Source organism: Rousettus aegyptiacus, unplaced genomic scaffold (genome assembly GCF_014176215.1).
Source record: "Rousettus aegyptiacus isolate mRouAeg1 unplaced genomic scaffold, mRouAeg1.p scaffold_m13_p_2, whole genome shotgun sequence".
NCBI lineage: Eukaryota > Metazoa > Chordata > Mammalia > Chiroptera > Pteropodidae > Rousettus > Rousettus aegyptiacus.
In genome coordinates this window covers 85,885,543-86,029,721 of record NW_023416295.1, presented here as the reverse complement: position 1 = coordinate 86,029,721, position 144,179 = coordinate 85,885,543, and the positions used below count along the sequence as shown (strand labels likewise).

The 144,179-nt window shown below is 33.7% G+C and overlaps 1 long non-coding RNA gene and 1 pseudogene across 3 annotated transcripts; both read left to right on the top strand.

Annotated features, from left to right (window-relative positions):
- Positions 1–7,447: 7,447 nt before the first annotated feature.
- LOC118613886 lies at positions 7,448–7,566 on the top strand (annotated as a pseudogene).
- Positions 7,567–30,355: 22,789 nt separating this feature from the next.
- LOC107515625 lies at positions 30,356–138,356 on the top strand. Of its 3 annotated transcripts, none has more exons than XR_004955708.1 (5): positions 30,356–30,388; positions 56,931–59,786; positions 96,113–96,194; positions 124,385–124,443; positions 138,135–138,356. It is a non-coding gene; the product is annotated as an uncharacterized LOC107515625 (long non-coding RNA). The 3 variants fall into 3 exon arrangements; XR_004955709.1 differs by lacking the exon at positions 30,356–30,388 and adding an exon at positions 49,815–50,211; XR_004955710.1 differs by lacking the exon at positions 96,113–96,194.
- The last annotated feature ends 5,823 nt before the right edge of the window (positions 138,357–144,179 follow it).

The window sequence follows — 144,179 nt, the reverse complement described above, 5'->3', positions numbered from 1 at the left end:
ACTATTTGCAGTAATGATGAAGTTCCTTACTTTCCTGTATATCTTATAATAAATTTAATAAAACTCCAATGTTAATTGTGGTGCATTTCTTTACCTTGCAGTATTAATAAGTATAATGTCTACTCTTTTCCTTTCACTTTCAGATGCAGAAGGTTGACTTCATTGTGTTTCCAAGCTCACAGTACACAATCATCATATGTCCATGTCACCCCACTTCCTCGAATTTTCTCCACTTTGCCCTGATCTCCATACTTCTTTCTCATAGGCACTTCATATATTTTACATATGTCTGGAGATATATACTTTGTAGACTAATTAGTGTTGTTTTGTTAATTTATTTTTAAATTATCTAAATGATATTGATATAGAACACCTTCAATTTCTCACATTTTCATCCATCATGTATTTAAGTAGCCCACATGTTGCACTTTGTACATTTAGATTATTGTTTCTAGATGGCACATGATATTCTATAATATTTCTTATATATACTATATATTAACTATACAGACTAGATTTTCTTCAGCCCTCCTCAAAAACAAACAATGCTTTAATGCTTATCTTCATGCAAGTCCCTTTATAGACTCCCTGTGCATTTTCAAAAAATGGAATTATTAGCTCTTAGGTTATGAGGACAATTAACAAAATGCACTATACTGGCCGTACCATATTTTCCTCCAACCAGCATTGCACAAAAAATGCCAATTCCCCTCCCCCCTTCACAGACCCTGAGATCATTGGTTTTTCTAATTTTCATCAATCTGATTGCAGTAATATAAGGCTTGCTACTTTTAAGATTCTCTGTCTTTAACCTTTGCCATTTTAATTATGATGTGTCAATGTGTTTTGTTGTGGGCCTCTTTGGGCCTCTTTGGGTTCATTGTGTTTAGGACTCTCTCCACTTCTTGTACATTTTCTTCACCAGGTTAGGGAAATTTTCTGTCATTCCTTCTAATAGTTCTTCAACTTGCTCTCTCTCTTCTCCTCCTTATACCCCCATAATACAAATGCTAATATGCTTGTTGTTCTACCAGAGGTCCCTGAAACAATCTTCATTATTTTGACTTTTTTTTTCTGTTCTGATTGGTCGTTTTCTGCTACATTGTCTTTAAAATTGCTGATTTGATCCTCCGCTTCATCTAATCTACCATTGATTCCCTCTAATGTATTCATCACTTCAGTTATAATATTGTTCATTTCTGACTTATCCTTTTTTGTTGTTTTTTACCCCTGTTTTTTGAGTTTCCTACTTTTTTGTTAAAGTTCTTACTAAGTTCATCTATTCTTTCCCCAAGTTCATTGAGCATCTTTACTACTAGTGTTTTGAACTCCACATCTGGTAGATTGTTTATCTCCATTTTGTTTAGTGGAGTTTTGTTCTATTCTTTCATTTGAGATATATTTCTTTATCTCCTCATTTTGGTTGATTTTCTGTGTTTGTTTCTATGTATTAGGTAGCTCTGCTAGGTTTTCCAGTCTTAGAAGAATGATCTTATGTTGTAGGTGTCCTGTGAGCCCAGTGGCATAGTTTCCTTGATTACCTGAATGAGGTGCTCTAAGTGTATTTTTTGTGTGTGCCCCCTTGTTGTAGTTGAGTCTTGAATGCTGTTTGAACATCAACGAGAGGGATTGATCTTTAAGCTGAGGACTGGGCATGACTACAACAGAGGAGCTGTTTCACAGAGGCTGGCCCTATAGAGAAGGATTCACCTTAACAAGGCTCTGGTATCTACCATTTGTGCCCTTGAGCATGTAATTCGTGGAGGTGTTTGGGGAGAGAGTAGTCTGCTGTAGTCTGAAGCCAACACAAGATATGTTTGGTCTGTTGTTACTTGGGAGGAACTGTGGTGCAGGCAGAGGTCAGCCACTCCCTGTGCCTTTCCAGGGCTACCTGGTATAAGCTACAAGGTAATCTGCTGATGGTTACAACTTGTGCTGGACTTGAAGGCAACTGGGAAATGCTAAGCTTTGAACCAAGGCTTACTGCCCACTAGGGACCAGCTTAAGGATGCTCAGCAAGAGGAATGGGGCACACTGAGGCCAGACATTGCTTGATGGGTTTTGTGAACTTGAGAGAGAGTTTAGGAAATTCTTCAGTATAAATCATGACAGGCCACTTGTTTCGAAGATCCACTAAACACATCTTGGGTGAGCCAGAAAGTTGGTTGGTGTTGGGTCTCAGGGAAACACCGGGGTGGGAAAAGAGTATCAGCCAGGCTGGGTAGGCAAAAGATTCGACAAAGGAGCAATGATGCCTGCCCAGACAGAGCTTCTCCAGCACTCATTCTGAACTCAGATAATTCAGTGCATCCACATGTCCCTGGCACTTTTTGAGTTCCTGCCCCAGACCTGGAGCTCAGAGTAAGTGAGTCTGTCAACAAATAAATCTGTTTGTGGGCCCTTTAGGAGAAATAACTGGTACTCCAGCAGCCTCCCGCCTTACCCAGAGATGATCTCTACTGGTTTTTACAGCCAGGAGTTATGGGGACATCTTTTTCTGAAACTGAAGCCCTAAGCTGGGGAGCTGGAACCCTGGCTCTTCAGCAGGACACCTTTGCATCCAAGGTATTTCTCCCAATTATTAATCGTTTCTCCGTGAGTGTGACGCCAGCCTGTTCACTGTCTCTACCCCTCCTATAAATCTCAATGTGACTTCTGATGCATAGCTTTAGTTATGGGACTTCTGTTAAGCTAGACTTTAGGCAGTTATCAGTGATGGTATTTTTGTAATTTAGTTGTAATTTTGATGTGGTCATGAGAAGAGGCAAGGACAGTGTTTTCCTTCTCTGCCATCTTGACCAGAAATTTTCACCTTCATTTTTTATTTCTTTTTTGGTCTTTTACTATTTTGCTGCCTTTTCTTGTCTTAGTTGAGCATTGTACATGATTTCATTTTCTTTTCTTTCTTTACATATTGATCACACACACACACACACACACACACACATTTACCTTTTGTACTGGTTACCCTTGAGTTTGCAAGATATATTCATAACTAATCCAAGTCAACTTTCAAATAATAGTACATTGCTTCATGGGTAACATGAGTAACTTATGATAACAAAATATTACTTATTTATTTCTCCTGTAACTTCTATCATTGCTCACATTTATTTCATTTATGTAAGCACAAATGATACATCTATAAGCATATATAATTACTTTATTTTGAAAATAATTCTGATAAATCAACTAAAAATAATAAAACTATGAATTTTTATTTTTACCTTCCATTACTTATTCTTTGATATGCTTTATTTCTTTATGTAAATCCAGGTTTCTGAGCTATATTATTTTCCTTCTCTCTAAAAAAACTTTTTTAAACATTTTTTTCAAGGCAGATCTACTGGCAACAAATTTCCTCAATTTTCATTTGTCTGGAAAAGTCTATTTCTTCTTTACTTTTCATATACAAGTTTGAGTATACAGAACTCTATCTTTGTGTTTTATTTTCAATATTTATTTATTTATTTAGCATTTTAAATGTTTCAATTCATTCTCTTCTTGTTTGCATGGTTTCTGAGAGGTCAGTTATTCTTATGTACAATGCACTTTTTCCTATATTTTTTTCCCAGGATTTTATCTTTATCTTCGATTTTTGTAGCTTAAAAATGATATACCTATGTATGATTTCTTGTCATTTTTTTTTTCTGCTAGGTGTTCTCCGACCTCACTGTATCAACAGTTTGATGTATGACATAAATTTTGGTAAATTCTTCAGATATTTCTTATGTTTCTGTCTTCTTCTCTTTCTATTATTCTTATTTTGCATATGTTACATTTTTGATACTTGCACCACAGTTTTTGAAGAACTTGCTTTTTTCCAGATTTGTTTTTTTTTCCTTTTTTTTTTTTTTTTTGGCTTTTCAGTTTGGGGGTTTTCTGTTGAACTATTCTTAATCTTAGAATTCTTTCTTTAACTGCTTCCATTCTACTAATTAGACCATGAAAGGCATTCTTGATTTCTGTTACAGTATTTTTTATCTCTAGTAGTTCTTTTTAGTTCTCTTTTAAGTTTTGTATCTCTCAGCTTACGTTGCCCATCTGTTTTTGCATGCTGCTTCCTTTATCTATTAAATCCCTTAGCATATTAATCATAGTTATCTTGAAATTCCAGTCTGATAATTCCAACATTACAACCATGTCTTTTCATGCTTATTCTGTGTCTTCAAGTTTTGGAGGGTTTCTTTTCCTTTTTCTTTCTTTCTTTTTTTTTTTTTGCCTTTTGGTGTGTGTGTGTGTGTGTGTTGTGTGTGTGTGTGTGTGTGTGTGTGATCTCCAAATAAAATGCTTCCAAGAATAAAAACAGCTATAATTAGGCCTTCAGCAATGTGGTGGTGAGCTATATGGGGTGGGAAAATGTTCTATAGTCTTACAATTATTTCTCTGCCTTTCAATGAGCTTGTGTCTCTGGACTTTGAATTTCATAAATATTTCTCAACTTTTTTCTCCCCTCTTAGGTGGGAGAAGATGGTTAGAGTAGGCTGTAATTGTGTAGTCCCTTTCTTCCATGTGGAAACCTAGAGCTGTCTAGAGTTGAGTATTTTCCTTTCCCCATGTCAGTTAGGCTCTGATAATAGTCCATTAACTTTGGCTCTAGTTAACTAGTTTCTCTTAAAGGTAGGCCTTTTTATGAAAGACACATTGTTCTGACATATTTTGAAATGGTTCCTTTCCTCCTTTCTCTATCGGAAGCCTGAGGAGACCTTCCTCTGATATTTACTGTGAGAATTTGGTTGAGCTCCTGTGAGATTTGGAAAATCTCACAAAATTGTGGGAACCCCTCATGGCTGAGGCTTCCTAGAGTTTTTACATCTCAAGAGTTTCCTGCCCTGAGCCTATTAGTCACAGTCTCGGTTTCCTGTTCTAGTACTATTATTAAAGAGTCTTCTGCTGGTGAGTCTCTGCTCTGCTGAGGCCCCACTTCGTCTATCTGCCTGCCTTACTCTCCAATCTTCAAAGCAGTGATTTGCTCTCTATTCTCATTTTCATATGGATACTAAAATGAGTTCTTGATTTTTTCAGTTTATTTAGCTTTTTACTTGTTAAGACTAAATGGAGACTTCCCAGCTCCTTACACATCGACCTAGAAACTGGTAGTCCCTTATACAAACTTTTAATGAGAAGACAGTAAATAAGTTATTGAAAATAAAGACACATCTACTATAAAGACAGTGAATAAAATACATGACTTGACTCATACTTTTAGTGTTTTAAATGTAAAAATAGGGAGAGAATCTGTAGTCATTCATTCATTCAAGAATTGTTGATAGAATGCAGTGTCTGTGCCAGACACGATCTCAGCATGGGGAGATGTTTCTAGCCCAGTGTTGGAAGGCTGGAATGAGTCGTGTATCTTGCAGATTAGAAAAAGTATGTGCTGATTTACAAATATTACTAGCCAGATGTGGCTGGGTTTTACCACAATAGCTCTCTCTACAAATTACAATAGATATTCCCACAAAGTCAAGTTTTCTTATGTGGATTGTATATGATTTAACTTGATTTTTCTTGAACTCAAATGGATAGATATACTAGATGGCAAGAATCTGTCTAGTATTGATACTTATTTGAAAATTTCTAATAATACACAAGTAGAAAGTGAAAAGATACACAGGATAAGCTTTCTTCACATAAATGAGAAAAAATCGCAATCCTCAGTTGAATGCTAAACATTTCAATGGGAATAAAGTAAGTAAGAGGAGACAAAGGAAACAATATGGGTCTGTTGGGGGAAAACATAGCAGGCAAAAGTACCTTAAAAATTAATCTGTGCGTGTGTTTCAGAAAGAAACAGAATAAACAGCTGGCTCAGAAGGTATATTTGATGTTGAATGATGATTAATTATACTTTTGAAATAAGATTAATGACTAAAATTTGTAATAACTTTCTCTATTAAAAAAAAGCTAGAAAACTTTATTGTTTTTAAAAGACACTTAAATAGGCAATTCTATAAAAGAGAAAATTCAAATGAATAATAAACATGTGAGCAATTTTTCTTTTTTTAATTCACTAAGATTGAGAGAAAAGTTCTAGATCAATGAAAATTAGAAAAACCAATGATCCCAGGTCTGTGAAGGTGGTTAGCAATTGGCATTTTTGTGCAATGTTGGTGGGAGGAAAATATGGTACAGCTAGTAGAGAGCATTTTGTTAATTGTCCTCATAACCTAAGAGCTAACAATTCCAATTCAAAAGCAAGTGAAAAGCAGTAAGTGAGCTACAAAGGAGTGCCCATAAGATAGGCAACTGACTTCAACAGAAACTTCAAGCCAGAAGGGATTGGCGCAAAGTTTTCAAAGTGGTGAAAAGCAACTACCCACAACCAAGATTACTCAACACAGCAAAGCTATTATTTAGAATCAAAGGACGGATAAAGAGCTTCTCAGGCAAGAAAAAGCTAAAGGAGTTTATCAGCACCAACCAGCATTATAAGAAATATCAAAGGGACTTTATACCTATCAATTACTTAAATGTAATGGATTGCGATCACCCATCAAAAGACATAGAGTGGTTGAATGGGTAAGAAAACAAGACCCATACATATGCTGACTATAAGATATCCACTTCAGATTGAAAGACACACAGAATGAAAACAGAGGAATGGAAAACAATATTTTATGCAAATGGAATAAACAAAAAAACTGGAGTAGCAATACTTATGTCAGACAAAATAGTCTTTAAAATAAAGCTATAATAAGACACAGAGAGGGATCCAGCAATTCCACTTGAGATATATATCCAAAAAAACCCAAAACACCAATTCAAAAAGACATAGCCAGCCCTATTCTTCGCAGCATTATTTACAATAGCCAAGATATGGAAGCAACCTTGGTGTTCATCGATAGGCAAACTGATAAAAAAAAAAAAAAAAAGATATATATACAATTGAATATTACTTTGACATAAAAAAGAGTGAAATCTTGCCAATTGCAACAACATGGATGGGTATTATGCTAAGTGATATGACAGAGAAAAATAAAGACTATATGATGTTACTTATACATAGAATCTAAATACCAATATAAACAATACATACAAAAACTATCTCATAGATACAGAGAACGTTTGAAGGTTGCCATAGGGGAGGGAATTGGGAGGATGAGCAAAAAGAGGGGAAGGGATTAAGAAGTGCAAATTGTCAGTTATAAAAACAGTCACAGAGATGTAAAGTATCACATAGATAATATAGTCAATAATATTGTAATCACTACGTTTGGTGTTAGATGGTACTAGAATTATCGGGATGATCACTTCGTAAGTTATAAATCTCTGATTACTATGTTGTAAACCTGAAACTAACATAATATTGTATGTCAAATATACTTTACAAATAAAATTTATTTTTTAAAATGTTTTTTTTAAAAAAAAACATAAGGAAACAAGTAGAAACAAATAACGAGAATTTGTGGTGGATATTGATTCAACAATATTAATACTCGCTTTAGTCTACAGCCATGCAACCCTGAACAAGCCTGATCCTCTCTGATCTCAGAAGCTAAGCAGGGTCGGGCCTGTTTTGTACTTGGATGGGAGACTATCTAGGAAGGCCAGGTGTTGTAGGCATTAAATAATAAGGAATTGTAAGCTGACAAGGTCCTCGCAATCTGTGAGGTCAACCAAGGGTTGCCTCACCTAAATATATATACACACACACACACACATATATATCAATAATATATATTTAATTATATATTAATAATATATATTTAATTATATATGCATATTATTATATTAATAATCACTTTGGATAGCAATCATTTAAATGTAGCAATTAAAAGATAGGAATTGTTAGAACCAATTTAAAAAAGACACAGCAATGAGCTTTCTATAAGAAATTCACTTTAAATATAAAGATACACATAGATTAAAAGTAAATGGATGGAAATAAATATACTATGTTAATAATAATAAAAAGAAAGCTGAAATAGCTATATTGATTTCAGACAGAGAAAACTTCAAAGCAAGGAAAGTTACCGGGGATAAAGAAGGGTACTACATAATGATAAGGGTGTCAATACTCCAAGAAGACAGAATCCTTAACACGTATGCATAAAAATACAGTATCAAACTATATGAGGCAAAACTCATAAAGGGGAAATGAAAAGAAATAAATCCATTATCATATTTGAAGACTTCAACATCTCTCTATCAGAAATAAACAGATTTAGCAAGAAAAAATAACTAAAGACTTAACAGAATTCAACAACACCATTAATCAATGGGATGTAATTAGCATCAATAAGCTACTTAATCCAAAAGAAGCAGAAGACACAGTCTAATCTCACATGGAATGTTCAGCAAGATAGACTACATTCTGGATTATAAAGAATAGAAATCAAACATTTTTTGCTCTCAGAACACAATGAATTAAACTAAAAATCAATCTAAAGAAAAAATAATTGAAAGATACAAAAATATGTGATCAAGCATCACATTTCTAAGAAAAACACCTGAGCCAAAGATAAAATCTCAAGAGTAATTTTAAAATATTTTTAACTAAATAAAAATAAAAGCAAAATTTATCAAAGTTTGTAGGAAGCAGTAATATAGTGCTTACAGGGAAATTTATATCATTAGATGCACATGTTAGAAAAGCAGAAATATCCAAAATCAATTATCTAAGCTTCCAATTTAGGATACTTAGAAGAGAAAGGCATATTAAATGCAAAGTCAATAGAAAAAAATAGAAAGATTTAGAGCACTGATGAATAAAATAGAAAATAGGAAATAGAGAAAAATTTAGAAAGCCAAGAATAATTTCTTTTAAAAAAATCAATAAAATGATATCTCTAGATAGGAAACAAGAAAGAAAAAGAGAGAACACAAATTACTATTATACATAACAGAGAAGGCATCTCTACAGATCCTATGTACATTAAAAAGATAATAAAGGAATATTATGAAAAACTTTACACCCACAAATTTGATAACCTAGATTAAATAGACCAATTACTTAAAGACACAATTTGCCAAAACTCACAGGAAAGATAGATAATCTGCATAGGTTCCTATCTATTGAATAAATTTAATTAATAATTAATAACCTTAACTGAAAGCACTAGACCCAAATAGGTTCATTGGTGGATTCTACCAAACATTTTAGAAAAAAATTATACTAATTCTAAACAACCTCTTTCAGAGAATATAAGCAGAAAGAACACTTTCTAACTCATTTTATAAAGCCAGCATTTTTCTAATAATGAAAAAAATACATTAAAAAAGACTATACACCAATATATCTTACAGATATAGGTAAAAATCTTCAACAAAATATTAACGCATTGAACTGAAATTTTTTTTAAAAATGTACACCACAAACAAGTGGAATTTATTCCAGGTATGAATGGCCGATTTCAAAATTCAGAAATCAAGTAATGCAATCTATCACATCAATAGACCAAAAAAGAAGTCACATAATTATATCAATAGATATAGAAAAATGCATTTGAAAAAATCCAATTATGGTAATCAGGATAAATCCTCTCAGTAAACTTGGGATAGAATGAAACTTCCTCAACTTAAGAAAGATTATCTACAAAAAACCTATATGTAACATCATACTTAAGTTTGAGAAACTTAAATCTTCCCAACTAATTTCAGATACAAGAAATGTCTGTCCCTTTTCACTGCTCTTTTCAATTGGATATTTTAGCTAATGCAATAAAAAAAATGCACACAAAAAAAGGAAGTAAAAAGTATACATATTGGTAAAGAAGATATAAAAGTCTCTTTGTGTACAGGTGACATGATCATCTATGTAAAAAATCCAAAAGAATTAACAACATCAGCAATACAACAAATAAAACAAAACTCCTGGAACTAAGGAGTGATTATAGTAAGGTTGCAGGATACAAGGTTAATATGCAAAAGTCAATTTCTTTCCTACTTAGCATCAATAAACAAGTGAAATTTGAAATTGAACGCACAATAGCATTTTATATACCGTTAGCACCCTCAAATAATGAATTCTTTAGGAATAAATCTAAGAAATTTAGAAAATATATTGAAAATCTATATGAGAAAACTATGAAACCAATGAATGAAATCAAAGAACTAAATAACTGTAGAGATAATTTGTGTTCATTGATAGGAAGATTTAACATTATCAGATATCAATTCTTCCTGACTTGATCTATAGATTCAATGCAATCCTTATCAAAATCCTAGCAAATTATTTTTAGATATCAATGAACTAATTCTAAAGTTTAAATGAAGAGACAAAAAAACAATAGTCAATGAAAATTTGAATGAGAAGAATAAATTCAGAGGGCTGACAACTTAAAGAATTACTATGAAGTTACAGTAATAAAGACAGTGTGGTACTGGTGAAGGAATAGGCAAATAGATCAGTAAACCAGAACAAAAATCATAGAAATAGACCCATATAAATGTAGCCAACTGATCTTTAATAAAGGAGCAAAAGCAGTACATGGAGAAAAACAGTCTTTTAAACAATGGCTCTGGAACAACATGACATCCACATACAAAATTAAAAGTAAATCTTGACACAAACCTTACACTTCTTACAAAAATTTACTCAAAATCAATCACAGACCTAAATATAAAATATAAAATTATAAAACTCCTAGAAAATAACAGAGAAGAAAAACTAGATGAAATAGGGCATTGAGATGATTTTTTGATACAACACCAAAGGCATGATCCATGAAAGAAATAACTCATAAACTTGACTTCATTACAATTAATAACCTTTGCTCTGTGAAAAACAATGTCAAGAAAATGAAAAAACAAACCAGAGACTGGGATAAAATATTTGCAAAAGACACATTAGATAAAGGACTATTATCCAAAATAAACAAAGAACTCTTAAAAATGTATAATGAAAATTTTTTAAAAATGAGCCAAAATCTGAACAGACACTTTCTCAAATAGATATAGATAATAGCTAGATAAATAGATGAGAGATAAATGATAGATAGAGAGATAGGTAGGTAGGTAGGTAGGTAGATATGACAAATAAGAATATGAAAAGATGTTCTATATCATATGTCATCAGGGAAAGGAAAGTTAAAACTATAACGAGATACCACTACAATTTTGGCTAAAATCTGGAATACTGAGAGCACCCAATGCTGATGAGAATGCGGAGCAACATAAACCCTCATTTATTGCTTTTGGAAATGAAAAATAGTGCAGTCACTTCAGGGTTTTTTTTTTTTACATAACTGAACATACTATTGCCATATTATTTAGCAAATGCCCTTATTATTTACCTAAATGTGTTGATAATTGTCCATACAAAAATCTACACATGGATGTTTATAGCAGAATCATTTCTAATTGTCAAAACTTAAAAGGAACCAAGACATCTTTCAGTGAGTAAAAGAAAAAGTAAACTGGTACATCCAGGCAATGGAATGTTATTTAGTGCTAAACAGAAAAAAACTATCAAGCCATTAAAAGACATGGAAGAACCTTAAATATATCACTAAGTGAAAGAAACAAATCTGAAAAGGCTACACACTATGTGATTCCAACTACATGATATTCTGGAAAAGGCAAAACTATAGAGACAGTTAAAGATCGGTGATTGAGAAGCAGGAAAAAATGGTGTGCTTGATAGAGACTCTGTTCATCCCTCTGGCAACCAAATCAAAGTTTTGACAGAAACAAAGAGCAAACAGCAAGAGAAAATCACATGGGATCGAGATGAACAAGCCATACAACTAGGGAGAAATCTAAGAAATCACCCTGCAACAGCGGAAGGTAGGATAGGATAAGAACACGGAGCCACCTGGTCTCCAGTGGCTGAGTGAGACACAGGCTGTGGCAGCGTCAGCAGCAACAACAGAAGCCTCTTAAAAGAGCCGCAACCACAAACGGACTTTTGCAGTGACAAACCTCCTTCTCATGAGCACCGGTGCCAATTTGGCTGCACACAGGGGACACCAGGGACTTACAGAGAATACTGAGATGTCTGAGTGAGGGCCCAGGTGAGACTCGCTCTGTACCGAACTGCCAGTGGTATCTATTGTTCCTCTGTTGAGCCCTCCCCACTCCCAGTGTGTGCATGCAGCATCACCATAGCCGAGACTTCATCAAACTGGATAACACAGGTCACTCTTCCCAGAGGATTCCCTGAAACTCTGCCTCCCCTAACTCACAACCCCATCCAAGTCACATCCAGGTATATCCCCAGTGAGTCAGGTGCTCCTCGCTGACCAGCACCTAAACTCACACTGGTGGCAGCTGGCCTCAGTTTCTGGTGTGGCCTTTTGAGGCAACTATAAGCACAGCATCTGTGGATTGCTTACTGAATATTAACAGTTCACTCAAAAGGGGCAGAGGCTTGGGCTAAATTGGCCTACAGCTGAACCTTTCTCAGGGCTGTGCCACTGGACACCTTCACAAAACCACACTAATAAGACCAGGAGACTTAGGAGTTTTGCTCAATACATAGAAACAGACACAGAAAGGCAGCCAAAATGGGAAGACAAAGAAGCAGAAACCATATGAGAGAACAGAACAGAGATACAGAAATAATGGAGTTAAGCAATCTAACAGATACAGAGTTCAAAATACTGAAACACTGATTGTAAAGATGCTCAGTGAACAATGGGAAGCATAGATGAATTCAGTGAGAACTTCAACAAAGATATAAAACACATAAAAATGGAAATGGAAATTATAAAAGGGAACCAGTCAGAAATGAAGAACAGATTATCTGAGATGAGAAGTATATTAAATGAGATAAACAAAGTGAATAAAGAAGAGGATCAAATGGCCTATACAGAGGATGGGAAAGCCAAGGACACTCAACAGAATGGTAAGAAAAAAGAAGCCAAGACTATAATAATAATTGAAGGAGCCTATGGGACACTATTGAAGATAAAAAATATCTGTGTCATTGCGATACCTGAAGGAAAACAAAAAGTTGAAAATCTATTGAAGAAATAATGATGGAAAATGTCTCTAACTTGGTGAAGAAAACTTCTCTAACCTGGCACAAAACCCTAGGAAGCTCAGAGATTCCCAAAACCCAAGAACTCAAAAAGGCCCACACCAAGACACACCATAATTAAAATGCCAAAGGTTGAATACGAAGAGAGAACCTTAAAACTGGCAAGAGAAAAGCAGTCAGTTACCTACAAGGGAGCATCTATAAACTGGCAGCTGATTTCCCAGAATAAACTATACAGAACAGAAGGGCTTGGCACAAAATATTCGACATGAGGAAGACCCAGGATCTACAACCAAGAACACTTTATCCAGCAAAGCTATCATTTAGAGTTGAAGGACAGATAAAGAGCTTGCCAGATAAAAATAAGCTAAAGGAATTTATCATTACCAAGCCAGTATTACAGGAAATGTTAGAGGGACTTCTTTAAAAAGAAAAAAACATGTATCAAAAACAGGAATAAAGAATGGTAATGACTACCTTCCTATCAACAAGTACCTCAGATGGAAAAGAATTAAGTGCTCCAACCAAAAGATAGAGTGGCTGAATGGGTAAGAAAACAAGAGACCCCTACATATGCTGCCTACAGACTCACTTCAGGTTAAATGACACACACAGACTAAAAGGAAGGGTATGGAAAAAAATATTGCCTTGTTGGTCCTAGAGGGTATGGTGCTGAATGAAATGGGTCAGATAGTGAAAGACAAATATCACATGATTTCACATACATGTAGAATCTATATAACAAAATCAACAACAACAACAAAAGTAGAAATAAACTCATAGATACAGGGAATATTTAGAGGGATACTAGATTAAAGGATAATTTGGGGGAACAAAAAAAAGGCAAAGGGAGTAAGAGGTACAAATGGATAGTTGCAAAATAGACCCGGAGATGCAGAGTATAGCATGGGGAAGATAGTTAATAATATTCTACTAAATATGTAAGGGGGAAGAGGAGTACTAAATTTAGTGGGGTGACCACTTTACACGTTATATGGATCTCTGATTACTATGCTGTACAACTGAAACTGGTATATTATTGTATGCCAACTATTAAGTGGAAAAAAACCACTTATCGAATTGTACAATGTAAATACGAGCAATTAATTGTCCTTATATTTTAATAAAGATGAAAAAAGAGACAAAAAAAGATCAGTGATTACCTGAGTTTGCAGAAGGGGAAGAATGAATATGTGTAGCACAGATAATTTTAGGACAAGCAAAATACTCTATTTGATACTATAATTATGGATATATGTCATTATACATTTGTTCAAACCTGTAGAATGTACACCACCAAGAGGAAACTGTAATGTTAATTTTGTACTTTGGGTGCTTAAAATGTGCCAATGTAGGTTCTTCAGTTATAACTACTGTGCCATTCTTATGAGGGATGCTGATAATGCAGGAGGCTAAGCATTTGTGTGGTCAGGGGGTATATGGGAAATCTCTAAAATATCTCAATTTTGCTGTAAACTAAAATTTCTCAAAAAAAAGTATGAATAAAGATAAGAGAAAAATTTCATAAATAAGTTTTATTTAAATCAACTAGAGAAAGCTTAGATATAGGTAATTATACTGAAAATAAAATATATGTGTGTATATACATATATGTATATAATAAGCCTTTAGGAGAGTACAACACAGGTACTCACAAATATATCATGCTAGTCTATTCTTTCTGCCAAAATTTGATTATTTATCATGAACTAACAAAAGGATATTTAGAATATTAAAGGTACCTCTTTGAATCCTTGGCCTTGGAGTTAATATTTCATGATCATCTTCTGTGTATATATTTATCTATTTTTTTTTAATTTCTAGTGTTCTAGAGCAGAAACCAGTTTCTTCATTTACTTTGCTGAATTTAGTAACTGACGTGTTCATATTTGGCTTTTTTATTAATTTTGAGGGGTAATATTGGTTAATAAAATTATATAGGTTTCAAGTGTACAATCCAATAATACATCACCTGCATATTATATTGTGTGTTTACTACCCAAAGTCAAAAAGCTTGATGTGACAGGTATTTTGTTGTGGAAGCCTCCCTTGACTTTGAAGTCTTTGAGACTGTAGCTCTATATCCTGACCTGGAGATCAGATTCTGATGAAGCACTCATTTCTGAAGTCAGAGTGACTAGATTTTGACCCTCAAATACTCTTCAAACTAGATTTTACCTTAGAAAATTTAATTATTTTCTCTAAGCTTATATTACAGTGGCTGTCTTTATTCTTGTTACTATTAAACTGTCACTATTGTCATCATCTTTATCTCTGAAGGAAGAACAAAAGACAGTGACATTTGTTGAGGGCTGATGTGCAAACCTAACAAGTTCTGTGTTTATGTTGTGCCCACTGTACCATCCCAACCCTTTACTCACATGACATCTAGTTAGTCTCTCTTCTGATACAAACCAAAAATTTCCTCTGTCATGTCCTTTTCTTGTTCATCCCATTAAGTATTTCTTTTGCCTATGATGAGTGAGTTGATGTTTGGCTCTGGAATTCTGTTTTTGTGGATAAAAGCCAGAGTGCCCATTCTGAATTCATTTCTACCTATTTAGAGGCATTGTATGCATAGAGACAACAAAGATTTGTTGTCCAAAAGGACAAATCATGAAAGTACCTCAGAATTTGTACCTCAGAATTACACTCAATATGCTCCTGGATAATTCATTCAAACATATTCCTTGGCATTCACCTGTTTGATAGTGTTATCATTGGGGCTGATTTGAACTTCGTCATCATCCCAACAGCAAGGAGGTAAGGGTTAATGGTTTAATGGTGCAGAAGTGTAGTTATCATTTTCCCTCAGTTCTTCATTGACACAGTGAAGAATCTCATAGGTCAGTGAGATTTAGAAAATATTTATTAAAAGGATATTTTAGAAAAAGCACACTTTAAGGAGGTACATGATTTTAGCAAAGAGCTGTAACAACAACTAACAATAACAATTAAAGATCCCCAGAAGTGGGTATGTCTACATTATATTTGGGTTGTGATTAATGGTTCCAAAGGCATTTCTAGGTGATTGGCAAGTGAAGTCATTTTGGTTGAGCCTTAGCTGCTATATAACACTTTGCCGTGTGTGCGTGCGCATACCCAAAATTCTACTACTATTGGAGTGTTCTTTTGGCAGTCTCTAGGCTTGGCTTCTATTCCTTTGTTCCCCGTGTTGATCATATCTGACTAGCTACCTAACAATAGAAAGTTAAATGCTTGATTGCTAAGCCCAAAAACAATCTTTGCAGTAAGTATAATATACCTCTATTCTACTACAGGGAGGCAGCAGCAAGCTAGAGATAATTGTTTCTTTTAAATTTCAGGAATTTTGTATTAAACAGCCAAACTGTATAAACATGAGTACAGTGGTAACTTAACTAATTAAAAATTCACTTATGAGAAAAAGAATCAAATGGATTGCAATAATAATGGTAAGTTTAACTGCTTAGTATTCCCCATGGTTTGTCTGCAGATATGAAAACAAGAACAAATGCGATTGTACACTATTAAAGATTATTAACCATGGCAAGTGCAAAATTACTCCTGTAATGCATGTTTTTTTCTTGAAATCATAGTGATCTTAAAAGCCCAAAGCTTAAACCCCTTGTAAACACACATCCATCCTGAGAAAATACACCGTCAAATGTGGCTGCCGAACAGGGAGGCCTAACAAAGAGGAAACTACTGCCACCTCTGCATACTGATAGATATGTGACACTCCCTGGGTTATAGCTCACATTGACCCAGCTGTCTTCAAGGTTTGGAGAAAGCCTTAGAGAGCTTCCCAAAAGGTTGCTGAAGACAAAGTTGATCGTTCTAATACTTCAAAGAGGAGATGAAATTGTTCATATAGCCCGTTTGTTATTATGCAGGACAATCAAAATGACACTGTCTGAAAACAAGATATAGTAATATAGCTACACTCTTATTGCTATCTTTATTTTCAAAGAATGGAAAAAATTCCTACCTATCTAGGATGAATTCTCAGAAGGGAAAAGGTCTCTAGAAATACAGAAATACATGAGAGATTCAGTAGAACATCTCATCTCGACCACACAATTGTGTCCTAGTTCAAGGATCTGACTTTTGATGACTATCCCCTTTTTGTTGCTCCAAAAACTACTATAGTACTAGTGTGTGAAAGCTGCAGGCAAACAGATTTTTGTCTTGATATAAAGAAGGAGTCCCTGGTGAAAATAACTGCTGATCATTGAAATTTGCTCCTCAGGAAATAGAGATATTATTATTAATCATTAGAAAGACACACGTTGGGCAAAATAGGTAAAACAAAATAACATGATCAGGTAAAATGCTATGAGGGATTTTAAATTTATATCAAGTAAATGCCACAGCCATCCTGGGTGGTAGATATTATTATGCCTATTTTATAGATGAGCAACCTGGGGCACAGAGTGGTAAAATGATTTGCTCAAATTCTCACAACTTATAATGGCAAGTGCATCTGAGGTCAGCTCTCCCAGACTTCAACATCTATTTTTCCCCCACTGCACAGAAATCCTATAGATAGGAGTTCTGAATTAGACAGAGATCAGACAAGGTAATACATAAGTGAATGGGTCACTTTGCTCTTTACTAATGTAAGATATAAAGAGTCCTAACCCTCGGTTCCAGTTCCTCTATAATCTCAGAGCCTCCCTGCCCATTTTACATTTACATCTTATATCCTTGCGACTTGTTAGTTTCTGCTCTTGAATCTGTGTAGCCTTTTTTCTTTTGAATCACATCAGATGAGACACTAAGATCTTCCCATTCTTTGTTTTCCACAGTACATCAAATCTAATCCATTTGGAATTTTCTGTTTACTAGCTTTATGAAAGACCATGAGGAGAAGCAGGTGACACATTATTCTCTACACTATTCTCCCATATTACCTGTTAGTTCATGCGCCTCCTACACTTCTTTGGAATTTCAGTCCAGCCCACTTCCCACCCTTCGCATGTTCTTACAAGGCAACTTACTAAACTGGTCTATTTTCTTTAGATCTCTTGAAATCTTGGGGGGGGGGATTTTTTTCCTTCATCTCTTCATGCAAAATTATCTCTTAATCAGAGGATGCAGTTTTTAATGAGTTTGTGATATGAAAGCAGGCAAAACACAATTGGTTTGCTATTTTACAATAATTCTGTCATCGGTATGGCTTAAAGATTAACACAGATATGACTGAAGCCAGGAAGACAAGTTAAGTTCATTTTAACAGCCAGAAAAAAAAAAAGGTAAAAATGCCTAAGTCAATTTACTGGTTGTGCTCTCAATTCTCAAATAATTGTGTGGGGTTCCTTGAAAGTCAGCCTTTCTTCTTCCCTCCATCTTGCCTTTCATCCTCCCCAGGAATAGATGATGCTCAGAATAGGTTAATGCACTAATAGCCAACACCAGTATGTGTCCTTGTAGTAATAGAAATTGAAAAAGAGATTGAAATCTTTCATAGAAGTTGTTGCTGGGAGAAAGCCAAGAAAAGGGAGACAAGCTTAGATCTATGACGACACATGAAGATTGAAAACAAGACAATAGGTAAAATGGAGAAATGATACAAGGTTGTGCAACAAAAGGCAAAATAAAGTGACAGGCCGAGGGTGGTGAATGTGTCATATCACAATTCTCACAGGGAAACATAAAATTCATTAGGGATATGGATTTAAAACATAGGTTTAAGGCCTTTGATGTTCCAGCTGACTTTTCAGAAAGAAATGGGAAGGTGTCAACAACAATTAAAAGAAATTTGTTCTATATTAGAATTCACATCTATTGGTAATAAAAATATAGACTGAGATTTGAGGAAAGTATCCAAAACACAAGTTTTCATTAGGGAGATAAGCTATGTCATGTTGTTCAAAGAATGTGCACCACTAGTACAGAACTAAGTCCCAGCCATAGAAGGTGAGACCAAGGTCACAGATGCAAGAATAAGCCTAAAACAGGTGATAGAACCCATAAGATTGAAGACAAGAGAAATATATATAGTGAGAGAATTCAAAGACAAGTAAGACAGGCCTAGGACAAATGTCATAACATCAGAGAAATGATTTCATTGAATAGGCATAAAAATAGGTGAAGGAGAATGTTGCAAGGTCCTTTGGTATCACTCCTCATAAATATCTCTCCATTTCCCTCCTTTCCATCCCCACTGCTGTAGTTACTATATTTTACCTCTAAATGGTCTCATCAGCTTCATCGCTGATCTTCGTGTCTCTCTGTTGCCCTCCTTTTGCAATTCACACTACAGCCAGAGTGATTTCTCAAATATGAATGAAGCCAAGATAAACAAGATGAAAAACTGAGTTCACATATTTGCCTTGATATTTTTGCAATTATCTTAATATAATAATAATAAACAGGCACAAAATGCTTGATCCATAAAGGCAAAGAATCGGACATGAACCATCTACAGACAAGAACATTCTATCAATTTCTGAAAAACAGAGGTGAATGAAAGAATACTGACTAATGAAAGAGCAGAGACAGCTGCATTCCAGAATATTCCTGGAGGGGAAAAAAAAAAAAAGCAAAAATGAGTAAAACTTTAAACAGAACCCTGCAGAGAGATTTTAGTCTTGGCAAGTATAGGCTTCACAGAAAGCAATAAAGAGAAATTAGGATTCATTAAAACAGAAATACTACTGAAACTCTATATCAAAGAATAAATTATATTGTTTTTCTGGTAAACAAAAAGAAAAAGAAACATTCACTCTCAGCAAAAAAAGAAAAAAGTAAATTACTATCATTTTCAAGAATTTACATAAACTGTTTAGACGCACTGAAGCATATAGTATAGGAAGTAGTATAGGCTGAAGTCAACCTTTTAATGTATCATGAATACATATATCAGAAAAAAATAAAGAATCATCACATATTTGAGGAAAATCTGTATTATAAAACGAAAGTAGCAAGAAAAACTTATAATAAAAAAGTTATACCTCAATTATAACTTTTTGCCTTTAGTTAGATAATACATAAAATAATTACACGATATCATACAAAAAGAACTCTTAGAAAATAAGACTGCCTTCCAATTAAAAAAAAATTGACAACAAAAATTTAAGTAGAAGAGATAAAATATGTGGAAATCTTCCATAAAGAAAATCTTAAGTAAAGAAATAAGAAAAACATGAGATAAATAACAAGTGAAATGGAGGATCAACTTCAGGAGAGCCTACTATAACTAAGAGAAATTTCAGAAAAAGAAAAAAGTTAAAAATAAATAAGTTCACAGGGAAGTAAAAGTATCGATGAAATAAAAAAAGAAATTGTTCAAGATCTAGAAACAGATATGAAGCTTCAATTTGAATTGATTAAGCAAATATTTATGATAAATTTTAAAAAGACCAACAAAGAGTTATTATCTTCTTGAAATTTCAGAATCCCAAGAATAAAGAAAGGATTCTGAAAACTTACAGAGAAAAGGAAATATAATCACATTGCTTCCAGAAAGCAACACAAATGAGACTGGCATAAACCTCTCTTTAGCCAGATTGATACTAGAGGACAAAGATATTAAGTATGTGATTGTGGGGAGAAAAATAATTTTACCTCCTATCCTATTAAGTTTTTGTCTGATTTAGTAATCAAACTGACCAAGACAGATAACCAGGAGAAATAATCAAATTTAATTATGTATGTACATACAAGGGTTCCCTAAGAATATGGGGCCTGAGGCCATATCCAGCAGTAGAGGTGTATATGCCATCTTGAGCTAAGGAGAAGTAGGGAGGGTGTGTGGTTTGGGATTTCAAAGAGCAGGAAAGCAACTCACAGGGTAATAGAAAAGCAAATGTTTGGTAAATAAGTGTTTTCTGGGCCATTTTTAACAATGGGACACAAAGAGGACTTTGGTCAAATGGGCCTTGATAGGCTTGTGTATCACACTTAGTTCATATAAAATTATAGTTATCTATGATAATAGCTCCCTCCCTGCAGCAGCTCCTCTATCTAAATTCTTTTTAGGAAGTTAGGGAGAATGTCAGATGTTCTTTTTGAGTCTCTACTTAAAAATCACCATCTGAAAACAATCAGTATCCCAAAAGGCATATTTTAGGGTGACAAACTCAGTTCCTCCTTATCATGAAATTAACATGTTTCTTCTCCCATCAATAAAAATGCAAGAAAATAAAACTTACCATAGTTATTAGGATAAATCATTAGATGAAATCACAGGTGCTTTAATTATTACAGAATGAAAGAGAAAAAAGGAAAGAAAGGAAGGAAGGAAGGAAGCAAGGAAGGAAGGAAGGGAGGAAGGAAGGAAGGAAGGAAGGAAGGAAGGAAGGAAGGAAGGAAGGAAGGAAGGAGGGAGGGAGGGAGGGAAGGAGGGAGGGAAGGAAGGAAGGAAGGAAAGAAGGAAGGGAGAAAGAAAGAGATAGAAGGAAAAAGAAAGAGAAGAAAAAAGAAAAAGAGAGAAAGAAACTAAATGGAGTACTAAATAAAGATTGTTGTTTTTGGCTGGGGGAGAAGTGAATGCTTGTCAGTTTGATATCCTGAGGGTAATGGATCAAAAAAGTTTGGAATAAGGGACTCTTGATTTTCATTTTAAACACTTTTTCCCAAAATTTATTTTTTTATTTTTTGGCAGGGGTGGAGTGGGAAGAAGCAATGAACTGGGAACCAGTTGGGATTTAAGCTACATTTTCTAAGCTAGCACAATGAGTTAGTACCAAAAGTGATACAAGAAGCCCGATATTCCAATTCCTATTTCTGTGTTTTGTATACCATAAGAATTGCTTTCCATTGAGTTAAAACTATATTATTTTGGGAAGTGGTTCAAGTGCTTTTGATGTACATGATTAACACTTAAAATTATGCCAACTCATTTTGTAGTTCATAACCAAATGGGTCTCTCTTATACAGTGTGACCTGGTGGCTGAGTGAATCTGAGGTCTGCTGAGCTTGTGAATGAGTTTCAAGTGAGCCATGGCCTCTTGTTCTGAATACAGAATGAGTGTCCATTAGGCTCATTAATTCCTAAGCATTCTTTAATACTTATAGGGTACTGTGGCATTTAGGTCACCTTTAGTTTCAAGCTGGCATTTATTTCACACGAAATTAATGAACATTCAGGGGCAAATGCAGTTCGACAAATGCAAGAATCCCTTGAAAATGAAAAACACTTCAGGATCCAAAGAAAAGTTACATTATTTTTGGCACAAAGTTTTTGGTTCATGCAGTTCACAGTCAATCACATGAATAGCAATCTGTCAAAGGATCATATGACATTTAGCCAGATTGTCTGCTGGGGTAGGACCCCTCTCCCTTCCTATGATCAGGTCTTTCTTTAAGATTATAGGGCTCAGGGCATGTAGAATAACTTCCTTATCCCAACTAAGGAATAATCTTTATCTCTTATTTTCAAAATTCACTGAATATGAAGCACATAAAAATTTTATAGAAATTTTATGGCAATCAAAATGATTTCTTTTTTAATAATTCAATTTGGGCCAAAATTCAGTACTAGCAGAAGTTATATTTTTAAAGAATCTTATATTTTGCAGAGATTTCAATGTCTAACATCTTACCTGATTTTTGAGCCTTGTACCAATGCAGCAAGTTCATTCTATTTTAAAAGTGAAGAATAGTTACTGCTGTAGGATTACGGTGAAGATTTTCATAAAAGATTCCAATTTCTTCTTTCATTCTTTGAAATGAAATGTAGAACTGAGGAGTCCATTCGAGCAGTGCCTTCCGTATTTAGTGTTTGCCCTCTGGAAAGTAGATTATTGAAGTACTCCTTGGTTCTTTTTAACAAGTTAAGGGGCTGATTTATGTACCTTGTAATACATTTAAAATCACACTGAAGACATTTAAATGCAGTCATTTACTTGGGCCAGGAATCCCAAAGGGAGGGAACAGGATGGGGAGTGGGGAATGCTCCTCATATCCTCTTACTACAAAACAGAATTGCTCAGCAAAGTCCCAGGCACAGAGCAGGCCCTGCTGTGTGACAGCTTAACTTCAAAATACAGCCCCATAGCTTAGGACTCTGGGCAAGACCTTGCTTCTTTCTTCATTAAAGTGACCTCAATGCCTAACTCTCAAGTGTGAATTAGATGAGATGAAATGTGAGTGTGACTAGCTCAGGACATAAGTCTTAAAAAAATGTTAATTTCTCTCTCCACCGATGGTAGTTCAGTTGCACATTTATTTAAAAATCAAAAGTCTTTGATCTCCTGGCTATTGATTTCTCTGATGACTTTTTAAAAAGAAACAATCATACAACAACAACAACAACAAAACAGTTCATCGAGATTTCTGTTCTGAATGGCTTCACTTAAACTGATGTGCATGGACTGTTTCTGAGTTTTGGGATTTCGGAATCTAGTTGGCTTTTTCTACTCAAAGAGAAAAAAATTATCATTGTTAACAAAAGGAACATCCAAAACGGTAGAGAATTTTTATGAGTTTATTTGAGCCAAACTGACAATTGCCAGGAAGCAAAATCTAACAAACTGAGAAAATACTTCACAGAATGGCAGTTTTGCAGCTTATTTTATTTATTAGAATTAAAGGAGGAAACATAAAGAGGGTTTAGATGAAATCACTGGTGATAGATTAAGGGGGTGGGCGAAAGCAAAATTGGGAAATCTCTGGAATTGGACAAAAAGTAAAATGAAAAGATATATTCTTTACCTTGGCACATTCAAGATAGTTAATACTTTTAACATTTACAGCACATAGAGATGGTATTTGGTCCACAAGATAACAAGAACTTCTGTGGTCTTGGGCTCTGATGTGGTGGAGTGGGTCTGCCCTGAGGTGTCCAGAAAAAAGTATTACTCTGACATTTTAAGGGTACTTTACCTTAGATGCAAAAAGACAATGAACAGGCTTACTGAAGGTAAAGATTGACTTGCCATATAATTACCTGCCATGACCGGCTTTTAGTTTGGAATTTTTATGTTCAGACCATCTTATGTAGTTACTTTCAGTCTCTGAGTTTGCAGACCCCACCATGCTAACCTCCTCTGAGTTTGTCAGATTTAGTATGTAGCCCTTTTTCTGTCCACGTTGTCTTTATCTCTAAAAAATGGCAACACCTTAATTTATAATTCAAAAGGGGAAATAACACACATGTGACAGTCAGGAAAGGGAAAGAGCTTTAGAAATGACTTTCATGGAAGAACATGTTGTCTATCTACTTACTATACGTTATCACTGCAGAGGGAAAAATGATGTTTCTTTTGATTCAAACACAAGGAGCACATCCAAATCAATTTATAGTGAATTTAATCCCACAAACTGTCAGAATCACAAATAGAGACAGAAAATATTAATGACAGGAAGTCAAACATGCCTCTAGTGGAAAGGTTATGGCGAGAGACCTACCCTCTAAGAAAAGGCAAGGGATGATATTACCCATAATCTTAAACTTTGTCACCGATTTTTTACACAAAAACTTAAAATGTGATACTTAGTTCATCAAGTTTTGAAATATGAAAGAGTATATTTTCTGTTTTTAGTCAATAAATATGATAGAGTTTACACATATCTAAAATATATTTTTAAAGTCCTCTCAAATATATGTGCATTTTTCAAAGTTTTTAAAAATATGTGTAAAAATTGACAAACAAAGACAGAAGTAGAGAAAATCATACAATTAATCCTGACAAGCTCGCAATTAGCTATAAAACAAATATCATGATTTGGGTACTTTTGGTTTATCTGTTGTTTTGCTTTTCTTCTTTTATTATTTTATTTTTGAGGAAGCATTTTAAAGCATAGACAAAAAAAAAAACCATCGCTACTAAATATTTAAATCAGAATACTTTAAAAACAGACTTATAAAACCACATGCCATTATTTTGCCTAACATAATTAAATTACTTTTCTGCTGTCACATTAAGTATATTATAAAATATCTGTTTCAAAATATATTTTTATAGTTTATTTATCAGTATCCGAAATAATCATATAAAATTTTTAAATGATATATTAGCAAATAGTTTAAATAAGGAACTCAAATAAGACAGTTTATTAAAGTAAAAAAAAGTGGTCAAATAATCAATCTCCACAAATATCCAATTAAAAAAAATTAAGGTCATATTTATTACTAAAATATTTATGTTATTGAGGTAACATATTTTAATTCTTGTTTAAAAAAACAAAATATTTGTGATATTTAATTTTGGTAAAGCTTGAGGTAGCTGAACATAGTTTTGCATTGACAAGAGTGTGGTGAATCGTATCTATTGTCTTTAACACTAGAGTATTATGATAGGTAATAAAAGTCTGAAGACAATGTTCTTCCCACTGAACATCTCTTGAAAGATTTATTCTAAGAACAGAGTTTAGACAAAGTGAAATAAATTGTGTGTACATAAATTTTCACAGCAATTTTTAAGAGCAAAAATATAATGGGAAAAAATAAACCTATAATATCACACACTTTAAATGTCCTATATTAAGTCAAGGTGGTATCACATAGCCATTACAATGAGAAATATAAAATTAAAAAGCAACATGGAAACATTTAAATGCATAAAATTAAATTTTAAAAAGCTCACAAAACTATACATTTTAACCGTAACAAAAATATGTAGGAACCTAGATTATTGAAATAAAACACATAAAAATGAAAACACTAATGTTAAGCTTGAAAGAATATGAATGAATATTAAAAAATAACAAGGCTTATTCTTTTTCTAAAATTTATTTCATATTATTCATTGTAAACCATAAAGGCAAGTATAAGGAAACATAATAATCACTAAAACACCACCCCAAAATAATTGTTATTTAATATTTTGGAAACATATATAGAGAGAGAAAATATAACATATATGAGAAAACCAAAGACCCAAATGTTAAGCACAACATAACTAACAAAACACTAAACCAATGTTTAAATTTGGGTCAACTGAATGGAAACTTCCATCCACAATCTATGACCAATCCTTCTATGAGCCTTAGCTCACATAATCTGTTAAAAGAAATAGATACAGATAACTAAAATTACTGTCACAGATAACTAAAATTACTGTCACAGAGATATCGCATTTTTTTCAGAGTTCTGTGAAAACGTTGCTAAAACAATGTCTCAAAAAATTTTGTCCATATATATATGTATATATTCATACACACACACACATATACACACGCACATATATATACTCATAATATACATACTGTAGTCTAGAACAATTTATAATATAACATATCATGTGTATGTATATGTGTTTATATATGCATATATGTTAAGAGAAGAATGAAGATAAGAAATATATAAAATTGTTACTGGTTCTGGGACACCAGGAACACTGAGATAGTTTGGTCCTTTCCACCGATGTAGTGAAGAATTACAGATCAGCAAGATTTAAGAAAAGTAAGGTTTATTAAAGAATGTTTCAAGAGAAAAACAGACTATGCTGGAGATAGCTATAACTTTGTGAATTATAGATAATATAACATACCATGGCCATGATGGGTGGTTACAAGGGCGGTGCTAGGTAATTGGCATGTGAGGTCCTTTTGATGGACATTTTGCTGTTACATAAGTCTTTGTTTACTGTGCATGTGATTACCAAGATTTCAGTCCGTTATAATTAGATTTATGAACTTCTGGGCATATATATGATATTATAATGCTGGTATAATGAAACTTAAGTCAAGAAATGTCAATATATGTACTAACTGTATGTGCGCCTATGGCCAGACTAAGCTGGCAGTTGTTTTCATAGTTCTTACTTCTTTGTCATTCAAGATGTAAAGGTAATTTTTAACCATAAAAATGGGTGTTTCAGGGAGGTCCTATGGAAGGTCTCTGGATTGGGTCTTCATTCCCCTGCCGCTCATGTCTACCTAATCGCCTAACAAAATAGAGAGTCATTATTACCGAGCTGATACAATTATTAACATCATGAAGGTTGAGGCATAAGGAAAGCCTCTGTACTTGTTCTAACTAGCCTGGGAACTTAAACATTTTTGAACTTTCTAGTTTTGTGTTGTTGACATAAGAAATGTCCAAATCTGTAGAAAAATTTTATGAGTTTATTTGAGCTAAACTGATGACGATTGCTAGAAAGCAAAATCTCAACAGATTAAGAAAAATATATATGTATATATATGTACATATGTACATATACACATACATATACATATATATACACATACATATACATATATATGTATATGTATATGTACATATATACATATGTATATATATGCATGTATATACATATGTACATATGTGTGTATACATATATGCATATGTACACATATATACACATGTACATATATACATATATACATATGTACATATGTATATATGTACATATACACATATATATACATATACACATATATACATATATGTATATATACATATATATGTATATGTACATATATATGTATATGTACATATATATGTATATATACATATATATGTATATATATACATGTATATATACATATATATATATATACACAGAGAGAGAGAGAGAGAGAGAGAGATTGAGAGTGAGTTCATTTTGTTTGGGACTCTCTGAACTTCCTGGAACTGTATATCTATTTCCTTCACCAGGTTAGGGAAGTTTTCCATCTTTCTTTCTTCAAATAGGTTTCAACTTCTTACTCTCTCTCTACTTCTGGTATCTCTGTGATGTGAATATTATTATCTTTGAGGTTATACCATAAGCTCCTTAAATTATCTTCATTTTTTTGGATTATTTTTTCTTGTTACTTTTCTGATTGGGTGTTCTCCGCTTCCTCATCCTTATATCCACTTCATCCACTATGTTGACTTCCTCTAATATACTTTCATCTCAGATATTGTATCCTTCATTTCTGACTCATTCCCTTTTATAATTTTCACCCTCATTTTTATGTTTTTATCTCTTTCTTAAAGTCATCACTGAGTTCATCTACTCTTCCCCTAAGTTCATTGAGCATTATTATAACCAGTGTTTTGAACTTTGCATCTGGTAGAATTCATTTTTCCTGGATCTCTATTCTGTTCTTTCATATGGGACATATTTCTTTGTCTCCCCATTTTGGCTGCCTTTGTGTGTCTTTTTCTATGGAAATCTCCTAAGCTTCTTGGTTTTATTAGTATGGCTTTGTGCATCAGATATTTAGTGAAACAATCTGAGAGGGGTCCAGCTACAGGTCAAGTTTAGCCTCAGCCTGTACCCCTCTGGGGCCACCTGATAAGATTCAACAAGCAATCCCCAGATAATTGACACCTGTGCTGTGCTTACAGTTGCCTCAAGAGGCCTTTCCAGAAACCAAAAATGGGAAGACAAAGAAGCATGTCTCCATGATTCTTTGCATGAACAGAATAGAGATCCAGGAAAAATGGAGTCAAGCAATCTACCAGGTGCAGAAGCTGGGTGCCACCAGTGTGGGGCTTGGAGTTGCTCAGTAAGGAGCACAGGGCATGCTGAGGACACCACTAGATGTGGCTTGGGTGGGGCTGCAAGTTGGCAGAAGCATAGTTTCAGGGAACCCTCTAGGTGGAGGGACCTCTGTTATCCAGTTAGATGACATCTCAGCTATGGCAGCGCTGTGTCTGTGCACTGGGAACGGGGAGGCCTCAACAGAGGAACAATGAGTATTGCCAGACTTCTGCCCAAGAGAAAGCCTCACCTCTAGTCCTCGCTCTGAAGTCCAACTCATTTACTCTGGTATGTTCTTGGTGCCCCTTGAGCAGCTGACCTGGCGCTGAAGCTCAGAGAGAGTGGATCTGTCACTACAAAAGTCTAGTCGTTGTTGTGACCCATCTAAGAGGAACATCTTCACTCGTCGGCTGCAGCTGCCATAGCCTCTATCTCACTGAGCCACTAGGGACCAGGTAGCCTCGTTTCTCCTCCCCTCCTACTTCCTACAGTTGCAGGGTGATTTCTTATTTCTCTTCCTAGTTGTAGTGTCTCTGTTTATCTAGACCCCAGGCAACTCTGTTTGCTGTTTGCTATGTTCCATCACAACTTTGGTGTAATTTCAAAAAGCGATATACAAAGCTTCTGCTCTCTATGCCATCTTGCCCTGACTCATCAAAATTTTAATACACTTATATAATAAATCCTTTTTTTAATTACATTTTTGTGCTTTATGTGATTGTCTGGGAATTCTAGGCCAATGTTTAAAACTTGTTATAAGCAGAAGCAAATGTTGTTTTGTTCCTTATTTGAATTCCAGCAATTTTAGTATTTACCTATTCATTTTGCAGTTGGCAGATGAATTATTTTTTTTGTCTTGTCCAATATATACTCCTACACTATAAAGAGTTTTAAAGTTTGAGTTATGTTGTTGAAAGTTACAAGAGATATTACATGTGATTTTAATAGGAAAGGCATTAATAGTGCAGATTGATACTGTCTGGATTCTTCCCACCTCCAACACTTTCTGCCTGATCTGCATTAGCTATGAATTAGTTAACTTCTGTGTGGGAAAAGGTTACAGTAAAAATAAACAAAGATAACTATGTAATGTAATGAAAGAAGAACTGCCCCATGGAAAGTTCAGGTAGCAATTGCTATTATTAGTGACCATTCTAAGAACTAATGTGATATTGTCTGGTAGTTAGGCAGACATGAGCGAAGGGAAACAAAGGCAGGCCCAGACCAGAGACTTCCCAAAGACCTTCCTGAAATACCCATTTTATAGTTATAAATCACCCCTGCATCATGCAGAACAAAGAAGACAAAAAGGCCATAAAATAGCTGGTTTAATCCATCCACAAACACTTGCAGAGTGAGGACTACTGACCTTCTATTCATCTCAGCCTCATTATACCATCATTATAATATCATTCCTATGCCAAGAAAGTTCATGAAACTAATTAAAATGGACTGGATTCTGGATAACCACATGCACAGTAGGCAGAGAGTTCTGTAACAGCCAAATGTCAATCAAAACAACCTCATGTACCAATCGAATAGCACCACTCTAGTGACCACCCATCACAGCTCTGGTATAATAAGACCTCCCTACTTTTATACAGTTATAGCTCTTTTAGCTATAACCTGCCCCTCTCTTGGAACATACTCTATCTTTTGTCTTTTTACCTTCTGAATTACACAGGACTGCGGCCTTCCATGGGGTAGCCTGTCTCCTTCTAAAAATATACCTTCAGTAAATCTCAGTGACCCGCAATTCTTTACTGAGTCAGCAGGGAAGAACTAAACACCCCCTCCATCTGTGGGGTTAACTCAGAACATAGCCCCTCCCCTCCACATACTCAGAAGATTGATAGCTGCCCAGACAGCAGCCAAGGAAGGTGGTAAACAAAGAGCTTTCTGCAATGTCTACTCCCAAGGACATTTTCTGCTGCTCCCATGAAGGTTATCTGCTCCTGTAACCAAGCATCACATCTTGCTCCCATCTGTCTGAGAAAGCTACTCCTCCAATGAGATAACCCCTCCCTCTGCTTGTATGCATAAAAAAACTCTGCTGGCTCTCGGTCAGCAGCTTTATTCTTGTCCCTTCGACCAGCCACTCCTGAAGGTTCCCTGCCTTGTGAGTAATAAATGGCATTTCTCACCCCTCTGCTCCTCCTGGTGGGTATTACAGAATATCCAAACCCAAGAACAAGTTCCAGGCCTGGGACTCCTGCGTTATACTGTGTGGTAGCAATATAATGTCCCTTTTCCTAGTATTAAGCCCTGTTTGTGTTGCTGGCTTAAGTAGTACCTGGGCATTGTATATCACTATTGAATTTAACTTGTATTTTATTTAAAATATTTTATCTTATCCAAAAGTGAGATTACTTTATAAGATTTCTTTTGGGGGGGGGCGGTTATAATAACAGTAGAAAGTAAATTTAGAAGCCCTGCATGTTTATACCCTAAAAAGCTTATTTAATATCATCTATTATTATAAAGTTTGAAAGGTTTTACTGATATTTAATAATAATATTTAAATTATTTTAACAAAAATATAAACAAGATTAACTGCGTATGTACAACAGACGTTGACTTTTTAAAAAAGATTTTGACAACTAGTAAAGTTTTAACATTTCTCAATTTACATAAGACAGTATTCACATGTATGTATCTTAGCATGTTCATGACCTTTGATATAGATCCAGAAAGAGGAGGGTTTTGCCGTGTTTAGGATCTCTCTCTTTCTCTCTCTCTCTCTCTCATTCTCTCTCTCTCTCTCTAGAGATTAGAAAGCCATCTTTTCCCTCAGGTCAGAAGTCTGCCAGGGAGTTCAAAAGCAGATGCCAGAGTGTACTGTAAAATTAGGAACAGACTAAAAATCTTTTAGTCTTTTATATTAAAAGACTAAAGATTTATACATTTATTATCTTTTGTAATACAGATCACAATTGAATGGTTTCAACAAAACCATTCCATCATACCCCCTTGATCTTTTTAGCTTGACTAAGGAATTTGAAAAAATGTAAGAATAAAGAGATTTAGGGGTGGAGGCGGGTGGTGCATGTGGGGGATTACAAAGGCCAGGTAGCAGCATATGTATAAGAATGTTAACATAAGAAACTCCAAACCTGTAGAGAATTTTTATAAGTTTATCTGAGCAAAACTGATGACATATGCAGAGAACAAGTTCTCTAACACTCCAGAGAATAACAGTTTTGCAGCTCTTTTATGCATTTAAAATTAAGTAAGACACATAAGAAAGATTATGTAGAGGTGGGGAAAAGCAAGGCAGGGATCGTATTACAGAGACTGTATTACAATGTTATATGCTTTCATGAGAGTGCTTACAGTTTATTTCAAAGGTATGTTAACGTAGATGCACAGAAACAATGAACAATAAGCTTGCTGAAGGCAAAGAAAAATCTTTTACTTAAAAGTTATATGCCTTGGGTGTGACTACCCACCATGACCTGTCCAATTAGAAATTTATGATCAGCTCACCCTGTGAGGTTACTTTTCACAGAACCTCTTTTTTGTTCCACAAATAGGACATGTAAATAGAAATGTGGAATCATAATTCCTTGGATAGTCTCATTTGTACAACTTTTATAAATCTGCTTTCCTACCTGACAAGTTTTGGATTATTTTTTCCAACTAATCACTGACCAAACCTCATATCATTTGAGAACCCTTACTGTGCTTAATTAGTGTTACAAATTATATTATCTTTTCCTACAATTTAACCATCTGGAAAAAAAAAGGAATAGCAATCTCTTGCAGAAAATACATTTTCTTTTGTCATTTGAGGCTTTTGCCATCTTGATTCTAATTTAATTCTTATTTATTATTTAGCTTTAAAAATTATATTCTAACTGGTGGATCTTTTTGGTGGTTTAATTAAAGAGTTCAGCATTGTTATCTAGTTATTGACCATTTATTTACCTTTGTTTATAAATTATGTTTTGCTCTTTGTTATTAAATTGGTTGTCTATTTTTTTTTACTGGAATTTGGAAGTTTTTTCTATATTTTGTATATGTCCTTTTGTTGGATAAATATCTTACAAATATGTTTCTCTTGTTTAGTTTCTTAACAGTCTTGTGATGACCAAAATAATTATGACTGACATTTTATGTATGTATATATTTATACATATTTATTTATACTTATATTTGCATTCATAGTTGTTATATATTAATATTCTGTACTGTAATCTCTTTTTTTGTATCAACATTCTTATTTTCAGAGCAAAACAAAAGCGAAACAAAGAAAAATACTCAAAATGTTAGTCTGTGTGCTTAGTGTAATAATTTCTATTGAATATTTGAATGAATTTTTATTACTCACATGGACCATCATTTAGATGAGCCAACATTTTCCATTTGAAATTGTTGACAAGATTCAATTTGGAACACTCTTTTTCTTGATGTTAATGACATTACTGTCTCCGGGTTATTTTGAACCACTTGCTTCCTCTTACCTAGATACTTTGCGGATCCTCGTTTCACCTGTAAATATTGATATGCTAAGGTGTTTGCCTAGTGGTCCCATTCTCTTCTCCACCTTTATTATTCGGTTAGTGATGTCCCAAGGTTTTAAATATCAGTTGGTATTCTTATAAAGCCCACATATTTATCTCCAGCCTGGACCACCCACCTCCCCCAAAAAAGCTGTGGATTTCCAATTGCCTTAATTATTTAATGTATAATAGGTATTTAAACTTACTAGATTAAAAAGAGAACACAACTTATTTGCACCACTGCCTCAGTTTTACCCATCTTGCTAAAAAGTTACACCAATAATCTAACTACTAGAGACAGAAAACCAGGAGTGTTCTCTAATGCTTTTGTTCCCTTCTCCTCTCATAAAACTTTTATCAGCAAATTCTACAAATTTAATGCCGCGGAAATTGTTAAATAGTTTAGCAATCACCCTGCTTTGGATTAAATTCTTACCCCATCAAATACACACACACACACACACACACACACACACACACACACACATTGGAGTCAGATGGGCCCCTAATCTAGTACAATCAGTGCCCTTATAAGAAAAGAGCCATAGGAAGAGACACATTGGGTAAAAGCCATGTGAAAATGGATGATTGGAATGATACATCATAAGCCAAGGAACAGCAGACATTGCTGGTAAACCGTCAGAATCAAGAAAGAGGCCAGAAAACATTTTCCTTTGTTTCAGAATGAACATGGCCCTGATGATATCTTGATTTTGGACTTCTAGGCTTCAGAACTGTTAGACGGTAAAATTCTACTGTTCTATGCCACTTGATGTGTATTACAATGCTATGGCAGCCTTAGGAAACTAATATACATCCACCACAAAGTTATATAGGATCTGGTTCCTGGTTTTCTCTATGATTTTTTTCCCTTGTCATTTTCTTTGTACTTCATTATGCTTCAACCACATTCACTTGTTTTCTGTTTTCTGAGCATTCTAAGATTGTTCCAGTCCAGAATCATTGTGCTGGCTGTTCCCTCTGTTTGGAATTCTTTCCTCAGATCTTTCCACAGCTATCTTTGCTTTTAATTTAAGTCTCAGCCAGGTCTCACTATCTCATGGTAGTTTTATCTATTCTTCTCTCTTAACTAAAAAAAAATATATATCTTCTCATATCACCCTCCTTTATTTTCATTACAGAATTCTCCTTGGAAAAAAAAATTTGGTTTACTGTCTATGTAATCTATAAGACTCCATGATAACAAGGACCTCCTTTTGTCACTGCTGTTTTCCTTGTGCCTAGAATGTTGCCTTACACGTAAAATATATTCATCAAATTGTTATGAAATAAATAAGTGCATACATCAAAGATATGCAAATTAAAACTGCAGCAAGAGGCCATATCACTTTATATTAACTATACATACATTTTTTTCTATATGCTCCATGCTCTGTCATCTGGGGCTTTGCTATCTGGGAGAGACTTCTCCTCCCCGGGCCAGCGTATTCCTAGAGATACAAATGACTCTTCTGCGATTGTGCCTTTCATATGTAAACCACCCAATTCAGAGCTCATACTACCAACCAACTGCTTTATCTGCCTCTTATATTACAGGATGCAATATTCCCTTGCTCTATCTATTCCAGAGCTAGATATCAGACAACTAGAGATAGCCCTACACCTTAGAGCCCTCTGAAATCATTTAAACTGGCCAATCCTAATACTGTTTGCCTGCCTTTCCTTACCTTTCCTGTGTAAACCACAATAAACCCCCTGCCCATGCTTTTCCATCACCACTTCTGCCTCCTGACCAACCCTGATGCTTTCCCAGGTGGTCCTATATAACATGACAAGCCCCCTCATTTTGAGAACTATGAGTAACAAACTATCTTTTTAATGGCAGTCATCTCTCGATCTGTTGTCTTCACCATACCTAAATATGAATAAACCTACATTTTAAAACATACACTACTAAGATGGTTAAAATAAAAAAGCCAGATAGTAATAAGAGTTGATGAGAACATAGAGAAATTAGAACATTCATACAAGGCTGGTAAAAATATAAAACAACCTGCTACTATATAAAACAGTTGTTAGTTCCTTCAAAAGTTAAACGTAAGTGTCCATTTGACCTAGCAATTTTACATCTAGGTCTATACCCAAGAGAAATGAAAGTATACATTTACATAAAAAGCTTATGCATGAATGAATGTTCATAGTAGCATTATTCATAATATCAAAAAAGTGAAAATGACCCAATGTCCATTGACTGATAAATGGATACACACAATCTGGTATATCTAGGCAATAAACAGAAGTGATGCTCAAATGGGAATGAAACTTGAAAATATTATGCTATGTAAAAGATGTCAGTCACAAAAGACTACATAGTATGTGGTTCTATTTATATTAAATGACCAGAATAAGCCAATCAAAGAGACATAGAGTGTAATAGTGGTTGCTCAGGGGTGGGGAGTTTGGGTGGATATGTACAGGGTTCCTCGATAGTGGGAATGGTTGCACAACTCTGTGAATATACTAAAAATCATTGAATTATACACTTTAAATAGATCAGTTGTATGTAAATTATATCTCAATAAATATGTTACAAAAGAACAGTATGTGATAATAAGCTAATAGCTCTGTAGGTCTTGTCATGCACTAGTCTGGACACTTTATGTGTAGTAACTCAGACAGTCTAGCCCTGAAGTCTAAGCTCTTAACTATCTTGTTACACTGCTTTTGTGTACATTATTCCCTTCTAGCTTACTGATTATATCAGACAAGAAAACAACACTGAGTACTGACGGGGGATCCAAGTTCAAGGAGAGAGACTTAGCTAAGCAACTACAAAAGAGTCACTACTAAACAGACTTGACAAAGAGAATTTAGGAAAAAAGCAAACAAATGAGCAAACAAACATCTTAATGTATACATTCAGAATACTTAATGAGAATACTGCATTATCTAAACAAGAGCAGGCTTTTATGTAAAATGATTGTTATAATAAGCATAAATAAAGATAACCAAAATTAAAACACAACAAGAAATATCCTCCAGAATACATTCAGTATATGAAGGGGGTAGGTGGTATAGAGCAGAGGATATAAATTAAAAGCATACCAAAGATACCTTTTATAAGGGCAGAAGTTATTTAATTTATCAATTTTATCATCAATGTAATAAAATATAAAAATTATAAGTAACTAGAAGAGAAAAAAGGCTGAATAGTACATATTAAAACCAATAATTATCAAAGTAAGAAAATAAATAAAAGCTGTCAAGACATAGTAATCAACTGAAATCAAAACAAAAAAAAAATAACAGAATTTGGATGAAAATTGAACACATACAACAGTTAAAAAAAATAAGGCTGAAATTTAATAAATACCTGCATGCTTATTGTAACAGCTGCATGAGAAGCAAAACAACACATAAAGTTCAAACTTAGGTGAAGACTTTCAGGCTAATCAAAACTTAATGTGAGAAAGAAAAGAAAGCTGATGTAAGAATATTTATTTACATAAAAAGTAACTTTCAAGATGAAAACCATTAAAAAGGACAAAGAAAAATTTTGTAATTATCTAAGTTAAAATATCTGAAAATGATATAATAGTCATGAACCTTTTTGCACTCAAGAACATAACAGTGAAGTATATAAAATAAAATCTGCTAGAACTATAAGGTGAAATTGAAAAAAATTATGCTCATTTGTAATAAGAAATTTTAAGGTAATTTCCCCCCAATTTTAATACCTTTAATAAATACTACATGAAATTACAAAGAAGTGAAAATCCTCAAAATCTAATATGCATGACATAACACATGATCTATGACAAACATAAACATTATTTTCAAATATAAAGACTGTAGCTTAAAATGTCAAATATTTCAAATACAATAAAACCCTGGCCTGTTGAAAATGTAGAAATGTCTCCGATTCTGGTATTAATCAATGTGACAAGAATTTAAATATTTAAAACAACAAAAGTACCAAGAAATATACAGCTGAAAATAAAACAAGTGTCTGTTAATTCAATCGCAAAAACAAAATTCAAATTAAAAATATGATATAAAAATTAACAAAGTAAAACAAACAAACAAAAAACACAAAACGTAGGAAATGAGATCAAAAGAACATATAAAACTACAGTTTCTAAACTCTACTACATATGCAATAATCTCAGTAGTTCTGATTTGATGACTTAGGGTATAAGAGATCATCCAACCAACCATGATGACTAATGAGATCCATGAGTGCATTTTAATAATCACTAGAAATAGAGGAGTCGATAATGAAAAGAAAGATTTACTACTTCGCCCTTCCTAAATCCTGGCACAGAGTAAACCTCATTCAACTGTTTCTGCTTTCAACTTTTTCTCGTAGCTCCTTTGTACAACCCCAGAAGATATTTTTACTTCTTGATTTAGCATCCTGGAAAATATCTACAGTTTCTCACATATTCCATGAATGAATGAGTAAATGAATTAATGATTGAGTAAACAAGTATGTATCCAGAATATAAACTCTGCATCAATCAGCCATTTCATGAGATCTCCCAGAAAAAAAGGTACAAATAGACATGTGGAGCTAACCTAGCCCTAAATTCCAATAGGAAGCCCGAGGAGATGGGGGCAGAACCCAGAAATCATGATAAAGAAGGAGGGCCATTAAGTTAAGATGTGGGCATTTCCCAAAACAAAATTTCAGTAATATTATAATAAAGATGAACTAATTTGAAAACAAAATTTTGGCCTTTGGATATGAGAATACAGAGGTCTCTGATAAGCTTCGTAAAAGCAAAAAATAAAATAAAATAATAAAAACTAAAGAAGGAATTGTAGTAAACTTATTATTTTATTGATAAATTGGAATATTAGGGACAATATGTCCAGCAGTTTAGGGAGGAAAGAGTGCAGTGAAGGAGGGACTGTTCTGAGGCTTCTAAGTTTCTGCAGTTAGTGTTTAATGCCATTTGCTGAACTGAACTGAATTCCAGTTTTTCACATTATTTTCTTTGAAGTATTAATTCACAAGTAATTTAATTCAAATAACGTTTATTGACAATTAATTATGTGAAAAACACTATTTCCAGCCATTATTAAAAGATGCTGTTTATATCTCATGCGACCTTGGAAATTTGGGTTAAAGAGGAAGTTTCATTCTCTTGCCGAAGGTGTTGAAATAACAGGAGTGCAATGACCAATTAAGCGTGTTATGAACCAAAGGCTCGTAGTATATAGCTGGCCTTTGGCAGACTCCTCATTCTTCATAAAGAGAAAAGGGAAGCTCTTGCTGAACAACTAGGAGAAAACTAAGTACCTGAAAATTCAGCAGTAATATTTAGCGTAGAAACTGGCTCTGGTACTTAGCTTTTCCCGTTGTCACGGAATCTCTCAGGAGAACAAGGAGGACTTTGTTTTCCTGCGAATGTTTTTAGCAGAACTCCATTCCCCATGGGGGTCCTTTCAAAGTGGAAACACTGTTCCTGGAAGGAATTATACAGCTTCTTTAAAAATGTATCTAAAATTGCTAATACAGATACATTTACAAAGAGTTGAGAATAAAAAGGTCACTCATAGCAGCATTAAATGCCTGACCTTTACTTTCTGTTCTAAATTATCCTGCGATTGTACGGCACTACAAAAAAGCATTCATTGTGAGCTTATTAGAATGCCTACAGATGGAGTCTTGCCCAGTGCTAAAGCAGCAGGTAGCTACACTTAATGTTTTTATCTACATTTTATTTAGCGTTACCACTAGGAAATGAAATACTAGAAAATGAAATTTGCTGAGAGATTATTTTATTCAGGCATGTGGTAACAGCACATATATAAATATCTTTCTCTGAAGAGAAAAATTATGGGCAGTGAGAAGACTTTTCAGCAAGCAATAGACTTGTCTGCCCTAGATGCTAATGTTAAATAGCCTATCATTGACTGAATGAACTCAGATTTTTAAATTATCTGCTCCTTAACGTTTTATTCTAAATATTTCTTTGCCTGTTCATTTAACCTGAAAATCTCCTTATCTTCCTGATTCTTGACATCTGATTTTTATGTCTCTTGAAATCCACAAAAACTTAAATTGGTTCACATTAGGTCAGAATGAAGCCCACTCTTCCAGAAATTTGTAATTAAAAATCAAACTCAAAAGATTAGGGATGTAAAACATCATCCTTCTCTACCTCAAACTTCTAATTCCTAGCTTCTCATATTAAATAATGATGACTGTATCCTCAAATATTTTAAAGAGTTTTTCTTTGATTCATATATACTTTTAACCTGTGTTACTTCTTAAAACTAACGATTTCCTCAAATTTACTCCCTGCTGTATATAAGTACAAGTAAAGAAAATCAAAGCTGACTTTAAAGATATGTCTGTTAGTTTTTGTTGTATATCTAAGAATCCCAAAACTCAATAGCTGAAAGCAATGAATGTAATGTGACTCATGATTCTGGGTTGCTCAGCTGGGTTAGATGAACTAAGGCAGCTTCACTAACATGTCTGAGTTCTCAGTTGACAGTGTAGGACACCTGGACACTGGGACTCAAAGAATGCCTACTATAGAACTTACTTGCTCATCATCTTCCAGGAGGCAAGCCCAGGCTTTTTCAGGTGGTGCTAGCGTGCCAATTTGCAATCACTTTTCAAGTTTCTGGTAGCATATTTGCTAATGCCCCACAGGGCAAAGAAAGTCACATGAATAAGCTCAGAGTCAGTGTGGAAGGCATGGATACAAGGAGATAATTAAAGGTAGCATTTTAAAAATATTCTATTGAAATAGGTGAGAAAATTGAGGTTTCAAAACCAGCTCCTTCTATGTGCATGCCCAAGAATATGAAAAAAGAAAAATGCCTATTGACAAAAGATTGGCAAACATTTTCTACAAAAGGCCAGACTCTCTCTTTTGAAATTACTAAACTCCACTATTATAACATTAAAGAAGTCAGGCAATATGTAAACAATTAGGTATGACTATGTTCCTATGAAACATTATTTACAAAAACAGGTGGCAGGCCAGATTTGGTCCGACATGTACTAGAGTTCACCACCTTGCCATTAGTACCTATTCCAGTAATAATTGCTGCTAAATAAATCAACATAAAACTTTCTGGTTTTAAACAATGTTTCACAGTTTGGGTGGGGGCAGAAATTGGGGCGGACTCTCGTGGGCATTCTAGCCCAGGATTTCGCTGTAATTGCAGTCGGGTGGTGGCTGGAACTTTTGTGGCTAGAGGCCGCTCTTTGGCACTAGTCAGGTAAGCTTCCTCACACCATGGTAGCATTGGTATTATTGAATAGTTTAACATGCCAGCTCAGGGATCCACCTAGCAAATGGTAATCCAAAGTGCATTTCATTACCTAGTCTCAAGTCACATAGTAACACTTTCATTTGATCCCATTGGAAACAAAGGCCACACACAATGAAGGGAATGAAAAATAGACCACTCATCCTGATGGGGAAGCAGAGAGTCTCTAGAAAAGTAGATAGGATGGGAGAAATTGATCAAAAGCGAGCATATGACAAATAGAGCTAATATGGAAACGTGCAGGGCTGGCAGGAGACAGAGAGTACATATTTTGCATTCGGAAACAACCAAGCTTAAAGTCTGCCCTGACGCTCATCATTCATTTATTCTTCATCCAAAACAAATGAAGTACCAGGTTTAAAAATGTACTTTTCTATATTACTTAATCATTTTGATTTTGATTTCTCCCAGTAAAGTGATTCTATGTCTATATCTCACTGAGTTTTCCTAAGTGTTAAAAGTTAGAGAAGGTAATATGATTCACACACTACCTAACACATATAAAGCCTTGAGTAAATGGCAGCAGTAATTCAGTTAACTATTCTTATTGAAATCATCATATGCCAAAACATTATGTCTATTAGATCTAAGCTATTTGAGTTTGGTTTACTAGCAAAATACAGGGATGATGATATGCTACCGTGGAATTGTAGGAGAGTCAGACTGATGTGGGTTCAAACCCTGGTCTGCCTTAAAGGGCATTAACAGATGCTAAGGCCTGGCACAATGGAGTCACTTAAAAAATGTATTTCTCCTTTCTACAGTGGAAATATCCCTTTCCAAAATGAGCCACTAATAGCTAAGAAACATCAAATCATTCTTTTTCACATCTCTGAATCACTGCCTTTTACAAAGGGTAAAAGTTTCTCAGTTTCTAATATTATTCCATTTAAAGCTTGTAAAATATGTTTAAATATAAATAGCACTCTAAATGCTAAATAATTAGAACACTAGCAATATTTTATAGTTCTGAACAACATTTACATTAAACAGAAGGAGGGCTAATGTTTACAAGAGTTGAGAATATGTGAAGTATATCACTGCCAGAAAAGGTGGTGTGTTTGATGTTAGTAGGGTTTTTAATTCTATAAAATCTGCCTTGTTATATAGTTTAGGTTTTCCATAACTCTTATTTTGTTGCCATTGAGAGAGATGTTGTAAAGTCTGTTCTACTTAACTTTGATTTCTAATTATTTTCTAGAAATTTTTGCTTTATAAAACCTGTTGCTACGTTAATTGGATTCATAAATATGAATAACTGATATTTCTTTATAGTACATGTTAGCCATAAGCATTATGAAATGCCCTTCTCTCAGATCTTAATTCTACCATGACAGATATCAATACTATTTCTCCTGTATTTTGTTTGTGTGTGTGCTTACCTGTTACATCTTTCTGTTTTTTTTTAACCCTATGAATTTTTATTTTTTTCTCCCCACTTTGTATTGTTGAATTTTGTTTCGTTACTTAAACTAACATCTATTTATTTTGTTATAAGTGAGTTGAAACCATTTGCAATATTCTAGCTTTCTTTTTTCAAATTGTTTTATGGGATGTGGGGTGTGTGTGTATGTGTGGTTTGTGTGTGTGTTTTTTTATTTTTATAGTTTATATAGTTTTTACTATACTATCTGTGTATGTTTATTTTTGTTCAATTCTTGATATTCAAAAACCTTTTGATTTAGTTTATGCTCTTGACCATGGTTCTCTCTTTTATGGAGAAAGGTTCTGTATTTTATGGATCCCCTGCTATGAAGAAGTTTGAAATCAGCTAATAACATTTATTTTTCATTTCTCTCTACCAATATCTAATTTAAAGTAATATCCTATTCCCAGTTAATTCTTATAAAAGGCATCTGGTATGTATTTATCTTTTCATTCATTTTTCTCATGACATTTCCTCCTATCTTTACATCAACTTATAACCATTAAGAGTCTTGAATTCGTTGTAATTGCAGTTTAATCTCATTTCTATAGAATAATATACATTTAAGGCATGGTGAAAGTCCTATTGCCGATATCATATTTGTTAGCTCTAATTTGCACTTTGGTAAATTCTTCAGGAGTTTCAACAAACAAATTTTCTAAGGTTTGCAAGTTCAAGTGATTTTTCTGTGCCCTTCACACATAAAGATCAGTTTACCACATATACACATTGGCTCACATTTTTAGTTCTTGAATATTTTACATTACATTACTGCATTGTCTTAAGGCACAAAGCATCGCTGTTGAAAAATCTAATAATCGCTTTTTTTTTCTTCATGCTCTATATTGTACAAAAATATATCTTGGGTTTGAATCATCTGGGTTGAATTTGTAAGATTTGAAATGTACCCTTTAATGTGTATTTATAAAATTACATGTAATCACCAGAAAATTTTCTTATATTATTGAAACATATTTACTTATTTTCTCGATTTATTACATCATCTCTTTTTTAACTTTTTTTTTTATTTTATAAAGCATCTTTCTTTGCTTTTTCTATTTGTTTTCATTTATTTATTATTTTTTTAGCCAAGGCGACCTTTGGTTGACCTCACAGATTGCAAGCACCTTGTTGGCTTACAAACTCTTATTTTTTATTTTTTACACCTGCAGCACCTGGTCTTCCTAGGTGGTCTCCCATCCAAGTACTAACAGGCTTGATCTTGCTTAGCTTCTGAGATCATACAGGATCGGGCTTGTTCAGGGTGGCATGGCCATTGACAACTTTTTCTATTTCTTTTAAGAAATTTTCTAAGTTCATGTGATACCTGAATTTAGTCCTTTCTGAACTGAAATTAATAATTATTTTTTGACATTTCTAATTTCTTTTCAAATATTCATTTTTTTCAGTTTTTAAAAAATTTCTTTGAATTCTAATTTATTTTGTTCTTTAGCTTCTATAATTTTCTTCATTTTATTTATCTTGTTTTAAAATATTAAAGTTTTCAATTGTCTTTTGGAGTTATTTTTATTATCTGTAATAGAATTATTCTGCTTTTTTTTTTCTTATAACTTTGAATGGAATTTGAAAGAATATTGTTCAGTATTCATTTTTAAGTAAAAGAAAAATTTTCTGCACAATTAAGAACAAGTAGAGCAAGAGAAAATTTCCAGTTTAACATCTCTAAGTCTCACTGTTCTGTTGTTTTCACGAAGTAATAAAAATATGTTCTGGCTTCTCCTTCCTGTCCTCTACTTTCACCTCCCTCTCCTTTGTATCTGTTGTCTTCCTTGAGCTCAGTTTGTATTGGGCAGGATTTTAAGCTCTCTGAACTGACACAAATCTCATGGACTTTCCTCCATTCCTTACCACACAATTTCTAATTTCAAGAGTGTCATGTGGCTGTTTGTATGTAATCTGTTCTCATCTACTCATGTTTTGGTTTATGAGGATACATTTTCACATTTTTTTCTTTCCTTTTCTTTTTTAAATAATGTTTTCTGTAGATTTTAGTTCTGATTTTCTGGTTTCCATATTAATGTAGGAAAGATAAAAGTCAGGAAGATTCCAAAACTACTCTGCTATCTTTATCTTAGAATTCTTTTATTTCTCTCTTTAGCGTAAAATGCTTTTCAAGAAACCTCTGACTCTCTTCTTGAAGTTAAGGTTGAAAATAAAATTACAGGTCTGATTCTACATGAAAACTAGCAAGTAGATGATGTTGTAATTTTTTCCCCCTTTTCTATTTAAAGTTTACCCTTAAAGCTAAAGCTGCAGTCAGGCCTTTCAAACTTCCTTAAACCAAATTGTTCGTGAGAATGGCTGGTGGAAACAAAGAAATCCAAATTCTGTTAGAAAGACTGAAAGGGACATGAATATTAAGTGAAGTAAACTATATCGTTTTGTCAGGGAATCCTTGGATGATTCTGTGTATGGCTCTTTGCTATGTGACAGTATTTCTTCATGTCACTAGGAGAGCAAGATTTAAGTTGTTCCTTTTCCTTAAAGCAATTTAAACAACTTACAATAAGAGGTATGAGTATTTCTTCAATTTCTACTTTTTGCTTTTTGTAGTGAGAATTTTCCCATGATTGATACTTTGTAGCATCTCACTATCTGTCTCTCGGTGCTAGAAATAAGAAAGAAAAAAAATTGTAATTACCAGTGACCACTGTCAAGCATCTCTAGAGAAGCATCAATCAGACCATGTTCATGGAGTTGCATATATCACTTTTGGTCATCATTTCTGTGAGCCCTGACCAGAAGTCTGAAAAACATGTGTGCGTAATAGATGATTATATTTTAATGTTATCTTGAGATGATAATAAAGAAATGCTATCAGAAAATGATCACTTACATTACAGAAAATTGATTAATTGATCTGTGTACTGGAAAGGGGAAGGAATTTCTTTAACTTTTGGCCAAAATTTCCCCTAAAATAAATATCTATATAAAAGACAAGTAATCAGAAAAATACTTATGAACTCCAATATATATACAATAGTTGTAAATTTAAAAAAGACTCAGTCTATAAAGTCACCAATACAGTATTACTTAAATGATAATATACATAGTATTTATAGTTGGGTACATTTACATATATATATATATATATATATATATATATATACACACACACACACTCACATAATAGCTAACTAGCTTGCTAGCTGGTTAGAGAGTAAATGAAATGAATAATAAATAAATGGGAAGTATCTATTTTCTGATTTAGAATATAATTTATGCTATCTATATGAGTTATAAAATCAAGTTTAAATGGAAATTTATTTCTTTTCTCTTCTACCATTTCTTCTCTCTCATTTTTTTTATACTTCAGAAATTTTGGAAGGATTTATATGAATGTATGTAACTGGGTTGTGAGATTATGTTTTTCTTTAATTAATTTAATTTTAAATTAATGAATATATTATGTGTATAATATTGTTTTACTCAACAATCTATGGAGATATACATTTTTTAATTTTTAACCAAATCTTTCTGATCTGTCCTTTGCTTATACATAAATTTCCTTATACACAGTCCCTTAAAGTGGCCTTCGATTAGTTTGGAAGCACCAAGGTGTGTATTACAAATATCCCTTAAACAAAGCTTACTTTCTGCCATCATTCCTCTTTGGCTGGATTCTGGTGAATATTGCTATATTTTCTAGTTACATTCTTCTGGACATAAATGGGTAAATCATATTTGCAAAGCAACACATCTCCAATAGGGTACACATAGGCATACAAATATCTTTTTGAATTAGTGTTTTGGGTTTCTCTGAATAAATACCCAGAAGTAAAATTGCTGGGTCATACAGTAGTTCATTTTTAAGTTTTTAGGAACATCCAGACTGTTTTCCATAGTGGCTGACCTAATTTATAATCCCATTAACAGTGCACAAAGGTTCCCTTTTCTCCACCTCCTTGTCAACACTGGTTTTTTTGATTTATTGATGATAACCATTCTGACAAGTGTGAGGTGATATCTCATCGTGGTTTTAATTTGTATTTCCAATGATTAGTGACCTTGAGCATCTTTTCTTATGTCAATTGGTCACCTACATGTTCTCTTTGGAGAAATGTCTATTCAGGTCCTTTGCCTATTCAAGTCCTGTGTAATTGGATTGTTTAGTTTGTTTGTGTCGAGTTATAAATTTTGGGTAGTAACCTCTCATCAGATGTATCATTGGCAAATGTTTTCTCCCATTCAGTAAGTTGTCTTTTTATTTTATTGATGATTTCCTGTGCAAAAACTTTTTTAAAGTAGTCCCATTTGTTTATTTTTTCTTTAGTTTCCCTTGCCCAAGGAGTTATATCATAAAAAAAGAAAAAAGAAAAAAGAAAAAGAAAAAGAAAATGTTACTAAGAGCAATATCAAAGAGTTTACTATGTTTTCTTTTAGGAGTTATATGGTTTCAGGTCTTACAAATAAGTCTTTAATCCAGTTTGAGCTTATTCTCGTATATGATGTAAGAAGGTGGGCCAGTTTCATTTTTTTTTTGCATGTATTTATCCAGTTTTCCCAATGCCATTTATTGAATGCCTGTCTTTACCCCATTGTATATTCTTGCCTCCATTTTCATAGATAAATATAGGTATGGATTTATTTCTGGGCTCTGTATTCTGTTTCATTGATCTATGTGTCTGCTTTTATGCCAGTATCATGCTGTTTTGCTTACTATAGGCTTGTAGTATAGTTTGATGTTAGGTAGCATGATACCTCCAACTTTGTTCTTAAGATGGCCGTGGCTATTTGGAGTCTTTTATAGCTCCATATACATTTTAGGATTATTTATTCTAGTTCTGTGAAAAATTCCATTGGTATTTTGATAGGAATGTCACTGAATCTATAGATTGCTTTAAATAATATGGATATTTTAACAATGTCAATTGTTCCTACCAGTAAGCGTGCTATATGCTTCCATTTATTTGTATCTTCAATTTCTTTTCTTCAATAACATAATTTTCTGAGTACAGGTCTATTGGTGTTCACTATTGGAGTATAAAAATGAAACCAATTTCTGGATATTAATTTTGTATACTGCCACACTATTGAATTCATTTATTGTTCTAACAGTTTCTTGGTGGAATCTTTAGGTTCTCTATACAGAGTATCATGTCATCTGAAAATAGTGAGTTTTATTTCTTCCTTTTCAATTTGGATGCCTTTTATTATTATTATTATTTTGTCTGTTTACTGTGACTAGAACTTCCAATACTGTGATGAATAAGAGTGGTAAAATTTGACATCCTTGTCTTGTTCTTGATCTTAAGGAAAATGCTTTTAGCTCTTCCCCATTGAGTATGATGTTAGTTGTGAGCTTGTCATACATGGCCTTCAATATGTTGAGGTATGTTCTCTCTATTCTCACTTTGCTTAGAGATTTTATTATAAAGGGTAGATTTTGTCAAATATTTTTTCTGCATCTATAGTATGATCATATGATTTTTATTCTTCATTTAGTTTATAATGGTGTATCAGATTGATCGATTTACAAATATTAAACCAATCTTGCATCCCAGGAATAAATCAAACTTCATTCTGGTGTATGACCTTTTTATTGTATTGCCGAATTCAGTTTACTAAATGTTGAGAATTTTTGCGTCTATGTTCATTGGGGATATCAGCTCATAATTTTTTTTTTTTTTTGTAATGTCTTTGCTTTTTGAAACAGGCTAATGATGGCCTCATAAAATGAGCTTGGTTAGCTTTCTCCCCTCTTGAATTTTTTTGCGATAGTTTGAGAAGAATAGGTGTTAATTTTTCTTTGAGTGTTTGGTAAAATTCACCTGTGAAGCCATCTAATCCAGGACTTTTATTTGTTGTGAGCTTTTTGATTACCAATTTGATTTTGTTAGTAGCAATTGGTTGGTTCAGACTTTCTGTTTCTTTTTAATTCAGTCTTGGAAGATTATGTTTCCAAGAATGCATTCATTACTTTCAAATTGACCAATTTGTTGGCATATAATTCCTCATAGTAGTTTATCACAATCCTTTGTATTTCTGGGGTGTCAGATGTTACTTCTCTCTTATTTCTAATATTATTTATTTTAGTCCTTTTTCTTGAGGAGTCTAGTTAAAGTTTATCAATTTTGTTTACTTCTTCAAGAACCAGCTCTTGGTTTTATCAATTTTTTAATTAATTTTTAAAACTCTATTTCATTTATTTCCTCTCTGATTTTTATTATTCCTTTCCTTCTTATTACTTCAGGCTTTGTTTGTTGTTTTTTTATAGTTCCTTTAGGTGTAACGTTAGATTGCTAATTTGAGTTTTTTTTTTTCCTTAAGATAGGATTATATTGCTATAAATTATCCCTTCAGTACTGCTTTTGCTATGTCCACAGATTTTGGTTCACTGTGATTTCATTTTCACTTGTCTCAAGGTATCTTTAGATTTATTACTTGATCTTGTTGTCAATCCACTCATTGTTTAGTAGCATACTATTTAGCCTCCATGTATTTGTTTATTTTTCAATTTTATTCTTGTAGCTGATTTCTAGTTTCTTACCATTGTGGCTGGATAAGATACTTGATATAATTTCAATCTTTTAAATTTTTTAAGACTTGTCTTAACTTAAGTCTATCTTGGAATATATTTCATGTGCACTTAAGAAGAATGTATATTCTGCTGCATTAAGGAGAAAAATGCTCTAAAAATGTTAATTAAGTTCATCTGAACTAGTTTATCAATTAAGGCTGCTGTTTTCTTTTGATTTTCCATCTAGAAGATCTGTCCATTGGTGTCAATGGGGTGTAAAAGTCTCCTACTATAATTGTATTACTTTCAATCTCTCCTTTTTTGTAAGTCAATGTTTGCTTTATATATTTATGTGTTCCTATGTTGGGTGCATAAATGTTTACTAGAATTATATTCTCTTGTTAAATTCATCATGTAATATCCTTCTTTGTCTCTTATTATAGACTTTGTTTTAAAGTTTACTTTGTTTAAGTATTGTTACTCTTTTTTTTTTCATTTGCATAAAATACCTTTTCCTATCCTTTACTTCTAGTGTATGTGTTTTTCGATATAAAATAGGTCTCTTTACACAGCATGTGTATGGTTCTAGTTTTCTTATCCATTCGACTACCCTATCTATGTCTTTTGACTGAAGCCTTTTATCAATTTACATTTAAAATGATTATTGATAGGTACATAATTATTGCCATTTTATTAATCATATTTATGTTCTTTTTTCTTCCTGTTCTTAAAGAAGTCCCTTCAACATTTCTTGTAATAAAGGCTTGGTGGCGGTGAATTCCTTCATTTTTCTTTTCTGGAAAGTTCTTCATCTCATCTTCAATTTTAATTGATAGCTTTGCTTGGTTGTAGGATCTTGTTTTTCATTACTTTGAATATGTCACACCAATCCTTTCTGGCCTGGAAAGTTTCTGTTGAGAAATCAGCTTACATTCTTATAGAAGCTCCCTTGTAAGTAACTAGCTCCCTTTCTCTTGCTGCTTTTAGAATTCTGACTTTGTCTTTAAGCTTTGTCATTTTAATTAGAGTGTGTCTTGGTGTAGGCCTCTTTGAGTTCACCTTGTTTGGGACTCTGTAATTCCTGGACTGTATGTCTATTTCTTTTTCTATGTTAAGAATTTTTTTAGTTATTATTTTCTCAAATACATTCTCAATCCTTTGCTTTCTTTCTTCTCCTCCTGGTACTCCTATATGTGAATATTATTATCTTAATGTTGTCCCATACATCTCTCAGGCCAGAGGTCTCCAACCACCAGGCTGCAGAATGGTACTAGTCTGTGGCCTAATGGGAACCAGGCCGCAAAGCAGGAAGTGAGTGGCAGGCAAGCAAGCAAAGCTTCATTTGTATTTGCAGCCACTCCCCAGCACTAGCATCACTGCCTTAGGTCCACCTCAGATCATCAGGCATTAGATTCTCATACGAGAACTGGTCTCTGGTACCAAAAAGGTACCGCTGCCTTAGAATAGTCTCATTTTTTTTTTATTATTTTGTTTTTGTTTTTGTTTTTCTGATTGGGTATTTATTGTTACCATGTCTTCCAAATCACTGATTCTGTCCTCTGCTTTAGCCAGTCTACTACTGTTTCCTTCTAGTGTATTCCCCATTTCAGTTACTGTATTCCTCATTTCTGACTGCTTCATCTTTATGGTTTCTATGCTGCCCTTTTATATACTTACTAACTCTTTGTTGACATTCTCACTGAGCTCATCCATTCTTCTCCCAAGTTCATTGAGAGTTCTTATAACCAGTGTTTTGAATTCTGTATCAAGTAAATTACTTGCCTCCATTTCATTTAGTTCTTTTTCTGGAGTTTTCTTTCTTTCTTTCTTTCTTTCTTTCTTTCTTTCTTTCTTTCTTTCTTTCTTTCTTTCTTTCTTTCTTAATTCGAAACATGTTTCTTTGTTTTCTCATTTTTGCTGCCTCATTGTGTTTTTTTCTATGTACTAAGTATTTCTACTATGTCTTTCAGTCTTAACCAGGCAGCCTTCTGTAATAGGTGTACTGTGTGTCCCCGTGGTGTAGTCTCCTTGATCAGTTATGCCAGGTGCTCCAAGAGTGACCCTGTTATGTTCTTCTGTTGTAGTCAACCCTTCATTGTTGTTGTCACTTCGGTGAGTGGGATTGACTCTCTGGCTGACTGGCTGTGAAGATTGGACACACCTACAATGTATGAACTTCTGTGTGGTGGCTGACCTCATGAAGTGGGGTTCACCCCAATGGGTTTGTGCACCTGTTGAAACCACTCCATGAGTGTGCCACTTAAGGGGCTGATCAGGTAATACTTTGTTGAAGTCTAACCTTGATTGCGTCCGTTCTAAAGCCCCTTTGGTGGAATTCCTATGCAAGCCAATACCTGTGACTAGCCCAAGACTACCTGTTAGGAGCTACAAAGCTATTCGTGCTTGGTTGTTGCCTGAGTTGGACCTTGAGGTATGTGGGAGAGACCACCTGGCAAATTGAGGCCAACTGCTGCTGGTCCTGGGGCAACTCAGAAAAAGGCCTGAGGCTGCCTGTCTGCTACTCCTTAAAACTCAGCAGTTAAATGAGCCTCGAGGCCTAGTCACCAGCCACTAAAAAGTGTCTCCTGAGGTGTGCAAGTGGAGGCCTGTTGATTGGTGCCAAAGGAAGCTCCTGCTGAGAATGAGGGGTAGAGCTGGTTACCTAGTAATCACCCAAAATTACCACCAGACAATTTGTGAGTTAGGTTGGTGAGTGTCAGGGAGTCACTGGGGTGGAGCAAGTAGATCTTACCAAATCAATGCAGATTCAGTTTGGGCTGTGTGGGGGGAGGGTTCAACATAGGAGAGATAGCGTTTACCTGCAGGTTGTATTGGAAGAAGTCTCAGCAAAGGGACAATGGCAGCTGTCTCTTTAGCCCTCATCTTGAATCCACACAATTCAGTCTTTCCCCGTATGTCTCTGGCACCTCCCAAGCTGCTATTCCTCTGCCAGATCCCAGGGTAAGTGCCTAGGAGTGAGTGAGTCTGTGCATGGCCCTTTTAAGGGTATGTCTGAATTTCCACCTGCCTTGCAGTTCACTCTGAGAGCCAGCATCTCCAATTATTTTCCTATCCAGATTTTATGGGGATCCCTCTTCCTAGCACTGGAACCCTAGGCTGGGTTGCCCCAGTGTGGGGCTGGGGTCCCATGCTCCTTAGTAGGAGCCTCTGCAGCTTAGATATTCCTCTTGATGCTCAACCACCACATATGAGTGTCAGTCCAGCCCATTTCACATGTCTGCCCCTCCTACCAGTCTCAATGTGACCTCCTCTTTATTTCTCCAGTTATATGAGTTCTGTTCAGCTAGTTTTTAGATTGTTCTCCAGGTTGATTGTTTCATAATTTAGTTGCAATTTTAATGTTGTCATGGGAAGAGGTATGAACAGTATTTACCTACCCCACCATCTTGATCTAAACTGGCAAAGTGGCTTTTTAAATTTTTACTTTGTGTCCCATCACCCTGCATAAGACTCAGGCACGAGTATAGTCAGGATGGGTTGAGAAACACATCAAGTAATAGAAGACATACTCTCCTCAAAATCTTTACTCCCCTTTGACCACTAAGTCTTTTTATATGTTACACTCCATCTTTCTTAAAGTGGAACCACCTTGCAGGATACTTCTCAGTAAATGGACTTTTGGTAGGCCAACACTCTACTTTCTTTCCATGACTTCTCAATTCCTTCAGAATCACTCTAAAAGCATCTGTAAATAGTTATATGGAACTACATTCATTTTAGGGCTATCATAATAAATAGGGCTGGTTTTAGTTACTTGGCCTAAAATCCAAAGCAACTTTTGAAGTTTATTTTGATTAACTAATATCATTTGTTCTTTTAAAAATTTCAACTGCTCACCATTCTTCAACTTTATTTTGAAATACTGCATTTTGATACAATTCGATTGTAATATGACAACTTCAATACCTTACTCAATGATTCCTAATTACTTCTTTATAACATTTCTGTAAAAAATAATTTCAGAATGGGTAAACAGATAACCACTTCAAAAATCTAAATAAATGTTAACTAAAATAATAGGAATTTTATATTGATAATATGAGTGGCTATAACATTATTATACAGTCTTTTAATCACACACAAACTCAATAATTTAATTTATGTATACAAAAATTTGCATTGCGCAACCTTCTATTTGCCAGGCATTAGTTGTCGAACATGAGACACATCAGTAAATAAAAATAAATTAATAAATAAATCATACATTATTTTCTTGTGGGTCTATGAAAGAAAAAACCATGTAGAGCAGAGTAAGGGAGATTGTAAATGTTCAATGATAGTAAGGAGGTAGGTTGTAATATTGAATAAGGTAGTTGAGGTTGGGCTATATTAAAAAATCATATCTAAACAGACACTTGCAGGTGGGGATGTCAGCTTTGTAGTTCTGAAAAAAAGGCATTGCAGGCAGAGAAACAGTTAAGACAAACACTCTAAGATAGGAGAATCCCTAGCATGTACGATGAACAACAAGGAGAACAGTTTGGCAAGAAAAGAATGAACCAAGGCACGGGTGATAGAAGTGAAGTTACAGAAAAGGTGAAAAACACAACTGGGAGCAGGTGAAAAGTTGAGTCTTGAGAAGATTTAAACAGAAATGACATTATTCAATTTCCATTTTAAAAGGCAGTTTGCTTGAGATTGACTCTAAAGGGAAGGATAACAGTAGAGGCACAAACTAGCTGGCTGTTGCAATGATTCAGATAGGAGATAGTTGTATGGAGGCTGAGAAATGCAGAAAAGACTGTCATTCTTAACTGCTACTCTCACCTTACCTCTAATATTTAATACTTGATTTGACCATGTTCATATACGTCAGGTCCATAATCTTTTTTTATTTTCATTTTGCCTGCTACTTTCTTGGTTAACCTTCTCATTATTCTTTTTATAGATTTACCATAATTTACTTAATGAATCCTTATTTCAGTTATTTCTAATATTTTACCTATATGAAAATGTCAAAGTGAGCATTTTCACATATGTATTTACAAACAAGTGGTAGCATTTCCGTAGAACACATCTGTAAAAAGATGTCGTGTCAAAATATAAGTAAATTGATGTCCTGGTTGTATGTTTGTTTTATTTGCTTTTTAGTTTTGCTTTTCTTAAAGCAACAAATATTTATTATCTTACAGTTTCTGTAGGACAGGAATTTTGGAATGTGTCTAGTTCAGAAACTGACACAAAGTTGCAGTAATGATGTTGGCCAGAGATGTAGTCATGAGATAGCTTGACTAAGACTGGAAATTCTACCTTCAATATCATTTGCTCATACGGCTGTTGGTAAAAGAATACAGTTCATCCCACATGGGCTATATGAACTGCATCTGGGTTATCAACTGGATTTTTCAGTGTAAGTGACCCAAGAAAGCAAGAAAAAAGCCACAATGTCATATATGACATATGTAGTCACCATTTTGGTTCTTTCTATTTTTTTCTATAGATCCAGGTTTCAGTCTGGTTTCATTTTCCATCTGCTTAAAAGATGTTCTGTAACTTTTTTTTTTTTCTTGTAGTTAGGGACTGATAATAATGAATTCTTTCGGCTTTTGTGTCAGTGAAAATCATTATTCTCTCTTTCCTTTTCAAAGATATTATCACTGAGTATAGAATTCTGGGTTTAAAGTATTTAATTTTAGTACTTAAAAGATGGTAATCCACTAACTTTTGCTTGCAGGTTTTTTAACAAGAAATCTGCTGTTATTACCTTTGTTCCTCTTTACATAGCATTTTTTTCTGCTACAGATTTTAAGATTTTTATTTTTATTGCTGGTTTAAAACAATTTGATTTTGGTTCAATTTTTTCATGTTTCTGAGCGTATGGTTTTTTTTTTTTTGAGCTGCTCAGCTTTATAAACATATGGAATACAATTATAGTAACCTTTTAAACTGTTGCTGTTGGCTAAACTTGATAATCTGTGTCAGTTCTGTGTTTATTTCAGTTATTTTTTTTTTCACTGTGTGTTATATTTTCTTGCTTAGTTGTATGCCTGACAATCTTTGATTGAATGCCAGACAGTGTGAATTTTAACTTTTTGAGTGCCTGAAATTTTTTTATGTTTCTAAAATTCTTGAGCTTTGTCATGGGGTGCATTTGATTTACTTGGAAACAGTTGAATCCTTTGGCTCTTGCTTTTATGATATTTTTAGGTGAGACTAGAGCAGTTTTCAGTGTATGGGCAAGTATTCATAACTGAGGCAAGACAGTTCTATGTGCTCTGCCCAGTGCCAAGGGAATCATGAGAGTTTCCAGTCTAGCTTGTGGAAACTGGTACCTTCCTGGCCTTGGGCCACATACTTTTTTTATTTCCTATTTATTCAGGTGGAACTTGTTCTGACCTCAGATAGTCTCACATGTACCTGACAAATGTAACTCAGCTAAATATGTAGTGAGGGGATTCTCTGTAGATGTGTGGAGATCTCTTTCTATAAAAGTCCTCTTCTCAGAACTCTGTTCTGAAAAAACTAACTTTCTTGGACTCCCTACACTTTCAGATCCAACTCAGAGAGTCTGCTGGACTCTGCCTGGGCTTCCCCTATCTGTGCTATGGCCTGGAACCTCAAGGCAGTTAGCTGGGACACAGAGTTTACCTCATTCATTTCTCTTCTCTTACTGATCACTATCCTTCACTGACTGATACCCATTGTCCTTAAAAAATGTAGTTTCATATATTTTGTTTATTTGTTTTGTTTGTTTCAATGAGGAAAGTAAATCTGGTTCTGGTAACTCCATCTTGAACTGAAGCAAAGTCTTTGTCATTTCTTACTTAAATTTTCAATATCTTTCTAATTTATTTTCTTTCCTCCTCAACAATCTATTATAAAATACTGTAAGTGACAATCACCTTTCTAAAACGCAAATCTTAACATCTCACATGTAAACTTAAAACTGTTAAAAGGTTTTCATTTCTTTCAAAATAGAATTCAAACACTGATATATAATGAACATTAGTGTTCGGTATTCACACGCCTTCCCAAAATCTTCACAATGATTCCTGTATGTGAGTCCCACTGAAATAACTGAAATATCAGCATAGCACATTCTGAGAAACCTCTCCTTTTTTTAGCTTCACTTTGTCTGGAAAGTTCTTCCCTTTCTCCCTGCTAATACCTAGTCTTCTTTCCAATAACTTAAGGATTGATTTATCGATTAACTTACAATCTTCTTTTGGTCTTCTTAAATAATTAATAAATGTATAAATATTTGATGAATAAATACATTAATACATAAATGAATGAATGAGTAAAATGAGATTGGAGAAGAATAATCATAAAATGTGTTGTGTAAATTGATCAGAGAAAAGAATGTAAGTTTCCAATGTCTTAAGAGCCATATTGAATTCGAAGCATGTAGCATCTGTCATTTCTATTTTAGAAAGAAAATAATTAGCAGTGCATCCACTTCTTTTAATCAATGTTTCAATTTTGACGATTATGTCTGAGAGCAACACTGACTAACTTTTCCTAAAATAAACAGAGCATGGGATTTAATTGGGAGTAGCTCATTTGAAGGACAGAAAATTGTGTTGGTTTCATTTTTATAGTTTCGGTCAAAGGATAGAAAATAGCAAAGACAAATGCTGTGCTGTGAAATCAGATGTCCTACATTCAAATCTCCATTGTACACCTTATTCTTTTGTGACTTTGAACATAGCCTACCTATCTGGGTTTATTCCCAGACATAATCCATTTTGTACTTTACTTTCTAGTTAGTTAGAATGAGATGTTACATATATATATGTATATACATATATATATGTTTATATATATATATATACGTATTTGTGTGTGTGTGTCATCTCATAAAAAAATATTATTAAACTAAACTAAAATAATACTTGCAATATACCAAGACTAGTTGTGGCACATTATAAACAATCAGTACATTAGTTGGCATCATTTTGTTTCAATCTTACATCTCAATTGTTTCAATTAGCATCTTAAATCAGCAATGTATGGGAAAGTTTAATTTTTTAAGTTTAAGTTTTAAAAAAATTGTGTTATTCAGAACCATAAAGACAAAAAATATGCTTTGCCGTTATATGTTTTGTTTTTTTTCTGAATGACTCCACTTAGCAAAATTTGCAGAAAAACACTTTTGTTTTCTCAGCTCTTAACTACTGACATTTTCTATTACCATATTTCATATATATATAAACTTAAAATTTCTTGACGAAGTCATGAAAATGTGATTTGAATGCATATTCTTTACCATTTGGATTATAGCTCATTTCTCTCAGCATTCCACTCACCTCAAATTTCGGGCTTTATTTTTTCCTGTATCCTTGTCCATTCCACTTTACTCTGAGCAGTTTTTCATTGAATCTCACATTTCTCAAGTCTTCTTTTGATTACATTCCCCTAAGAAGATTTTAGAACTACATTCTCCATCTTACAAAATCAAATTTTCTGACTATGAAGACACAAGCCACTTTTTACTTTTTAATCTAGTCAAGAAATAAGAAATTAGAATTAATGTAAGGAGATTATCCAGTATAGACATTGAATCCATATAAAGGAAAAGAAATCTCGTAAATACAATCTATTTAAAGAGAGTATGGGCCACCGCATAAAATGAGATCCTCCCTTTAATAAGGTGAAGTTTTCACTCAGAGATAGATAACCACTGCTCAGGCACCTTCTATCAGAAATAATTCCTACACTGGAATAAGGAAGGATTACATATCAGTCTCTATATCTGCTTGTGCTTTAGAATTAGGAAGGAAGGGGTTTTTATTGTATTCATAGATACCAAGACTCTGGAAGGATTTTTATTTCACAGATTCTGAGACTCTGAAGTAGTTTTTAAGTAATCCAGGAATTCTTTTAAGATTCTTACCTTCAAGAGTTTAACTTTAATTCCCCTCTCCTTGACTGTGGCCTATGTTCAGTAACCCACTTTTACAGAGTAGAACCTAGTGGGATGTTATGTAACTGGGAGATGAAGCATGTGGTGTCCTCCTTGTCCTCTCTCTAGGATCACTTGTTCAGGGGATAGCCGGCTGTAAAGTCATGAGGACACTCAAACACGGTATGGAACTGGTCACGTGCCAGGAGCTGTGGCTTTCTTTTAAAGGTGAGTCCTGTAGTCAATAGTCACATGGCTGAGCCTCCTCGGAAGTAGGTCCTCCAGCCTGCGTCATACCTGCATATGACTATAGCCCAAACTAACACGTTGACTCAGTCCCAAGAGAATCCTTTGCCAGAAGCACCCAGATAATCTGCCTCCTAATTCCCAACCCTCAGAAACTGTGGGAGATAATAAAATTTATTGTAATAAGCGATGAAGCTGGCACAATTTGTTACACAGCAAACAAATTAGCAGTAGCAGTAACTGATGCAAAATTCTGTCTGGAGTCTCTGACTCAATGGGCTTAAGGGAAAAATTAGACCATATTTAATATAATCATCTTCTTGATTTCGATGCAGTTTTTTCTATCACTAGGTATTCAGGAACTGTTACAAGTTTTTCTCCAAGTGTGTACTAGATTGATATTACCTATACCTGAGGCCCACTTTATGTTAATAATATCATTCTACCTATTGTTATCTCTCTTACTCTACCTGGTCATCAAGCACATGGAGGGAAAGGTGTTACCTGTTAAGCACTGTACTTTTAAAACAAGTAGGTTTCTTTTTTAAAAAATAATACATGCTTATTATAAAACTTGGAAAATATAAAAAAGCACAAAGCACACTCATATCTTCCAAATACTTTTATTGTTCTGTTTTGATAATTTATATTTAATTACAAATAATCATGACACCACTATCATATAATTTCTTATCAATTTTTTGCTTACCACTGTAAGGTGCCTGACATATAATGAAGCTCAATAAATATTTGTTGAAGAACTATTGCCTAAGCACTTCCCAAAATATTTAAAATTCTCTAGGAGAAACAAATAAATGGCTGAAGAATATTACATTATATATATTTACAATCATTAGTTTTCAAATTACTAAATGAAAAGCTATAAATATTTTAAGGCTTTTGACACATTTTAACATATTGCTTCCTGGAAAGGCAATGGCATTCTGATTTTGAAAGTGATTTTAAATTGCGAAAGTTTCCTAGGAGAAACTTTAGATTTTATAACAAAATAGAACAAAGATGAGAAAGGAAAACCAGTTGGTATCATAGGATTTATATGCACAAGATCAAAAATACACACCAAGACCTGATACTCTACTACCTGACAATTTAGGGAAACAAAAGCTTTTTTCCAAGGGGATAGAAAAAGGAATAAATTTCAGAAGAGAAAGGATGATGTAATGAATTGAGTGTGGGGTATAGCTCCCCAGACATCTTCAGATATCTAGCCAAAATTCCTCTAAGTCAGTGGGCTGGCAGTGGGCTGATCTTTCACAATATTTCTTATTAGAATACTTCTCATTAGAATGTGACTTCAAGCAAAGGGATGCTGAGGTGAAACCTACTGGCTGATTCACCTAGGGTGGAAGAGTGACAATTATAAAAACTTTAGGGCATACAGTCTAAACCTTAGGAGAATATTTGTTTAAAGAAAAATAATGTATAACAATCAATACAAATGCAAGAAAGACCTTTATGTGGTAAACTAACAAAAAAATAAAATAAAATAAGCCTTGTGGATATACAATACCATTTTATTTATAAAGCTATTTCCAATTACAAGACAATGACCTCAAGATAAAATGTAGATTACACATGCATGAAAATCTGGCAAGTCTGAGCTCATGTTAATTGAGACACAGGACACATCAGGTGATGTGAATATTAGGTATTAGGGGACATGAGAAATCCTAGAGAATAATGAAGACAAGTCATACTGTAGACATAATTCATATATGCTAGAGAGGTTGCTGTGAAAAAAAATGTTATGTTTTGTGCCTTACAGTTATGGATTCTACATGATGATGATAATGATGATGATGATGATGATGATGATGATGATGATGACGACAACGACGACAATAAAATAATAATTTCTTTTTATTATTAAGAAAAATGGAATTCTGTATTGGTTAATGGTATATTTATTGTTCTTGGTTATTTTTCCCTCAATGCTTTAAATATTTTGAAGAATAGAACTGTAATAAATATGAAAATTCAAGAGAAAATCAGATTAGCTTATGTTCAAAAGCCTAAGCCTTAGCTATCATTTATCTGAATATGTCTAAATGAAATGAAATTTTGATAATACATGCATAATTATTATTTACAGCAGAGGGCTTCAACCCCTGAGCCACAGACCAATACTAATTCATGGCCTGTTAGGAACCAAGCTGCACAACAGGAGGTGAGCAGAGGGCAAATAAGTGAGCGAAGCTTCATCTGTATTTGCAGCCGCCCTCCACCACTAGTATCACCACCTCAGCTCCACCTCAGATCATCAAGTATCAGATTCTTATAGAAGCAAAAAGGTTAAAGACCACTGATTTAGAGAATGTGGTAATTTGTAAAAAAAATAAACTTAAAAAATGACAAAATTTTCCTTAGATAAGATTCTAATAAGCCAATTTAAAATCATTATAGAACCAAGAGACAAAAATTGGAGCCCCAACCAAATACCAGCTGCTTTTGTGGAAAAGAAAAAGACGTAATATAGATTTCCTAAAATTCTTATGCTAGCAGTGTTCTCTTCAGGCACACATCTCTGACTCTGACTTAGGAAGGATACTAGGTCAATGGTTTAAAATAAATGAATTTCTAGTCATTTCAAAGTTTGATTGACAGTTCAAGAACAAAGCAATTCTCCTTTTCTCTTTTTTTCCAAGGAGAACTAAAACACTGCCAGGACATAAACAAAATATGCATAGCCCTATCTTCCTCCAAGTCTCCCAGACATTGGTAAGTAAATCAAGGAAAGAGTTCTCTTTTCCACAACCCATGTCTCTATGGAGCTGATGCAATCGTTGGTAACACCCTACGTAATTTTATGACTGTGCTTGTTCAGCAGCAATAGCATTCGATTAGGGGGAAAAAATGATCCATCTGGTTTCTATGGCTGTGTTGATGACCAAATCGAATCAACCACCCAGCTAAACTGATCAATTGTGCAGAGAGTGGCCATTAATACAGCTGGAAATACCATTTCAAAAGAAAAATAGTCACTTCAGAGGCTGCCTATGACTGCCGAGTCAGTCTATGACAACATAACTTTGAGAAACTAGATTCTTAGTAGCATGGAATTGTAATTTGGGGAAATCGTAAAGCTTTCATGTACATGGAAGTTACAGAGACTAATCATCTTTCACAGGTTTTACTTTCTTATTTATAAAATGTAATTGACTGGGTTCTGTACTTGGTTTGAACAGCAGAATGGACAAATGCTGCACCAAAAGTAGTTTGGAGGAGAGAGAGGAATCCAGATTTGAGATTCTATATACTGAACTTTGAGCAAACTTCTACAGGTTTCTTGACTTCTTCAGTTTTCTTCAGCATTATGATGAATGCCATAATGCCTATGTGGCCTATTATTCTGAGAATTATATAAGCAAATATATGTTTATAAGAATCCAGCAGTCTAGAATAGAGGAAGTATTCAATAGAGATTTAGTGAATAAATTATTTTAGGAAGAAATAAATAATGAACAAAGAAAGTATTAAGGTTACATATGTTTCTTAAAACTAGGAAGAGTAAAAGAAAGACATTATTTAAATCATCCTTCTTGTCCCTGTCATGTTGACTAAGATGATACAAAAAAATAAAAATGGTGAAAATGAAGTCAAATGAGAGCACTATTAGGAGCTGTCGCTGATGGAACAGTTGCTACATGTCAAACATTTACGTATATTCTTAAGTAATAATTAGGATAATAATAATAGACTTATCATGTGCCAAGCACTGTACTAAGCACTTTATATATGTTCACTCATTTATAATTATGTCAAAACCATATAAAGTAGGTTCTATGCTTATCTACATGTCTTACATGAAGTTATTATCCCCATCCACACATGAAAAACTAAAGCTAGTAGATTTCCTAAGACTAAGACAGATACCCATGAGTATCTGACTTCAGAGTCTGCAGATTTTATTGTGATTGCTTCCCAAGGGAAGTTTCTCTCAGAAAAGATGAGGATGATTGAGAAAGGACCACACGGATTTGCTAACGGTAATGAAAAAAGCATAAAATCTGGAGGCTGGAAAGAAAAGGGATGTTCGGGAGGTGGCGAGTCTTGGCAAGAGACTGAGGAGTGATTGCTTAACACTGGGACACCGCCTCCCAATCTATTGGGAGGATGGAGCTGAATTGTGCCCAGTTTAGGTGCTCCATTAGGTTACAACACACTTCACTATGGAATTGCCCTACAGGAATAAGTGTATTAAGCATTTGTACTGAGAAAAAAAAAGTTGAAATGATACCTGGGGCTAAACTGAGCAGTCTGCATCAACGATAGATTCCAAAAACATTTACATCAGCATTCTAATTATTAGGCATATGTTTTAGAGAAACTGAAAATTATTTGTTTGCAAAAGGTTTTAAATCTAAGATTAATTAAAATGTAAAAACTGAGGCCTGTCTCATTTTCAGGGTCTGTGAAAATATATATTGAGTTAACCAATCAATGTTTCCTGTCATGGGATTTTATTTTAAATATGTCTTATCTAACTGAAAAATCCCTTCATAAGAAAGGAGCTCTTATTGTCTGTATTATGAAATATACTTATAAATACCCAACTGTATATTTAACCTGCTTCCAATTTTCACTTTACTGGTATTAAAGAGTCCATTAAATGCATGGCTTTCAACATCTAGTTTCTTAGTCATCCTTGAATCATTTAGTTCACTTATCTGACTTATTGTGAAGTCATGCTTATTTATATTACTTATCTCCATGCATATTTATATTCATATTACTCACGTATCTCAAATTCATTCAGCTTCCTTTTCTTTCAGTCAAAGAGGTAGAAGCCCTCTCAGGGAAGAATACAGTGCTGATTCCAGCAGGTAGATGCTCTGGTCTGCTGGTATCCCATATCCAGCTGTTTGAGAAGTTTGTCATGGCTTCCTAGAGCCTAGAAATTAAGTCTAAAAGAAACTTTATTTTTTACTTCTCTTTTTCCATTTACTGACCCCCATCTTACCACCTCACATTCTCTAAAATATCTCTAGTTCTCCTGTGAAAAAAAATGGAGATCAACACTTTGAAACATCACCCCTAATATTCACCTGGCTATGTCAGAGTACAAATGGAGATGCATTTCTATATATTCAAATATGTAAATGTTATAAATCAAGCTAATAAACAGTTAAAATATGTCTTATAATATTAACTTGAAAAATAAACTTTTAATTTTTAAAGTTATATTAAAATGTATTAACCTGTTTTTTTTTAAAAAAAATTTAGTGTGGTTTTGAATGTGACTAAAATTTAGCAAAATAGTCTAATAAAACATGATTATTTTAGAAAAAATTTTTAAATGTAGTGATGTCATCTAAAGCATATAATGCACATCACTTATATGGAGACTTTATCTATTTTTTTTATTTTTCTATTACAGTTGACATATAATATTATATTAGTTTCAGGTCTATAACATGGTGATAAACATTTATATAACTTATGAAGTGATCACCTTGATTAATCTAGCACCCATCCGACATTATACATATTTATTACAATATCAATGACTATATTTCCTATGCTATACTTTACATACTCATGACTGTTTTGTAACTACGAATTTGTACTTCTTAATCCTTTCACTTTTCCACCCATCTTCCTAATACTCCTTCTATCTGGCAACTATCAAAATGCTCTCTGTATCTATGAGTTTCTTTCTGTTTTGTTTGTCTATCTTGTTTTTTAAATTCCCCATATAAGTAAATTATATGTCATTTATCCTTCTCTGTCTGACTTTCTCTTCTATCTTCTAGGTTCATCTATGTTGTTGTAAATGGCAAAATTTCATTCTTTTTATGGCTGAGTGATATTCTATTGTATAATGTACCATTTATTTATTTATTCATCTATCGATAGACATTTATGTTGCTTCCATATCCTGGTTTTTGTAAAATATGCTGCAATGAACGTGAGGATGCATATGTTGTTGTTGTTGTTATTGTTGTTGTTTAATTAGTGTTTGAGGTTCCTTTGGATAAATACCCAAAGTGGAATTATTGAGTTCTTCTTTGTCACTTGTTATAGCCTTTGTTTCAAAGTCTATTTTGTCTGGTATTAGTATTGCTACTCCAGCTTTTCTTCATTTCTATTTGCATGAAATATCTTTTTACAACCCTATACTTTCAGTTTGTGTGTGTCCTTTGATCTGAAGTGAGTCTCTTGTAGGCAACACGTATAAAGGTCTCGTTTTCTTATCCATTTACCCCAACCTATGTCTTTTGATAGGAGCTTTTAATCCATTTATATTTAAAGTAATTATCGACAGGTATATAGTTATTGGATTTTATTATTCATGGTTTTTTTATCTTTCCTTTTCTTTTTCTTCTTAAAAAATTCCCTTTAACATTTCTTGTAAAACTAGTTTTGTGGTGATGAATTCCTTTACTTTTTTCTTGTCTGGGAAGTTCTTTATCTGCCCTTTGATTCTAAATGATAGCTTTACTGAATAGAGTAGTCATTGTTGTAAGTCCTTGCTTTTCATCACTTTCAATATTTTGTGTCATCCTTTCTGACCTGCAAAGTTTCACAGTTTTATGAGAGCTCCCTTTAAGTAACTAGCTGCCTTTCTCTTTCTGCTTTTAAGATTCTCTCTGCCTTTAATCTTTGCCATTTTAATTATGGTGTATTTTGGTATGGGCCTATTTGGATTTACCTTGTTTGGAAATCTCTGCTCTTCCCAGACTCCTAGGTCTATTTCCTTCACCAGGTTAGGGAAGTTTTCTGTCATTTATAAAAATAGGTTCTCAATCTTTTGTGCTCTCTCTTCTCTTTCTGATATCCCTCTGATGGGAATGTAGGTATGCTTGATGTTGTCTCAGAGGCCCCTTAAACTATTCTCATTAGTTAGAGGCTTTTTTTCTTTTTCTGTTCTGATTAGGTATTTTCCGTTACCTTATCTTCTAAATTGCTATTCAATCCTCTGCTTCATTTAAGCTACTATTGATTCCTCATAAGGTATTCTTCATTTTAATTATTGCAGTCTTGATTTCTGTCTGGTTCTTTTTTATGTTTTCTATCTCCATTTTTAGGTTTCCTATCTCTTTGTTGAAGTTCTCACTGAAATCATTGAGCATCCTTATAGCCAGTGTTTTGAACTCTGAATCTGGTAGATTGTTCATCTCCATTTTGTTTAGTTCTTTTTCCGGAGTTTTGTTCTGTTCTTTCATTTGGGACATGTTTCTTTGTCTCCCCATTTTGACTGCCTCCCTAAGTTTGTGTGTTGCTGCAGATTCACTGTCTCAGGGTAAGGGGAAAGCTGAGGCAGTTGGAAGAAAATGCAGGGAGCCGTGAGCAACTGCGACATAGCTCTTTATTCCAGCAAGGGCACGACCAGCGTTGCATGGTGGCAGCGCCTTTTATACACAGGTTACACAATAGTGGCACACTGCCAGAAGATGGAAGCCCACACCTGCATACTGGGCACCTGGTTACACAAGGGGTAAAGTGCTGGGCTTCTTCCTCTCAAAAATTACCACAGGTGAGGGGAGGGAGCCTAACTATGGTTATTTTTACTTTCTCTGCATAGTTTGTTTTTATGTATTAGATAGAGCTGCTATGTCTCTCAGTCTTGGTAGAGTGGCTTTATGTAGTAGGTGTCCTATGGGAACCAGTGGCACAGTTTCTTTGGTCACCTTGAGTCAGGTGCTAAGGGTGTGTCCTTTGTGTGGGTTGTGTGTGCCCTCCTATTGTTGCTGAATCTTGATTGCTCTTGGTACATGAACGGGAGTACTTGACTCTCAGGGTGATTAGTTCTGAGAACTGGTCATGACTACACTAGAGGAGCTGTTTTACAGCAGTTGACCCTACATAGCAGAATTTGCATGGCTCTGGTGCCTGTCAAGTCTACTCACTGGGTGTGTCACTTATGGAAATTATTGGGTAATGTTCAGGTGTGATCTGGAGCTGATCACCGGGTATATTGGTTCTGGGCCTATTGGGAGGGGCTTTGGTGCAGACTAAAATCAGATACTGCCTGCGCCTTGCCTGGGCCACTTAGTGTATATTACAAAGTTATTTGCAAATGATTACCACTTGAGCTGTGCTTAGAGGTGGTTTGGAAAGGCTAAGCTACAAACTGAGTCTGGCTGCTGCTAGTGCTGGGCCTGGAGCTGTTTAGCAAGAGGTATGGGACACACCAGGGGCTGATGCTGCTTCTGAAGGTTCATGAATGTTTGAGATTTGTTAGGAAATTCCACAGCATAAGCCAAGACAGGTTGTTTGTCCAGAACAGCCACTGGAAGTGGCTTGGGTGAACAAGCAGGTTGGGTGCGGGGAATCCTTGGGGGTGGGGGTGGGAGTGGGAATGATGCTAGACAGGTGGATGAAAACTCAGCTATGACTCCTGCAGTGGCAGGAGAGCTCAACAAAGGAACAAAGTCTTCTGACAGTCTTTCTGTCCAGGAGAAAGCTGCCCAGCTCTCGCCCTGAAGCCAGACAATTCAGTTTCTCCCCATATATTTCTGGTGCCTTTTGAGATACTGCCCAGTACTGGAGCTCAGAGTGAGTAAATGCATAGATGCATAAGTCCATGAGCAGACCATTTAATTAAAAGGAACACCTGGCACTCCAAGACCCCTTCATCTCACTCAACCACAATCTCTGCTGGTTTTCACAGCCGAAAGTTATGGGGACTTCTTTTCCTGGCAATGAAACCCTGGGCGAAGGAGCAGAGTAGGGAGCTGGGACCTCCTGCTCCTCAGAGGAGACCTTCATGGTCAAAATACCCCTCTTGAGTTTTAACAGACATACATGGGTGTGGGACCAGCCTGTTCTGTGTCTCTGCCCCTCCGACTGGTCACCACATGACTTTTTCCAGTTATAGGTCTTCTGTTTAAGTAGACATCAGGTGATTCTCAATGATCTTTGTTGTGCAGTTTATTTGTAAGTTTAATGTCACCAAGGGAGGAAGCAACCACAGCATTTACCTACTCTGCCATCTGGACCAAAAGCATCAGTAAATCTGATTTTCATTATCTCTCAAAGCAATATCAAGGTCCACACTATCATTATTTGTTATTATTTTTTTTAATTTTATAATGTCAGGTTATAAAGAAAACTGAGACTAGTAATATTGCTCAGTATGTTAAAGTCTGTCTTTTAGCAAGACTGTACCTTCATAAATGAAGGGCATGGGCATGGTTAAATAAAAATTAAATTTTAAAGCTTGGCGCAGAAGAGTTATGAGATCTCTATGATCTTCTGCAGAGTACCAAGCTGATTGTTTTCTTTCTCATATGCCTCAATTCCAAGCCTTGTAGGTAGTAAATTATAAGTTGTTCACTATTAATTAAATAGTCTTTATTTGTATATAATTTATTATAGAATACTTGATTATGTATTCTAGGAACTCAGTGTGGTGAGATTAGATGTATGTTGCAACATAGATAACTATGGTCTTACAAAGAAATGTGTGTCCTTATTTTTCTGCAGTGTTCTTTAAATCCCTATATCTTCTTCAGGCTTTAAAACTGATGTCAGACTTGGGCCTCCACACCAGTCTGGCACCAGAATGACAGGGTGTAGCTTGCATACAGTCTCAATAACTTTGCTTTGTAACATATACTCAATTATTTACCAATATCTGACATTATTAACAGTAATAATTTTAAAAGCATTGGTTAAAAATCTTATATACATCGACATATTCCCAGGGCCCAACAGAAAGCCCAAAGCTCAGAAGTCAAAATAAGTGTGTGTTGAATACTTAATTATAGTAAGAGGCTCTTTTACAGTTGAAATATGTGTTTTGATAACCAAATATAATAAATCTTTCCTCTTTTGTCATCCCTGTGAAAGAAAGTCATTTACATGCAGAATGGTTTCCAAATCTTGGTTCTAAAGACTTTGCATTTAGTTTATGCAGACAAGAATGAGACATAGATTGTTAATAAAATAAACAATATGTAAAAAGTCCTATGTTGCTTGGTATGGAGAGTATGTGCTATGTAAGTTCATAGAAGGATGACTAGTCAAGCTAGAACTGTCATGGAGGTGAGTATGAATTGGTTCTCAAATAATAAATAAAGATTTCAGTGGTTGAAAAGAGAGAAAAGTCAGTGTCAGATGAGCAAAGAGCTAAAGGAAGAGATTATCATCATGTTTCTCAAGATAGTAAAGTTATAGAAACAGAATGAGAATATCGGTAGAGCAGTCACATAAAGTAAGTTTGCATGATTAAGATGAAATCAAATCGATTGTTCAAAACCCTAAACCTAGAAAATAATTTAGATTTTATATGAATTAGGCTATTATTGAATGTTTTGAAGACAAAAAAGATTATTTTTAATTATACCATCAGACACTCCTAATAGCCATGATAGCTGTGAAAGTCACCTTCCAAACAAAAAAAATCGATGTGTGTGTGTGTGTGTGTGTGTGTGTGTTTCTTGAGATTTAATGAGGATAAAAAGAGTGGAAGGAATCAGATTAAGATAAATCCTTTGCCCCATGGACCCTTGGCTTCTCAAACTTAACATTTTATTCTGAACTCTATGACAAAATGTCACATTCCTATGTAAGTCATGCACATCAACCACATGGAATTTGGAGTTGGAAGCATTTCAAGGACACTGATATAATAGCTTCTTTTTCCCTAGTACAGTGACATTTTGGTAACATATAAAAATGTCAGAGTGTGACAAATCCAAACTTAAACCAAAATAGATGAGGAACTTGAAGTTGTATGTCATTAGAAGCAACTTTAAACTGACTCAATTCAATGTCTTGGTGTTTTATGTCACTCAACATATGATAAAGTGATGGTTTATTTAAATTTCCTGATAAGTGCTGAGAGTTCTCAAGTTTGTAAAAAAGAGTAAATAATATTTTAGCTTTTATTTTATGTAAATATGGGAATCAATTTAAAATTAATGTTAAAAATACTACATTTTTATGCTTCTTTTAAATACTCAATTCACATTTTTCATACCATTGTTTTGTGATTTCATTTGTAAAACAAAATGTGTGTATGTGTGCATGTGCATGCGTGTGTTTATAAAGAAACTCATGAGAACAAGAGGCTTTCTGCACAACAGAGAACTAACATGGCTCGTGTCTTGAAAGCTCACTATCTGCCTCACCTTGGTCAAAAGGCTCCCAAAGATCTCATTTTTCTCACCATTATTATAGGTGGTAATTTTTTTTTAATTTTTTTTTAAATTTTGTTTTATTGTCCCCATCAGACGCTCCTATTGAACGCATGGTGAGACTGTAGTATAGGAAGGTTAAGTAATCTGACAAAGTTGAGCAAATGCAAGTGGTGAGCCCAAAAATCAGACAATATGACCTCAAAGCTCACATGCTTAGCCTCGAGCCATACAGCCTCCATATTTGCTGGTATGCTTCAGAGGTGCTTTAGAATCAGTAAAGTTCTGGCATTGTAAATAACAGGAACAAAGCATGCTGCAAATTGTAATCCATACTATGCTTTACGGAACTCTATAAATTTTATTTATAATAAAAATCAGTAGTAATTTTTAATTACACAGGAGCACATTAATGCATTTCTTTTACTAAAAATTAAAACATTGCAGATAGGCAAAATTTTCCTTTCACTACAGCCCTCAAATGCATCCCCTCTACCTCCCTAAGACATCAGTGTTATTAGCTTATAGTTGATCCTCTCTATACTTTAAAAATGTAGACATTTATATTATATACACACATATACAAAATATATAGTATTGAATTACATAAACTGTATTATCTAGTATATCACTTTTTACATACTTCTATTGTTCAATAATAGATTTTTATTTCATCCATAGAAAAAGTTAGTATATAAGTAACTACCTTCTTAATAATTTGTTTTTGTTTTGCTTCAATAAAAACCCTTTTGTTTTTCAGAACTTGTTATATGTATGTGTGAATATTTTTCTAAGAAATATGACTCAAAACTTATTGGATCATACAGTATTCGTACTTTGTATTTTGATAACGATTCCAAATTGCAATTCAATTTCCATGTGCCAATTTATTTTCCCACAGCGATGTACAGGAGTTTCAATTTCCCAACAAATTCACCAATGCACTTTATATTATCAAACATTTTAATGTCTGCATTCTGATATGTTAAAATGGTATTGTTTAATCTGATTTCTTTGATTGCTAGTAACTTAGAAATCTTATTTAACATAGTATTACAGGTTTTCGTTTCTCTGTAATTTGCCTGTCTATTCATTGCCCATTTTTCTAAATGTTTGTTTGTCTTTTCTTTAGTTTTATAGTTCTTAAGGCACTGAATATTAAACTTTTGCCTGATGTAATTTTATTTTCTAGCTAGAAGTTAAATTATTTTATTTTGCATTTTTGTTTATCCAGACATCACATTTTGGAGACTAAAATTACAACTAGTTCTTTAAGAAAGCTAGTATGGACCACAGACAAATATGTTTTGGAATAAAATTTCTTTAATAGAGTCTTACTTTAAAAAATGTATCAAATAAATTATGAAATTTACATATTTAAAAACTTGGTGACTATCCTTGATTTCAAATCAGAGATTACAATAGAGAGAAGTGTAGGTCAGCATTAGAGCAATTCCATCATGATATTTGGCTATTTCTAATTTGTCAAATGGAAACACTATTAATTTCTAGTAAGGGAGTGTTGGTATTGTTTTCACTGGGTTTGGGGCAACCAAAGTCCAACCTGAAACCAAAAGACAGATAGGACATAAGAGAGGCACAAATGAAGGCAGGGACACAGCAATGGAGAGAAACAGATGCAGTCAAAGGCACCCAAAGGAGAAAACCAAACAACAACAACAACAACAACAACAAAGGAGATCTGTACCTTAACAAGGGGTAACAATGTGTATTAACAATGATCTTTGCTTATCCAGTTCAGTAAAAGTGGATTCAGATCCTCTACTTACATACATTGCCTAAGGTGCAAACTCTTTGAAGAAGTGAATAGTTTCCTTATGAGATTATTAAAAATAATGCAATTTACATAAACACTAATAGCGTTTTGATAAAGAATCCACAAGGAATAGTAAGTGAGAGGACAAAAGCCTGATGAATGTAGATTGAATACCTCTGATGTAATACACTTACATAGTTTTTTTTTCAAAACTGAGTCTTTTCCTCTAAGTTTTCAATATGGTTACAACTGTGACAAAAGGAAAAAACAAGATAGCAATAAAATCTAGAGCCTTTTTCCCCAAGCATCCATGTGAATTTGTTAAATTGATGGTTCTAGTCCAGCCAGATATGTTTGAAGGCACTCAAGGCACATCTACAAGAATTGCCCACTTGACTCTCATATTCATTGAAGCCACCCGCTATTTATCATCCCTTTTAATCCTCCCTGATCCTCTGACCCCTCTTCATCCCAGATCCTACTAACTTCAGGCTATTTAAAGGCTTTTAGGCAGATCACCTTTGCAAATCACTAAAATGTTTTGTTTTGTTTTGTTTTTGAGTGTAGAGAGAGAAATAGAGTAGAATAAGACAATGGAAGGAAGTCTAGGGAAAGAGCACTGCAATATCCCAGACAAGAGGGAAGACTTCTGTTTCAGCAATGGAAGTAGGATCAAACAAATGTATATGTAAAATATACAAAATGCTAATTCCTAACAAGTCAAAAAAGAAGAAATGTGATGATAATAATAAAAAAAAACTTAATGCCCTGAATTCTGTTAGTTGTGTCAGTATAACTTCATTAAATGAGAACTCAGCATACATAAATGATATTGTTTAAGCAAACAAGGTAATAGCATCAATAGAATCAACATGCTATTTTTATGTCAGTATTATGTTTAAATTTAGGAGTATAAATAATTACTACACAGAATAGTCTTTGAGAATATTTCAGTTTATACCATATAGGAAACTTCAAAGTAACTTTAAAGTAATTGTTTCAGATTTGGTGCTTCCTAAAATGTTCTGGAGACTCTAAAAACGTTCCATTTGTAAGATACAAAATATCTGGATAATCATAGTATTTTCCCTAGAGTTTGCAAATATATGAATGGAGGAGCCAGGAAAGACTGTTCTAGCCAGCCAGAGTGAAACAGAATTGGAACAGCAGGTCAAGTGTATGTTATCAGAAATTGGCCACATGAAATGGGAAAGACAGAGAATATCAAACTAATAGGATCGTCAAAGCTAAGGGTCAAGCTGAAGCAACCATTACAAATGTGCTATCGGAGTCTGGGAACAAATTTCATTGTAGATCATAGCAGTGAACTGGAAAAGGTAGCAAACAGTTTACAAGGTGCCTTCTTATACAATCGTTCAGTTCCTTAAAATTATTCTGTGTGGAAATTCTAAATAGAAACACTAACTTCTTTCTTGTGCAGGTTTTAGATTAAAAGGAAATGTAATTAAGTAAGATGCCTAAAATAATGCTTAACACTTTTTAGGTGTTCAATTATGTCTTTTGATTTCTGTTTCCCACATATTTTTGTTTGTTTGTTTTGCTACTACAAAACAAAATAAGAGTGTAGACTAGGAGTTTTTGTTTGTTTGTTTGTTTTGTTTTTGCAAAGCCACATCTCCCATCCTGTTTCCTGATAGATTATACTACCGCAATGTTTCATGATCTTAAGCTTAATTACTGTATATGGCTCCCTGGCTTTCAAATGTTTCCTACTGAAATCACATGAACACCCAAAGCAGTGCTGTTATAACTCATCTCAAAGATACCAGAAATGACATTAGTTATCTAAAGATGTAGGTAGTTGGGGATGTCTAGAATCAGAAGAGCAGAATGTGACTTATTCTCTTTAAATAGGGTTTTGTGAATTTTACTTTCCATAAAAATTTGCAAAAAACATGGGTTTGGTTCATTAAACAGTTGCCTACATTTCACTCAGCTGCCATGATAGAAGACCTTACAGAAATCAGATGCTTGCAAACTGTCAATTCGAAGGAATTAACATCTGTCTTTAAGATATGACTTCAGGCATATTTCATAAGACACTTAAAGTAGCCAAAATTATTTAGTTTATTGAACCAAGCTACTGATGCAGAAATATAGAATTCTATTCTTCTCAGAGTAATACTTCCTCTATTCCATATTGCCTTTAAATAGATAGTCTTCATGGATAGTTAAAACCTATTAAAATGAATAATTGTTTTACCTATGTTTAACAAGTTCTGTATTCTTATTAATTTTATTTGAATAAAAATGAGAATTTTTCAGTTAGTTAACTCCTATATATTACTAAAGCACCTGTCTTATAGAATTATAGACATTTAAAAATAGAATGAACCATAAAAAAATCTAATACAGGAGAGAATAATGATAATAGATTGGATTTTGTTTCGTGTCAGATAATGTTGACTGTTCTACTAGCATCATTTTATATTCTAGGGCAATGGTTCCTAAACAGGTTTACACCAGAGGCAGCTGGGGAAGTGGTACTTCAATAAGCCTGGACTTTTGAGATGAAATTAGCTCTCCAGATTACCAAAGTTTAAGAAACTCTGCTCTTAGAAGTGAAAACTATTGAACCATCATTATGTATACTGAGAAAACTGAAGTTTGTAGGTAATAACCTGCTGGAAGTCACTTAGCCAGTAGGCAGTAGAGTCAGTATCTGGACCTTCATTGGTTGAGGCTGACAGGGTAGTACAATTTGTAACTCTCTCTGCTTTACAAGTCAATAACCAAACTGGCCCCTCCCAGATGACCTAGTGATGGCTGCTTGGACTGCTATACTGAGAAAAATGAGATCACACTATAACTCATGAAACAATTATGACCAGCTGCCAGTGTTTTCCATGAAGGCAGGAGCAGTCACCCCGTTCAATGTCTTTGATTTGAAAATAGCTCAAGGTCAGTTCTACATTTTCATTCTGCTAAACTTCATATTGGCTTTAACTGTTTTTGGTGAAAGACCCCAAGTCTCAGAAACATCTTATATGATCTTTAAAAAGGTATTAAAGGTAAAGAGAAGCTCAGTGAATCAAAAGGCAGGACACAAGTTCTAGTCCCTGCTCTAAAACTAATATCTTCTATGAATTTAGACAAGATATCTTTTTGCTGGTGAATAGCAGTTTTCTCATGAAAAACTTGAATTATTTGGACTTGGTAATGAGAAACCTTTCTTCCTAGTATAACATAGTTAATGCTCTATATTTTAACAACAATAATCCTTACAGTTTAGAAGAACTATTCTGACCCAAAATTTCAGTTTTTGATCATTTCTGAAAACATCAACCACCTAATTAATCTTTCAGGACCTCCAGAAGCGAATGTATAAAGGGACAAACTGTTAGTGTAACTAGTATCACAAACATTTCTGTTTTGGGGGATGGAAATGAGAAGGGTAATTGTGTATGTTGTAGCCACCAGCCCCCGAAAGACACACGGACCACCGGAACTCAGTGAGTCATAGGAAACACTCTTTATTCAGCCATCTGGGTCTGCCAGAGGTATGCAGACCCCAAGTTAAGCAGCCCCGAAATGTAGAGGTACAGTGCTTTTAAGCCCCAAATCTCATTCTTCATTCTGTCTAAACACAAAGGTCTATCTTTCTTCTATTCACTACCTGTCAACTCACAGGTCAAGTGCATAAGTGGGGGTACAGAAGCAGAAAGCTTGTTTACAATGTTATGTTCCTATAATCAAAGGCCTACGTGCCCATAGCGATAGTCAAACAGTAATTTTCAGTAAGAGTTAATTTCTCAGCCACCACATGTAAAAGATTGAAAAAATGTGACAAGTTCTGAATAATCTAAGGAAAAATTACTACCATAGTGAGTGTATGAAAATTTTCAAATTTGAAGGTAGAAAAAGGAAGAATTTATGCAAAAAAATGTAATTATTGGTGATAGATCCATGTGTAAAGATTGTCTAGTTCATGTTGTTGCCATATTTCTAGGGTGAATTATTTTTATCTTTTTTGTTCCTTTTATAATTTATCATAAGGTAAAATGCCATGAAATAATGCTATTTATTTTGCAGGATTTTTCACAAATCGATTTCCAACCAAGTATGCTTATAGAAGTTGACAAAATAAGAGCATAAACTCCACCACACCCATGACCTAGTAGCCACCTCCTATCATGCCTTGGCTCCACGTGATTTTGTGAAAAGTCACTTAAACTCTTTGGCTCTCAGTTGTATTATCTTTAGAGTGGGTACAATAACTGAATAATACCTAATGGATTTTAACAACAAGTAATAATATGGGCACATAATAAGTGGTCAACAAATTCTGTACATATATTTTTAAATATGTGATATCTACAAGGCAGGAAGCAGCATCTCAGAGAAGTTAAATACCATGACAAAGATTGCAGAAACTATAAATGGCACAGCTGAGATAAAAAAAAAAAAAGTGTCTCCATATGCCCAGGTCAACACCCTTCCCGAATTGTCATATTATTTATTTATATTTCATGTGGAACCTGGTATAGATGGGGAAAAAAGAAAGGGTTCTATAGAATGTAATCTCACAAAGTTATCTGATTATGCATTTCTAATTGGGCAGGTCACAGTGGGTAGTCATGCCCCAGGCCTATAACTTCTTTAGTAAAAAGGTTTATTTTTGCCTTAAGCAAGCCCTGTCCATTCCTTCTGTTCATCTAGGTTAACATACCTTTGAAGTGCCCCCTTTTAGATCCCTCCTTCTAAGACATAACGACCTTTAAGAGTGCAAATAATCTTAACTATCCCGTTGTCCCATCCCCATCTTGCTTTCTCCCACTTTCTTGTAATCTTATTTACATTCCCTCCTTAATCTCAAATGCATAAAAGAAATTGCAAAATTGTTATTTTCTGGAGCATATGAGATCTTGCTCCCTGGCATATGTCATCAGTTTGGCTCAAATAAACTCATAAAAATTCTGTACAGGTTAGTACATTTCTTATGTTGACACTGGGGAACTCTTACCATAAGAAAAAGCTCAATGTGTCATAGAACCAGAATGCTTAGAGTTAAGAGATTTGGGGGATTCTTATTTGTTTGTTTGTTTGTTTGTTTGTTTTTTACCCTCATTGTTCTCTTTCGGTGGAGCTGCTTAACCCTTGGGGCACTTAACACAGAAAGGTGAAACTGACCCATTACATAGAGGACAGGAAACTTTTCTGTATTTAAATGTTCCTATTTCTGGGTCTTCTGTATCTGATTCCTTTTTTATATTAAAGTCAAGATGACTAGAAGAATCCTATCCCTACCCCAAGCATTATACTTGATTTCCCAGCCTATCCCACCTTCCTCCCACCTGCCAGCTAAATCTTGTTTTTCCAAGTTAACAGCCCTGGTCTCTGAATTTTGGTTTGCATTAGTATGCTACCTACACTCTTTTTAATTACCAATATTTTCCATTGGCTTTTTCTCAGAGTGCATCTTATTTTTGCAGATCACATTCTTTACATATCTCTGCCACCAATTATCTTCCTCCATTCTGTTAGGGGGAAAATAACCCTGCCTCTCCAATCCCACGGTCATTGAACTTAAATCAGAGAAAGAGACTGAGCAAAGCACACAATTACTAAAAAGAAATGTCCTGAACATTCATTTCTCAATGTGACTATGACTCCAATCCACAAAGGCAGAATTCTTTGATTACTATCATCAAAAGCCCATTACTCTAAAAAGGACAAGACACATTTTGTTAAGGTATTTTTATAGCTGAGGTTGCCAAATATTGAGTACTTTACCCCCATCTAGTTATGCGGGGAGCACTGAAATATTTAAAATACGAGGCAATCACGCCCTGAACCTAATATTTACTCTGAATTGCTTAGCTATATTTCATCCACTTCCCTGGTCTTCTGAATTTTCATCAACAGAACATATATCATGAAATTCTCCAGTGTAGGGGAAGGTCACAGCACCTTTCAGTGACTCATGGTGATGACATTAAAATCTGAAGATATATTCATTCGCTGAGATACGCTGTTCCCTTGGGAAATGAGGATAGACCAAGAGTTCATCCTAAAGAAAATCGGACCAATCATTTTTCTCTGCTCTTAAATCAAGCAGAACTTATAACAGTCTTCTGTATTCACTTTGCATAATACTATTTTCTTTCCCTCTTGCACATTTCCCCTCCCTACTACATCTACTGTATTCATGTATTAGTCAGACAGGATAAGTGAGCTCAACATATATCTTAAAAAAAATTAGGAATGTGTTTATTTCTTAAAAACCTTGGGTTTATATCTAGCAATAGGTAATTCACTCCAGAGAGAAAGCTTTACTTAGCTTACTATTTAAAGGGAATAGGTAGAGATGAAACATAGGGAGTCAGCAGGAGCTCCAGGAAAAATGGCCTAGTACAGCAAGGTTGAATTTTGAGTTTCAGCTCTGCCACTTTGAAGCTGTGGGAAGCTGGTAAACCATTTACTCCATTAGAGCCTTTTGATTCCTTATCTGCAAATTTAGAATTATTGAAAATAAAAGATAGCATTTGATAATGCATCCACATGTCATAAATTGTCAGCTAGCATTATTATTACAGGTGGAATCCTAGACATTAATTTTATTTTAAGTTAACTTACATTTATATAAAGTAAATATACTTATTATGGGTAAGGACTATATAAATAATTATTTTTTTGTATTATTTGAATATAAACATTGGTTGATGAAGGTCATTTATTATTGATCTTGGCATTAGAAAATGTGTTTGAAATTTGATTCTGTTATCTCCTTGCTATAGTTTTCTGGGCAAGACAGCACACATTTTTAGTTTTGTTATTTTTTAAAAAATGGAATTAATAATACTTTATAGGTATGAAATTGGCATGAAATGAAATTCATGTATGAACACAAATAGAATGTGTCTAGCACATGGTAGTGATATTTTGAAAAAAAAAATTTTCTTAAATTGCATTGGCTTTAGATAAATTTATTACTATGGAAATAAAAGTATTTAAAAACATGCTAGATTCTAAAAATACAGAATAAAAAGGAAAGGTGGCAATTATAGTGTAGATGATTTTTATCTCTGACTAGAACCAATACAAAATAAATATCAACAGAAATACAATCAAAACCCACATAAGACCCTGAAACTTATATATCACCTGAGTGTTAACAGTTGCTTTGTACTTTGAACCATATGGATGACATTTATAGTAGACCAGTTCCAAAGAATTTTATCCTTTTTTCATTTCTTAAATTGTGACCTGAGGACAAACATTATTGTTTTGCAACCTGTAGGGAAATGGGGCAACAACAAAATATATTTGATTTGGTCAAGATTTTAAATAATAGACATTTTAATTAGAATTTGGAAAATGTAGGTCTGCCTTTTGAGTCAAATCATGAAATCACAATTATGTAGTAGAAATTGTTCTTACTGAAAAATTCTTAAGAAATATGATTCCATAAAGCACTCATTGTTTCTATTATTAATAAATGTTATACAAGGAAATGACAATGGCAAATGCTGTTAAAAAGAATTGTCTTTTTACTGAAAGAATATAGTACTTTTGATATGCTGATATGACAATAAAATATAGAAATGACAGAAAAACTTCATAATGTGCCCTAGTCAGAACATCTGTCCAAGCTAACTTACTGTTCTTGTCCCTGTTGCTCACAAAATTTCACCTAGCTTGGCCTTTCAACTCCTCCCACCCCTTACTCATGTCTAGCATGCCCTGCCTCAGAGCTTGCATTTGCTTTTTTTCTTCTCCCTTATGTTTTTGTTTTCTTTCATTTTTTTATTTATGTCACTTCTCAAATGACACATCTTGAGATGCTTCATTCTCCAGTTCTACTTGCAGTATGGAATGGTATTGCCATTTATCATTACCACTTCCCTGCCCTAACCCCTCCTTCCTTCTTCCTTTCTTTCCTTACTCCTTGTTCCCCCCACCCCTCCACTCTCTCTCTCTGCCTTCTTTTTCCCTCCTTTTTTTCAGTTTTTGTAGTACTTCATCTTTGTCATTGAAATATGAATACACACACACACACACATATACATACACAGATATATACATACTATATATAATTTTTTTTGTCTTATTCTTCAACTTGATCTATAAGGTAGGGACTTTGTCTCTTCAATTCACTGCTGAATCTCAAACCCTCTTGTTATGCAGTAGATTCTCAATAAATCATTATCAAATAAATATTCCATTGGAAAAAATTAAAAAGTGTCTATTAGTAGTCTATAAATGTTGATACGTGTTGAAGAATTTTCAAATTTAGAAATCCCCGAGTTATATACACAGACAAATAAATGCAGGAGACAGCACAGTCTGAAACTCAGTAAAGCGAAGTCCTGGGGAACCTCTCGCCATCAGATAGAAGTCAAGAAGCTAAAGGGGTTGTACTCAGAGAAGATAAATCTTCCAGCTCTCATCACCACCTTGCTCACACAAAGTTGCTGTCTGCAAGGGATTTTTCCCAGAGGTCAAATCAGGGGCAATTTCTCACTCAGCTACTACCTCAAGGTGGGAAGGAAACAAGATATCCCATACCCTGAAGACAACTTGCCTATCACTTGCAGCATAGGCCTAGCTACCACCACTCAGTAGACAGGTTTTAGTACATAACACAGGTAGTTAAATAAGAATTTGCCAAAACAGAATAATTAAAAGCAAGATTTGAAATTTAACCAACAATATGAAAGTAACAAAAATCAATAAAAAAGATATACAATAGCTGAGAAATATATATCTTCAAAGATACAAAAAGAATATCACATCTGATGTATAGATTATCAAATAAAGTCATTATAATTTGAGAATATGTTTCCAAAATTAAGATGGTAAGAAAACAAAAACTTAACAGATGGGATGTTGAGCAGAATGGTTACAACTAAAGAGTTAGTGTTGGAAAATGTACCAAAGTGATTTTGTCTAGAATGTAGTACAAACAGACTAATATGTGATATGGATGAAAGTAAATTTAGAAAGAATAAAGCCTAGAATGGCATCTGTTTATAACAATATATAAGATAAATAAGAGTCATATAACTAGATTTTTGTAATCAAGAAATTTAGCATTCAGTTGAGAAAATAGAATACACACACACACACACACACACACACACACAAAGAATAATAGTAACTCCAAAATATTTTAAAGAACTCGAGGACTTCAAGCCGCACAATGTTAGTGATAAATGTCAGTTCCTTCCAAAATAGGTGTGACATGTTAGTATGCCTGATAGATTTGAGAAAGAAAAGTTTTGTCTTCATAGAGCTCAGTCTATATTAAATACATTTTGAAGATGTTAGTATTTTGTTGGAAAACCCTATAACTTCATCACATGAACGCAAAACGTATTTCTTATCTGTTTATGTTTATGGTGGCCTGTGGAAAAAAAACATAAACAAACACTAAATACGTGTTTTAAAAATGGTGATACGCTGTTTGGGAAAAGAGAATGGGAGAGGCAACAGCTGAGGAGAATGCTAAAAATCACCCTGAGAGAATGTCACCTGAGAGAATGTCTTCTCTCAGGGAGAACTAAGGACTTACTTGCCAAGAGAATGTTTATGTCAGAAGGCAAACATAATTTGATGATGGTATTTGTCTCTTGATGTGGTATCCTAAGAATAATTCTCCAAGGAAACTTTAACCTGCTGTGTCTGATCGCCTCTAATTACTGGCAGGGTCTGTTCCCTGAGGATTTTCATGCCCACACAGCTGACAGAACCTTTCCAAACAGTGAACAGGGCCTCCTATTTGTCCTAGAAATCATACAAAGGCAACTGAAAAGGATACAAGTTAAAGTAGAGTATTAAGTTTTAATATATTTGAATGGTGCCTGAGCCTGAGTCAATGGACCATTCCCTCCTTCACTTTATATTTTGTACAGCTCTTATTTATTAAATATCACTGAACACACTCAACAACTCTTTAGGAGATCAAATGTCTGAATGGGAAAGATAATGAAGAAACAATCTCTGTAAAAAACAGAAAATAACCTGCTGTATGGGGAGAAACCACATGGGACGAGAAGTGTACATCCTCATTCATTTTGCAACTTGGGTTGTTGAAAACTTAAAAAATTTCATGAAATGATGTGTAAAAATTTCTGCGCACCTTATAATCCCCAAATTTCCCTTTAAACACAATTCAGTCTTCTTTTATTTGTTTGTTTTTCTTAATGTGGTGTCAAGGTAGCAGCTGTGAGAGGAGACAGATTTGTAAATTTGGAACTTTAAAGGAGTTTAAGAAGTAAAACTCTCAGAGTTGTTAGTTTCAACTATGCAGTAAATTTTTCCTTAAAGTTGCCATGCACCATTAAGTTCCATCTTCCACTAGGCATAGAAACTGCTAGGGGGCAAATGCAGCACCTAAAAAAGTAAATATTTCTTTTACGAGATCATGATTGTTATTCTGAATGTAACTGGAAATGGACGGGGAATAAAAGCTCAGTCTACCACATTGTTCAGCAATAACTTGGGCATAGGGGATTTTCTGATGCCTAGAGGATGTTGGAAAGACTAAACCTTACTGTAATCATATAGAGTAGCAGATAGAATGATTTTTTGTAGTCCTAAAATTTAATTAGAATTCTTTCTTCAGCTGTTTATTACTTATTTAACCTTGAGCAATATCACTAAACTATCTGTCTCTTTAGGCTTGTGATAGTTTTCTAATATCCTACGTCTAAAGTGCCTAGCACAGTGAATGGTACGTAGATGTTACTAGTGATGCTAATAATACTGTTCCCATGGGTAGGAGAAGATGTAGCATTTGTAATGATGGTGGTCTACTCCAAAAAAATAAAAAGCCATCAAAAGCATTTCTACAATAGCAAATAAAGTAGCTGTCATTTCCTTCAAGATTATTCTTTATCCGATCCCCACATATCTTTCTAGTCTTATCTCACAATATTTTGTATATAAAATCTTCCTCCTCCATTTGTCTCCTCTGTCCCTATAAATGCCCTCCATTTTCCAAATGAAGTATCATTGCTCAAACTGATCTACCAACTAATCTGCACACTTTTTTTTTGCTTTTGTTTAAGTCCTGCTCAATGATGTCCTCTAATGAAGTAATCTGCTACACTGTGTGACAGAAGAGCTTTCTAAATATCTAATATTAGGTATGTGGTGTGCAAACCTTTTAATCATATCAACTAGATTACTAGCTTCTTAAATGTAGAAGTAACATTGTATTAGTTGTGTCCCTTAGAATGGAATGTTTAATAAGAAATTATTATTTTATTTTTCTTTCAGTAATAAGTAAATAAATTGGTCACTAGACTTTACTGGCTCATTGATGACTTTTTCTTATGAAAAGTAGGAAACTTTTTCTCTGTTTTTTTCTTTCATTTTTCATTAATAGACTTATTTTTAAAAGTTTTTTACAATTATTTATTTGAGTCAGCTTGGAACCATGCTAACTGTGAAATATTCGGGAAAGACCAACATAGTTCATGCTATTATCAGGAACAAAGCCAAATGGATTGCACATCTGTATAGCCAATTATACTACTGATAGAGATGTACAAACCAGTAGTACAAAAAAAAAAGTGAGTGAAATAGAACAAGATGGACATATAGAGAGAAAAATGATGAAGAATTATGTGATGAATGGTTAGAAGGATAGTTAGATGGATAAATAGATGGTGAAAAGATGGAGAGAGAGAAAGTGATAGAAGATGCCAATGACGACTAAGATGATGATGATGATAGATGATAGATAAATAGATAGATAGAGATAGATAGATAGATAGATAGATAGATAGATAGATAGATAGATAGATAGATAGATAGATGATAGACAGACAGACAGACATAGATGACAGATTTAAGTATTGTCTAATATTTTTTATTCTTTGTTTAAGATTGAGCTTCCATCTGCATTTATTTGTCTTCACCCTGGAAACTATTTTCAACAATTCTTGTAGAGCAGGTTTATAAAAGATAAAATCTCTTCACTTGTCTGAATTAAAACGAAATTATCTTACCTCCATTTTTAAAAATATAATTTGTAAAGTACAATTTTATATACATTAAAATATTCCCATTTTAATAAATGTTGGCAAGCATATATTATGTCACCAATACTAAATTCGAGATATAGAATATTTTCTGTTGGACAAAAAATAAAATCCTTTGTATCCCATCCTAGTCTAGCTGCTATGCCCTAGACAATCACTGATCTGCTTTCTAACTACAGATTCAAATTACCTTTCCACCGTTGAGATAAATAAAATTATATATAGTATGCATAGTTTTGTGTCAGCCTTCTTTTTTCTAGATTCATTTATGCTGTTTTGTTCATAGGTAGTGCCTGTTTGTTTCCTTGTTGACTAGTATCATATATAAATACACAAGAATTTGTTTCTCCATTCACTTGTTGCTAAATTTGGGTCCAATTCTCACTTGTTTTTGAAAAAAAAATGTTTGTATGAACATTTATGTACAAGTCTTTGTGTAGATATGTGTGTTTAAGTCCCTTCAGTATACATCTACAAGTGTTATTGTTAGGATGCATGATAAATAAATGTGATATTTTACTACAAACTGCTGAATTATTTTCCAAAAAGATTGTATCAGTCCACATTTCTTATCACTTTCCAGCAATGATGCTATACATTTTTGCCAACACTTAGTATTATTAATCTTAGTAGTTTTAGTAGTTTAATAGGTATTTAATTATATCATACTTGGTATTAATTTGCATTTCCTTATGTCCAGTTTTGTTAAGCACTTCTTTTCATGTGCCTATTGGCTATTCACATGTCTTTTCTGTAAGGTGTTAAAACTTTTGGCTTTTATTTATTTATCTTTAAATTTACAGAAAGTAAAGTAACTATTTTTGTCATATAAGTCTATGAGTTTTGACACAAGATTAGATTCATGTATAATACAAAAAAGTATTATTACCTTAAAACCAATTAAATGTATATGTGGGGGTCTATTTCCAGATGCTCTATTTTCTTCTAATGACCAATATGTCCCTTAATCTTGTAGTTTTATAGTAAGTCATGAAATCAGGTAATGTAGCTCTTCCAGTATTGATCTCCTTTTTCTTGTTTTTGCTATTATAGGCCCCTGTTTTCACCATAGACATTTTAATATCAGCTGTCTTTTTCTGAAAAAGACAAAAAGATTACTGAAATTTTGGTTGATGTATTAAATTAAAGATGAATTGGAGAGAACTGACATAAACAATATCGAGTTGTTTCTTTCATGAATATTGTGTATCTCTCTTTTTTAAGTCATTGTTAAATTTCTCTCAGCAATGTTTTATAATTTCCAGTGTAAAATATTACCTAAGTTGTGTTGGCTTATTACATAAGCCTTTAAGAGGTAGGTTTTTTAATGCTATTGCAAATATTATAATTTTTAAATTCAAATTCTCAATTTTCATTGTTAATATGTGGAAATACACTTATTTTTTGTATATTATTAATTATCATGTGAACTGCTAAACTCACTTCTTAGTTTTGGTAGCTATTTTGTAAATTCATTATTACTTTCTGTCTACACAATTATTTTGTCTCTATAAACAGACAATTTATTTCTTCCTGTCCAAAATATATTCCTTTTAGGTATTTTACTTTTACCTTTATGTATCAGTTAGGACTTCCAGTACAATGCTGAACAGAACTGGTGATTGTTCATTCTAGCTGATACTACAAGGAGAATCATTCTTTCAACATTAAGAATGATTTTATATGTAGGGTTTTGTTGATCATCTTTTGTAGGTATGAAAGTTCACTTTTATATCTAGCTTGCTAAATATTTTCATAATAAATGTGTGTTAAATTTTCTATTGTTTTTTCAGCATCTATTGATATTCATTTATGCTGTTTCTCTTTTATGGAATTTTTTATTTTGACAGATTTTTCAAATGTTAAAACAGTCTTTTCTTCCTGGGATAAATCTGTTTTGGTCATGATATATTATGCTTTTCATCTGTGTGACTGGATTCAATTTGTTAATATTTTTGTTGGAGATCGTATCTTTGTTACTTATTGTTATTACATCTTCCAAATAATTTCATAAAATCACCAGTGATCATTTTGGGCCTAGAGTTTACATTGTGGAACTATTTTTAATGATCAATTCAGTTTATTTAAGAAGTATAGAATGATCCAGATTTTATTTTTCTCCTTGAGTTATTTCATGAGAGTTTTTCTCTTTCTAGAAATAAGTCCTTTATGTCTAAGTTGTCAAATGTTTTGCCATACAGTTTTTCATAAATATTATCTTACTTTATAATAATGATGTCTCTTTTTTTCCTTCATTCTTAATATTTGTAACTGTATCTTCTCTCTTTTGTTTTTGATGGATCTTTAAATTAAAACAATTTTTGTTCTCAAAGAATTGGGCTTTTGTTTCATTGATTTTTCTGTGTTGCTTTTATGATTTCTTTCGTGTCGATTTTAGTTCTTAGCTTTGTTTGTTTAATTTATAATCAATTTGTTCCTATTTACTAGCTTCTTAAGGTAGAAACATAGGCCACTGATTTTAGACAAGTTTTTTTTTTTTAATACAAGCATTTAACGATACACAAGTTGCTTTAGTTGCAGCCCACAAATTGTGATATATTCTGTTTTCTATTTTGATTCAGCTCAAACATTTTCTAATTACCTTTATAATGTCTTCATTGATTTATGGGTTATTAAGAAGTGTGCTGCTCAGTTAACAAGTATTTGAGGATTTTAAAGTTACCTTTACATTAATAATTCTTAATTGAATTCTGTTAAGGTCAAGGCACATACTTTGAATGATTTAAATTAACTTAAAGTTATTGAGGTTTGTTTATTGCCCTGGAATATGGTCTATCTTGAGTAAGGTTTATTTTAAACTTGAAACTAGTATTATTTAGTTGTTGGATAAAGTATTTATAAATATCAATTAGGTCCACTTATTTTATGGTTATTTTCAAATATTCTGCAGTGTTACTGATTTTCTGTCAACTTGTTCTAACAATTATTGAGAATAAAGTGTTACTTTTTCAACTATAATTATAGTTCTACTTCTTATTTAATTTTTTCAGTTTTTACTTTTGTTATTTTAAAGTTCTAGTATTGAGTACACATTTAGAAAAGGTATGTATGCCTTCATAAAGATATAATTCTTTATTGCTGTAAAAATATATCCCTCTAGCCCTGGTAACATTGATTATTTCATGAGAGTTTTTCTAAAATCCATTTCTTCATGCTTAGTATGTTTTTGATATTTTTTTCTGCTAAGCCATTATCTTTTTATCAGTAATGCATAAAGAATCTTTCCTCCCATCCCACCCTCTGGATGCTTTAAGATTTTTCTCTTTTCACAGGTTTTCATAACTTTGATTATGAAGTGTCGTGGTCATTTCCTTGTTTATTTTAATGCTACTTGATGTTCCCCTGAATTTCTTAACTCTCTATGGCCATAGGTTTCATCAAATTTCTTTCTTTAACTCTTTTATTACCTTTTTTTTTTTAATTTAGGACTTTAATTATACCCACGTCAATTATCTTGATTGTATTATACAGGTAACAAACTTTACTAATTTTGTCAGTGTTTCATCTTTTTGCCTGTGCTTAATTTGAACAGTTTCATTATAATATATTCAGTTTTACCACTTTTGTCTACAACATCTAAAAAAAAATAATTCATTTCTTCCAGTAAACTTTTAATTTCTGATAATATTTGCACGTCTAGAAGTTATATTTATGTTTTCTAGCTTTTATTTTCTCCACATTATATTTATGCTTTGTTTATATCCTCAGTCATATGAAACACGGCTATAATAGCTGTTTCAATGTCCTTGTATGCTGATTTCCTTATCCGTCTCTTTTAGGCCTGTTCATCAAATAATTTTTCTTCAGCTATAGGTCACATTTTCCTATGTCTTTTAGTAGCAAAAAAAAAAAAAAAATGTGTTGGATGCTGGATGTTATAATTTTAAGTGCTGTGTGTGTGTGTGTGTGTGTGTGTGTTTACTTTTTGCAGATTAATTTGGTATCTTTGAACCCTTGTTTTTAAACCCCTTAAGGAAAGGTCTAGATTATTTAGTTTGTGGATAATATAGGCCTACATTTAATGGGTAGCCTATATTAACCACAGGCTAATGCCAAAATGTCTATAATGAGACAGTACTGATATCTTCATAAATATAATGAGATCTCTCGATCTTGGCTGAGGAGAGTTCAAACAATTTCTGACCCTGTGGGAGATCTGGAATTCTTTATCTTCCAGCTTCCTCATAATTTATCTTTGCTCAGAAGTCTGAACTTGTAGAATGTTATTCTAGTGATGTACAAGCTATTATTCAGAATTTTTTTTAAAATCAGATACCCTTTTGCAGGAAACTGAAACTCTATTCCTGCGTATGTCTCTTCTTTCTAGAACTCTGTTGTATAAATTTTAGCTATCTCAATGTTCTTAAATTTCAGTCTCAGTTTCCTCACCTCAATAAGTTTGCCAAGCTTGGTTCAAGTTCCTCCTCCTATAGTCTGAATTAATTTAAGGCAGTAAGTCTAGGTGATACCATGGTTTGTCCCATTTGTTTCTTTTCCGAGGGTGAGGGTAGGGGAATAAAAATTCTGAAACGCACATTGCCGATGTCAGGACATTTTGTTTCCACTATTTTGTCCTTTTTAAAATTTATATATGGTTATGAATTAATTCTAGACCTTGTTATTACCTTGTGGACAGATTCAGAAGCCCCTGACCTTCAGTTTTGAAGGCTATTTCATTACATATTACATGTATAATTCCAGAATCAGAGTTTTGTTTCCCCTTTCAGCACTTTAGACATGTCATTCGATTGTTACCTATCCTGAAATGTATCTTTTATAACTCTTACTGTTTTTTGAGGTGTATTCTTTATCTTTGTTTTTTAGGATTTCGACAGTGATTAGTGCCTAGGCATGTTGTTTTATTTTGTTCAATTGCATTTTTTTTGTTTGTTTTTAGTATCCATCCTGCTTGGATTTTATGTTTTTGTTTTATTTTGTTTTCTTTGCTCTTCACTTATTTATTTTTATTTTTAATTATTATTTTACATTAATATTATTTTATATTAGTTTCAGGTTATAAAATATTGATTAGACATTTATATAGTTTACAAAGTTATCTCCTCAATTAGTCTATACTATACATAGTATTTATAATATTGTTGACTATATTCTCTATGCTGTACTTGAAATCCCCTTGACTATTTCATAACTACAAATTTGTATTTTTTAAACCCTTCCCTTTTTACCCACCCCCCATCACCGTCACATCTGCAACCTTCAGTTTGTCTTCTGTATCTATGAGTCTGTTTCTATTTTGTATGTTTATTTTTATTTTTTTATTTTCCACACAGAAGTGAAATTATATGGTATTTGTATTCCTGTCTGACTTATTTCATTTAGCTTAATATCATCCAGGTCCATTCATATTCTCACAAATGGTAATATTTCATTCTTGTTTATGGCCAATAGTTCATTGTATATATGTATTACTTCTTATTTATCCAATTGTCTATTGATGGACACTTAGGTTGCTTCCATATCTTGGCTATTGTAAATAATGCTGCAATGAACATAGGGATACATATATCTTTTTCAATTAGTATTTCTAGTTTCATCGGATAAATACCCAGAAGTGGGATTTTTAATTTTTTGAGGAACCTCCAAACATTTTCTATAGTAGCTGCACCAATCTACAATTTCACCAACAGTGCATAAGGGTTCCCACATTCTTGCCAATACTTGTTTGTTAGTTTTTGATAATGTCCATTCTAATAGTTGTGAGGTGATATTATGGTTTTAATTTGCATTTCTCTAATAATTAATGATGTCGAACATTTTTTTTTTTAATATTTCTATTGGCCATCTGTAGGCCCTCTTTGGAGAAATGACTATTCGGTTTTTCTGCCCATTTTTCAATTGAGGTTTCAGTTTTTTTGGTGTCTACTTGTGTGAGTTCATCAGATGTATCATAGGTAAATATCTTCTCTAATTCAGTAGGCTGTCTTTTCATTTTGTTGATCATTTCCTATGCGGTGCAAAAACATTTTAGTTTGATGTAGTTCCATTAGTATGTTGCTGTTTGTTTCCCTTGCCTGAAAATTTATTTCTAAGAACAATGTCAAAAATTTATTATCCACATTTTCTTCCGTTTCATGGTGTTGAGTCTTACATTTAAATATTTAATCCATGTTGAGTTTATTCTTGTATATAATGCCAGAATGTAGTCCAGTTTTTTTTTATGTATCTGTCCAGTTTTCCCAACACCATTTATTGCATAGACTATCTTTACCTCATTATATATTCTTGCTTTGTCATAGGTTAAATGTACATATAAGTGTGAATTTATTTCTGGGTTCTCTATTTTGTTCTATTGAGCTTTATGTCTGTTTTTATGTCAGTACCATACTATTTTGATTATTATAGCCTTGTAGTATAGATTGATATCAGGTAGCATGATACTTCCAGTTTTGTTATTTTTTCCACAAGATTGTTGTGGCTATTTGGGGTATTTTATGGTTCCCTATAAATTTTTTAATTATTTTTTCTAGTTTTGTGAAAAATACCATTGGTATTTTAACAGAGATTGCATTGAATCTATAGATCATTTTGGTAATATGGGCATTTTAACAATGTTAATTTTTTTATCTATGAGCACAATATATGCTTAATATTATTCATATTTTCTTCAATTTCTTCAGTGTTTTATAATTTTCCAAGTACAACTCTTTTATCTCTTTGTTTAAATTTATTCCTAGGGGCTTTTTAAAGCAATTAGAAATGGAATTGTTTTCTTGTTTTCTCTTTCTGATAATTTGTTGTTGGTGTATAGCAATAAAACCAATTTCTGAATATTAATTTGTATTCTGTTACTTTACTGAATTAATCAGATCTAACAATTTTTTTTGTGGAATTTTTAGGGATTTCTGTATATACTATCATGTAACCTGCAAATAATGACAGTTTTACTTCTTTTTCCTTTCCAATTTGGATGCCTTTTATTATTTTCCTGTCTGATTGCTATGGCTAAGATTTCCAATACTGTGTTGAATAGAAGTGGTAAAGTGGATATTCTTGTCTTGTTCCTGATCATAAAATAAATACTTTTAGATTTTCCCTATCAAATATGATGTTAGTTCTGGGTTTTTCACATCTGGCCTTAATTATGTTGCAGTATGTTCTCTCTATTCCTGATTTGCTGAGAATTTAATCATAAATAGATGTGAGATTTTATCAAATGTTTTTTCTGCATCTATTAATACAATGATTTGATTTTTATCTTTCAATTTGCTAATATGATGTATCACATTAATTGACATGCAAATATTGAACCAACTTTGCACCTCAGGAATAACTTCAACTTGATCATGGTGTGTGATCTTTAAATGTATTGCAGAATTGGTTTGCTAATATTTTATGGAAGATTTTTGCATCTGTGTTCATCAGGAATATTGGCCTTAAATTTTCTTTTTTTTATGTCTTCAGCTTTGAAATTAGGGTAATGGTGGCCTCATAAAATGAGGTAGGGAGCCTTCCATCTTCTTGACTTTTTTAGAATAGTTTGAGAAAGATAGGTGTTAATTCTTTGAATGTTTGGTAAAATTTGCCTGCAAAGCCATCTGATTAGGGATTTTGTTTCTTGTGAGCTTTTTGATTACTAATTTGATTTTGTTAGTAGTAATCAGTCTCTTCAGATTTTCTGTTACTTTTTGATGTAGTCTTATAAGATTGTATGTTTATAAGAATTTATCATTTCTTCTAGATTGTTCAATTTGTCAGTATATAATTTTTCAGAGTATTTTCTTATAATCCTTTGTATTTCTGTTGTGTCAGCTGTCACTTCTTCCATTTCACTTCTGATTTTATTTATTTGGGTCCTCTCTCTTTTTTCCTTGATGACACTGGTTAAAGGTTTATCAATTTTATTCATCTTTTTAAAGAATCAGCTCATGGTTTCATTGATCTTTCATATAGTTTTTTTTTTATTTTTTTACCCTATTTTATTTATTCTCCTTTAATCTTTATTATTTCCTTCCTTCTACTCACTCTGGGCTTTATTTGCTGTTTATTTATTTATTTATTTATTTATTCATTTATTATTTTTTAGTGTTTTAAGGGTAAGGTTAGATCATTTTATTTGAGTTTTCTCTTATTTCTTGAGGTAGGCCTATATTTCTATGAATTTCCCTCCTAAGACTGCTTTCATTGTGTCCTATAGATTTTGAGTCATTGTGTTTTTATTTTCATTTGTCTTATGGTATCTCTTGATCTCTTCCTTGGTCTCATTGTTAACCCATTTCTTGTTTAGTAGTATGTTATTTAGCATTCACAAGTTTGTGTGTTTTTCAGTTTTTTTTTCTTGTAATTGACCTCTAGTTTTATATCATTGTGGTTGCAGAAGTTGCTTGATATGATTTTAATCTCCTTAAATTTATATACTTGTTTTATGGCCTGACATGTGGCCTATCCTGGAAAATGTTCCATGTATACTTGAGAGGAGTGCATATTCTGCTGCTTTGCTGTAAAATGCTCTAAAAATATCAAATCCATCTAATCTAATGTATCATTTAAGGCTGCTGTTTCCTTATTGATTTTCTGTCTGGAAGATTTATCATTTGAGTCAATGGGTTGTTAAAGTGTCCTTTAATGACTGTATTACTGACAATCTCTTCCTTTATGTCGGTTAATATTTGCTTTACGTATTTAGGTGCTCCTGTGTTGGGGCATAAATATTTACTAGGGTTATATCCTCTTGTTGGATTGATCTCTTTATCATTATAAAATGTTCTGCCTTGTGCCTTATTATATATAGACTTTGTTTTAAAGTGTGCTTTGTCTGATATAAGTACTGCTACTCTAGCACTTTTAAAATTTTTATTTGCATGACATATCTTTTTTTTTATTTCTTTACTTTCAGTCTGTGTGTGTGTCTTTTCACCTGAAATGAGTCTCTTACAGACAGCATTTGTATGAGTCTTGCTGTTTCTACCTATTCAGCTATCCTATGTCTTTTGATTGGAGCATTTCATCCATTTACACTTAAAGTGATTATTGATAGGTACATAATTATTGCCATTTTATTATTAATATTTATACCTCACCTTTTTTTCTTCTTAAAGAAGTCCCTTTAATATTTCTAATAATATTAATTTGGTGCCAATGAATTCCTTTAGTTTTTTTCTTATCTAGAAAGCTCTTAATCTCTTCTTCAGCTTTGAATGTATCCTTGCTGGGTAGAGTAGTCTTAGTTGTAGGTCCTTGCTTTTCATCACTTTGAATATTCATGTCAATCTCATCTGGCCTGCAAAGCGTCTGTTGAGAAATCAACTGACAGTCTTAATGGAGCTCACTTGTAGGTAACTGCCTTTCTCTTAATGCTTTTAAGATTCTCTCTGTCTTTAAACTTTGCCGTTTTAATTATGATGTATCTTTTTTTTAGCCTATTTGGTTTCATCTAGTTTGGGACTCCCTGAGCTTCCTGGACTTGTATTTCTATTTTCTTTGCCAGGTTAGGAAAAGTTTGATGTCATTATTTCTTCAAATAGGTTCTCACTCTCTTGCTCTCTTTCTTCTTCTGGTACCCCTATGTTGTAAATGTTATTACTTTTGATTTGTCTCAGAGTTCCCATAAATTATCATCACTAAAAAAAAAAATTTTTTTTTGGTTACGATTAGGTGTTTTCTGTTACCTAGTCTTCTAAATCATTGATTCAATCCTCTCCTTTATCTAATCTGTTGATTTTTTTTTCCGGCGTATTCTTTATTTTTGTTATTGTAGTCTTCATTTATAACTGGTTCTTTCTCATGATTTCTATGTCTTTTTTAAATGTTAATAAATCTTTGTTAAAGTTCTCACTAAGTTTCTTAAATATCGTTATAAACAGTGTTTTGAACTCTGTATCTAGTAGATTGCTTGCCTCCATTTTGTTTAGTTTCTTTTCTGGAGTTTTCTCCTGGTTTTTCGGAAATGTTATTTTGTCGTTGTCTTCTCATTTTGTCTTCATATCTGTATCGGTTTATAGGTATTAGATAGATCTGCTATGTCTCCTAGTTTTGGCTGAGTGATCTTATATAATAGGTGTCCTGTGGGGCTCAGTGGCATAGTCTCCTTGGTCACTTGAGCTGGATGCTCCTATAGTGTCCCCTGTGTGGGTTGTGTGTGCCCTCTTATTGTAATTTGGCCTCACTGCTGTTGGCACATCAGTAGGTGAGACTGATCTCAGGCTGACTGGCTATAAGAATTGGCAACAACCACAGCATATGAGCTGCTGTGATGAAACTGAGCCCAGATAGCGGGATTTGCTCCAGTGGACTCTGGTGTTTCCTGAGACCTCCCTTTGGGTGTGCCGGTTGTAGGGCTATTCCAGTGGTGTTCTGTTGTGATCTGAAGCTCCCAAAAAGTGTATTGGTTTCAAGGCCTTCTCAGAAGGGCTCCCATGCAAGCCAAGGTCAGTTGCTGCTTGTGATCTGCCTGGGTCTACCTGGTAAGAGCTACAAAGTTATTCATAGTTGGTTGCTGCCCATGCTGGGCCTGGAGCTGCATGAGAGAGGCCAAACTGTGAATTCAGGTGGCCACCATCAGTACTGGGCCTGCAGCAGCTCAGCAAAAGGCCCAGGGCATCCCAAGGCCTGCCTCTGCCCTCTGGCTTCTGATAGGGCTCAGTCATTAAAAGAGCATCCTGCAGTGTGTGAGTTGAATGGCATGGGTTCTTAGTAGTCACCAGGGCAGGGTAAATGGTATTCACCACATTAGTGTAAAAACAGATTTGGCACCTGTGCTTAGTTTAAGGCACTCAAAAATCTCAGAGTACACTGAGGCCAGCTGCTGCTTGCCTGGGACCTGAGGACCCTCTGAGAGCTATCTGTACCACAGGCTAACCTCAACTGCCTGCTGACCCTTGACCACAGAAAACACCTCAGGTGGTGTGCTGGTTGGCTGTGGTGGGTCCCGTAGAGTCACCAAGGTGGAGCCAGAGAATTTCATCAGAACAATGCAGATTCATATTTAGCCATGTGAAGGGATGACTCAAACACAGGAATATGGTGCCCACCCACTGGCTACACAAGAGGAGGTATAACACAGGAATAATGGTGGCTATCCCTCCAGCCCTTGCCCTGTAATAACCCAACTCAGTCTCTCCATATAGTCTGCAGCAGCTCCCACACTGCTGTCTCTTTAATGAAGCCAAGGGTGAGTGACTGGTAGTGAGAAAGTCTGTGTAAAGGTTCTTTAAGAGGGTTTCCCACAGCCTTCTGTCTCTCCCCAACAGAATCCCTGCTAGTTTTTACAGCCAGTCATTGTGAGGGCTCCTCTTCCCAGCAGTGTCGTTCTATGCTAGGTATCCCAGTGAAGGGTTTGGACCCCTCGCTCTTCTAGGGGCACCTCTGAAGTCAAGATATCATTCCCGATTCTTAACCACCAACTATGGGTGTGAGACCAGCCTGTTTTATGTCTCTGTCCCTCTTGCTAGTTTTGATGTGGCCTTTTCTTTATAGCCTTAGTTATAGGACTTCCATTCAGCTAGTCTTCAGAAGTTTCTCCAGGTTGATTGTTCTATAATTTAGTTATGATTTTAATGTGGTCATGGGAGGAGGCAAGCACAGTGTTTAATTATCTTGACTAGACTCTCCAGATCTTATAAGATTTTTGTTTGTTTGTTTTGTTCTGTGTTTCGGTGTCTTTAATCAATTTGGAAAGTTTTTATCCATTATTACTCAAATATGTTTTTCTAGTCCATTCTCTCTTTTATAGTCTGTGGGGATCCCAATTACAGGTATGTTAAACCCTTCACACATTTTCCACATATCTCACAGATTGTATTTTTTTTTCTGTATTTTTCTTTCTTTTATTTTAGTTTGGGTAATTTATACTATTCTTTCTTTAGGATTATTGTGTATAGGCTGATTTTAAGTCATTAAATATATTTTTAAATTATGATATCTCTTCTAATTTTGCTTTTTCTCTTTGGTTATTTTTTTACAACTTTTGCCAAATTATTTGCTTGCTTATGCTTGTTATCAAAATTTCCACTAGATCTTTAAATAGATTTATTATAGAAATTTTAAAATCCCTATCTAGTAATTACAAAAATTGGGTTTATTTACATTGACTGGTTCTCCACTTGAATATAGGTCATATTTTTTTCTTCTTTACATGTTTTATAAATTTTGATAGAATGCCAGCTATTGTGGGATATTGAACAAAGACGACTTAAGAAAATATATTTACCTACAAAGAAAAGCACCTTTTATTTTCAGTCCGCTAGTGTGGGAGGGTGGGTTAAGCTTCAAATATTTTGAGGGCAGAATTAGAACTTTTTCTTCAGAGGATGTGGGATTTGAGCACTGGTGAGTCTTCAGAGATTCCTTTATTCCTTACAGAGCAGTCATTAACTTTCGGAACTGTGGGAAGCTTCTCTGTGGTTTTGGGCCTGGGTGTCTGTTTGGGGTGTCATAAGAAGTTCTTTTTATTCTCCAGCCACACTCCTGGCTTTCTGATTCACAAGAAATTTTGTTCCATATTATTACCTTGCTTCCAGGCTTTGGCGGTCTTTGTCATGCACTTGAAAAACTTTTCGCTTCTGAAGATGGTTTCAGACTTCATCACCTCCTGCACTTTAGTGTCCTTTTTTACTAGGTAAAGGCCTGTGGTAAAAAGAAAGAACTTGGCTATTGGGTATAGACTTACTTTATGGCTATTGGGTATAGACGTACTTTATGGATTCTTTGGGATTGATCTCTCTCTCTCTCTCTCTCTCTCTCTCTCTCTCTCTTTCTCTCCCTCTCTCATCTCTCTTATTTATGTTATAATTCAGGTCTCTTTAATTTTATAATTACTTCTACACCATCATGATGGATGAGAAAGAATTTTAGAATATGAAGAATACTGCATATGAATGCAGCATAGAGTCATGAAATAAACACATGACAGAAAGTAAGAACTTGTCTCTATTCAGCTCTAAACTTGGCCAGCTCCGCACAGTGAAATGAGCTACTATCTTGCAAAATCCACCAGGCCAAATTAAATTTCCTCTTTTTCTAAGTCAGAGAGTATTCAGTTCACTTCACCAAATATGACATATCTTCTCTGTGTCAAGGACTGCAGTAGATATCATAAAAAGAAAAAAATCGATGTAATTTCTCCCCTGAAGGAGGGGCCATTGACATATAAAGAGATGACACCATGATACTACATATTGAAGCCCAAGAAAGACATTTTCCCAAGCCTGGGTGAACCAAAGAAGTCTCCCTGGGGAAATGGTGACTACGTTAATTCCTCTTAAAACTGAGTAGTAAGAGAAAGAATATGAGGAGCAAAGATGAAGGGGATTTCAGAGAGAAAGATACTGAATGAACCTGTGTATCTCCTAAGAAAGCTTTAGAGATGGCTACCTTAGATACTCTAGTCCAGAAATGGCAATGAGCTAGCTCTCTCTTTGTAACATATGACCAGGGATCCAACTAAACCTTATAGCCTGGGTGCCTATGTTAACTATCTGTGTGGTAGTAGTGGTAACTGCAACAATTTACTGTTATTTCCAATGTGCCAAAATTTTGTTTCTTGTCTAGTCTATTCCCCAAAATTTTGGTCTCTATTTATTAATCACCATTGTACATCAGGGAAAACAGAAGTTCACAGATACCACACAGCTGATAAGCAACTTTTCTGAAATGTTAAACCATATCTGCCTGATGATCTCCACAACATCTCTTTGTCTCTGAGCTTGAATTCTCTCTTACTCTTACTGTCTCTTTCAAGCATGGAATGCTTAGAACACTAAAACTTGATCTTTGCTGCATATTCTCCCTAGAGCCTAGGGGATTCACGTGTCTGGATACTCCTGCAGACATTGCCTGCTGAGCATCCCTTTGTAACAATGTATCTAATTACTGAATCTTAGCCTTTGGAATTGAGCCAGCTCACCATTAAGTGATTACCAATTGTAATATGACTTTCCCCAAATAAAAAACCTGAGTCTCAGAGAAATACCCTTAAATGTAAAATGAAGTGTTTGGGCTAGATCATCTAAGAACACTTGTTTTTAAATAAGTGTACTATTATAATAATTTATAATGGTTATGTTAAGGAGTCTTATTTACTAAAATGATAGCACCATTTATTCGCTTCTGAGGAAGTTTAATTATCTGGTTCTTCAGACTTTATGGTTTCTCAGAACTTTATACCTACAGAGTATTTTTCTCTTCCTGCCCAAGGTCAGGCTAAGTAAACCTCATGCCTCATTCAGAGTGAACCTCTGGGATGCAGATTGCTTCAACAAGCAGCATCTGGAGTCTGGTAAGTTAGCCTATATCAGCAACATCACATCAACTGATAACTTGTTAGAAATGCAAATTCTTAAGACCAATCCCAGAAGTACCTTCCAGGTGATTCTTCTAATGACTACTAAGCTTGAGAACCACTAATTTAAAACGTAAGACCTGAAACCATAAAATTTCTAGAAAACATAGACAATAAATTCTTTGACATAGTTTTAACTAGATTGATAGATAATAGACATATGATATAGATATGGAGATAAAGAGAGAATATAGATGATATATATCTAGAGATGGATATAGATGATATAGATATAGAAATAGATGATATGGATATAGATATATAGATGATATAGATATAAATATAGATATAGATAGATATATAGATGTCTCCCCAAGCAATTGCAATAAAAAGCAAAAATAAATGAAAGAGACTACATCAAATGGCCAACATACATATAAAAAGATACGCAGCATTATTAATCATAAGGGAAATGTAAATCAAAATCACAGCGAGATATCTCACACCTCTGAGAATGGCTCTTTTCAAAAAGATAAAAATTAACAGGTGGTAGGGGATGGGAGTAAAAGGAATTCTTGTGTATTGTGGTCAGATTGTAAATTGGTGCAGCCACTATGGAAAACAATATGGAGTTTCCTCAAAATAGTAAAAATAGAACTAACATATGACCCAGTGATTCCACTTCTTGGTGTTTATCTGAAGAAATAAAAACATTAATTTGAAAAGATATATGTACCCCTATGTTTATTGAAGTATTACCTACATTAGCCAAGATATGAAAGTAACCTCGGTGTTCATTGATTGATGCATGGATAAAGAAGATGTGGTTTATATACACATAGAATGAAATATTACCCAGCCATAAAAAAAGAATCTTGTCACTTACAATGTGGATAGATAGGGCAAAGGGGAGTAACAGGTACAAACTTCTAGTTATAAAATAAATAAGTCACAAAGAGATAACCTAGAGCATAAGGAACCTAGTCAATAATATTGCAGTAACTTTTTATGGCGACAAACTTACTATGGTGATCATATTGTAAGTTATATAAATGTGGAATTACTATTTTTTACTAATATAATAGTATATGTCAACTATAGTTTAATTTTAAAAAAGTTTTGATTAGTACTATGATTCGTATAAACTAATTGGGCTATGAAAGAATAGAGGGACCATATGATCCCAGTTTAGGGGTATTAGGAGAGATTCTGAGAAGAAGTGGTACTAGAGATGAATTTTGAACCTAACCATAAACAAGGGGAAGTGACATAACATTCTAGGACAGGGAATGTACACGGTAAGAGCATAGGACACTTAGAAAATTAAAATAACTCAGATTGGTTTAAGAACAAGGTATACAGTGAAGAATAAAAGGAGGTGAGACTAGAGAGGCTGGCCTGGAGCCTGATCATGAAGAAAAGAAAAACAACATAGTGATAATGCATGTTTTAGAGGTGTCACATTGTCTATAGTTCATAGAAAAGATGGATATGAGAGAACTAGAAGCAGAACTGTGAATCAGTCCATAGGTGATGAGTCAAAGCAGTAACAGTAGGGATTCTTAGCAGTCATCAAATAAGGACATAGAAAGAAAGTAAAATGAACAAAACTGATGCTTCGTAGGCTTCTGAATTTTGAAATTATAGCATCATTCACTGAGTTAAAGACCTCAGTTAAAGAAGTAGAGTTGGAGGTAAACAAGACAGTTTTATTTTTAGACATTGAATTTGAGGTACCTGTTGGAAGGTATATGAGCCTAATTTGTACCTACATATCTAGATATATATATATACCTATATATAAATATAGAGATATATAGATACATGGATAGATATAAAGTTATACAGATAGATGGATAGATATATAGATAGTATGTACATAATTAATGTATGCATATCTACTTCATATACTAATACTTATATAATAATTATGAGTAAAGATAATAGTTTTTCAGTGCTATTTCTATTTGCTTTACATATATTAACTTATTAATCTGTACAACATCATGTAGTAAAAAATGAATTCAAAAATTATTGTCAAATAAACTCTTTTCTCTGTGAAGAAAGCAAGTTTATCTGCTAATAGTGAGGAAGAAGGTAGCTGGAAGTCCACACTAAAAATACTTAATGTCATTTAGAGCTGGCTATCTTTTATTGTTGAATTTACTATCTCTGCATCATGCCGTATTTGGGGAGTTTCTCTAAAACAGTGCTAATTCATATAGCTGTACTTTTGCAAATGTTCACTTTTCCTAGAAAAAAAAAAAGAAGTATCATTCTTTGCTAAACTTGAAAAACATTGGCTGTATTCTGCAAAGAACCTCTTCAAGGAGAAAAACTGAGAAAGTCATGTAAATCCTAAAAACTGAAGATGGAATTTGGAAACAAATGTCATATTAATATTCTCTCTTGTGCTGAGCAAATATGTACATGTATGTACAAACTTTGTATTTTAAAGGACAGTAATTTGTGGTTATGAATTGTCCTTCTCTAATGTAGAAGAACTCCATGAAGCTGAAATATTGCTCACATCTCTTTCTCTCTTTTTTTTACTTACTATATTTTTCATAAAATAAATCTTTGAATTAGGAAGTTCTTCATTGGGCTTTATGAAGATCTCATAGACATTAGTGAGGGATTAATTTCAAAATACTATAACACATGCACAAGTTTTACCTGAAGGTTTTATTTTCTGGCTTAAAATACATAAATTTTTTACCTCAAAACTATAGAAAAATTGATCTATAGGAAAACTGCCATGATAACTTTGAAAGTCTCCATGTACCCCACACCTAGCCTCTGGCACATTAAGATTCTATATCAGTATCATCTATCTGCTATAATTAATTAATCTTGATTTATTATTAACTAAAGTTCATGCTTTATTCAGATTTTCTTAGTTTCCACTCAAATTCCTTGCTTCGTTCCAGGATCCCATGCAAGATAACATATTATAGTTAGTAATGAAGATTCTTTAGGCTCCTTTTAGCTAGGACGGTTTCTCAGACTTTGCTTTTGATGACCATAAGGGTTTTGAGGAGCACTAATAAAATATTTTATATAATGTCTCTCTGTCAGGATCATTTTGTGAGGGAAGGGGAACAGAAGGCTACAGAAGGTGCCATTATCATGACATTATATCAAGGATACATACTATTACATGACTCATTGCTATTGATGTTAACCTTGATTACTTGGTTAAGGGGATACTTGTCAGTTTTCTCCTCTGTAAGTTTACTTTCATACTGTATATTTTTGAAGAAAGTCACTATGTGTAGCCCATGCTCAAATAGTGAAGAGCTATGCTCCACCACCTCGGGAGCAAAACGTGTACATAAACCATTTAGAATTCTTTATGAGAGATTTCCTTCTTTTCCCTCATTTATTTACTTATTTGATGGTTTTACAATTAGTTTGGACTTAGAAATTTATTCTGTATTTTGAGTTATAATCCAGCAATACTTTGTTTTCTCGCTTAGATTGTTGCAAACTCGACCACCGGAAGCTCCTTTTGTTGGCTCCTGTGTCCCTTTGGCACACCCCTCATTGTAATTGTATTTTGAATAGTACCTTTTTTTCTGGCATCAGAAGTTGTTCCATCCAATATTCTTCCTGCATAATTCTAGAATCAGTCATATCTCTAAGGACACCTGGTTCCAGTTTATTGAAGAATGGTATTAGAAACTAACATCTGAGTACCAACTGTGCTCATTGCTCCTAGGGTGTTGTCACCTTTTTACCATTTCAGCTGATGGAACAAGGACATACATATGTGCACACTAACCAGAGTATATACTCATATCTATACTTATTTTTGTCATATTGACTCAATTGAAATTCACTACCACATGGATCATGGATCATTCTAGCCTCCTTTATTTTTTCTTTTATTTTTTTTTTTTTCTGCTTATTTCTAGCCTCTTATTCCAACAGTAGAGAAACTGGCTCCAACTACCCACCTTAAATGTTCAATTTGAATAGATATGTCTAGCAGTACCTGAATTATTAACCAATAATCCCATGGGGAAACAACTTTATCAACTAGAGTACAATGCTTATGTACAGTTTTATTTATCTTTAGACTTAAAACTCCACTCATATCTAAAATTACTTGGGTGAGGACCTTTCCCTCCTACTCCATTCAGTGAAGCTTTTTATATATTTGTAATACAGTTAGATTATTTTGTCATATTCTGGATTCTATCCCAGGATCTTCATATCTTTTACATTATTTTTAGTTTGCATACATTAAGGTTCATTTAAGATTAATTTTTTTTACTATAAAGTTCTATTGATTTTGACAAACACATACGTTGTATATTTACGGTATCATACAGAACACCACTCTGAACATTCCCCTGTGTTTTACCTAATCAGCCCTACTCTTCTCTCCTCCAATTCCTGGCAACCACTAGAGTTTTGCCTTTACAACCATTTCTATAGTTTCGACTTTTCTAGAAAGTCATATAATTGGAATCACAGAGTACATAGCTTTTTCATACCTGCTTCTTTCACTTAGCATGTGCATTTAAGATTCATCCATGTCCTTTTTTCACTTAACAGCTGATTTCTTTTTATTCCTGACATCATTTTATTTTACGGATATAGCACAACTTGTTTATCCATTCACCAATTGAAAGATATCTTGATTGCTTCCAGTATTTGAGGATTCTGAATAAAGCTGCTGTGAACATTCACAACTAGGTTTGGGTATGGGCATAATATTTCAGATCTCTAAACTTTTGCTGGTCAAATCTGCCTCTGTCCTTATCCTGACCTCCTTTCCTTCAGTTTGCTGCAGTCTTCAGGGTGAAATATAGCCATAGTTTCCTCAATCTCTTCACAGATGGAGATCTGCAGCCACTGCTTACCTCATCATCCCCATCCATCTCATAGCACCACAGACATCCTGCTGAGCCTCCTCCATTCCTCCAGAAAATCTCTTGAAAACCTGCTCAATGTGTTGTAAACCATGGTGAATCCAAAGCCAAATTTAGCAGTAAAACAGCTTTGCCAAACCTCGGTTTATTTTGGAAAGAGTAACTTCAGCTACCCTTCTTGTATTCAAAAATTCTTAATCATCAAGTTGTAGTCAATTGCCTGAATCCCAGTCCCTTAGCCTCTAACATAATTGTCTTCTTTTTACTATTCTTTTCTTTTTCTGGTATCTTTTTTGCCTTATTTCTTCTTTCATCATTGACCTTTTTCTTATCAATTATTTTTGTGCATGGCATGCTTCTAGGAAGTCCTGATTCCACAATGAATAAACTCTTCTATATCACCACATTCTAAAGGCAGAAAACATCTTGTTCATTTTCACCATCCATAACCAGGTTTTCTCACTATAAATAATATTGCTATTTTCTTTGTGCTTCTTTTTGTTGTTTTTTTCCTGTGTGAAAAATGGAGATACTACCCATTTTATAAGATTTAATGAGAGTTAAATATGCAAATCTACAATAAGTACCTGGGTAAGTTATTTTTAAAATATTAGTTATTTTTCATTTGCCTTTATCCCACAGAATTTCATTTTCCAACTTTCTTATCAAGCCCTTTTCTTCTTGTCTTCTCAAGGCTGTGATATCTAAGGTGAAAGTGAGTTCAGAATAAAAATTTGCTAAAACTTTTAAGTACTTTGTCACACTACAAGAGAGAGCATTTTGTATTTAAAGGTTTATTGTCATCTTTAAAAGTTTTACCATATAGAAGGTTGACAATCCATTAATATTCAGTAGGATCAATAGTGAATCTACATGCGTATGACATACAGTGCAGGCCAGCTCAATACTAAATACTTTAAAATATATTATTTATATTTTATTGCAGATGTTGTCAAAGATATCTGCTTGACATTTAATGAGCACCTACTATGTGCACCAGGTTTTAACTTATTAACTTATTTAATATAACTATTTAAATCTATGTGTAGGTAAGTAACAGAGCTTACTAGTATAGAGCCACAGACAAAGTACATGCTTAATAAATGTTTGCTAAATCAGTTTTTGAAAGTACTGGGACTTCATCTAAAGACTGGCTCTCCATTTTTTTATCCAAGGAGTACTTTCTAACTGCACTATTTCAAAGGTTGAGAATAACAGCTATAGGGCATGTGGCTTAGAGAGATTTGATTTCCTATTGCAAATGTTTCTCAACTTACAATGAGGTTATATCCCAATAAACCCATCATAAATTGAAAATATTCTAAGTCAAAAATTCATTTAATAAACCTAATCTACCAAATATTATAGCTTGGCCTAGCCAACCTTAAACATGCTCAGAACACTAACAACCTATAGTTGGGCAAAATCATCTTGCTGCCGCTATCCAGCATGGCAAGAGAGTATCATATTGCATATTGCTAGCCCAGGAAAATATCAAAATTGAAAACTGGAAGTAAGGTTTTTACTGAATATATATGGCTTTCACACCAAAGTAAAGTAGAAAAATAAAAAGATGAACCATTGTTAAGTAAGGACTGTCTGTGCATTCGGTCTTGTCTTTTCTTGAACCAATAATAATTTGGATATAAAAGTGTAAATCAGGAAATTCTCCTTGTTTTTAATACATTCATCCTCTCTGGACCCTGGAACTTCTAGTTCTGTTCCTTGCCAAATGTGTTTTGAACTCCATCCACAACTCAGGCACTTCCTTTCCTAGGAACTCTCAGCATTATTATCCAAACTATTTCTTTTATTGTGTATCTTACACAAAACATCCAAACTGCATGAGACAGCTTTGACTTTCCAGTGGTGAATGTGTGGGAAAGATAAAGGGCGTGTCTGGGCAGTATGTGTCCCTTTAGAAGAAATATAATAAGGTCCACTCCAAGAAGGACTAGTATGTTTACACCTAGTTTTGCCAGCCGATCATGGGAAGAACTTCATGGGCAAAAGGGCCTCTTATAATTTCAGGCCAAGTTTAGAAAATATAAGCCTCGGAAAAAAAAAAAAATCCCTGGGATATGCACTTCTAACTTTTTTTAATAATGCGTATAGAGTCTGAAACATTGCAAGTTGCTGGGAAATCTTAAATCCCCAAGCATGCAATCAGTCTTTTAATTAATTAGCTTTGGTAAAATCCAGGACCAAATACATCTGAGAATAGTTACTTGATCCCATTACTTGCTTTTCAAAATATTTGGGATTTATATCTTAAGAATCCCTAATTTTCAAGCAGGATTTGTAACCTAGAATCCATAAAGGAAACAATGGATAAATTTGACCACAGAAGAATAAAATGAGAGCTAATATACAATTGCTATAATTTATATATAATAATATAGTTGTATATGTATAAACTTATCTATTCTCATCATACTCTATAAATCGACTCTCTTACTTTACCGATTTTAAAGGTGAAAAAAACTGAGACAAAGAGGTTAAATAACTTGCTCAAGATCATAAAGCTAGTAAAACAGAAGAATTATAATTCAAACCTAGAGGATATGACAGGTAACTCTAAATTACCTACCAAATATTTATTAAATTTCTTATTTATTTATTTATTTTTATTATGGTGACATTGGTAAATAAAATCCAGTAAGTTTCAAATATACAATTCAACAGTGTGTATGCATGTGTGTGTGTGTGTGTGTGTATGTATTGTGTGTTCACCACCCATAGTTAGATTTCTTTTCTCACCACATATTTGACCCCTTTTAGCCCATCTACCTCCCCCTTGCCCCTTCTCCCCTACCCTCTGGTAACCACTAGTTTATTGTTCATGTCCATAGTCTCTGTTTGTTTATCATGTTTGTTGCTTTTAGGTTTATATCCCACATATAAGTGACATCATGTGGTTTTCACCTTTTTCTGTCTGGCTTATTTCACTTAGCATGATTATCGCAAGGTCCACCCATGTTGTAGCAAATGGCAGTATTTCATCTCTTCTTATGGCTGAGTAATATTCTTTTGTATATATGTACCACAGCTTCCTTATCTAGTCATCTGTCATAGGATACTTAGGTTGCTTCCATGTCCTGGCCACTGTGAGTAATGTTGCTATGAACATCGGTGTGCAAATATCTTTTTGGATATATGTTTTCAAGTCTTTGGAATAAATACCCAGTAGAGGGGTTGCTGGATCATGTGATAGATCAATTCTTAGTTTTTTGAGAAACCTCCATACTATTTTTCCATACTGGCTGTACCAATTTGCAGTCCCATCAGCAGTGTATGAGGGTTTCTTTCTCTTCGCATCCTCTCCAACATTTGTTATTACTTGTCTTGTTGATTATAGCTATTCTAACAGGTGTGAGATGATATCTCATTGTGGTTTTGATTTGCATTTCCCTAATAGCTAACAATGTTGAGCATCCTTTCATATGTTTGTTTGACATTTGTGTGTCTTCTTAGGAAACATGTATGTTCAGGTCCTCTGCCCATTTTTTGATTGGATCATTTTTTTGTTGCTGTTATTGAGTTGTATGAGTTCTTATGTATTTTGGATATTAAGCCCTTGTCAGAGGCATTGCTTGCAAATATATTTTCCCATTTGGATGTTTGTCTCTTTACCTTGCTGAAAGTTTCTTTTGCTGTGCAGTAGCTTTTTAGTTTGATGTAGTCCTGTCAAATATTTCTCATAGCACAAAACGATATAAACAAATTCATGACTAAAGACGAAGTGGGAAACTGTAATCACAACACAGTGAAAGAATAAAAGATAATTTTATTATCTTAATATAACATATAAATCAATAAGAAAAAATGAACAACCCAAGATAAAATATGGGCCAAAGATGTAAATAGTTTGTCATTTATAGAATGATGGCCAATAAGCATATGAAAAGAGCCACTAAAGGAATGCAAATCAGAAAACAATAGTATAAGAATTTTTCTCCTATTGGAAAAATAATCATAATAAAAAAAAGCTTAATGATACCCAGTACCAGGAAGTGTGTGGGAAGACAAGCCTCTCCTAAAAGTTGATGGAAATATAAATTGGTGCAAAATTTCTGAAGACCAGTTTGACAATGCTTTTTAAAATAAATGCACATGTACTTTACTCATCAGCCAGGAACGTGTTTTTCAAATTCACTTTATGTAATATCACCAATGTAAATATGAGATGTTCATTATAGCATCGTAATAACAGAAACCTGGAAACTATTAAATTGTGAATAAATAGACTCCCAAAATTATTACATAAATATAATGAAACACTATTAAGCTGTTCTAATTTCTTAAAGTTTTTTTAAAAAACAGGGAATAGTGCCTATAGTATACCTTTTGTATATTTCCCCCATATTAATGAATCTAATAATTGATTTTAAAATGGAAAGGAAACTTCTAGATCTGAGAGCACTTGAGAAGGATCATGACCTCATGTTCACATCTTTTCAGCTTTCACAGGGAGTGTTGCTCTCCTGGCTGTGACTGAAGTCCATCTGCCATCTGGGCTGGCCATTCATGAGTAGGCATCATGGCAGTATCCTTCTTAAGTGGTCTTGGATGTAATCTAAATAAGATCATTGTCTCTGGCTGAGACTTCCAGGTAGTGTGACCTACTCCGGATCAAAGGCCTTATACATGCGAGCTGGCTCGACCAACTTAGATTTTAGATGTGGTTTCTGACTACTGTATTTACTCTCTGGCTCCCTTTATCAAAAGACAGTCTTTCCGCCTTCTTAGCTTCTTTGTTCATAGGTCATCTAGACCTTATCTTCCTCATTTCCTCACCTATTTATGGTAGTAAGGTTCTTCTGCCTTCCTCTGAGTCAGCCAGAGAATGGGTATTCATCTTTTACTGAAAGTGGTCACTGACAGTGAATGGGTCATTCCTGAGAGCTATTGGGCTCTGCATGTGGAATTACTTGTGTGAATTAAGATAGCCTAAGCTTGAAACAGTCAAACCAAATATCCCTTAACACAATACAGATTTATTTATTTTTAGGTTTCTTGTCCATTGTAATTCAGTGTGGAGGTGGCATAGGTGTGGGAGGCTTGACTCCACTAGTCACTCAGTTTCTTCTCTAATGAGGTCCTACCATATCTTGACTGCACTGCCTAGAAGTGATGACATCCTCAAGGTCCATGGTGAGAAAGAATGTTAGAGGATCGTAACTTTCAAGTTCTTCAGCCTGAACTAACGAAGGTCATTTCCACACCAACAGAACCAATCACGTGAGCCTGCTTAACTGCAAAAGGATTGGAAAGTTCAAAGCATCCTTGCAGAGGGTATTCTGAGTCTCAGACCAGCTAATTTTAAAATAAAAAACTTGTGACTGTATCTCTTGGCAATAAAAGGAGATTCACAGGTTAATTATAGTTATATATTCAACTAAATATATTAATTGGATGAGTAGATGCAACATTGTTTATGTTTATTTTATGTTTTATTTTGTTTTCTTATTTCACTCTTTTAATTGAACAAAATTGCATAATGAATAAGTGATAATAACTAAAAAATCTAATTCAACAAAGCTTGGTGGGAATATTTGACACAATACTATTTTGAGTCATTCTGTGTGTGCCCCGAAAGTTGAGGTTTCCTCTCAGTCTTGGGCAGTCATTGTTCTCTCCTGGAAGGCTGCACTCATAGGCAATCTTATTTTAACATAACATTGGCTTCTTCAGTCCATCTCAGCAGTGACTTTTCTCTCAGCAGGAATCTCTTGCTTTTTTCTAACCTATGTCAAAGGCATCTCACAGATAAATTTTCATCTATTTCTCAAAATAGTGGGACTATCTTCAAGCATTATTATTATTTTTCTGAATAAACAGAGTTTGTTTCATTCGATCTTTTAAATACTATTCAAGTTCCGTAAAGACATAAACATGAAAGTTCAAATACCTTATAATGTCCCATTGCCTCTTCGAAGGCATGAAGCACCATCTATAGTTTTACTGCCATCGTTCTAATCCTCAGTTTCTGCTAATCTGGGATTTTTTTTAAAAAATCCATCAACATGAATTAATTATAGAGATAACTATTGGATTTCAAAACTCCAAGCATTGTGGAACCAGAAATTTGATACAGCATTAAGTTTTAAAATTAATTGTTGTCACGAATTAGTGATCAGTCCAGTGATAACTCTAATACAGCAAAATGGTAAGACAACAGAGATAATTATTCAGCCTAATCACCCTTATTTTCACTCGTTTGTTTAAATTTGACCAGACCCTTGATCCAAATGAGTCATTTTAAAGATACATTTTGTTGACTTTGTAGAAGAAAAAAGAAGTAGGGATCTAGTTCTTTAAAAATTTTTCTAGGAATTCAATTGATAAACATCATCAGTGAAGCAAATATAAGTGTGTAGAATATGTTTTACAATATTTATTATGAACAATTGCCTGATCATAAAAGTAAGGTTTGAAAATATATGTTTTTTGAGCAGTGAAAGCACCTAAGAAAATTTAGGGGTTTTTGTTATTGTTTTACAAACATATTCAAGCTATTAAAAAAAGCAATCTGCAAACTATTCAATCATAAGCATAGCACAGCCATACACATGTACAAATCAAAAAAATATATCAGAAACCATTCTCACAATTACCTCCTTTCTCCTGAATTTTTTGATTTGTTGGAACTTTTTTTTAATGGGTGATTTTGATGTAGGAATGGAAAATAATTTAAATGATAATGTGTTTTGCAAAAGTGCCTCTTTACCTCAGCTGCATCTATGAAAGATCCCTTATACAAAAAGTATTATACTCTCAACACTTGTTAACATTCTTCCATTCCACTGGGAAATTTTCAAAATAAACACTACTGGCTGTCTGATATCAGCAGGATTTTTGGTGATACCTTGATCAGGTAAGCAAAATTCTTAGATTGTTTTCACAGTTTTGAACCTACAACTGGAAAGAATGTTATATATCTAGCAGAAGCCTTTTATATAATGTTTAAAGAAAACAGCACAGATTTTTCAGTTACCTAATTAGGGTTGCTAAGAAACTCAAGGGCAGATATGTTGCTAAAATCCAGCTATGTGGTCTCTCCCAACCCAATCCCAAATAAGACATAATATCATGGCTTCTTTATATCCTAAAATTTGTGGTCACGTTCTTATACAGAAAATTTAACTTTATTACTTGTTAAAAATCAAAGTTCTGACCTGTTGTAGATAACCAAATGGAGCCTGAAATGTAAGATATGCTCTTATTAGGGTGGTTTGGTTTCAGTGATTACTTCTCCAGGTAGGTAACGTTCTAAGTGTAGGCATAACACCAAAGTCTTGGAAGGGACTGTTGGAAGAAGGAAATGGAATTTCATTTGAAAATTTCATGGGAAAAGGGCAATAATAGAGACAGAGCATTTTGAAAGTTAAAAAAAAAAAAAAAGTTAAATCCCACATTACCATAATACCTTATGCCAAGTATGAGCTCCCATACCATGTCTGGCTAAATTTTAGCTTTCTTGACTATTATATTTTTAATGTGCAAGCATACTCCAATACTATAAGTGATTAAATAAACATATTTATTTTTACAGTAAGTTTCTTTAGCATCGGATTTGAGGATTCCATCTCAAAATGTCAAATCTCTTTCTACTTGGTACAAAAATATGATTCATATTCCATTATCTAAGCTACATTATATTATGGATCAGTGTTTTCTATGTGGCTTTTCTGAGCTGTGAGAAGATATGAGAAGTCTTTTCTATTGAGTCTGAAATGTATTTGCTATAAATGAAGGTGAAGAAAATATTTTAATCTTATGAAGAGAAAACATAAACATCTTTATCACTGATTATGAGCTGGAAATCTTAAAGAATAGAAACAGGTTTACAGTTACATATTAATAATCTTTCAAGAGAAAATACAGAATGAAGAAAGAAGAGAAGTTGACAAATGCTGACAGTACCAATACCAAATGGCATCTCTTTTAAGCAGTGTACAGTTCTGTCATCTGGGGTTCCAATCTGGTTTCTCTTACTTCTTTCATGAAAGAATTTGCAAGTATAAAGTGGCCAAAAGGACAAATGAGAAATGCTCTGAGGACAAATGTGATTTGAAGCAAACACATATTCTGTCCTTTGACAACATCAAAAATAACTACTTTCGATGATTTAAAATAAGGAGACAGAGAGAGGATAACAGTTATCATTACATAAAGAATAATGCCGAGGCAAACAAAGACATATATCCAGTCCCCCACCATATTTCATGGTAATGATACATATGCACCCACTTTCACCTGCTATAATGTTGTTATACTTGGGCAAATTTATCACAGCTATCAGTGTGAAGTGTTTCTTTCTTCACCTGTCTTCAACACTTAGCTACATTCTCCAATTCTAATAGATCATTTCAAATGGAAAATTATTTTGATATTTTAACATAAACCAGAAATTCTTTAATTACAGGCCTATAGTAATTTTATTTTGTATAATTGAATAACCAAATAATTTGTCGATATTATAAATACTAATATTTAATGTGATTTGTCTGTAAAGTTATTTCATTGAACAAAAATACAAGTTATAATACTTTCATAATATTACCAATGTAGAGAATGCATTTTATTAACAAAATTTTGAGTAACTATTTTGAAATGTAGATAATACATAGTAAATTATGTTTATGTGATATAATAATAATAGACAATTTAGCACTGCCAAGTTTATTTTAATTAAAAAAAGTTGACATTCAGATTGAAATCTAAGCAATACTTTCCTGTATTCAAGCTACTTCTCATTTTACTGGTGGTATTAAACCCTAATAATATTCTTATTTTTAAAGGCTTTTGGAGAAAGGGTATTATAATTTTCCACAATGACCTATTCTAGATAGTAAGAGAATGCTGATAACTTATAACTTTTAGGACCTAATACATTTCTTTTAAACAAACTGTACATTTAAAAATTATATTTGACTTTAACTGAATTTTTAAACTAAATTCAGTCAATAAAGTTTTATTAAACCCCTAACCTCTATCTATCTATCTATCTATCTATCTATCTATCTATTATCTATCTATTATCTATCTATCTATCTATCTATTGAGCATTTTCATTGGTGTAAGAAATTCAGTCAGGGCGATAAATTTGAATAAGATTCAAATGCTGTGTTCAGTTCTCTCAAATGAGTAGAAAGTAGGGAAATACTGTACAGTTTATCAGGTTCTCTGATAGGCACAAATGCTGTTGCTCATACCATCTGGAAGTTTCAAGACAGGCTTTTTGGAGAAATTAGGGAAAATGATTACAGGAGCCATCACATCTCAGGACTCCTAGATTTCTTAATTAAGATGAAACAAACATAAAGGCATGTAACTATAATTAAAAATATATATAATTAGTACAGTAATTCTAATCAAGAGAATATGAAGTGATAATGGGAGGCTTAGAATCTGAATTTAATTCTGGAGATGGGAGTAGATTTTACAAGAAAACTGACATTTCAGTTGAGGGATAAGTTAATTAATTCATAACAAAAATTAATTAGCAAGGACAGAGAAACCAACTTGAATAGCACGTTCATGACAGGTTTGCTCTTCTTTGAGATTGGAAGACCATGTTGCATGTAAAACTGACCAGCATGGAGAAGCAACCCCAGGCCTTTAAGTTGTAAGCAACTTTTCTTGTTTTAGTTTATCCCAACTCAGTATAACTGAGTTGAGCATCGGAGTATGCTGAGGAGCCAATAGGAGCAACTTAGCAGGATCTTGGTTTTCCATAGTTAGTGCTCTTGAAGACTAAGGAAATGTCTTCTCTTTTGTTTTATAGGTTCCAATTGTTTTTCTAAAGGAGCCTCTGCTTCCTTCTGGTTCCATTTCTTTGGGCCTTACCTGATGCTCATCCCACTAAAGCCACACCCTCCTACCTTCTTATTTCCTTCTCAGACTTGTAAAGAGCGTTGCTCCCTCATGGCCTTTCTACCTGCCATTGCTTCAGCTTCATTTTCTTTTTTCCCCAACATTTTGATTGACTGTCTCCTCATCATTCATGGTTTCAGATAGAATGGCATTCACTTTCCCATAGACACTTTCCTAAAGCCGTGCTCACCAATTTCTTCCTCTTCTCATCCAACGTGACCTGTGTTATTTACCCACAATCCTGCTTTACCCTTTCCATACACTGCTTACTATATGACATGATCTAATGTTTTGGCTTGTGCACTTAATTATTTTTTGTCTTCCCTACCTATGATATAGACTCCCTATGGGTGTTACCATCTCAGTCTTGCTCATCATTACATGACCAAGGCATCAAGTTCATACTTTGGGTTCCACCCAAGTGGCTTTGCTGTTCAGCCATCTCACTCTTTAAAACCAATGCAGAGGTAGCCTTGCCCCCCAGGCCTGTGCACTCTGGGTCTCTGATCTTCTGGTCTTAATTGCTTTTGAGGTCCTTCTTTTCTTTCCTTGAAGGGCAGTGCATGTTCATTGCTCAATAGTACTCTGGTCCTATCCAGTAGAATCTAAAAAGTCCAGCAGTCATTATTCTACCTTGGCCCCTTTAGTTCAAACTCGCAATGTCTCTAACTTCTATTAAGATAGCTAATTAAGTTAATGATCTCTTTATCTAGCAATTGTTCAGCCCCAGTTTTTGTGTTCTTTTCAGAACAAGATTTCTTATTTTTGCTATTTGGATAGGCTGAGAATTTTCTAAATCATCAAGTTTAGCTTAACAAATTTTTCTTCAATTCAGTGCTCTCCTTTCACATTTTGGTATAAAGAGTCAGAACGATCAAAGCAACTCCTTCAACACTTTGCTTAGAAATCTCTTCAGCTAAATATTCACTTTCATTGCTTGTGAGTTCTACTTTCCACAAAACTGTAGAACATGGTTCAGACACGTCCTTTACCACTTTCTAATAAGAACTGCCTTTTCTCAATAACATTTACATCATATACCTCCCTAGAATTACTCTTAAAGTATATATTTGTAGCATGAACCTCAAAATTCTTCTAGCCTCTACCCATTACTCAGTTCCAAAGCTACTTCCACATGTTCAGGCATTTGCTACAGCAGCATTTTACTTCTCTGTACCAAAATCTATCTTAGTCAGCTCTGGCTTCCATAACAACATACCATAGGCTGAGTCACTTATAAAACAGATATTTTATTTTCTCATAGTTCTAGAGGCTTGTAAGTTTAAGATAAAGGTGGCAACATGGCTGCACTCTGATGAGAGTCTCTTCCTGGATTGCAGGTAGCCACATTCTCACTATCACCTCACATGACAGAGAAAAAGAGAGAGCAAACACTCTGGTATCTCTTCTCATAAAGTCATTAATCCCATCAAATCGGGGTCCTGGCCTCATGACCTCATCTAACCTCAATTACCCACCAAAGGTCCCATTCGAATACCATCACACTGGGGCTTGGGCTTCAACATATGAATCTAGTGGTAAGGACAAAAACATTTAGTTCATTGTACTCCTCAAATTTAATGTCATATTTTACTCTGCACCACCAAACCTGTTTGCCTTTTGATGCCTTTTTATTATATACTGAACTAGACGGTAAGTAACTGAGATCGGAGGAAAAATGCTGGCCTCAGATGGCCATGAATTGAAATCTCACTTTTACCATAAATTGATGTGAAGTTAGGTGAGTTGCTCATGTTCATCAGTGTTATATTTTTTCTTGTAGAAAATGGAAATGCAATGAGCTACATCACACTGTTATTTAAATAATTAAAAAATAATACATCCTATCTGCACAAAGTAGATGATAAATGGCATCTATATTTAGCATTATTAATAACAGCACAGCTCATAATTGTACTATCTCCCTCTTCTGAATAAAAATTATTTGAAAACAGAGACTTTATTTATATTTATCTACAATGCTGATAGTCATCCCATCTAGCACTTCACAGTCAGGCTCAGGAACTACTTGTATATATTTCAAAGCAGGGGTAATCATGGAAAATTCTCAGGCAGAGAGAGAATTCATTCTTACTGACATGGGAGTGTATGTCACAGGACTGTAGGCTGTGGGAAAGGGCTAAAAGGCCCAGGATATGGTAAGATTGGCTGAAGTCAGGCTCTCTTTGTGGACAAAGGCAGATCCAAGTAGTGAAGTTATAAGACAGAATCAATCAAGCAAAATGAAATTTCACAAACAATTTCACATGTGTGAGTAGCTGATGGGGTTATCAAAACAAAATGAGGGTATGAAAGGAAATAGATTCATTCCAGTTATCTCCCAACTCCGTCTCCAGATTACCCTTCTTCTCCCTGCTCTCTACTGAAGCAGATTTGTGCAAATGGTACTTAAGCATTCCTGTGGGTTCAACCATTAGGATCCAAGAAGCAGATCAGAGGAAAGCAAATGAGGTCAATGTACCTAATCCTCTATCTTACATATTTTGAAATTATTTGGAGCTGACCATGTCCAATACAACCATTTCCATCAAGGTAGCCTAATCTACCCAACTATCTTTCTAGGTCCCAATAATTGTTTCTTTTCTGCTGTTTCTAGCCTTAAATTACTACAGAATTTTTTTTTTGGTTCATTTGCATTCTTCCCACATCTTTGTAAATTTATCCTTTGTAATTAAACCATATTTAACAAGCCTAATTTGAGAGTTCCACTATTTCCAGCTGTGAATCTGTTAGAGATGAGGCGATGAGATTCAAGAAGAAGGCTATGAATAGAACCTGGGGTTTGAGGCCTGCTCTTGTTGGGGAAGTCAATGAACAAGTGACTGAGCAGCTTACAAGGAAAAGATTAATAGTCATATCAATGATTATAAATTAACAAGGAGCCAGCACTCAGATTATAGATAGAGAAAACTAACTTGTATTTATCCCCAAGAGGAACTGGAGCCTAAATACCTAAAATTCATGGGCTGAGCCAGAAATTTAAAATATATTACCTTACTTAAATTCCATGAAAATTTAAAATACATTACCTTACTTAAATTCCATGGGGTGGTTTTATTCTTTTCATTGTATCATCCTGAAGGATAGAGATCACATCTTCATATTCACTGCCTCCTACGAACCTGTTATATAGCAAAGCACAGAGAATGCTCAGCAACTACTAGTGGGTTTGAAGTGGGCATGGATGGCTGTGGACCATGAACTTTTTTTTATAAACTCATTTCTCTAGTATCTCCTGCCTTGCACCATTGCCATCACTGAAGACTTAGGAAGTTAGGGAACTTTCCTTAGTTGTGTAATGAGTCTAGATTTCATAATGAGGATGGATGGATTTAAGAGGCTGGATTATACTGAGTAAACCGTATAACTTTTCTAAGCTTTCGTTTTCTCATCAGGCAAACAGGAAAAAAAATCCACCACATCTCTACTGAAGGGTAGGTGTGAATCTACAATGAAATAAAAGATTGAAAATTGCAAAGAAGTAGGCAAGTTACCAGTGGGTGTCAGATATGATGAGCCTTACCTCTACTAAGATGTGGACTCTACAGAAAGCAGGATGTAGGAGCAGCCTGGATTGGACTACCTTTGGCTTGAGGTTTGGGAAGTCCACAGACCCTCAGTACATCCATTCCAGGATAGGTATAGGGTGCAGTCAGTGCTAAAACTCAAGTTTTTACAGAGGACCTAGCTGTGCACCACTCGTCTTTGCTAAACTGCCAAGAAAGATTTAGGGACTGTGTGGGATGGAAACACGCTGACTATGGGAGCAGATACATTCTTGCTCAGATTTCTAAAAGCCATACAACTTGGGGCAAGTCACCCACCAGTCTGATCATCAGATGTAAATAAAACGCAACAGTGCCTCCCTCATCAGGTGGATTAAGTAAGCAGAGACATAATATCTATAAAGCCCCAAGTAGTGTCTAGCACACTGCTGACACTGTTGAGGGCCTCTCTGTAGTACCCCTAAAACCTCATTTTCTAGAGTGATCAGAAACATTTTCAAGTTTGATTCACCAAGGGAGTGAAAAGAAGGGCATTTATCTTCTTTCTTCTCTTACTTTGCAGACACTGCTTAAATGGGGCAAAATTTTAAAAACCTCTTTCCTTCAGATCTGACAGTTCAGCAGAGGCATGCCATGGTATGGTTCCAACTACAAGAAGAGCATTTTCCCCTCACAGGGGCAAATCCTTAAGTAAAAACTGCACTTAGATTTGAAATGTAATAGTGAGTAACAAGGAAGAAATGCTGGAATGGAAGTAAATTCTTATTGTAAAATGTACAGAATCCAAACGAGAACTAATGGGCAAGATAATGAAATCAAAGTTTCTTTGGCCACATACCTGTCAAGCAATGGAAACACATAATTTCAAAGGCCTAACCTCAAGAGTTGAGATGTTCTTTACCAGACACTCCTAGTGAACAACTATACATACTACTCATCATCTTGTACCATTCACCCATACCTCACCTAACAGGATAACATTTAATATAAAATATGAATGATGATGGTCACAGGAATTTATTATTAATGTCAAGCCATACTAGTTTAGCTAGTACTTGACTATGATTTGCTCAGCACAACTGTTTCTGGAAGAAAAGGATTACTATTATCATGTCCTTTCAAAATAAATTTCTACTGCAAGGGCCAAACTAGCCATAGGTCACTTTGACCTTTATTGGAGGAAATGTCTCCTCATGAAACATGTTACTCTTTTCTTTCCTATAAGAATCACACTAAATTTTCTTCTGTTTTTGAGCAGGAAGATTTTTTTAATTATTATTTTTAAAGGAAATGTGGTTTTTGTTTTTGCTTTTTTAAATTTCAAAAATCTGAAAAGAAAACTTATTTATGTCACTTAGGGAGACACATTTAGGAGACCTCAGCTCTCCTATATTTGTTTATTTGGTGAGTGACTTGTAGGCCCAGAATCCTCCAAAGAAGGCAGCCCAAGCTGTGCATGTAGTAACAGCCACTGGTACATGAGTAAAACCGAGGTGGGGGCCGGGATCCCCACTGACAATAGAATACTTGTAAAGAAGGTCTGATTTATGGGGGAAATTATCCATATTTTTTAAATGGTGCTAAGAATGATAATGTAAATCAGAAACAGGACATGAAATTTGAATGACATTAGTGGTTCTGAAAGAGAATGGTAGGATTTTGCTCATTCATCCCCACTGGGTCACCTCTGTCACTCAGCCAAATAGGCACACTGGGGACAAAAGAACTATGCATATGCAGGAGAACTAAAGAAAAACACCTCTCTCTTTCAACTTGTAGTGCATAAGGAAACACTTTTAACAAGTAAGTTAGAATTTATCTTTTCTTTTGTATAGTAAAAGTCATTTTCAGGGGACCAGGATAGCCTGGGCTATCAGAGTGAGAAAAGAACAGAAACCAGCAATAAAGAGTAGCAGCTGGAGCTCTGACCCAGGTGGAGCACTCCATTGCACTGAGTATAAGCTGCATGGAGGCCTGCAAGGCAGTGTTCTTACCCAATCCCTGTCTGGACACAGTCAGCTCTGAAACTTCAGGACTGAACTAGCTACTCAATGACTACTGTCTACTAGAAGTAAGTAAACATTTCTATATTGTTTACAATGGCAAGTGTTTTTTGGTTTTGCAGGTCATACAATCTATCACTAATACTAATGTCCATCATTTTAATTCTAAAGTATTTAACAAATGAGCATAGCTATATTCCAATTAACTGCCTAATTAACACTAAAATTTGACTACCACCATGTAATTTTTGTGTTGTGAAAAAATTATTCTTATTTTGATATTATTTTAACCATTTAAAAATGTAGAAACCATTCTTAACTCAAGAGCCAAACAAAAGTAGGCAATGGGGTGGATTTGATCCACCTGCTGTGGTTTACCAAAGACTGTATCATCCACAATTTTATCTCATTAAAAATCTTGATAGTGAACCCTCAGAAACAACCAAACTGATAATAGAGGCATCTTATGTTGTGTTTTCTTCCTCTAATATTGTTGTTAGGTTTCTTACCCAGACCTGGTGGCCATGCTCCCTAAATAGACTGCCACCTTCTGAAAAAAGAGAAAATGCTGTTTTATTTATATTTGTTTGCTGTGTTTGGCATATTACATATCTCTTGAATATCTTTACAATAAATAATAAGAAAATAAATTTGTTGCCTCCCTCTTAGAGAGATTCCCTTACTAGTTTTTAAGAATGCCTTCCCACCAAGCCAAAGCCGAAAAGATCTTTCAGACTTGAATTCCTTCTATACTCATCACTTGCATAGCATAATCATGTGAAGGCATCTAGGGAGTGGTGGCCAGCTACTGTTCCAAATATCCTACCCAGATTCAGCATGTACCTTTCAAACTTTCCTGTTCATATTTGCCAATATAGGACTAGCTCGCTCCTAGTTCTTTGGTTTTGCTGATATAATTTCCCTTGCCAAATATGCCTCCTCATTTTTTTAAACCTCCTTTGTGTATCTCATCCAGTTATTAGTAATTCTCCCCTGCCTATACGTTCTATAAACTCACTGGATTCTCACTCAACACTTTATCCAAGCATCTGTCACAGCTTGTCATAAAAATGAATTTTAAAGGAAACTTTTCATATACTTGTTTGTATCCCTAGTACATAACATAGCATCCTCACCAAAATAAATACTAAGGATTTTTAAAGTTAATATTTGATTTGAAAATAATTTTATTAATAATATAATAAAAATTCCTTAAAAACATCAATTTTACCTCATTTTTTAGAATGATATAACCCCTTAATGAATAAGCCTTAATGAAATAAATAATAGCATAATTAATAAAGAAATGAATGAATTAATTAAATAATATAGATAAAAACCTATAAACAAAACTTTTCAGGACATTACTCTTCTATTCTTCGAAAATCGCAAAATATTTTTAGCTTTCTCTTCCTTTCTCCTCCCACATTACTAAAACCATTTATATGATATTACCACTTACAAAAAGAGAAAACAGAAGTGATTGCCAAAGTATGATTCCCTAGCTTTTATTTTCCTATATTTTTCAGATTTTTCCCCATTCTTTTTTCAGGAGATGTTTCACATCTCTCACTGGGGATCCTAGAGCCATACCTATGCTTATATCCAATCTGTAATCCTAGAAGATGAAAAGAGCTTCATTCACAATGTATCTTGCAAGAGCTCACATTCCATGAGTGTCTGTGGATATGTGTTCAATTTAACTCTCCTAAAATACTTGGCTTTCATTTGTGTAATGCATTCCGGAGGCTCACTTCAAACTAAAGGGTATGATACAGATTCTACCCCTAAGGGGGTAAAAAAATATATTTCTAGAGAGAAATACCTTTAGAGAAATAAACCAGAAGCCATATCGAAATTTTAAACTTCATTCTCTAAAGTTTCTGTGGCTAAATCCAAAGTAAAAGAAACTATACAAATTAAATATCATGAATTAAATGTCATTACTCATTCTTTATTATTCAATGACTGCTTATTCAGAGTTACTTTGCATAGGATTCTTCCTAAACTAAGAAACTTAAAAATCACTGATATTTCACATTTCTATTATCATCTTCCATCAAGATTCTCAAGAAAGATGGACCTCACACCTGGTTAATGAGAAAGGAGAGCCAATTGGTATGTTTTTAGGCATAATAAGCTAAAATTTTTCATGATAATTTAATATATTCATAGATTTCTAGAACCACTTCATCAACAACATGCATGCTATGTTATGTCAATTTTCAAGTTTATTTGAGAGTTAATGTTTATTTAACTCTATACACAGATTATATGACATTGTAAATCTGAATTATAGCTCCCCCATACTAAGTAATATATTACCAAAGGAGCTGGGCTATATGCTTTGACTGATAAAGGGGTCAACTGATAACATAGAAATAAAAAAGGTAATGTTCATCAGATTTTCACATGTAAATATCACATACTCAATTCAGCAATTAAAATATTAATACAACTTCTTCCTATATGTATATCCATTAGAAATCTTTTGTTTGCAATTAAAAGAATGCTCAATTAGCAGAATTTTATATCTTGAGGATGTATATTGTTTAACAAGATGCTTAATACTTGGTGATCTCATAATTGATTCATTGATGTTTTCTTTGGCATTGCTGGAATTTTCTGGGCATTTCTTCAGGGTCACAAGTCAAAAATAACAGTGTCCTAAATAATATGAAAGGGATAGGACCAAAACATTTTGTTCATCCAAATTTACAGTGTTTTAATCTGGGAAGGGAAGTAAATTTGCAATACACTTCTCCTACGCCCCAGTGAAAGGAATCTAGTCGCCTGTTCATCTGCAGATCAATCACTGACAAAGGACAATTGAGTACCTATTACTAATTTTGGCCAATTGTAACTCATCTGTTGAAGGTATGGGAGGAAATTCGGGTTATGTAAACAATGAAGAAGGTAGGAACAGGCAATCAAAGATGTCATAAATTGAGAAAGTAAATGCTTATCAAATACATAAGGATTAAATGAACTGGAGTATATACACATAGTTAAATATTATGAAATTGTTAAAAATATATCTAGATTATTTTGTTCTATAAGGATATCCATAAATTTGAGAAAAGGAAGTTTTAAAAAAGAAACAAAAACTAAAACAGATAGAGTTGTGTATTTTATTTGTATGTACTTGGAGAAAGTTGAAAAAGCATACGCTCTGACTTAACATGGATTATTTCATTGATTGCTTCTCAGGAGGAAAAACTAGGGTCTGTGATTAAGTTTTTCTCCATGAATTTTTGCATCAATTTATAATCTACAATGGTTCTATGTTTGTTTTTCCAAATTAAAATATTTTCTTTTTTTAATTAAAAAAGGTACAATAAACAACAGAACAAATAACATTAAAAATAATTATAAAATACTAACCAACATAGGTAAATTTTATTTTGGTAAATAATAAACTGTGCTTTAGAGATATAAAGGTACTTTTCCATGGTCACAGAGTTGAAAATCTGGGATGAAAACTGGTCTGAATGAATATCAAGTCCCTCAAAGAGGCAATGGTTAGTGATGTAAGAATTAAAAGTAAAGGGAGATCACTTTGAGTCTAATGGTTGAAGATGATGTCATGGACAGTTAATGAGGTTTATGGTAGGTCTTGATAAAAGGCAGAAAAGTGGAGACTAGCAACACATTAGTATAGGAGAAGAGTTTGAAATAGTCGTTAGATAATTTGAGAAAAAGTACATAAAATAAAGAGAAATATAACTTAAAGATAACTATTAAAGAAAGACAATAGATCTTTTATGGTTGGTTTATTTCAGCTTAGTTTGGATTATTATGTTTGCTGAAAAAGGTTTTAATTAGTAAATGAAAAATTAATACTCATAAGCTATCTCTCATTTTAACAGTTTCTATTTAAGTAATATATTCCATGTATGTAATTTAGAAAATATAAAATGGGAAAAATTGAAAAAATTTATCAGTGATGTCTACTTTATACAATGTTTTCGTGAAAATCTTTTTAGGACCACCTATCTACTCAACATACTTGAGATTAACCTGAATGTACCATGTCAGAGCCCATATACTTTTTCTTGATATTGTGATCATTTTTCTATGCCACTTAATATCTTTATACAATAGCATAATTTTAATACATATTCTATAATATAGAAAATTGATATATCTTGATGTATTAAATATATTTATTTTTATCCTTCATCTTCTAAAATTTATTTTTTAATAAAACAAATAGTTGTTATAAGCTAAAAGTAAAGAATTAAAAACAAAAAATAATAAAAAGAATAAAATGATAAAGATATTTTTAAAATAAGCATTTCCCCTTGGTACATTAAAATAATAAATAAATAAATAGTAAATGGTAATAGTCAATAATTATTTATGCTGTCAATGAAATGTCAACTCAACTAGTTTGCTTTGAGCAAATTCCTTCAAGCCAATGTATTACAGTTATAACATGCTAATTTATTGTGCTTATGTATATATTCACTCCTTTGAAATCAGTGTATTAGGGCAAATATAAAGGGAGTTCACCAGACAGCATGTTATTTTTCAACTTTTACCCTTTAATAATGTTAGCCCAGTGAAATAATAACAAAAGGAACAATAACAATAAAATGTTAAAAATATTTCAGGTAAGCTAAATTTTCCCTTGATAAGTCACTTAAAAATAACAAGACATTTTTATTTATATTATAGAGATGGAAAATATAAGGTTCTTAGTCTTAATAATTTATCCAAGAATATAGAGCATGCATATTAGTAACACATATAGGATTTTAATCAGAGACTAATTAATATTAAAGCTTTAGCATTTTTTACTCACAATTGCTCTACTATGAACACATGTTTAAAACTTTAAGACTGGTAGATGTGTGTGTGTGCACACATGCACGCATGAGTGTGTATGTGTGTGTAGGAGAGGTGGTACAAAGTTGGAAGCAAAACATTCAAACTGGATCTGGTACCTCATTGGGGCAACAGCAAAGCAACTTTTAATAGACTTTATTCCTGAGGTTTACCCATGCATCTCAGTAAATATATCTTTTGTCCATTAAATGGTTAAAGATTTATGCATAATTCAGCAACTTTAACTGTTGGTGCCCTCATCTCCCAGTGGCTCTAACTGTTGTCCATAAGAGTTCACAGCTCTCTCTTTCTCACCACTCTACCCCACCCATGGTATAAGCCTCAACCATTGAGTAATCCTAGAGTGCAAAAGTTTGGACAATTCTAGTGCAACTTACATTCTATAGCTTCCCATACCCAACCACATCTGCTTAACCAGCTCTCACAGCCAGTTTCATGAAGTTAACAATATGCAATCGGTTATGTTCTAGGTCAGGACCATGAAAATATGGAAATCAAATAGAAAGTGCCATTATAGGCTCATCTCTTTATTCCTATATTTACTTGTACACTCACTCACTTGCCCATTTATCCATTTATTTGCTTATTAGTTTATTTAAAATATTACTCAAGTGTTGTTTTGTTTCTTTGTATTTAATGTACTGAGTCCTGAAAGCGAAAAAGTACTAATATAGAGTTCGTACATTCAAAGGACCATGTTCTAATGAAGGAAACAAACATATAAGTACATCGGTGAATGAAAGGCATCTGGTGTTTTGTAGGAGAAACAATGAGTGACTAAAAAGCAGCGTGGTTGGGAAGATCAATTGCCATCAGAAAGGCTTTATAAGGGAGGAAATATTTGATATTTTGGGGATAGAATGGTGTATGTACTTCTCAAAAAGAGAGAAGAAAGGAAAGAACAGGCACACTAGACAGATAACAAGTAAGGTAAAGAGTAATGACACAGTCAAGGTAATAGGGGCTGTCAGAGCTCAGAACATGAGAAAAAGGATCAGAAGAGAGGTATCTGGAACGAAGCCTGATAAAGGCACCAAGTGCTATTTCAGGGCTGAATATTCACACTATGTCAACAGCCAACCACTAATGGGCTTTCACCAAGGGACTTGTCAGCCATCCAGGATGCCTCATGTCTAATGCACTGTAGGGAGTGGGTTCAAAGATAAAACTGGAGGAGAGAGAACACGTGACCTGTCACCTTCTCCTGGAAAAAAGGAAATTAGGGAAGCAGAATTGGAAAGACATAATCCCCATTTGCTTAGATAATAAAGAATGAGGGATGATTAAGAATAAAGAACTCAGGTTCTCTGTGAGGGTGACTGGTCGAGGTTTAGTGAACTAGCATCATGTTCACATACTCTGAAATCTCTCCTGAAAGAAAGCCATTGCTTATATTCAAGACGACTATTTTTTTTTATAGTAAATGCTTGATAATCCCGTAAGTAGAAAGGTCCCCATCCTGAGAGATGTTATACATCTCCCACTTCAGCAGCTTTTCCATGAATCTGACCTCAGAATACAAATATCTTCCTTTGTGTGTCTTCTCGTTTAACATAAGGTTGGAAGTTTTGAAGCAGATCTTTCTACTTGGTCTTAATTAAATCTATAAATATCAAAGTCAGGTATTTCTAAAGGTTGTATGATTCCATCTAAATACCATAGTTTAATGTTCATTTTGGTTTATGGAATAAAGAAAGTATAGAGACAAAATTTTTTTAAAAAATCTTTAATGTCTTTGAGATATATCAATGACAAAAGTTGAAAATCTGATTATTCACTAAATCCAAAATTCTGTCTTTAATATTTTTAAGGAAAATTTCTGGAGCCGGAGCTGGAGAGAATGGTAACAACCATCTATCATTATATAAAAATGTTACAGACCTATGCAACTCAAAGCATTAACAGTTAATTTTAACAAGCAGTTATTTAGCTTTTCTTAGCACCTAGTACTTATTCATATATTCAGCCTACTTTTTGTGGTTAAAAAAAAAGAGAGAAAGAATACATATTTTTAAGTACCTGCTAAATGTCAGATATAATCATGGGGCAGCTTTGCTTGAGACACCTTACCTAATCTGCTTGACAGTTCAATGTACTTTAATCTTGCCCACAAGCAGACAGAGGCTCACAGAGAGAAAATGCCACACAGACAGCAACAGGATCCCAAAGGGAATTTCGAAAGGATTCCTCTCTAGGGTCAAAGTTCCTGTTCTTTGTTAATCTGCTCTGTCAAATCATATTTAAATCTACCTTAAACTGTTCTCTTTCAAAATTAGATGGAGCTTTCCTATTGCTAGAATTCTACAAGCGGAAACATACATTTTACTAACCATCAGATTGTTTAGAAGTAAATATAAACGGTAAACTAAAATTTAATTTTTGGCATTGTTTAAAGAAAGAAAAAAAGACTGCAAATACCAATTTCATTTTTGTGTGGGGCTGGAACACTTTCTTTGAAAACATGATAATGGTATTCCATTAGTTTAATAGATTGTTTTTTTTTTTTATTCCCTTGAGATTTCCTGTACTGAAATGGCCAGCCTCTTCCCATGTGACTGCTGAATTTCTATGTGGATTTCCTCCCATCTGTCTGAGAACATGGATATGTGTCCATGACTAAGTGGATCAAATATGCACCAGCAGTGGATTTCATTTCAAATGGTCACTCCAAAGGGTTCCTCTTAATGATTGAAATGTATGAGGACAACTAATTTGTTCTTATTGCTTTTTTTCTCTTTTTAATTAGGCTATTAAAGGGACAGAATTGCATCAGCCATTTGTGTGTTCATTATAATAAATCTGGCAGAAATCAAATCAATCTTAAAATAGCTAGTTATAGAAAAACAATTCATAATTCATAAATTCAAGGTATTTGAATAGAGGCAACTGACTTGCACAATAAAGATAATCCAATTGTTACTTACCTTTACATCTTTTTTTATTGAATATTTTAGATATTGTTCTAAGTGTGTTATGCATATTAATTCATTTAATGCTCCTAACAGTCTTATTGCTATAGCACTCTTAAATTATTACCTGTTTTACAGATCAAGAAACTGAGTTACAGAGAATTAAGCGACTTGCCTAATGTCACACAGTTTGTAAGGTAAGTGACACAGATAAAAACTAGGCATTCCACTTTATCTCCCCCATTTGTTCTGCCCCATTCCCATCAGTGAACATAGGTGTTTCCCCCCTTTCTGCCCCTTTATTCCCACTTCCTTCCACTGGTAGTACTAAGAGGGGTGATCTACACTAGCAAGAAAGCTCATACAAAGAAAGATTTACTTGTGTACAGTTGACCTACACTGAAGAACACGTAGTCCAGATGAAATTCTACCCAGAGACAGAATGATGTCAGACACATAGGTGAGAGAAATGGCAAAGCAACAAAGGAGGAGAGTTAAGGAAGAAGTCACCATTTTTAGTGCCTATATTGGGCAAACATGGTGCTGATTGAAAGGCCATTGACTGTTAGCAATAAAAACTATTTCCATCTCAGCCTCAACCCCTTACCTGCTAAAATATAAAGTTGGATTCTTCCTACTGTGAACTGAAATAGCTAAAATAGAGTATTAATATCAGGGAGCCCTAAAATAGAATTGGGAGGTCATTAAGGAAGAAAGATCTACATATGTCCACACCCAGATGAGATTTAGACTTTGGTGGTTGCCGTAGAAGTACGTTTTAGAACTTGCCACCCACTCACCCGCTTGTTTCCATGCCAACACTTAACCTCAGAGTTTCTTACCCAGTCCAGATCAATGTTTTTGAATTAGCCATCACATCATGTTAAGTAAACAGTAGAAAATGTTTCTTTTGTCCCAGCTTGTGGTTTTTGCCTTTATAAACCTTGTCTGTTTTTGTTCTCTTCAGAATGCAGTTGCCTCCTAAATCTGCATCCCTTGGATTATAATTCTTTGCTCAAATAAATGGGTTTTTTATCCTTTACTACAGACTAAAAATTTTTTTTACACTAATAAATGAAAGACCCAGTATACCTTTCCAGACACTTCAGGGCATGGAACCAGTTACATAAAGCACTTTGATATTTATTCACCAAATGACCTCATAAGGTCGATTTATTTTTCATGGCCATCTTCCAGACAGGTTCACTGAGCTTTAAACATATGATATTGTTCCTCAAAGATATCTAGGCTCTAAGATAAGCGTGAAACCCTAATTTAAATGTAAAGCTTCTTTTTTTATATAATTATCTCCTTATATTATGTTTTGTGAACAAAAAACTGACCCTGAAAACACAATTCTGTAAGAAGAAAATGGTTTTTCAATAAAGTCTAGTGATAGATTACCTTTGGTTATCTTTTCCTGGCTTTTTCTTTCATATCTATACTTATAAAAGTAAAGACCTTATATTTACGGTTGATTTTTTACCAATTACTACCATTCTGATGCCTATATTTGGTTCTGAATTACCTTATAGGGAGAGTGGGTCAAAGGAATAACTTTCCCAAAGTCTTGTAATATAGTCAGAAGTGTAATTTTGAGCAAACTTCTTGTTTGATAATTTTCATGCATTTTTCCCCTTGATATTCCTCTGCACCCTGAGGCTAGACTATAAACTCTGCATCCACTTTGAAACCTTGAGTTCCCTTTATATCAGCGATACTAAAAAAGAAAACTCATTATGAAGCTTCATGTATGATTTCTACTTTTAAAAAATTATGAGAGGCATTGCAAACAATTACAACTAGGCATTTTCTTTTTGTCATCTTGAATATGTAATTACAGTAGACTTGAGTGACATAAATGTAGGAACTTTCGTGGTTATTTTTTTAAGCAGAGATTACTCAAATTTGAATATTATAATAATGCTGACCATTTAAAACTTGACACACAATTTGGTCAAACTTTTGCAATTCTGAAGAAATGAAAGGAATAAGAGGTAAATAAATGGCAGATAAATTGTCCATGCATTTGTGTTTTAGAGCTTATATTAATCTTTTCTGAGTTGATAACAATTAAAAATATTAGTCCAGATAAATATATTGCCAATCTTGCCTTTCATTTTAAATGAATCCTATTTCTTTTGTTTGCATTTCAATCCACCTTAAGGAGTCACACATAAAATCTATCATAAGAATCATAAAATGCAGGTGTTGGGATGAAAAAGCATCTTGGCACCTGCATTTTACGGGGATATAAAGAAGATATAAAATACAGTTAAAAGAAAGTTTGCTTTGCCTTTGTTTCCTCTGAGAAAGATTTAAAAGTATTTGGTCCTCCTAGAGAGAAACTTGTGAATTACTAATGTGTTTAAAGATAAAAAGGGGAAAAAACATAAGGAAAGCCTTGCTTCAGAGTAAGAACACTCATGTATGTATGTTATGAGTAAAATGCTTTAACAAAAGACTTTATAAATATAATACATGAAAACAGTTAAGAATGTGTTTGCCATTGCTGCTACTTATTACTTTTAAATTTATTTTTGTGTATCTAAGTATTTAAAGTAGCTAGAAATCCTAACGTAGTCACCTTACCTGAACTTGTGCCTTTACTTTGTGCCCCTGAGTTACAGATATACTTGTATACCCTACTGGAAAAAAATGACAGATGAGTTCTGGGTCAGCTTTGGCATCCTCCAAGACTTCAAAGAAATGAAAATTTGTAGATCAAAGACAGAAACAATCAATCCTCATCTATTACCTGTGGCCAAGGCATTAATGTAATGTTGAGAGTGTTTCTAACAAAATGAAATCAGGTTGCTCCCTATCTGGGGCGACCTACTTGCTCTCTACAGGGCTTGACACATAGAGTTGGGCTCCGATAATATTTGTGAACTTTTTAAATGAATGTTTCCTTTCAGCTTTGTATTTATTTGTACCTTGATTTCAAATGTTTCTGAAGGATGACTCAATTTTTTTCAAGATGGGACAAGTGGAAATGAGCTGACATTCTGAACTTCCTTTAGCTTCTGAAGGTCGTGCCTTCAAAAACGGCCTCTTGTACTGCTGAAAGCCTGCAATACTAAAAAGCTACTGGCAGAAGTACTTAGTCCATTCTTTAACTGAGCACTTCAAACTTGGACCCTTCAAAATGTTCAAAAATGTTCTCTGCTAGACTATTGCTTTTCTTAGACAAAACAGACTTCATGTACCAGCAAAATAAATTCAAGAACAAAATGTCAAAGCTACTGCATTTGGTCAATTAGAAATTTCCTCCAAAGATATATTTATTGGGCGCCCTTAGATGTACCACATACCATGAACACCAAACTGTCAAAGATCAAAAAGCTATACTGGGATTAGGTGGGAGAGAGATGGCAAGAACTGACCTAGACAATTTTTTAGATAAGAGAAAAATAGAATAAAATCAACATATTTGACATACTTTCTGTAGCAAAGGACCATTAAAGGAGAAAGTTACATTATAGGATGAAAGATGGCCATTTCTAAAAACTAATAGGAAGAAAATATCAAAGGAACGAAGAGTACACTGCCACTAGGATACGCCAAGTCTTGCCCTGTGATTTGTTTATATTATCTTCCCTAATACTCATCGCCTTCCTGAAAAGCAGTGTTATTTCCTCTTACAAGTGACCAACCTGAGGTTCGGTAATATGTATGTTAATTTCAGCTGAATTTAAGTTCTTAAAAAGTATTGTCTATCTCTTCAGATGCACAACTTTTCTCACATTGCACTTCAATTGTGTTTACATATGCAAGAGTTTGCATTTTCCTAACCGCTGCAATGGTGCTCATTTTCTGCATAAGGGAGAAAAAGGCTCATTTTCATGTAGATTATTATTATCACATTACTTAGAAACATTCTCAAACTTCTAATTTTTTTCTCTTGCTGATGCTCATATTTGGGTCACAACTGGATTTATCAATTCTAATGTGTATTCACTAAAGAAAAATAAAGTCAATTAAATGATTGTGACAAACTAAACACTCCTCATCCATCAAACTGTGCTAATTTTCTTTTTAAATATGAAGATCTAAAATCTGTTCTTGAAATAGAGTATGCAACTCAGTATTCAGAATGAATTGTTAAAAATTAATTTGAAGTTTGGTATATTATTTATGTTTTTGTCATACCATTCTAAATTTTCTCTTCAAATTTAGTTATAATCTCTTAGTCAATTCTCATTTCATAGGATAAAAAATGAATTAGATACTAAGACAGAAACATAATTTTATTTCTATGCTTTGGCATCAAAACTTCAAGACAGTAAATGTTGGCCAGATTTTGCATGAAATTAGGTGAGACTTTTATTTTGATTCTGAGGAAAAAAGAGAGATAAGGGAGGAGGGAAACTTAAAAGTGAAGTAAAGCCATAGGGAAAGTGAGGTGAAAAAGAGAGAGTCCCACAGTGGAATTGTCAAGGGGTTTTTACACTGGGTGTAGACAAACGCTCTGTTTGAAGTTGCTTGTCTTGCTTTCCTGTCATCGACTCTATTTTGTGATTATTTTCAATTGATATTAATGTAACCAGGTTTGGGTGAATGCAACATGCGATGATGAGATGACCCTAACACTAGAAGCTGGGGGGAAGAGTTTATGAAAGATGCCTAGAAATGTGCTGAGCACTTAAGTAGGACTGGGAGCTTCCTGAAAGAGTATCTGCTTAGGGGCTTTCTGAGCTCCTTTTTAGCTCAGAGGCTAGAAGACTTCCACTGACATCCTGATTACATACATATTACATGCAAGTACTAGTATGCATATACACCTATACATACATACATGTGTGTATGAGTTAATTGAGAACTATGCGTTTTACATGCTTTATTTAATCTTTCTAAAAATTTTGAAGTAATTTCTATTCATATCTTCTTTTAACATTTAAAATATAGGTTAAAAAATATTAAATACTGTTTTAGCATCTATTAGATACATATACTTAAAACATAATGGATTTGAATGCAGACGTGTCTGATTCCAAAGCCCATGATTCCAAAATTCCATGATATTTACTACTGGATTTTTCTAGTTTAAGTAAATAAATAATAATCATAGTAAATATGTTCTATACATATTTTATACACTTATTATGTGCCAGCACTATTTTAAAAGAATTTGTTAACACATTAAGTCACAGTAGTCATAATATATTACTAATATCCTCTTCTACACATTTTGAAAGAATCAGTAGCTAGCTCAGTCTTAGGCTTTGAACCACCAGAGTCTAACACCAAAACCAGTCCTTATTCTACTAAATTAGTGGTTCTCAGACTTGACTTAAAGGATTAGTAAAGTAGAAAAATACCTCCTAATAACATTGTATTGCTCATTCGAAAGTTGCTAGGTGAAAATCTTAAAAAGTTCTCATCACAAGAAAAAGTGTAACTATGTATGATGACGGGTGTTAATTAGACTTATTGTGGTGATCATGTCACAATATACAAATATTGAATCATCATGTACACCTGAAAGTAATAAGTAATGTAATGTTATATGTCAATTATACCTCAAAAAAAATTTTAAAAAAGAAGGAAAGAGTAGATTGGAGTTTAACCATAACGCTGATTTTAGAGGTCACTTCCAAAATTAATACATTAAATGTAGCTAAGAGAGGTGACATAATAGTAAGTAAATTATAGTAATGTTAGTATTAATAATAGTCTTTTAATGCTGATATTCTCTTTAAAAGGTAATTAAAGAGCCAATAGTTTTCAAAAAAAATGTTTTCCTTCAAAAGTACTATTCCTGTAGCACAGTTGACTATCAGACAAATGCAAACTTAATAGACATTTTTTAAAGCTTTTTCATCAATTTTTGCTGTCAAGTTTAAAGAAACTTAAACTCTAAAACTGAATTTATAGAAAAAAAAGAGGAATAGTACACGATGCATAAATATCCCATCTACCATATAACTGGAATATTCAAACACTTAAATCAAAAGTCCATACAGAAATTAATGAACTACACTGTAAACGTTATAAAAAAAAAAAAAAAAAGGCAATCTCTCTTTAAGCAGACTGCAGCAGAAACACTTCGTATCGTGAAAACAGAAAATCTAAACCCCTCACAGTTAACACACTCTGAACGTATAGTTTAATGTTGCAGGGTCTTTTCAGAATCGAAAAAAAACAAAAACAAAAAACGGAAAACAAAACAAAACAAAAACTAAAACAAATAATCATCTTTCCTGATAATTATGTAAAATAAAACCATCTTAACACCAAAATATATAGTGATAAAGCATTCTGTTTTGTTTTTTCTCATTTGATTATGCGCTGTTATTCTTTAGTATTAGGTACTTTCCATTTCTAAAAGCCAGTAACTTAGTTAATGCCTGCAGACTGAAAGGCTTGAAGATGGACAGTTTGGAGGAACACTGAAAAGCGCAAAGAGCATCCTTCCCTTTATAGAACCCTGTATGAGACCAAGAGGACCATGGAATCACATGTGAAAAGGAAGCCACTGAAATGACAATGGAAACACAGCATAGGAGGGGATTAAAAAGCAAAGAGAGGAGACATCAGTGTGTGAACCCTGTGAACTGGCCCATGGCATGGCATAAGGGGGCAAAGCTATGCCTCTCCAGTAGAGGACACGGGAACTGGGAAGAGGCCCTAAACCCTCAAGGCCATGGATTTTAATTGTCTCCCAGTTTAATCTTCTCTTTCATGTGCTTTAAAGAAAAATGTTTTTCAAAACCCCAGTGATAAATAAACATTGTCCTACTACATCCTAGGATTTTTTTCTAGAGAAAATAAGTGACACATTTGTATATTAGTTTCAGGTGCACAACATAGTGATTCAAAATTTACATACCTTATGAAGTAATCACATTAAGTCTAGTAATCATCTGTTACTATACATAGTTACTATGATGTTATTGACTCTATTCTCTAAACTGTACATTCTGTTCCCGTGACTTATTTTATAACTGGAAATTTGTGCTTCTTAATCCCCTTCCCTTTTACTACCATTCCCCTTTCCTCCTTCACTCTAGCAACCATCAATTTGTTCTCTGTATCTATGAGTCTCTTTCTGTTTTGTATGCTTGCTTGTTTTGTTTTTTAGATTTCACATATAAATGAAAAATATCTGTCTTTTTCTGCCTTATTTCTACTAACATAATACTCTCTAGGTCCAACCATGTTGTCATAATTGGCACCTCTATGTTCATTGATGTCTTATTTACAATAGATAAAATAAGGAAGCAACTTAGGTATATAACGATAGATGAATGGATAAAGAAGATGTGACAAGTATACACAATGAAATATTACTCAGCCATAATTAATTTTTTAAAGAATATCTGTGCTCAGCTATAGAATTGAGTAAATTCATTTCACTAAATATCTCATAAAAATAGGAAGAAAGAGGCCCAGGTTTTAGACCTCAGTGCCATATTATGTTTTCCACAGAGATTTTTTAGCAAAAAATTCCAAAAAGCCCTATGGAATTTGTCCTTTATATGTTTCCTTTCAGAAACACTAAACTTAAAGACTTTAAGAAACATGAATTTAAACATTGCTCAGTAAGCTGAAAAAAAAAGAATATAAATAATTTGTGATTTCTATGAATATTAATATTATGTTGTGTTGTGTTATTTTATACATACAACAAGTTTACTGAAAATATTTTAGCCATAGATTTCCATATGCATCATTTTCCCAATAAGCATGTTCAATACTAATTGTGGATCTTGCTCTTAATATAGAAACAGACTCCATTCTCCTCTCAGAACCTTCTTATCTAATCCTTTGGATTCTCCCACATATCAGCACTGTGGTGATAAGATTCTGCAGTTCACCGTTTTGGGAAATAAAATTCACTTTTGATTGGAGTAATAACTAAAAAAAAGTACCCTATTAATGAGTCCTGTGACAGTAGATCCTAGGAATGCCAGTACGTATCTCTTAATATCAAATATCTGATGGGAAATTCATATTCAGTTGCAGAACCTTCTTAAAAATCTTTCAGTCCCCTCTGCCATCTTCCCTTCATTTTGAGCTCTGGAACAGAATCAAGTGACAGCTAGATTTCAACTCAATGCTAGTTTTGTAGGAGAGTTGCCCTTATAATAAACTCTGTCTTCTTTTACTTACTTATTAACTGTTAATCAAAATATTCATCCACTCATACACTCATCCATATTAATTCATCTTTTCAATAAACCTTTATAGAACCTCTAAATATAGATTCATTCATTCATGGTAATAAGACTCAATCTTATCTTCAAATAGAAAAATCAGTATAAAAATGAAAAAGTCCAACTTCATTACTTTAAAAAATAAATATTTTATAACCAGAACTATTTTTTGCTCTATATAAAATTACATTTTAATGAGACATATCATGTTCTTGAAATTTTAAATTCTATATTGTTATGTGTACCTTGTCTTAAATGTGATGAAATTGTGCAATTATATCGTTATGCCACATCTATAATCAGTAATCTCCAGTGTTTTCTTCACTACCTACTATATTTCTTCCTTTATATCTATGTGTTCATTTGTTCATGTATTCACTTGAGATGTATTTGACATGAATGAATGAATAAAGTAATTCAATAGTCACCTATGGAACTCTATATGGTAAATAATTCAAGAAAACTTGTACTAGTTTTGACAGGAAAGTCAACTGATGATTACATTTTTATGTGTCTGCCGTTATAATCTATGTTCCAAGGCTCTTTGGGACACACTTCCTCACTATCCAAAATCATAAATGACTTCTTAAGAGAAGTGAATTATAAACTAATACAACAGCCTCGGACCTTGGAGCCACAAAGACCTAGATTCGAATCCTGGCTAGCCAAATATTTAGTCTCAGAACTTTTTGACTTTCCTTGTCAGTGAGTAGTTCTTAAGACCATCTGTTTTAAGGGGATATTGTGAAGAGCAAATGAGACAATTATAGTTACTTCATCCATTCAATAAATTTTTCTGGAACCCCTAAGTATGCCTGGCACAGCAGTGAACAACATTCCTGTGCTTATGTTCTAATAAAGAAGAAAGACAATAAACAAACTAATAAGTATATCTTAAAATGTTAGGTAACTAAAAGTATTATGAAGACAATATTGGTGAATAAGAAATGGAGAATTAAAAATGCCATTTGAGATATGTAGTCAAAGACCTTAATGATAATATGACATATAAATAGAGATAGAAGTCACCCCTATTTATGTAAGATATACTAGAATTAAGTCATTCTAGGCAAGTTTAAAAGTTCTGGGAGGTTAACATATTTACTCTGTTAAAGGAACAGTAAAGAGTCCAGTACAGCTGAACATAGGAGTAAAAGCAGAGTGGAAGAAAAAATCGAAGATATAGGCAAGAATGGCCTTTAAATTCTTTTCTAAGTGTGGTGGGAAACAATTGGTATGTGTTAAACACGGGAGTGACATGATCTGACTCACAGATCTCTCTCACTGTTGCAAGCAAGAAACCTCTGGGGATGGGAAGCAAAATGAAACGAAATTAGTTAAGAAGCTATTGAACTTAGGCTAGATGAGAGATGATTGTGTTTTGTAGAAATGCTAGGTGATGGAAAGCAAACAATTCAAAGTATGTTTGAAGGTGGTACTTACAAGATATACTGATGTGTTGGATGTGGTTTGTAGGCAGTGGTATGTTGATAAATGTTTATCAATCAACTTTCTGAAAAAGAAAGTTCCTAGTTTGTCATATTAGTCAGTTTTACTGGTGTACATACCCCCAACACAACCAACTTCAAGCTATTAATGCAACATCACTGAACACAGCGTTAGAAAAAGATATGTACAATCTACTCTCCTGAGTCAATGTCAACTAGCTTAACACACCACTTGTGATAGGCAGCCTTGAAGATGGCCCTCTATGAACCAACCTCCTGGTATTCCTGTCCTGGTGAAATAATCTTCTCCAGTTGAGTATGAATAAAATGTGGCAAAAATAATTAAATGTCACTTTGAGATTAGATGGCCAAAAGATTGTGATTTTCATTGTGGGCACACACTTGTTCTTTTGTTGGCTTTCTCTTGACATGCTCGATTTCCCTCCTATCTCTTGGGTAGCTCTTACTGAGGACGTCCAGTTGTCATGTTGTAAGAGGCTCAAATGACAAGGAGGGTTCTGAGGCCCTCAGTCTAACAGCCCGTGAGGAATAGAAACCTGAAAAAAAACTACATGAGCAAATAGAAGGAAATCCCTCACACCAAGTAGAGTCTGGAGCTGACTACAAACCTAGATGACAGCTTTACTGTAATTTCATGAAATACTTTAAGCCAGAAGTCCACAACTAAGCTGTGACCTGACTCCTGATGAGGACATAATAAGTCATTTAATTTAAGCCATTATACTTGGTGCAATTCAGTATGCAGCAATACATGGATAATACATGAAAGATAGGTTAGGATAATTCTAAGTTTCAGTGCCTGAACATCTGGGTAAATATTGCTGTTATTTAGTGAGTCAGGGAACAAAACAGGTTCTGGGATAGAAATCCAAGATTTGGTAAGACCAAGCAAGCTTGAGACATTTAAACATTCCAGTGGAAATGTCAAGTAGGTAATTGTTTATGTAAATTGAAGTTCAGAGAAGCATTTTGAATAAAGACGCATATTTAGATACCATTAGCTGGGCTTTAATTCCATGGAGTTAGTTGATATCACCTAGAAAGTTAAAGCATATTGAGAGAACATCAGAGGATAAGGTGGTAAGGAGAGCCGAAACAGAAAGAATGTAGAATATGTGAGCCTGAGTCAAGAAAAAATCTGAAGAGAGAGTGTGATCAATGGGTCACATATTGGCTCTGAAGTGAGTGAAATGAATAGTGCAAATTCACCATGAGGGCTGCCGTTGTGGAGATCATTAGTGAATCTAACAGAGCACCGTAGGTACTAGTATAAACAAAGGTCCAAGAGAGAGACCGGGAAGTGAGCAAATGGAGGCAATAAATATTGACTAATTTTCAGATAATGTTTTCATGAATGTGTGTTCAGAGAAATGAAAAGTAGTCATGGGGATAGTGCATTTATTTTAATGGGAAGAAAGAGTATATAGGTATGACTCAAGGTAGGGAAAAATTTAACTATGAGGGAATGAAGAAGGTACTTTCTGATTGCTTTTCTTTTCTCAGTGGAAACTAACAAAATTAGCAGCTGAGAACAGGAGAGGGTGATTGGTGGTGGACAGCTAAAGAGTTGTTAATAGTATAAAATAGCCTTTCTGATACTGGGACAGTGGTTTGAGAAAATATACAAATATATTAGATTTGTTGGGCAAAGCTAAGATCCCACTTGAGGTTTTCTCATCAGTTTAAGTGAGAACAGTCAGCATTTTTTGGTTTGTTTTCACCAGATATGATCATGAAAGCACATAGTAGGCAGACAGTGGATTTAACCAAAGATACTTTTTTTTTTAGGTGAATACAATCAAAGGAAAGGTTATTAGGGTGTGGAAATAGTGGATTGTTTGGGAGCATTAGCAAGGCACGCCCTTCAACCAGGGCCAGTAGAAAATAAGATGTCCCAGAAAAAACAAATAGCCTCCTCTAAGTGGAAATGTCCTCAGAGGCAGTTAGACTTATGTTAAAGCAAGGAGAAGAAGGAAGTATTTCGAGAAAAGTTTAGAGAAACTAAGGATATTGTTGCTCATACATATGAGTTCTAGAAGCACAGTTGAAGAATTTAAGAGAACTGAGAGAGAGGCAAAGGGGACCCAATTAGTGGCTGTAAATTTCTGTGCAGATCAAGAAGACATGGATTTATTTCTGAGAAATTGGAGATGAAGAATGTGAGAAGATTGATCCTGATTTTGTATTCAAAGTGTGTGTGTGTGTGTGTGTGTGTGTGTGTGTGTGTGTGTTGGGAGAGAAGTTGTTGTGTGTGGAATGTTGATTCTAAATCTAACTTCCTGCTCGAAAATGTTCTTGAAAGTGGGAGGTAGGGAGATGGAGTCTCACCAGAAGAATAGAGAGTTTTGTGGATCCCTTCAACCTTGCCAGTGATGATAGCAAGAACACAATATTTTTCAGTGTGCCTATCACAGTAAAATAAATACCTCAAAAGTAATACCAATACATAACATTTGTACAGGAGCATGCACTAATCTTCAAAAGAATCCTGTTTAATTCCTGCTGTGGATGAAAGGTAAAAAAGGACTCAGCCTTTTATTTTAACTGAGATGGTGAAGGTCTCAGGCAGTGCCAGTGAGCAAACTATGTTTGTGAGACGTTAAAGAGTCATGAAACACTTTCCAAATGCCTTTCCCTACATTTCATTCTCATTAAACTGAAAAAAAATAAAAAATAAAAAAAAGGAAATCTTATAATTTCTATCAGCTCATTAATATTCTTTTAATCCTCTTTTTGGCTATTTAATTTACTTGATGTTTATAATTTACATAGAGAAAACATAATTGATTTCATCCCAGCTTATGTTTTTCGAGCAAGTCTAATGCTATTTATTGATTTTTATTAATATTTGCAGGCCTCAGATTTTAGCTTTGAAAGCAAAAAGGTCTTCTTCTAGGTGGTCTTTCCTCTGAAACTAGATTATAACGGTTTTTTCTTAACACCTTCTTATGACACCCTAACCTGAATTCTAGTCATTTATTCAAAATATTCACTGAGTACTTATTATGTACTAATATTATAATAAACACATAATAGTAAGGGGAAGGATTCCTCTTCATATGGAGGTGAAGAAATATATCTCTAATAAAGTGACATTTGGGTTGAGATCTGAAGAATGAAAACTGTCCTTTACAGAAAGACTAGAGTGAAGGAATTTCCAAGAGGTTGGAATCACACATGCACGTTCCTTTGCTTGTGTGGAGCCTAATCAACCATGGGTCCGGACCATAAGATGGAGAATACTGAAAAGGCTGTAAGTGTCTGTGTATGTGAAACTTCAGAAGCCATGACAAGGAGTGTGGATTTATTCAATATGCAAAAGGAAATAAATGAAAGGAAAAAATATTAGGCAGGAAAATAACATTGTCTTATTTATATGTGATAAAGAATGCACAAAATGACAGTTTTCCTGACAAACAGCCATCACCACATGTGTGAGCACGTGTGCTTTAGTCAGACTGATCTAGTTAGAAACCTTGTCCCAATACTCACCTTTTGTAACGTATTTAAATTATTTAATCTTAGATGCACTATCTTTAGAAGGGGAATGATGATAACTTTTGGAAAACTTAAATGATTGATGGCATTGTAAGGAACACGACATGATGCTTGTGCGAAGTAGAAACACAATATGTGAATTTTTTTTGATTTTCTGAAAATTTTATTATTTACATTAGCTAATTCTAGCTTTGTAAAGATGCAATGTAAATAATGTTGATAATGAATGCATAGGACATTTTATTTCCTTTAGGGAGGAAAACAAATTTATACAGTTGTTTAACCACTACCACAATCAAAATATTAAAGCAGCCCCGTTACACTAAGAAATTCTCTTATGTCCCTTTTCTGCACCAGGGGAGAGGTCCCTGACAATCTGATTTCTGATATCATTTTGCTTTTTTTAAAGTGTCACATCAACGAAATCATGTAATATGCTATCCTATATAGAGGAGAGACAGATAATAAAAATTTAAAAATTATGTAAATTATAGAAAGTATTAGGAGATAATATATATGGTGAAGAAAAAAAGTAGGAAAGAGGGAATAGGTAGTGTTTGGACCAGGGATGGCGTATCACTGAGATAATAATAAGCTATGCCACTATCAATGTCTGTTGAAGGCAGAGTTTACCCAGCTCCTAAAGTGCAATTTATCTTACCTCTCCCAATAGTGCCACTATCTATGTAAGAATGATTCCAAATGATTAATTCCATGCTCTGGAGAAAAGGCTAAATTGAAATATCATTATGTTCTGTGTAGGTAATGACATCACCATCATGTATCTCAGTGCCTCGTGGATATCAAGGAATAAGCCAAGCAGGAAATAAGGCACCAGGACTTCTGTATATAGTTCAAATCATGGTGTGAATCCTGCCTCACACTGGGTTGTACAGTGCACATATTAACTAGTAGACTGAAGTTTTTTAAATGTACGTAGCATATTTTCCTTTGTGTCTAGAAATGTTATTTATAATTGATTTTATCTCTGGTATAGTATTTTCTTTTGTAAGTATCATGACTTCTGAATAAATCTATTATTTTAGAACATTTAGTTAGTTTCTAAATTTTCACTGTAATGAAATACACATATGGACACATTTGTGGTTCTATCCTTAAGATAACTTGCAAAAGGTAAAAAGGTGTGGATTCAGAAGATATGCAGAAATTTAAGATTTTTTGACACAATTACTGAATTGCTTACTAGAAAGCATAAATTTAACCCCACCTCTCAGGCATGTATTAAAAAAGTTTATTTTCCTGTATTCTCAGAGAAGTTTGTGTCATCATTCTTTTTCACTTTATAAATTTGAAAGGTGATAGTGGGTATCTCATTAATGTTTTAAATTTGTGTCTGGGATTTGTGTCTCCAAGTGAAAATTGCTCATTTTTTTTATTTAAAAAAATTTAATATGCATTTTCTTTTTCTTAAAAATTTACATTTATTTCCATTACAGTTGACATAAAATATAATATTAGTTTTAGGTCTACAACATAGTGATTTGACATCTATATAACTGGTAAGTTTTATATCCACTTGACACCAGACATAATTATTATGGTATTATTGACTATATTTCCTAAGACGTACTTTACATCCTCAAGATTATTTTATAACCACAAATTTGTACTACTTAACTACTTCTTTTTGTTCTCTCATCTCCCCACACCCTTTTCTTTTCTATCACACTATCATCAATTTATTCTCTGTATCTATGAGTTTCTGGGTTTTTAAAATTCTATTTATTTATTTATTTATTTATTTATTTATTTATCTATCTATTTATTTATGTTGTTTTATAGATTCTTCATATGGTATTTGTCTTTCTCTGTCTGATTTGTTTCACTTAGAATAATATCCTCTAGGTCTATCCATGTTGTCACAAATGACAAAATTCTGTTCTTTTTTGTAGTCAGTAATATTCCCTTGTATATATTCACAACATCTTCTTTATCCATTTCTCTATTTATGAATACTTAGGTCATTTCCATATCTTGACTATTGTAAATAATACTACAGTGAACAAAAGGGTGCATATATTTTTTTTCAAATAAGTGTTTTGAATGACTTCAAATAAATACCCAGAAGTGGAATTGCTGGTTCTATTTTTAATTTTTTGAGGAATCTCATGTTGTTTTCCACAGTATCTGTACCAATTTACAATTCCACCAATATTCTTACTTTAATGTCTAACTTCTTTTATTTGGTGTAATCCTTTTGAAATATAACTCATTGTTGCATGTACCAATAGTTCATTCGTTTTTGTTACTGAGAATTAATATTCTCAGTATATATATCCACTGCATAGATATACCATAATTCCATTTACCAGTTAATAAACATTTAGGTTGTTTCCAGTTTTTGGCTCTTTTGAATAAATTTGCTATAAATGTCTGTTTATAGGTCTTTGTGAAAATGTATATTTTCATATTACTGGATAAATTTTTAGAAGTGGAATTGCTAAGTCTTAGATGATGTTTAACTGTAAGAAATAGTCAAAGTGCTTTCCAAAGTAGTTATACCATTTGGCACTCATACTAGCAGTATACGAGGGTTCCAGTTTCTCTGAGTACTCAGTAGCACTAAGCTTGTTTTTGTTCATTTGTTTGTTTTTTTTTTTTAGTTTTAGTGAATCTAGTTGATTTTTAATGGCATCTCACTGACCCTTTTAAGATGTAAGTCAATTCTATTTGTGACCATACCAAATTTAATTATTTGAGTCAAACCACCTAATCCTTCTTCCTTTGTTTCTATTCTTTAATTTATCCTGTAAACTTTTACACAGCATTTACTAAGAGTTCTTAAGAAGTTTACATTCTTGTAGTAACAGAATGTAACAACTACTAGAAAGAGCCAATAGATTCATGAGAACATAGTAGCTGCACAAAAGAAAAAATTCCAATTTAGACTAAGCTAAATCTTAAAAGATGAAAAGTGAATGTACCTGTGGAAGATGAAGGCAAAATGGTAGCATTAAAATATCCAAAGGCATTAGTCTTTTATTTTTTATATCAAGTTTGTTTGTTTGTTTTAATTTAATTTTATTATTCGTCTCAAGTATACAGTACATTGGTTAGACATTTATATAGTTTATAAAAAGATCTCCCTAATTGCTCTTTCTCTCCTCTGGCTCTCCATCTAGTGATTACATTAATGCTAACTGCATTCCCTATGCTGTGCTCCCCCATCTCCATAATTATCTATCCACTACCACCCCTTTTAAAAAACATATAATTAAGTTAAAAATTGAGTAGTACAGATATTACTAATTGGTGACTTAGTTCTTTTTATCTGAAATGTGAAAGTCAGGAATAGTTGAACATCTCTTAAGAATGAAAATTACCCTTGTAGAATAGCCTTCTTAATATATATACTTCTTTTCATATTTCAAAAGACTTTTCTTATTATGGATTGATTACATACTTTTCTCAATGGCAGTTGAAAAAATTAGCTTTATCCACGCTTTCCTTACTTCCTAAATTTGATATCTAGTGCACTTTATAGTGAAAATAGAGTCCAAGATTATCAAAAACAGACTAACACATTTTCTGCTCCCACCTGACCTATTTTCTAATTACCTATCCTCAGACTTACTCAGTTCATTCCAGGTTGAATTGACAATTTGAGCCAATGTCAGTCACTTCTCTGCTTAATAATATTTGAACATTATCATTATGATCTATTTTACATATGCAATTTAACATAATAGGTAAATTATTTATACATCAGTCTTTATACCTGTAAGCCTTATCTCTCAAACAGAAATGTAGAGGAAACTCAACATTATAGCAGAGGAAAAAGGGTGCAATTTAAAGTCAGAAGAAAATTGGGCTACAACAGTACTCAGAAGTGTGATAAACAAAATAACAATTAAAATCAGATATAAACAGAAATCAAAATTAATTCAACTTGTTATCTTATGACATTCTGAGCATATATATTTATAAATACATATTAAATTTAGTAATATATTTTAATTTATTTAATTCAATTACTAAGTTAAATTAAATTAAATTAACATATTTATGGGGAAAAAATTGTAGCATAGAAACTCTTCCTAAACTCCACCCTTAAAAAACTATGTAACCAAAATAAAGCAAATATAGAAGAAATCCTCATCAATATCGATTTTGTATCGGTCAGATTGTGCTTCAGTAACAAATGACTCCAAAATTCAGTGGCTTACAACACCAAATATTAAAGTTCTCATTCACATTAAATATTGGCTGTAGTTTAGTGTGGCTTCGTTTCACATCATTTTTACTCTATAATTCAGGCAAATATCTGGAGATAATGGAGAAAATATCATAAGAGCACTGATATTAGAAAATAAGGGAAGAACACGAGGAAGACAAAATTTTTTCCTTTGTCATTTTCACCATTGTCAACTGAAGACAGTGCAGAGAAATTATTGTCTTCACCCAACAGAAAACTAGTTGGCTCTTAGCTTTTCCAGCAAACAAAAGAAAACTACAAAGACAAAGTCCCCTTGTGGGACAACTGATAAACCCATGTCATTCCCCTTCCAGATTAATAAATTTAATAACATCAACCTAAATAATGTAGGCCTTCACATTAAATTAAAAGTAGAGAAGTTTAAAAGCACCCAGGAAAATATAAAAGGAAATTCAAGAAAAAAGAAAAAACTGAAAAATATTTTGAAATTAATAGTATGCTTTATTAGGCCAGTGCAATAGAAATTAGAATAAACAAAACAAAAACATGGTTCTTATGAAGACATTTTATAGCATAAAAGAAAAAAAATAAGTATAGCATGCAAAAGACAGATGAAAAGGACTCTTCGAAATTAACTCCATAAATCAGAGTACAATTTTATACAGAAACTGCTCTATATGCATATCAAAGAAGCATAGCCTTGATGATTAATGAGACAGGACAACAAATTGAGATGAATTTGAAGCCAACTGAGTTTAAAAAAATAATAAGAAGTTAGGAAAATAGTTCCAGTAAAGAATTTACAGTAATTTATAGTAAAGAGTGGAATTGATATGGCAGAAAATTGAGTTAGAGATGTGGAGAACGAGGGCTTGAAAGAGGATAAATTCTAAAATCCATGTTAAAGTGCAAACCAATAGATGGAGAAAGTAATGATGGTGACAATGTCATTGCTTGAGTATATGCGAACTTAGCAATATATCTAGGGCACTAATATAGACTGTGACTCTAAGAATGGTTGTTATAATTCACAGATATACTGAAAATGATCTATGGCTCAGGAGCAGATATGTATCTGGCAAAAGCTTCTCTTTCAGGTAACTTTCAAGATAAGTTAATATCTTGCAATGTACAATTCTATTTAGAAGAAAAAAACAATGAACTTAATCAAATAAGAAATACAAAATCCTTTAATGCCTCTAATATAACCTTGTCCTTGCTAAGATTTTGAAAGTGATCATGATCCTTTGTCTATATTTAAAAAGGCAAAATGCTACTTTTGCCCCACAAATAACTGTCCATAACTTATTTTGATTTAGAAGACACCTGATGTTCTGAATCTGAAGGTTTAGAAACCTGCACGTATGTAATGAAACTTAAGAAAGTGGCATGCAAATGTAATATTTCTATTAGAAAAGATACATAATTGTGAGATAAATGCTTGTTATTGGAGATCATTTAGTAACTCTTTTCCCCTATGTGTACAGCAAATAAAATATAAACATAACATAAACAAAGTATAAACATAGACATACAATTATATTATCATGATCATTTGACCCAAAAAGTTAGCCACTGCTAAATTTTTCAAGCATTGTAGGATTTCAAATTAAGGTGCATATGTATATGAACAGATAGAGCGGTGATTAGTACATGAAGCGCAGGAATTGAAGAAAGAAAAAATTGATTATGGAAAGCAAAGTAAGAAATTGAAAAAGGAGATACAATTTAAAAAGTATGAGAAGTATCTGTGAGAGGGAACAAAATAAAATATTTTAGTTATATTAAATATCAAAGGACTGAATTACTTCATTTAAAATATGTATACTGGCTTTAAAATAATTTAAATGTATATAGTTATAAAAATGATAAATTAAGGTTAAAGAATAAATGAAGCCACAATAAATTCAATATTAATAGCAGAATTATAGCTTAATATCTTCAACTAGAAAAAGTAATAAGATAATAAACAGAATTCATGAAAAGTTATAAAAAACCTAAAATTTAATACTTGAAATAACAGGATACCCAGTACATGAACTAAAGACTTTGATCAGAAAAAATAAGTGACATTAGTAAATTTTTAAATAAATCTTTAAGAATTTGATAGATCAAAGGTCTTACAACAAATATTCAAATGAATGTTTATAGACTATAGCCTTGAAAACAAAATAAGACCAGAAGTAAACAAGAAAGAATTGGCAAACCAAAACTGAGAAAAAAATAAAATAAAAGTGGCCATCTGGAAATTAAGAAATATTTTCTTTTTAAATTCAAGAGCAAATATTACTTGGAAGGTTAACAAAATTAAACGTTTTACAGAAAAACTTTTCCCATAAAAACTTTTAAGCCAGATCTTTAAATTCTTTAGAGGAAAATTCCACATCATATTTTTATGAATAATACAAAAAGCTAAAAAATAAATTTACATAAGTACAAATAAGTCAAAATAAATTATAAAGAGAATTTAAGGAAAATAAGAAATGAAGTTAGTAAAATTGGAAAAACAGTGTTTCAAAGGATAAAAAATTCCAAGAGCTGTTTTTTCAAAATAACCAATCAAGAGGTAAACTCTTTGCAAGACTATCTAAACCATGGGAGGGCTGAGAAAGGAGAATCAACCATATATT